The 144,179-nt window shown below is 46.8% G+C and overlaps 1 protein-coding gene and 2 pseudogenes across 1 annotated transcript; 2 read left to right on the top strand and 1 right to left on the bottom strand.

Moving 5' to 3' along the window:
- Positions 1-53,774: 53,774 nt before the first annotated feature.
- LOC146209790 (uncharacterized) lies at positions 53,775-96,428 on the top strand. Its single transcript, XM_084603746.1, has 5 exons — positions 53,775-54,063; positions 56,036-56,221; positions 62,219-62,494; positions 95,743-95,829; positions 96,074-96,428. The coding sequence occupies exons 2-4, from the start codon at positions 56,051-56,053 to the stop codon at positions 95,797-95,799; spliced, it is 504 nt and encodes a 167-aa protein (XP_084459872.1). The 5' UTR covers positions 53,775-54,063; positions 56,036-56,050; the 3' UTR covers positions 95,800-95,829; positions 96,074-96,428.
- On the top strand, positions 95,971-97,282 carry LOC146209789 (uncharacterized; annotated as a pseudogene).
- Positions 97,283-98,895: 1,613 nt separating this feature from the next.
- Positions 98,896-108,463, bottom strand: LOC146209788 (uncharacterized; annotated as a pseudogene).
- Positions 108,464-144,179: the final 35,716 nt, after the last annotated feature.

The following is a 144,179-nucleotide window of genomic DNA, read 5'->3' as shown; positions in this document are numbered from 1 at the left end:
GCACCTGTGAGTTAGTGTAAGATCAGGTGTGGTGTCCTTACAGACACTGTTACCCATGCGCGTCGGTGTCGTCAAATCCGTTATCAGAGACAGCCCATTGGATAATATGGATTCAAGCAGGCCCTTCCCCTTCCGGCATTGTGTATCATATCCCCATTCCTGATGTTTAGCATTGAATTCTCCGTAGATTAGAAGTGGTTCGCAGCCGGCAACCTTTAGTGCTTTTTTGAGTAAGAGTCAGAATTTCGCATTGATTTGTTTCGGTGGGCTGTATACATTGAGCACAAAGAGATTATCTGCTATTATTTACTGATTGAACTTCAATCAAAAATGCTTCAATGTCCCCATCAACCTCGTGTTGAGTAACCGCCGTATTGTGCTCAACCAGAGTAGCCACCCGAGCCGAGTCCCCCAGCGAACTGCGGAAACATTTGTATCCTTTGAGGCCAACATGCCTGGCGTTGGTCTCTTGTAATGCAATTACCAAGGGTGGTTCCTCGCTCGACTGTATTGTCTGCTGAAGGACCGCCCTTTTTCCTACGAATCCCCTGCAGTTCCACTGCCAGATTACGCCATCTTTCCTCCTCGAATTATTGTCCCCTGCCCATTTTGCCAGCCGTTGTTGGTAGCGATTATGCCTGCGGCGAGAAGGGTTTGCTCCATCCTACCTAGGCTGCCCTCCATGTGTAGCACTCTAACTTGCAGATTTTTCTGCTTATAGTTGGAAGTAAAACGTCAAAAGTTCTTCGAATCTTCCACACCTCTGCAAGGTGCTCCTCGATTCGGCGGGCGACGTGTAGTTCACACGCAAACACACTGAGACGAAGGCCGACGAACTTGCAGCAACAAAACGAAAACTAACTTTATACAACACAAACACAAGATACAGAAAACTTATTTACACGAGACAGAGAGGCGACACACTACAAAAGAGACTGAGCGAATAACTAACGGCAAAACGACGAGAGCATGGCTCTTTTTACGACTTCTCAGTCGGGGCCTGCCTGCTGAAACCAAACTGAGAATCAGAATCAGAACCGTCAGTAACTGCGCGGCGCGCTCTTAAATAGCCAGCGCCGAACCTTCTAGGCGCGGAGGAGGAACGGAAAACAGCTTAGCGCTGCCAAAGCTATGCCTTCCCCCCCTTGGCCTTCTGGAGAGGCCTCGAATTTTCTCGAACATGGTCAGCACACGCGGCGCTTCCGCGCGAAGCGAGGAGGAGGGCCGGGACCGTGCGGGGGAATGCACGCTTGACTCCGCGCATGGCGACGAGGGCGAGGAGGCGCAGCGCGGTGGCCGAGATGACGTAATCGGTCGCGTCGCTTTCTCGTAGCTTGGAGAACATTCCATAGCCGTTTTCTGCGGCGCGCGCGCCGAAAAACTAAAGAAATGGCCACCGCGGCCTTACAGTTGGACCTCTCCATTTGTTCCTTCAGAGACCTTATGTCTACGGTAAGTTTGTCGAGATGCGTGTCCTCAGGCTTGGCCTTCTTTCTACTGGGGGGCCCACTTTCGCGTTCTGGTTCGTTTCCACTCTCGTTCTGGTTCGTTTCACCTTCCTTTCCTCAACTCTGCATTTTCTTGCTCAATTTCTCTAATTTTTTCACGAGTGCCTGATTCTCCCTGATTAGTCTTTCTATTTTACTTTAAAGATTCCCTTGATCAGTTACCTGCGTGGCCTTACCTCCTGCCAAGGTACTTTTCTGCTTGAGGCCCCATGGGTCCGCCGGGTCACGTATAAGTGATCCGAGGTTCGCCTTGGCTTGCTGTGGTGTTTTGCGTGGTCGGTCCCCTCCTCCGGCGCTAAGTTCCGGCCCGGATGTAGCGTCCTCCTTCCCGGTATGGCAATCTTGACTGCTGGCCCTGGCCTGGTGGTATACTTGGAGCGGCTGCGGGAGCGGGAGATGGAGCATGCCTCCTTAGTTCTGAGGGTCTCGAACTTGTTTTTTAGAGGAATGTGCCCTTGTTTAGGGGCGATATCTTGCTTTTTCATTGTGTGGGGACCGCGCCAGCCACATTCAAAGTTACCGCGGATACCGATGCGCCGCCGCTTAACCCTTCCCTCTCCCCACTCGTTCCCGGGATAACAGGTCCCGCGCGAGAGTGTAAATGAAGATGCACGCCGTCGCCTTGCTCTCTTCACTGCCAAGACGACCCGCGGATCGCTGCCTGCCCGTCCAGACGACGACTCCGATTACCTCCCGCACCACCATGGACTTCCGGACGTGAGAATAAAGATGTTTATTACACGGCTTGCTGTGTATTTGTCTTGCGCATCCCTCGGGCAGAGAAATCGCCCACAATTGTAGTCGCCGATGTACAAAACCAACCCCTTTTCTACCCGGTAGGCATACCTCTAGCCACGACGCAATTCCTTACCCTGGTCGGTGGCCGTCCGCCCCTTGGACCCTGAGTGGTGCGTCGCGACCACCGCTTTGGTGCACGTGCCTGAATTTCGACGCACGCATGCAACATCGAACCTTGCTCGCATCGCATGCAATGAGAGAGTGCGATCCTGGGAACGCCAGGAGTGGTCTTTTACGCTCTTCACACCGTTTTGCCTTTCTGGCAGCATCGCAAGCTTGTAATTTCTCAAGCATTTTCTCTCGTTCTTCAGATCCGGTGAACGCCAGGAGTGCGAAGTGCGTGAGGACGGGAGTGAGCGGTGCGTCAGCACGGAGAGCGAACGCTTGAAAACTGTGTGTGAACGTGTGCGTGTGCACTCTCCCCTTCCTCTCTTCCCTTACGGCGCGGTGTCCCTGATGTTTTTAGGTGGCGCCTGGAAGAAAAGGAAGCCGAAGTTGGCTCGCGTGCTGTGCGCGGAACTTCGCCTGCTGGTACAGCTTCGTCCCGTAGTTTTAGTCATGTCTAGCCTTGTTGTCCGTAACATATTTTGGTGTCGGCGCTAGGTTTCGATCCCAGTACATGTCCCGTACACCACCGCATGCCTAAGACCCAACTCCTTTACCAGTCGACACCCCTGTGCACCGTATTAGATGGCGGAATCAAGGCCTGCCCCTGAGCACGGGCCGTTGGAGAACACCGCAGCCGCCCCTCGACCTGCTTTGCGTGCTCCAACTTACTACAGCCTGCAGAATCCACGACTGCCTCAGCCCTTCCACGGCAGTCAGAGCGAAGACGTCGAAGAATGGCTTATAAAATTTGAACGGATCGCCTCGTTTGATCAGTGGGACAGCGCCGCCAAGCTTCGAAACGTCTTCTTCAGCCTGGAAGATGGCGCTCGTACTTGGTACGAGAACCGAGAAGACGCCCTAACATCATGGCGTGAGTTCTGCTGACGCATTCGTGAGACCTATACCAGCGCGGATCGGCAAGAACGCGCAGAAAGGGATCTGCAGTCTCGTATGCAGATGCCGAATGAGACTGTGGCTATGCATGTGGAGGACATGACCCGGCTCTTCAGACGTTCTGACCCGGCCATGACCGAAGACAAAAAGGTACGCCACCTTATGCACGGTATTAAAGAGCAACTGTTCGCTGGCCTCGTGCGTAATCCACCAAGAACGGTTACCGAGTTTCTTGCGGAAGCTGTCACAATAGAGAGGATGCTCCAGCAGCGGTATACCGCCTAAGACAGGTCGGTGGTCGCCGCTTCGGTTTTGGAGCCCTTTTCGGCCTTCGGGGCTACCCCAAACATACGCGACATCATCCGCTCAGTTGTACGCGAAGAGCTCCAGACGCTTTTCGGTGCTCCACAGCCGATAGTCGGCTCTGTAGCTCGCGAAGAGCTTCAAGCGTTGTAGCCTTCGGCAGCGTCCACTGATCCGCAACCTTTCCCTACGGAGTACATACGTCCAACTTATGCAGATATGACGCGACGCCCTGTGCCTGCTTCGGCGCCATTACCGCCACCCGATCAAGGCTCACTGTATTCCGCACACGCTGAGCCGTTCGTCGACAACCGACGACCACCCCAGCGGAAGGCGGACCTGTGGCGCGCCCCAAATTGCCAGCGCCAGTGCTTCCATTGCGGGGATCCAGGTCATCTTTATCTACAGTGCCCCTATCTACACCTTGTACTTCACGGATTTCCCATCGACATGCGTCGCCCTCCAATAGGCCAAAGACCTTGTGAGATTGAAGACTACTTAGCTCAGCAGCGCATGGAGCCAACTTCCCAGCGGCAGTCACGATCCCCGTCCCCACACCGACCATCGCCGCAGCCCAGGTCATCCTGGATGGCGCAGCGATGGTCGCCAAGTCCCCGCCGGGAAAACTAAAGACAGCGACCTCCGGGGGCGAGGCCGCTTGCAATCGACGTGACGAAGACCCCCTGACAATGAGACCTGTGAGGGATCGCGATTTTACGGCACCGACGACAATTCCTACGCATGAACATCGATTCTCGCTGGACATGTGTGTGTGTGTGTGTGTGTGCGTGTGTGTGTGTGTGTGCGTGTGTGTGTGTGTGTGTGTGTGTGTGTGTGTGTGTGTGTGTGTGTGTGTGTGTGTGTGTGTGTGTGTGTGTGTGTGTGTGTGTGTGTGTGTGTGTGCGTGTGTGTGTGTGTGTGTGTGTGTGTGTGTGTGTGTGTGTGTGTGTGTGTGTGTGTGTGTGTGTGTGTGTGTGTGTGTGTGTGTGTGTGTGTGTGTGTGTGTGTGTGTGTGTGTGTGTGTGTGTGTGTGTGTGTGTGTGTGTGTGTGTGTGTGTGTGTGTGTGTGTGTGTGTGTGTGTGTGTGTGTGTGTGTGTGTGTGTGTGTGTGTGTGTGTGTGTGTGTGTGTGTGTGTGAAGGACAGAAGCCAACAGTCGGCGAGGCCAACGAAAGCATTGTGGATGGTACTTTATCTTTTTTTTTTCATTTTTACTTTGGTAGCCACATAAATTAGTAATGTAATCTGTTTAGGGGAAAGATAATTAAACACAAAGTAGAGGAAAAACAACGTGCCGATGGTGGAAACCGAACCCACGACCTCCGAATATCGCGTCCGGTGCTCTTCCAACTGAGCCACATCTTTTTTTTTATTACCTGAATTTTGCAAGACAAAACACACACAAGACATTGATATAATAAGCCTGCCAGGGGCTGGCTTTTCTAAAATTTCTTAAGATCCATCAAAGGTTCTACCTTTGGCAACCACTCAGGATTATCATCGTCAAACTTCACAATCTCAATAAACCAATGGAGAGCCTCGCGGAAAAAAAATTCGTGCAGGACGCGCATCCGGGTCACAGTGATATCCTGCCATGCGTGAACACCATATACTGTGGAGGCCCATTAGCATGATTGAATCATATGGAACCCCCTCCTCATTTTGCGTGGGTAAGTACCGTATTCCGTAAGGATTAATAGGTAAATCTTTCATTATGGTTCTTTGAAGTACGTCCCAAAAATAAACCCCTTCCCAACAGTGAAGAAATACATGATCTATCGTTTCTGGCTGTTTACAAATTAAGCAATGTGCACCTCACGGAAGAAATAATCCTTTTTCTTCCAAAAACACTTTTACTGGCAAAGTTCCAGTATGCAACTTAAAAAAGAAAGTTTTAGTCGCTGCCGGCACTTTCATTCTCTTTACCCTCTTCAGTACATTCCTGCCATGGCCTCCCCCGTATATTGCCCTATAGATGGGCTCCGGAACAACAGCGTCGCACAAATCTTTGTACAACTTTTTCTTTTTCACAGTTGATAAATATTCTTTTGAAAATCTTGCAGAAAGAAATCGCACACTTTGAACAACTTCTCTAAAGTAACCAAAAATACCTCCCGTGTAACATTCGGTTGGCACAAGAAAATCTGGCAGTGCACGTCCAAGCCTAATTTGGCAGACAGTGAACAAAAATGGATCATGAACGTCACGCAGGAACAGAAATCTGCTGACAATCTGCTGCAAAAAAAGATGTCCTAAGCTCACGCCTACATCCTTGATACTTCTGAATAAATTCGTGCGGCTGCATCTTTCCCATTTTGAAGCCCACACAAAAACAGCGAATATCCTATGCAGCTTCTGCACACTCAATCTTGCACAGTGTAAAACTAGCATTACATATCACAGCCTAGAAATGAAGAAGAGGTTGCACACTGTGGCTATTGCAAAAATTGATAAACCAGTTCCTTTCCACTTATCTGCCCTTTCCCGCATGTCATCTGATGTCTCGCTATCACGATAGCATTCTAGTGGCACGCAAGGTACTTTGGTGGAGTTGTCACCCAGGACACGTTTGCAAAATTATCTGGAGCACTTTGCCATCTACCATATGCCAGAGTCCCAGGGACTTGGACCAGTTTACCCTACTGCTTGTAACTTCGCTAAATGTTTTTACAGAATCAACAACTTCGGTTATACCCTCATGGTTAACCGTAAAAACCGCAACATCATCGGCGTACGACAGCAGCTTCACTTCCACGGCTTGCAAACGAAAGCCAGTAATATTCTCATTGTCCAAATATTTAAGCAAACGGTGTCAATGTGAATGTAGAATAAAAGAGGGCTGAGGAGACAGCCCTGCCGCACAGAACGCTGCACGCTGATGGGGGCCCCCAGATTTTTATTTACGACTACTCTCGTAGTGCAATTTCGGTACGCCAGGGCCACACCCTCACGTATCAGAAAACCAAAATTTATATGGTCTATTATACAAAGTAGAATTTCATGGACAACGCCTTTTCAAGGTCAAGCTGCAGGATGGCCACACGGCCATTTATGACATCACAACATTCTAATACACTTCTTGCTTTGCGTATATTTGTAACAATGGACCATCCCTTTATCCCACAAGTTTGATGTGGCCCAACGATTTCCTGGATAACCGACTGCAGCCTTCGTGCTAATACCTTCATATAAATTTTGTAATCAACGTTCGTGAGCGCAATTGGCCGGCATGATGTTACTTGTAGTAGCCTATCTGCTTCATCAGTTTTGGGTATGAGGACTGTGTGGGATTTGCCATAAGAAGGAGGCAGTTCGTTTACGTCATAAGCTTCGTTAAACACTACAGTCAGGACTGCCGCTATTTCGAGTTTATATTCTTTGTAAAATGCCGCACATAAGCCGTCTGGACCAAGTGATTTTCCCGGGTTTCTCCCGCACCTTTACATCCAAAATGTCGAGGCGAAGCCCGATATAATAGCACTTCAGGAAAATAGAGGATTAGTTTCACTAACCGACTATAAGGCACACCATCAGTCAGGCGTGGCGGAGAAGCGCGATTTGCTCACCGCAATCCTAGTTCATAGGAATATCACAACGATCCAGCATGAGATAGATGAAGCTAAGGCAGATTACACCTTAGTAGAAGTGGTACCCAAGAAAAAGGGGGAACAAAACTTATACATACTTAATGTATACAGTTCTAAGGACAAGAGCGCGGGCGTCCCGGACCTCCTCAGGCGAGTGGCAAAGCTTGTGGGTAAGGCGCAGCTTGTCGTTGTTGGCGACTTTAACGCGCGCCATCCAGCGTGGGGATATCTCAAAGGCGACCCGAAAGGAAAGAAACTATGAGATATCATTCAAGACCTAGGTCTAACCATCTTGAACGACACACAACAGCCGACCCGTATAGGCAAGAGCGTTAGTAAAGACACGAGCCCTGACCTCACATTGACGAGGAACGTTTGAAGGGCTGAATGGCTGAATACGGGAGTATCATTGGACAGAGACCACTATGTGATCTCAGTTACCTTTTACACGGCGCAGCGCAAACGCAAAACGCCTCCGGCAAGAATAACCGACTGGGATAGACTCCGAAAAATGAGGGAAGCGCGGACAGGCGGTGCAATTTCCGATTTGGATGCCTGGATAAACGATCTTAAGCAAGACGCTGAGCGGGCCACCGGAGAGGTGGACACCACCGAAGAACACCCCGCGGCTGACAAACGGCTCATGAACATGTGGGAGGCGCACGCGTCTCTTTTGGCCAGGTGGAAGTCGACCAAGCACAATAGGAAGCTCAGACTCCGCATTTCCAAATTGGAAAGGGAGATTGAATATCACGCCAATTAACTCAACAGTCAACAGTGGGGGCAGATATGTGACGGGCTAAATGGGCAACTGGGAAATGAGAAATCCTGGCTTCTGTTGCGGCACCTTCTAGACCCGGCAAAGACAAAGTCCGCGATTCAGACGCGCTTGAACCAGGTAGTACATCAGTACGATGGGACGGGCGAAGAAGTACTAGAGGACGTGAAGGGTAAATACCTCAACATGACACTAGATGGGAAGGCACCCCCTCGATATATTGGGGCGGAGAATGAGGCACTAGTTTAGAAGAACTTCTTGTTGGGCGAGTTGGTGCATACTATTGTAGAAACAAGTTGCGCACAGAAGGACACACACAGAAAAAATAAACACAGGTAGGCAGAAAGAGCGCAAACTATCAACTGGTTTATTACTCGTTAAAATCTGCATTTATAGGATGTGTACATGCATGCCTACAAAAAGATAGGTGCGGAAAGAATGAGAGGGCAAATCACAACCTGTGCGACAAACACCCAAAGCCGCTCAAAAAATTCCTTTCCAAATTGTACAGTGTCACTAACACAAATATCGCCTTTTTTCTTGATATGATACGCCTCTAGAATTTCACGGGCTACTTTATCATTGCTCCTGCCTAGAATTTCAATGCTTGTAAACACTGGTTCACAACCGACGCATGCAATGTAGAATGTGCCACGGGCGTTGTGTACCAGATCCCGCTCAAGGGCGGACGTGTGTATGTGGGCCAGACAGGACGCTGCGTCAATGAACGCGCAGGGGAGCACCAGCATTCTATTAGAAATAGGGAAGGAGCAAATTTGCCTGCTCATTGCATTGCATGCATCGGTTGTGAACCAGTGTTTACAAGCATTGAAATTCTAGGCAGGAGCAATGATAAAGTAGCCCGTGAAGTTCTAGAGGCGTATCATATCAAGAAAAAAGGCGATAATTGTGTCAGTGACACTGTACAATTTGGAAAGGAATTTTTTGAGCGGCTTTGGGTGTTTGTCGCACAGGTTGTGATTTGCCCTCTCATTCTTTCCGCACCTATCTTTTTGTAGGCATGCGTGTACACTGCCTATAAATGCAGGCTTAAACGAGTAATAAACCAGTTGATAGTTTGCGCTCTTTCTGCCTACCTGTGTTTATTTTTCCTGTGTGTGTCCTTCTGTGCGCAACTTGTTTCTACAATGAGGCACTAGACGCGGATATCGCCACCACGGAGGTGATAGCGGCGATGGAGAAACTCCGACCGACCTCGACGGCGGGGCCGGACGGAATAACTAACAAAATCCTTAGAAATCTAGACGACGATCCGGTCCAGGCTTTAACAGAATATATGAACCAGTGCTGGAAGGGGGGAAACCTTCCACTGGCATGTAAACATGCAAGAGTCACTTTTATACCGAAACCCGGCAAAAAGTTCAACATCGAAAACCTTCGCCCTATTTCCCTTATGTTGTGCCTGGGTAAGCTCATAGAGCACGTGTTTCTCACGTGTTTGCAGAACTACGTAGAAACCCATCGCCTCATGCCGCACACAATGATCGGATTTAAACCGCATCTTTCCACGCAGGACGTGATGCTTCAACTCTCTAGAGAAATCATAGACTCGGGAAACGGTCACGGCACGCGGGCCATCCTGGGGTTGGATTTAAGAAAGCTTTTGATAACGTCTCCCACGAGGCTATACTGTCCAACCTCTCGGAACTAAACGTAGGGCGACACGCCTACGACTATATGAGAGATTTTTTGTCCAACAGGACTGCGGAGCTTACCATAGGGGAACTCAAGTCGGAACGCATACCGCTGGGAAACAGGGGCACGCCGCAGGGGTCAGTGTTATCCCCTTTTCTATTCAACGCTGCGCTGATCACGCTCCCTAAAACTCTTGACGCTATACACGGTATTAGACACACCCTGTACGCTGATGATGTCATGATTTGGACGAGCCAGGAATCGGACGGGCAAATCGAGGAAGCCCTACAAGAGGCGGCAGACTTCCTAGACGCCCACGCCCGTTGGGCAGGACTGGAATGCTCCCCACAGAAGTCGGAGCTATTGGTGATTCGTAACAACGGAAGGGTTTGCAAAACATAGCCGAACAAGATACAGCTAAAAATCCAGGGAAACGAAATACCGGAGGTAAAAACGATACGGGTGCTTGGGATGTTTATAGAATCTAACAGGTGCAACAAGGTAACGCTGGAAAGGTTTTCAACCTCGATCCAACTGACCATGCGGCTAATTAAGCGCGTGGCGACTAGGCGACAAGGTATGGGAGAGCGCGATGCATGTCGGCTCGTTCAGGCTTTTGTCCTCAGTCGGCTCATGTATGCAACCCCCTACCTGGACCTTAAAAAGGCCGATAGTGAAAAATTGAATTGCCTGATGAGGCAGGCATACAAAACGGCTCTCGGTCTCCCCAGAAACACGTCCATCGCAAGACTCCTATCACTAGGGGTCCACAACACCCTCGAAGAACTCATTGAGGCACAACTAACATCGCAAGAGCAACGGCTCAGGCAAACCGAGGCGGGGCTGTGTATCCTGAAAAGCTTAGGCATAAGGGGCGAGGACCCTTCAAGCCAGGTGATCTTGCCGGTAGAGATGCGTGAACGCATTCGGGTCAAACCACTCCCCAAGAACATGCAATCGGATCGCCACGAATGTCGGAGGAGGGCCAGGGCGAAAACGTTAGGCAAAAAGTATCAAGGGAATGATAGTGCCGTGTATGTCGATGCAAGATACAACATTACAGGAAAGGAGGCTTTCGCTGTGAGCGCGGTGAGCATCTCTCGCTGGGAAGCAGCTACTGTGGTCACGGACCGAGTAGAAGAGGCAGAAGAGGCCGCAATAACCCTAGGAATTGTTCAAAACGGAACCAGCACTATTCTGTGATTCCAAAACGGCCCTTCGCAACTTCGCCAGAGGTCGTATCTCCACCACTGCATTCAAAATTTTTAGTGTGTTGCCAAAAGATAGGAACGTAGTGGATCTCGTATGGGTCCCGGCTCACTCGGGCGTCCCGGGGAACGAGGCCGCTCACCAATATGCTCGAAGTTCTGTCAGCCGAGCTGGTGAGGGGACCTCTGACGCGGGTGCCCGACGGAGTTAGACTATGTATATCTACCAGCCCCCCCCCCCCCCCCCCATTACCACTTACTACAAAAAGCTCAGGGCGAGCCTGCCTCCTCCGCACGCTTCGCTCAGCTGAGACCAGGCTACCACGTGGCGGCGGCTGCAAACGCGGTCGTAGCCAAACCCTTGGACTGATGCCAAGATCTTTCCCGATATAGTAAATCCGTACTGTCAAGTGTGTGGCGAGCCTGCCAACTTAGACCATATAATCTGGGACTGCGCGGCAGAGGATCCGCTTCCGGCAGATCTAGTACCATCTCTCTCTCGCTGGAACCCTGGGAAGCTGTTCTCGCCAGCCGGGACCCAGACGTCCAGTCCCGGGCCTCGGCAAGAGCGCAAGAGGTCGCTGACAGACTTGGACTGCCGGCCACCTGGAGCAGCTGAATGCAGCCCAAGGCAAATACCAATCGCTGACAAATAAAGTTTTCTCTCTCTCTCTCGAGTTTAAATTGTTTATCGCCAGTTCGACCTCTGATTCAGTTGCTGAGCTACATCGGCCGCTGTCCCACCTGCTACTTTCCGATGTAGCAAAGTTGGAAGAGCACCGGACGCGATATTCGGAGGTCGTGGGTTCGGTTCCCACCATCGGCACATTGTTTTTTCTTCTACTTTGTGTTTATTTATCTTTCCCTTTAACAGATTACATTATTAATTTATGTGATTGCCGAAGTAAAAATGTAAAAAAAGACAGAGTACCATCCCCAATACTTTCCTTGGCCTCGCCGAGTGTAGACTTCTTTCCTTCATGCATTATAACGAGCACTCTCATTTCCCCTATCTATCTATCTATCTATCTATATATATATACATATATATATATATATATATATATATATATATATATATATATATATATATATATATATATATATATATATATATATATATATATATTGAGATTGACAGGAGTATTATGCATCTTCCTGTAGGCGTTTTGCTCGTCGTAACGCGCCTTTGTAAAAGCCCGGCAGTGTAGACGTCATCTAATCTCAGCCATAGCGCAACTGCGCAGGCGTCACTGAGTTAGTCCGTGGCACATCCGCCGTTAGCAGGGCACACATAATCCACACGCAAGCTGATGACAGGCGCACGTGTCAGGTTTGGTGGGAACATACGGCAGTAGCCAGTTTGAAGGCATTTACTGTAAAAAAATTGGTCGAAATGACGGAAATTCTGGCAGCTCTATTTCCAAGCATTATCCGTCATTTCAATTGATGGTGCTTTTAGTCATTTTGATGTTTACTTGTCAAACTGGAATACATTTAACCCGTCAATATGACAGCTGACCATCATTTTCAAATGACGGTGCATTTGAACATTCTGATATAATGTACTTAAGTTGTAATTATGACAAATGATTGCCATTCTCAAATGACGGTTCATTTCAATATTTTGTATGATACACTTAGGCCATCAATATGACAGCTGGCTGTCATTTTCACATGATGATGTTAATCATTTTGGCGTACTGTTTGGGAACCAGGAATACAGTGGAGTCATCAATATAATATACTACAATGTGCCGTCATATTGACGGTCGTTGTGTCAGTTTGAAATACATTTAAATCGTCAATATGAGAGCTTGAAACATTTTCACTACACGGTCCAATGTCATTAAGCACTCTTTGTACAGTACAGCATCAGTTAAACATTTTTTTATCATACAACATAAAGCATATTTAGGCCATCAATATAATGCTATATGAATCCATCAATAATGTTACGAAGCGGCAAGCCGATGAAGACAGGAGACAGAACATGACCGATGACGATGGTAGATGACGTTTAATAAATGTTCGCGGGCCTAGCGCGAGCTCTCCTGCCCGCGCCACTGCCCGCTTCTTCTTCCTTGTCGTCCGTAACATGACCCGGGGCCACCGAGCGATCGTCCCGATCGTGGACGAGGAAGTTTAGTGATGTTAATGATTTTATGGCATGATGATGGGCGTGTCTGGTTGCTTGAAGAAGAAGAGGAAGAAGAAAGAATAGAACGGCTTGCCGGTACGATGTCTGATGCGTGGGTGATCCGCCTGCCTTGGAGCTGTTAACCATCCGTCACCAGAGTTCATGGGACCGATGGCTCGAGGTCACGTCGGGCAGCTTGGGCGGGGGTTGCGTGTTCGTGTCCATCGGTTCCTTCGGGTCATTCGGGTCTTTCGGGTCCTTCATCTCTGTTCTGATCGGTATGTCTGTTCTCCTTGTCTTCAGGTCCGGGCTGGGGACTGGGCGGTGGTAGTTGTTCAGGTCTGGACTTGAAGGGCTGGGGCGAAGCTGTCGGCGATATCCCTGGGCCCTCGGTGATGGTCCCGGCTTGAAGATGGCGTCGATGCTCCAAGGTGAGGATGGGGATGCCGTACGCCGCACCTCCTACCAAATGTTACGAAGCGGCAAGCCGATGAAGACAGGAGACAGAACATGACCGATGACGATGGTAGATGACGTTTAATGAATGTTCGCGGGCCTAGCGCGAGCGCTCCTGTCATATTCTGTCTCCTGTCTTCATCGGCTTGCCGCTTCGTAACAATATCATTTCAGCTTTATTAATCCGAAATACATTTATTTAGAATTTCCTACAGCCTGGGTTGTAAGACGCTGAGCAAAATTTAAGTCAAAGTTTTTGCCGCTCTGAAACTGAGCCGCAAGAGCAAAGTTCAACTGCTTCTCTTTGTCATTTGGATCTGTTCTTTTTATTTTCCATCAAGGACTTCCACTGCTGCTGCTGTCAATCTGCAGTTTGACTCGCAGAATATCTTTAAAAAAGTCACAAAAATTAGCACTCTTAAAAAGGCCTTTATTGTTATAAATGCTTTAAAATGTAATGAAAAAATACACTTTTAACTTGCAGCTTGCTTCTCGCAGACTCTTCCCAAAATCATGCATTGCGTATCTTGAAAACAGAATATGACGTATACTCATATTAGATACAAGATCATATTAAGGGTACTCAAACAGAACAATATGAGACCATAAGAAAGCATCCAGCATAGGCTGAAACTAACTTCAGATGTAAAAACTACAAACATTCAAAGCGTGGGCAAATTCTGTTACCATCATTGCATAACATTATTTGGTATAAAATGTGACAACAGATATCTTTTCAACTCGTATTTATGAACTTTGAGTCATTCTGTCCAGTCTCTTCGCTGACTCTGCGAGAGATAGGGATTTTGTCAAGCTAGCGTGGCGTTACAGTTTCCAAGTCCACTTTTCCCAGCTGCTATCTCCCGAAGCCTTAGAAAATAAACAATATGAACAGAGATGAACCACAAAAGTTGCGATGACAGTCAAATTCTTTATAGTACCGTAGTTCAGGTAAAAACGTTACACTGTCGGATGGAATGGCTTCATTTCCTCACTTCATTACCATTTCATCTGTAAACCAATGAGATTATATTTATGCAGCTACTTTTATGTTTCCCATGTAAAGGGAACTATATTGTTCCGTTTTATTTTTTTGACTGATTCTTTCAGTTAAAGAACACAAATGCTTAAAGCCATCTTCATATCCTAATAATAAGAATCCCTCAAGGTCAAACTTTCACTTTTCGGGCACTCCATATGCTGTAATTTAGGCACAGTCTTAGTTGAATGCATCAGTACCATCTCAATCAACTGGCCAGCTCCGAGGAATAAATTGTTCCTCCCGCAAGGCCCATTTTAAACCGCCACAAGACCGACAACCAACTTTTCAGTTTCACTAGGCCTGCAAGATCGTTAGAAAAATCCAATTTTAGAGAAACGTATGACTTTACATAAACTTCCAATTGCCACCATGGTGGAACAAGATTCGCAGTTTTGTTTTCGTTCTGATGCTTGACTGTCTCAGCACTCTGTTTACATAGACGACAAGTAGTAATCGATGACAATGGCTGTAGTGGTTCTGCATGCCTAAGGCAAACATGGGCTTAAACGAAGTTTAGACTCAAAATGAACCTGCCACTGTGAATTCACTGGAGGGTGGATGCTTGGGCTGGTTGGTTCATGGTATAAAAGAAAAGAAGCATAGCCCAAACAGACATGGACACAGGGTCGAGACACCCAGTGCTAGCTTCCAACAAATGTTTATTTTAGTAAAGAAAGGTTTTTATACCTTCATACCACAGTGGACTATCAGGCATGCACTAGCAAAGCATATCTGACAGATACACAAGTTCCCTTGACAAAGTGCGACCGAAGGGCTGCTGCTGCTTACATAATTTTTTTTGAAAAGGGACAATCTACTGCGCTTCAATTATTTTACATGTTATCCTGTTTTATGCACATATAAAACCACACGCTTTCTGAGATGGGGAATGCATTCACCAACATGGCAGTACACCAGTCGTACAACATGTACAATTTCTGGGCGTGCGCGTCACCGTTGTGATGCTGACGTTCCGTCGGGAATGACTTCATAGTCTAGCGGTCCGACGCGGCGAATGACTTTGTGCGGTCCAAAGTATCGACGCAGCAACTTTTCACTTAGTCCGCGACGGCGAATTGGTGTCCAAACCCACACTTGGTCTCCTGGATTGCATTCTGCGTGGCGTCGTCGTAAGTTGTATCGTCGACTGTCGGTGCGCTGTTGGTCTTTGATACGCAGCCGTGCGAGTCGTCGGGCTTCCTCTGCACGCTGCAGGTAGGCGGCGACGTCAAGGTTGTCCTCGTTGGTTATGTGCGGCAGCATTGCGTCGAGCGTCTTCGTGGGCTCCTTGCCGTACACAAGCTTAAACGGGGTCGCTCTGGTCGTCTCCTGGACTGCCGTGTTATACGCGAAGATCACGTACGGCAAGATGGCGTCCCAGGTCTTGTGTTCAGCGTCGAAGTACATAGCGATCATGCCCGCGATAGTTTTATTCAGCGCTCCTTAAGGCCATTGGTCTGGGGATGATACGCAGTTGTTCGTCGATGGCTTGTATGACTGTATTCCAGGATGGCTTGCGTCAACTCTGCCGTAACGCCGTTCCCCTGTCCGTGATGAGCACTTCTGGGGCGCCATGTCGCAAGCGAATTTGTTCGACAAAACATTTGGCGACTTCTTCCGCGGTACCATTTGGTAGTGCTCTTGCTTCGGCGTAACAGGTAAGGTAGCCAGTGGCCACGATGATCCACTTGTTACCCACAGACGAAGATGGAAAGGGGCCGAGGAGATCCATCCCAATTTGTTGAAAGGGCAGGATTGGGGGCGGAATCGGGTTTAGTAGTCCTGCTGGTCTGATCGGCGGCGTCTTGCGTCGTTGGCACTCACGACACGTCTTCACGTAGTGGGCAACTTCGGAAGGCAGTCGCGGCCAGTAATACTTCTCTTGGATTCGACGCAACGTGCGCGCAAATCCGAGATGGCCTGCTGTGGGCTCCATCGTGCAACGCCTGCAGAATTTCCTACCGAAGGTTTTTAGGCACTACAAGAAGCTGCGCGGTCTTGTTGGTTGCGAAGTTCTTCACTAGGAGGCCATTGCTTGAAGCGAACGATGATAAATGTCGCCTGAACACACCAGGAGGGGAAGTGGTCTTTCCTTCTAAGTAATCGGCTAGCGATTTAAGGTCAGGGTCTGATCGCTGTTATTCTGCGAAACTGCTGGCGCTTACCGGTCCCAAAAAGGCATCGTCGTCATCGTCCTTCGGGGGAGCGTCGACGGGAGCGCGTGATAAGCAGTCTGCGTAGGAGTGCTTCCGGCCCGTCTTATAGACTACAGTCGAGTCAAATTCTTGAAGTCGTAGGCTCCATCTGTCAAGGCGGCCGGAGGGATCTTTCAAATAAGCCAGACAGCAGAGCGCGTGATGGTCGCTTACAACCTTGAATGGTCGGCAGTATAGGTATGGACGAAACTTAGAAGTAGCCCAGATCGCAAGGCACTCCTCGGTCGTCGAGTAATTGACGTCGGCGTTTGTGAGGGGCCTGCTAGCGTAGGCGATTACTTTCTCCTGTCCGGCACTCTTCTGGACGAGAATAGCTCCTAGGCCCACACCGCTCGCGTCGGTGTGAATTTCGGTCTCGGCGTTTTCATCAACGTGGCCAAGTACAGGAGGGCATTGCAGGCGGCGCTTAAGATCGTCGAAGGCTTCTCCTTGCGGCGCTTACCATTTAAAAGGTACGTTAGCCTTTGTAAGCTGAGTCAACGGTTCGGCGATCCGCGAAAAGTTTCCGACAAATCGTCGATAATAAGCGCACAGCCCAAGGAATCGGCGCACAGCTTTCTTGTCGGCAGGCGGTGGGAATTGTGCGATTTCAGCTGTTTTCTCCGGGTCTGGGCTAATACTATCCTTGCTAACGACGTGACCTAGGAACCGGAGTTCTTCGTAGGCGAAGTGACACTTCTCTGCTTTTAGCGTTAGTCCCGATGACTTGATGGCTTCCAGCACTGTCTGGAGTCGTTTTAGGTGGTCTTCAAAGTTTGACGAGAAGACAACAACGTCGTCCAAATATACCAAAAACATTTGCCACTTCAAGCCTGCCAGGACTGTGTCCATTACTCGTTGAAATGTGGCTGGTGCGGAGCAGATGCCAAACGGCATCACCTTAAACTCAAAAAGACCGTCCGGTGTGATGAATGCGGTCTTCTCGCGATCTCTTTCATCGACCTCAACTTGCCAATATCCGCTTTTCGGGTCCATCGATGAGAAGTACCTTGCATTGCAGAGCCGGTCGAGAGTGTCGTCGATGCGGGGAAGCGGGTAGACATCCTTCTTTGTTATGCTATTCAAGCGGCAGTAATCAATGCAGAAGCGAAGTGTGCCGTCTTTCTTCTTCACCAAAACGACTGGGGCCGCCCAGGGGCTGTTCGATGTCTGGATTACGTCATCACGCAGCATTTCTTCAACTTGATCGCGAATGGCCTGGCGTTCTCGCGACGATACACGATAAGGGCTTTGGCGCAGAAATCGGGCGTGTTCGTGGGTTATTATGCGGCGCTTGGCCAGTGGTGTTTGTCGTACCTTCGATGATGACGAGAAGCACTCCCCGTAGCTTAGAAGCAGACGGATAATCTGGTCTTTCCTGCTGTGGGTCAATGCCGGGTTGATGTCATATGTGGGCTGACGGAATAGGTTCGGTGCATCTTCCAGCGTTTGGTCGTGGAAGGTTAATCCATCTTTGAGGTCCTCTAATTCGTCAAGAAAAGCGATCGCCGTGCCCTTGTTCAAATGCCGGTATTCTTCAGTGAAGTTTGTTACCAGCACCTGAGCTTGTCCTCTCTGGAATCTCGCGATGCCTCTTGCGATGCTGACACCTCGTTCCAAGCGCAATTGGATATTTCCTTCGACGATGCCTTCAGCGGTTTCGATGTCTGCGCTACCTACGCTGACTGCGACGCTTGATCGGGGTGGCAGGTCAATTCTTCGTCGAGGACGTTTAGAGCGACGTGTTGCGTCGAAGTCGTTGTAGCAGGTATGGCATTGTCTGCAGAGATTGATGAGCTTGGATCGGAGGTCGATGATAGCCATATGTTCAATTAGGAAGTCCATGCCTAAAATTACGTCTCGGGAGCACTGTTGCAAGACCACAAAGTTTGTGGGGTAAGTACGCCCATTTACGGTTATTCCTGCAGTGCATCGCCCCGATGGAGTAATCAAGTTGCCACCTGCGGTGCGAATCAATGGGCCATCCCAAGCGGTGATAACTTTCCTAAGCTGAGAGGCTAACGGCCCACTGATGACTGAATAGTCAGCTCCGGTGTGTGCTAGGGCAGTGACTCTGCGACCATCGACATCAACTTCAAGGTCGCTTATTCGCGTCCTAGCATTGCACGTGGGCCTTGGTGTCCGATCTCGGCTCCGTCGTTTCTTCAGGTCATGGCCGGGGCACACCGTTATTATTTCGCTGGGCGGCGGTGTCGGCTTGCACTCTGGTCGTGTTGTCGTCGATGTCTTCGTGTGGAGCGGCAATGAAATAGCGGCGTCGTCGTCGTTAGTGGTCGTCATCGGCGGAGGATCTTCGTCTTTTCGCCCTTGAGCAACCTCACCTCCAAAGGTTGCTGCCTTCAGTTTCCCCTACGGAGGCTAGGAGACCGTCCTTGCACGTAACTGCGGCCCGGCGACGCAAATCCGGCTCGTACGGCGATGGGGAGCGTGATAGACGCCTTGGCGACGAGTGCTCTCCGCTGCGCTGGAAGTCGTTGATTTCCTGTGGTCGCTCGCCAGGACGGGGACGTGGGGCGTCGACAGCGAAACCACGGAGGCCGATCTGCCTGTACGGGCAGTGACGGAGGATGTGTCCTGCCTCACCACAATGGAAGCAGAGCGGTCGGTTGTTTGCTGTCCTCCAGACATTGCACTTTCTGGGGCTTGGGAGTCGTTTGTAGCCTTGGCGGGCCAAGGGGCCGTTTTCAAGACCAGGACGGTAGCGGCGAGGGCTCGGAAAGTCATCACGTCGGGGCGCAGGGCGACGTAATACAGCAGAGTAGTTCATCGCTGTTGCCTCTTGTGCTGGCACAGTCACAGCCGTTGCTTGAGGAACGCCCAGCGCCTGCTGGATTTCTTCATGGACGACGTCCGCAAGCGTCGCCACCTGGGGTTGTTGCGAGGATGGCATCAATCGGCGGAGCTCCTCTCGCACGAACTCCCGAATGAGGCCCCGAAGTTTCTCCCCGCTTGCAGATGCGCTGGGGTAGTCGCTTAAGTAGTCCGGTTGAAGTGGTCGCTCGTAATGGCGCATCCGGTTGTCCAACGTCTTCTCGATGGTGGACGCTTCTGTTTCAAATTCCGCCACAGTTCTTGGCGGATTTCGCACAAGACCTGTAAAGAGCGACTCTGTAACGCCTCGCAATAAAAATTTGACTCTGTCACCTTCGGTCATATTCGGGTCGGCGCAGCGAAAGAGGCGCTTAATCTCCTCAACGTGCACCAGGACAGGCTCGTTAAGGAGTTGGAGTCTTGAATGAAGGAGGGCCTGGGCTCTTTCCTTTCGGACGACGCTTGAAAAGGCAGTCAGAAACGCTTCCTTGAAAGTCTCCCAATCCTTCATAGTTGTCTCATGATTTTCGAACCAAACTAGGGCATGTCCTTGAAGAACAAAGTAGACTTGCCTAAGTTTCACGGCGTCGATCCAGCCGTTGAATTCTGCTACACGATCGAAAAGGTCCATCCAGTCTTCCGCATTTTCACTGGGCAGTCCTTGGAACATGGAGGGCTCCGTGGGCTGCACGAAGACGACTGGTGCTGTTGACTGGGCCATTTCCAAAGTTGATGCCTTCCGGAGTCGAACGGGGTCAGGAAACAGACCGTGTTCGGGCTGTAGGCCTTGGAGTCGGCGGCTGGCTCGGTGACCTGTAGGCTGGTCTTCCAGGGTGACGGGAACAAGGCTGATGTCTTCGCTTAGAGGATCAAGGGCAGCACCTCCAACAGATTCCACGTGGTGGTGACCAGGGTCGATGAACAAATGAAGACACAGGCTTGATGGTACTGAAATTAACTCTTTATTGGGCTGACTTGCGCCCGCAAAAGAACTAAGCAACTCGGCGGCGGCGATAGCAACAAACGTGCTGGTCGATCGACGAACAAAGAATGCTCGTCACACTCGTCAACGCTCAATTTAAAGGCTGCACAGAACAATCTAGACAACGTCGCAAACAGCTACCAGCACGGGCTGGAACATTGTGGAAAGACACCCTAGTGGCCGGAACCTTCGAGACAGATCTCGGTGCATCTTGCGCTACAACGAAACTGATAAAGGTGTGACTCGCGACATCGAGCATTAACAACAAACAAAGATTACGGAACTGATACGCGGTCCAGAATCAGAGTGATAGCCTGTATGCCGGCGGCTGTTGAAAAACAACAAATACAGTTTTGAAGGTATCGTGGCAATATGTAGTCTCGCGACTACTTTTAATTAAGGAAATGGGCATAAACAGTTAAGCATCAATTCATCAAAATGCGACCTGCGTCTAGAAAACTCAGAATCAAAATCATCCTGCACGACTTGTGCACATCAGGTCTTGGCCTCTCGGTCTTCTCTGTGACTTTCCTGGCATAATTAATTGAGAAGAATTCTAAAAAATTTTCAAATATCAAAGAAGCGCACCTTATAATTAACATGGCGGTTGTCAATTCCTTTCTGGCAACTCAGTGTTGAATTCGTGAGTGCTCATTGAATCAGGATCTTAAGTACTTCGAGAATATTTGTATGTAGTAGGTGCACGGCAGCTTTCTCAACAAACAAATGCTTGTCCAATAGGGCAACAAACTCTGGTTTTGGATAATGCAAACCACTAGAGTATTGTCCCCTTTTTCAACAGCACAAGAGGCGCCTGTACACATGGACTTCACCGGACGGTCTGTACAGGAATCACATTGATTATATTCTTTTGCGGAAGAGATGGCCCGAAGCGCTATACAAGCAGTAAAAACAAGGCATGGGGCTGATCGTGGCACCGATCATCAGCTTCTTGTTGCCAAATTTAAGCTTCGATTGAGGAAAGCAGAAAACTAGAAGGCCTTTCAGGTATGATCTGGATCAAATTCCATCAGAATATGCTGTGGAAGCGAGGAATCGATTTCAAGAATTAGATCTAGAAGACAGAGACCCTGAAGAGATGTGGACTGATGTTCGCAATATAATACAAGAAGTTGATACTAAGGTAGTTCCGAAGCAAAAGAAATGCAAGAAAGAAAACTGGTTATCTGAAGAGGCTTGGCGATTAGGTCAGGAAAGGTGGATGGCAAAAGTTATGGGGGAAAAAGAAAGATACAAGGTTCTCAATGCGGATTTTCAGAAAGTAGCAAGGAGAGATAAGAATACCTTCCTGAACATACAGTGCGAAGCAGTTGGGGACAACAGTCAATTGAGGAACACAAGGGTTCTGTATAAGACAATCAAAGATATCAAAGGAAGCTTCTGTGCTAAGCTAGGCGTGATAAAGGACAAACGAGGCAGGGACCTCACTGAAGCCTCAGAGATAAAGAAGATGTGGCCGGAATACACAGAAGAACTGTACAAGAAGGACCCGGATGTGCAAATCCAACATAAGACGGTTCCGATTACTGATCTCGAGCCGGGCATCCTGAAGAGTGAAGTTGAATGGGCCAGCCAGCCTTTCTAAGAACAAAGCTAGCGGAATTGATGGCATTCCAGCTGAGTTGCTTCCAAACCTCCTCCATGACGCTGTTAACGTTCTGTATACATTATGTCAGCAAATTTGGACAACTCTGCAGTGACCACAGGATTGGAGGAGGGCAGTTTACATCCCCATTCCAAAGAAAGGCAGTGCCAAAGATTGTTCCAACTACCGCACGATCGCGCTCATTTCGCATGCTAGCAAGATGATGTTGCAAACCTTCCTAGGTAGGCTGCAGCAGTGTGTGGATCGGGATCTTCCGGACGTGCAAGCTGGGTTTCGCAAGGACAGAGGAACTAGAGACCAGATTGCCAACCTACGCTGGAACATGGAAAGGGCAAGAGAGTTCCAGAAACCAATCTACTTCTGCTTTATTGATTATGCGAAAGTGTTTGACTGCGTAGATCACAGTATATTGTGGCAAGCTCTCCAAGAGATGGGAGTTCCAGTTCACCTCATCTGTTTCCTCAGGAACCTGTATGAAGGGCAAGAGGCCACAGTCAGAACGGGACATGGTCTTACTGATTGGTTTCCGATTGAGAAAGGAGTGAGACAAGGCTACATACTGTCGCCCCGCGTATTTAACCTATATGCTGAGTGCATGATGAGGAAGGCCGGTCTGGACGAGTCTTTAGCTGGAGTGAAGATTGCTGGAAAACGTATCAACAATCTAAGATATGCGGATCATACCACTTTAATATCAGAAAGCGAAGTGAAACTCAAGAGACGTCTGATGCGCGTACAAGAAGAGAGTGAGAAGTTTGGGCTTAAACTGAACATTAAAAAGACAAAGATCATGGCGTCTTGCCCTATCAAGTCCTGGAGCACCAAGGGACAAGAAGTGGAAGCTGTGATAGATTTTTCTCTTCTTGGGCTCCAAGATTACCCCGGAAGGAGACTGCAGCCATGAAATTAGGAGACGCCTGCTTCTGGGAAAGAGAGCTATGGCTAGCCTTGACCGCCTAGTAAAGAGCAAAGACATTAGTCTGCCAACCAAGATCCGTATAACTCGTGCTATGGTCTTTCCAGTTGTGATGTATGGATGCGAGAGTTGGACTGTGAAGAAGGCTGACCGCCGAAGAATTGACGCGTTTGAATTGTGGTGCTGGCGGAGACTCTTGAGAGTTCCCTGGACTGCCAGAAGATCAAATCAGTCAATATTGTTGACCATAAACCCTGACTGCTCATTGGAGGGTCATATTCTAAAGCTAAAATCCAGCTACTTCGGTCAACTGATGAGAAGAGAGGAGTCGCTGGAGAAAGATTTGATGTAGGGAAAGGTTGTGGGTCACCGAAGAAGGGGTAGGCAGCGAAAGCGATGGTTAGATGGCATCCTCGAGGCGCTGCAGATGAAGTTATGTGATGTTATGAAGATAGTGAGAGACCGGAAATCGTGGCGTGATATGGTCCATAGGGTCACGAAGAGTCGGACACGACTGAACTGAACTGAAAAAGTGTACTGGTGCCTCCAAAGTAAAACGGGGCAGACATACGACCAAACTTTCATTTCATGGCGCGCCCTGCAAATGGATGCGCATGTGTATAGCTTGTATGCGTGTGGGTCACCCGGATGTTCAGCTTCAGCAGCCCGGACGAAGGAGACCGCTTTTTTCCCAAATTCGCGCTCCGCTTTATTTTGTTTGCTTCTTTCGCTAGTTTCAAGAATAGTGCACGCGTCACACCCGAAGTTGATTAACTTACCAATGTATTCAACGACGTAAAGCAAACCGAAATATGTGACAGTGGGAAATGGGATGGCAGGAGATGCCATCACTTCCTTCAGTTCCTCGGTTACTGATTGCGGCACAGCAGAAATAATTTTTTTTTCGGCATAGTGCCTTGATTTTGCTCTGAGATGAAACGTCCGTGTTGACAATGTAGTTAAGTGCCGCTAGCTGTTACGTCCCTTGCATCTAGCATGTCGTTTCCTTCCGCCTATTAGCCTTACTTTCCCGAAGAGAGCCTCAATGGGGTCTCTATATACGGCTTGAAATGTGTTTTCAGTGAGAGTGTCCTTCTTTAACGCGTTAGAATTTTCTTACATACTTTCGATATAGCAGGTGAACTCATTTGTATGAATCACTGCAATCACCTTCATTATTTATAGGCCTCCTAACCAGCTCCAGCACAAGTGATGTCATCAGTATCAAACTATTTTTGATTGCTTTCATAATAAGCTTATATCATGTAAAAATTTCTGTAAAATAACGTTTATTTGCAAAATTAAAATCACACATTGGCTAATATATTGCTACGCCATGACGACGACGAAGTGCGTCCCTCTTGCCTCGCGGAAGGGACAAGGTGAAGGAGAAGAAGTGGGTCTGGTTCCGTGTTGCTGCTCGCTGCTGTGCCAGTTCTAACTATGCTGTAAATATACTATAAATACATCGAGTTTCCACGTAACATCTTAGTGGAGATGCGGCCGTTGATCCCGGCGTTAGCCTCCGCACTACGGAACTCCGCAGCGGCAGCCGGCTTTTCTGCCCAAAATGCCTCAAGATGCCGTCCCCCCACCAACTGGGGCCTTGCCATCGGTCATCCTCACCCACCCGTGCGATCCTGGTAGTTTCACTGGTACCGGCACTACGGACGTGGACGAATGGATGCGCAAGTACGAACGTGTGAGCAGCTATAATCGCTTGGACCCGACCCTCATGCTAGCAAATGTTTTTTACCTCGAGGGCACTGCGCTGGCCGGGAACGAGACTCATGAAGATCAGCTCACCAGTTGGGATACTTGCAAAGAGAAGCTCCACGAACTCTTTGGAAAGCCCCTTGGTCGAGAGCTTACCGCACAGCGAACCCTCGAGACCCGTCTCCAGACAGCTACTGAGTCATACGTGGCCTACATCCAGGACGTCCTCGCCCTTTTCCACAAAGTAGATCACAACATGCCAGAATTTGCCAAAGTTATTGGTCATATCGTGAAGGGCATCGCAGACGATGCATTCAACCTGCTTGTGTACAAAGACTGCAACACAGTTGATGCCATCATCAAAGAATGCCGCCGTTTTGAAGACGCCAAAAGTCGTCGCATTGCCCATTCATTTGCCCGCCTTCCAAATACTGCTCCGACTTCTTCGTGTCAACATTTGCCGTCCCAACGCCGGCCAACTTCGACCTAAAATGTAACCCGTATCGTTCGCCGCGAACTCGAGGCCATTGCTCCCGCTACCTTGCCGCCACATTTGGCCGATGGCCACCACCCGGACGTTCCCCTAATTCAGGCCGTTGTCCGCCAAGCGCTCGCCACCTTGGGACTCAACTCCGTTCCTGCCGTCAGCCCGCCCACTGTCGCCGACGTTCGCTTAGTTTATCCTGATCGACCTCCTTATGACACCGACGTTCGCACAGTTTATCCTGGCCGACTAGCTTACAACCCTGACGTTTGCAACCTTTATTCTGCCCGACCTGCCTATGTTGCCCAGCCTCGACGCAATCCTGACGAATGGCACACATCTGATAACCGACCTATTTGTTTTACTTTTTCCTGCGTCGGCCATATCGCCCGTTATTGCCGAAATCGTTGGTTCCAGCCACAAAGGTCTCGCCTGCCACCCTCCTCTGTCTACGATGACCACTCTCGTCCATTCCCACCTCGTCACGACCCTTCAAGCAAGGCCGCTGATACTGAGTCTTCACGCCTCAACTGCCTCAAACGATCACCCTCCCCCCACTGCCGTCAGTCCCGTTCTCCCCAACGCCGTCGCTTTTCATTTCTCAGTCCATATGGCCATTCTCCGACGGAAAACTAGGCGCTGTAGCGTATAGAGGTGATGCTGCAGTAGGGACCATGATCTCAAATCCTCGTCTAGCTCTTCTTGCACGCCATTATTTGCTCACCTTGCTCGTAGATGGCACAGCCGTTCAAGCCCTCATTGATACTGGTGCGCAAGTTTCTGTCATGAGTCCAGAACTCCATTCTCGCTTGCGGAAAGTGCTGACCCCTGCCCCTATAGAAAACCTGCAGTATATAATATGAATTCCGCAACAATATGAATTGTAATAAAATTTAGAACACAACCCTACAACGTTTACTTTGACTGTTATTCAAATTCTTTATGGGCATAGTGCGCTGGTATGGAGGCGCCACTGAATGAATGGAAAGATGGAATATAGGAGCGTCCCCTTTGAAACGGGGTGGTAGCAGTAGCTATCATGCTCATTTTCTCCCTATATCTTAATTATTGATTAAGAATGGTTAACTAAACCATCATTCTGTTTATTAAATTTTTTGTTCCTACATTACTAACATTATGTCACTTCTCTGCTTTTAATCCACCAATCTTCCAGTCGTTTTTTGCTAGTTTCCACAGCCGGTCTATTCACCCGGCCACTGTAATCTCAAAACCCCAGAGCTTCAGGAACAGTGATTGCGCCTGCATCAACTTACGGATAGATACCATTACATTCGAGTATAATATGGTCAATTGTTTCACTGGAGTTACCACATACAGCATATGCGTCATCTTCATCGTTAAATTTCTTTTTGTAGCGGCGTGTTCTAAGGCACCCTGACCTATAGCTTCAAAAAGTAGGGCACTGCCTCTTGAGTTATCAAAGAAGTCTTCCTTCCTGACCTGCATTTTCCACTTTCGGTATAATTCCACACTGTTTCTTTTCCATCGAATTTATCCCATTTTTACCTTCTGTGTTTTTCACGTGTTGCCTAATGCTCTTTATTTCTCCGTCCTTGTGACTAGTATACTTGCTAGTTAGTTTCCTAGTTCTTTTCCTCCATTGTGAGTCAAGGCTTTTTAAGTACAGGTTTTTAAATACCTTAGCTGCCCATCTGTTACTGTCCAATTTCCTCAGGCGTTCCTCATATATTTTACACTGAGCTTCCCGTACTTCGAAAGATGCCCAGCCCATCCTCATTTGTAGTTTTGCCGTGGGCACCTAGTGCTAATCGTCCAACGGATCTCTGATTTATTTCTAATGTCGACTGTACCTCTAATTTTAGGCACAAAACCGCATTTCCGAAAGTAAGTTCGGGCACCATAATTCCTTTCCAAATACCCCTCAAAACCTCATACCTATTGTATCCCCCCAATGCCTTATGCTTCATTATCCCGGCATTCCTTCGCCCTTTGGCCTTAAGTGATTACTCATGCTTTCCAATGTATGCCAATCCTTCGTTTACCCATACCCCCAGATATTTATATTCTGTTACTCTAGGTATTTCATGGCCTAGTGTTTTAAGACCCTGATCAGTTGAGCCGTTGAAAATCATCAGACCCGACTTAACTGCGCTGAAACTGAAACCTCTAGCGTCCCCTTCATCTCCGCAATACTTAACTAGAGTTTGCAAACAATATCGTCTGCATACAGCCAACCGGGGAGGCGCTGCTCTGTAGTAGTTGGTGATTTGATATTAGACTGAACTTTATTACTACAACTTTGAACTTTAGGGGATTCCAATAAAAGTGAAGAAATCACATGCGGACAAAAACTGTTGAACGGTAACAAAAACACTGGATATAATAAGCAAAGTTTACACGCGTCTTTCTTCGACGAAGGGTGTGTTCCGCACTGCCCCGTCCGCTCTTCTATCACACTCTCTCTCTCTCTCGGCCAGTCGTTCAGAGCATGACTCGCACCCGCACGTGCGCACAGCCTCCTCGTCGCTGGCCTAGGCCCCTCCTTCTCCTCAGCGGGGTGCCATGCCGACCCTTGTTTCCAATCGCGCGTTCCCCGGTCTTTCCGGGAAAGGGGACCATACCGTCTTCGGTTTGTAACTTGAAACCTAGGAACGCGCTGACTTTCGCTGGCTGCTTGTGCGGGAGGAAGAGCATTTCTTCTCTGCTTTGTGCTTAGATTTATGGCCCTTTTTCGGTTCTGAAGTCGAGTTATGGGATTATCAGTTCTTTTTCCTTTGTATTCTTTACAGCTCTACCGCCTTTCAACCTAATCTATATGACAGGTTAAAACCTAGGTTACTGTCCTGTATCCTCCGTTTCAGGTTTATCATATAAAGCATGAACAGCGCCGGTGATAGAGGACAGCTTTGTCTTAATCCTTTGCATACTTTGACGTCCTCCGTACTTCTTATCCCTTCCCACGTAATTTCTACTTTGTTATCCCAGTATATTTCCTGTAGAAACTATAAAAGGGCCATTGACACTATCATAAGAGGAGCCTATAAAACGGCCTTAAACCTCCCGCCAACAACATCAACGGAACGTCTTTGGGCACTCGGAGTGCACAACAACTTCGAGGAGCTCAAGGAGGCGGTTCTAGAGAGTCAGAAACAACGCCTAACAACAACGCAGGCGGGTAGGGAAATCCTGTCAAGACTAGGGCTGTGGCAGGCACTAAGAACTTCTGAGATTAAATCACAAATTCCGACATCCACAAGAAACAACATCTATGTGAACCCGATACCCAAGCACATGCACCATGAGTTACAGAAGGGTCGAAGGAAAGCCAGAGTCAAATCATTGGAAAAGCAATTGTCTAAAGACGCGGAAGTTGTCTACGTGGACATAGGGGCTTACGGCGGACCTGGCAAGTTCACAATAGCTGCAGTTGACCACAAGAAGAAGCCAATTATTCAGGCTTCGATCTATACCAAGGATCCTGCGGAAGCGGAATCGCTGGCAATAGCCATCACCATAAAAACACAAGACAACCAAAAGAAGTCATCACACGTAGTGACGGACTCCCAACCAGCCTACAGGGACTACCTGGCCGGAAAACCTCACAAAAGAGCGTGTGCAATATTACGTTCCATCTCCCAGACGCACACAATTACATGGACACCTGGACACGAAGGCCTAGAAGGAAATGAGGTAGCGAATGATCTAGCCCGAGCTCTCACAAACCGGGCGGATCCCCATCCCTACCTCACCCCTCTCCTAGACCCTACGGCGACAGGCTGGAACACCTATGGTTAGAAAGAATTTTCTCACCACCACACAAACAACTTCCTTCCTCGGACGCTATAGACTGGAGAAAAATACAAACAAACACATTCCCTAATCTTCAAATTTTAAATAAGATAAGCCCAACAAAATACGCGAGTTACTGTCCTTGGTGCGGTGCAAGCCCCACACTCTATCACATCTCTTGGGAATGCCAGGACAAACCTGACCCAACGTTAATAGTGCCATGCCCGACACACGAGCAGTGGGAGGCGGCCCTGACCAGCGACAACCTGGACCAGCAAGCCTGGATTATCCAGCTAGTCCGCAAGTCAGCTGCTGCCAGCGGAGCCCTGGACTAGGGGCACCGACCACCCAGCTCCTGCGAATTTTTACTGATTATATGCTCATTAAAAGTTTTCTCTCTCTCTCTCTCTCTCTATTATCTCATAACCGATACCTTCTTTTAATATTGTCACGCGCCTTCGTAGAACGTCGACAGAAGATGAAGAAGAACGGTCGAATAGATCGGTGAAGAAAGAAGAAGAGCAAGGGCAGAGGGACGTTTGTACGCTTCGCCGAAGTACTGTTTGGACCGATCCCTGTAAATAAACCCCCCGTACGTACAAAGCACTTAACATCTTGGTGAGAGGTGCTTTGGTAGCGACCACGGAGCGTTTCATCTACCGAAGAAGCCGTAGTCTTGCTGGCCTACCACCAGTGCCATCAGACATGACTGAAGACGGCAGTACCGAGCAGCCAGGATCATCCACGGCGATCAACTGGCCCCAATATCGACAGCCGCGGACGTTTTCTGGAAAACCTGAGGAGGACGTTGATGAGTGGCTGAAACACTACGAAAGAGTGAGTAAATACAATCACTGGAACGCCGCTACTAAGCTGGCTAATGTGGTGTTCTTCCTTGCCGCCACTGCCTTTGACTGGTTCTATAATCACGAGGATTCATTAAGTACATGGGCTATCTTTACAAGCAAAATCAAGAAACATTTTGGGGATGAACCTGCAAAGAAGCGTGCTGAACAAACTTTGTTTCACCGGGCGCAAGTACCCGGAGAAACTTGTACTGCATATATCGAAGCCATCTTAAAGCTATGCAAACTCGTCAACCCCACTATGCTTGAAGAAGACAAAGTCGGTCACCTCCTGAAAGGAATAGCGGAAGACGTTTATAATTTTCTTATCAGTAAAGAGAACCTGAGCACCACCGCTGATGTTATAAAGCATTGTAGAACATTTGAGGCTCTCAAGCTGCGACGAATTACACCTAAATTCGGAAGACTGGCCAATGTCAACTCTGTAGCCAGTGTTGAAGCCTGTCTTTCAGTTTCCATGGCTGATATGATACGAGAGATTGTACGCGAGGAATTGTCAAGATCTAGGGACGCCATCTGTAGTGAAGAATATGTGCGGTAGAGTAGTGCACCGCAGGCAAAGGTTGCCGCCCTGTCTACTCCGTGGGTTCAACCTGGCGGCGCTTCGCATATGGACGATCAGCGCAACTGTACTCAACGTTATGACCACCAGCCGATGGAAAAGAGGCCCGCCTACTCTGAAAATGTGGTTCGTCAGCAGCGAGAGCCTCGCTACAACTAACGTCGCGACTTTGTTAGTGAGGACTCTTATGCTGATCGCTGGCGCCCTCAACCTGTGTGCTACAGGTGTGGCATTGCGGGGCATATCGCTAGACACTGCCGCCGCCGTTTTCAAACTGTCCAAGATTACCGACCCCACGCGAACATTCACGGACGGCTGCACACCGAACAACAGCGATCCCCGACTATGCCTACTGGGGACTCATATTCGACATATTTGCGGAATTCATCTCCTGCATCTGATCGTAGTGTGACGCCGCCACCCCAGCGCCCGCGCAGGTCACCTTCCCCTCGACGCCGTTCTTCCCTTACGCCTCAGGGAAACTAGGAGGCGCGGCCGATGGAGGTGAGGCCGCCGGCGAGCCGATGACGTCCATACCTCTGCCCGTGTTTATGTTAAAGAACAAATTGGAAATTTTTGTTGATGGAGTGAAAGCAATGGCTCTTGTGGACACTGGTGTTACAGTATCTGTTATGAGTTTGAGTTTTAAGAACCGTTTAGGTAGAAAAGTAATGTTCAGTGGTGACCGTGCAGTGTTATTCCGTAGTGTCGGCGGTGAACCTTTAGTTCCTCTTGGTGTGTGTGCTTCGGATGTTGTTATTGACGGCCTCAAGTTTAGAGTAGAAATTGCAATACTGCCTCGGTCAACGCATGATGTGATTCTTGCGATTGATTTTCTGCAAGAGTGTGGTGCAACTTTAGACTGTGGTACGGGAGAGATTGCTTTGAATCCTTCACTACTTTCGGTTCTTGTGGATGACTCGACACCTGAATTTGGAGCATTTGCTGTGGAAGAAGACACAATTGTGCCTGCGTTATCTGCAGCATTCGTGCGGGTTTTCTCTATTCGGAACCAGTGCAAATCTTTTGAGGCTATAGTAGAACCTACGAGATTCACCTGCTCTAAGAAGAGTACCCTTGTGCCTCGTGCGTCAGTCCCGTGGCTAGAGGCCGCACTGAGCTGTGCTGTGGACAGTGAACCACTCCAAAGAGCCAACTGTGTTGCCTCGGGGCCTAAAGCTCGCCCGTTTCGAGGAAGGCATATCCGGCTCCGTCGCGGCGTTAAACAGCTGAGCAGCAGGTGCGACCAGGCATGGAGACCCAAGTTACGGCTATTATTAGTAAGTCTCTTTCTACAACTGAGCGTCGTATTCTAGTGGAACTACTACTGAAACATGTGACAGTGTTCGACTTTGCCAAGGATGACTCAATGCCACTGCCTACCAGTCGTATTCATCACACAATCAACACTGGGTCCGCACCTCCAATACGTCACAAGCCCTATCGAGTCTCAGCAACTGAACGTAAGGTAATAGATGAGCAAGTTCAAGACATGCTAAAGCGCGGCATTATTCGAGAGTCCTGTAGTCCTTGGGCAGCTCCAGTTATCCATGTTAAAAAGAAAGATGGCACATGGAGGTTTTGTGTTGACTACCGCTGTTTAAATTCAGTCACGAAGAAAGATGTCTACCCGCTTCCACGTATAGATGACGCAATTGACTGCCTGCACTCAGCTTCATACATTTCTTCTATTGACGAGATCCGGTTACTGGCAAATCCCCATGCACATTGCAGATAAAGAAAAAACGGCATTCGTAACACCAGACGGACTTTATGAATTTAACGTTATGCCTTTTGCAGTATGTAATGCCCCTGCCACATTCGAGCGGTTCATGGATACAATTCTACGTGGAGTAAGGTGGCAAATTTGTTTATGTTATTTAGACGACGTAGTAATTTTTGGCAAATCATTTAGTGAGCACAACAGCCGTCTGGATATCGTACTTAATTGCATGGAACAAGCTGGTCTTGTACTGAATGCAAAGAAATGTCACTTTGGCGATCGTGAAACAATTGTCCTCGGTCACTTAGTTGACAAAGAAGGTGTTCGACCAGATCCCAAGAAAATTGAAGCCGTCAAAAGTTTTACCAAGCCCAAATCAGTAAAAGAGCTGCAGAGCTTTTTGGGGCTATGCTCGTACTTTCAACGCTTTATACCAAGGTTTGCAGACATCGCTTACCTACTTACGTGTCTACTGCATAAAAATGCACCATTCAATTAGACCAGCGAATGTGACTCAGCTTTCCGTCATCTGAAGTTTCTTTTGACCTCGGGCCCAATTCTCCGCCACTTCTGCCCGTGAACTCCAATTGAAGTACACACTGACGCAAGTGGCATCGCGGTATCGGCGCTGTACTTATACAACGCCATGGACGCGATCAACACGTGATAGCGTATGCCAGCCGCTCGTTGAGTAAATGTGAAAGAAATTACACGGTTACGGAGCAAGAATGTTTAGCCGTTGTTTTCGCTGTACAGCGCTTTCGTTCCTACCTGTACGGGAATGCTTTCACGATTGTGACCGACCACCATTCCCTTTGCTGGCTCGTGAGTCTTCGTGACCCCTGTGGGCGGCTCGCTCGATGGGCTTTACGCCTACAAGAGTTTAATTTTATTGAGGTGCATAAAAGCGGCCATAAACACTCATATGCTGACTGTCTTTCGCGTTTGCCGCTTCAAACGACTGATAACGACTCAGACAATTTCGATGAATATTTGGCTCCAGTTTCACAAACCTTCCCCGATCTCCGAGTTTTCCGAAACGAGCAACGCAAAGACAAAACATTAACTTCACTGTTTGATTCCGCCAACGATCCTATGAAGAACACGTTTAGCATTCGCGAAGGAGTGCTTTGTAAGAAAAATTTCGCCTCTGGGGGAGCGCGTATGCTCCTTGTCGTTCCGGAAAGCCTACGTATCACAGTTCTAGAAATGATGCATGATGACGCCACGTCTGGTCACCTGGGAGTGGCTCGAACACTCCACCGCACACAGCAGCGATTTTACTGGCCGAAGATGCGCTCAACGATCAAGCGATATGTAGCCAGCTGTGTGCAATACCAGCACTTTAAGCTGTCGACTTCAAGCCCACGTGGAAAACTGCAGTCAGTCACACCTCCAACAGCCCCGCTTGAGCAAGTTGGCATTGACCTTCTTGGACCTTCCCCACGGTCCTCTAAAGAAAACCGGTGGATTCTTGTGTGCGTTGATTATTTAACCCGCTACTGTGAGACAGCCGCGATACCATCCGCTACTGCGTCTGAAGTATCAAATTTCTTACTTCGACTCGTCATTCTTCGGCACGGCCCTCCTACAGTCATCATTAGTGACCGTGGACGCCAATTCACAGCGGACAATGTCGAAGAACTTCTTCGCCTCAGCGCCTGCAGTTTTCGCCACTCCACGCCATATCATCCCCAAACGAACGGTGTGATAGAACGAACTAATAGGACGCTTACCACCATGTTGGCTATGTACGTCGCTGCAGACCATAAGGACTGGGATGGCGTTCTACCGTTCATTACGCATGCATATAACACAGCGCAACATGAGACAACAGGCTACAGTCCCTTCTACCTTCTCTATGCTCGCACGCATCGCTGTGCCCTCGACACCATACTGCCATTTTTTAATCATGACGAACCTTCTCTTGCTACCACACTCTGCAGAGCTGAAGAAGCCCGCCAGCTGGCCAGAGTTCGAATTTTATCTTCACAAGAACGTTCAAAGAACCGCTACGACGCCCGACACCAACAAATATCTTATGCTCCTGGTGACTATGTGTGGTTGTGGACACCTCTCCGCAAGCGTGGTCTTTGTCAAAAACTGCTTTCACACTACAGCGGACCGTTTGTTGTGTTAGAACGCATCAGTGACCTGAATTACGTCATAGCACGCATAACGGAGAATGGTCGACGGTCACGGCAGTCTCAGGGGGTGCATGTAGCCCGCCTCAAGCCCGCCTCAAGCGAGGAGGAAGATGTCACGCGCCTTCGTAGAACGTCGACAGAAGATGAAGAAGAACGGTCGGGTAGATCGGTGAAGAAAGAAGAGCAAGGGCAGAGGGGCGTTTGTACGCTTCGCCGACGTACTGTTTGGACCGATCCCTGTAAATAACCCCCCCCCCCCCCCCCCGTGCGTACAAAGCGCGTAACAATATGTTCCACTTACGTTGTCGTACGCCCCGTTCATGTCCAGGAAGGCCAAATACAAAGGTCTATCTTCCACTCTAGATATGCATTGGGTAATCACGAACAGGCTATCATCTAAGCGCCTACCATTTCTAAAGCCGTTCTGAAGTTTTCCGAGTATCTTGTTACTTTCCACCCATGTTTGCACCTTTAATTTCCCCGCCTGCATGGCTAACCTGTACATAACAGATGTTATGGTAATCGGCCTGTAGGATTTTATGTGCATCCTGTCTCCTTTCCCTTTATAAATCAAATTCATTTTACTCTGCCGCCAGCTGTCCGGAATTTGCTTATTCGTTATGACTGTTTCCAGAGCTTTTAACAACGTTTCCTTACTTTTTGGACCGAGTTCATTATTCAGCTTGATCGGAATTCCATCTATTCCTGTAGATGTGTTTTTAGCAATTTTTTTTCTGCCTTTTTCTAGTTTAGATTGGTCAGTTCTAAGCTGCCTTGTATTCTGCTACCTTGTGTTGCTTCCTGATTTGCGGAGATTACCCTATCGCCTTTCTTAAATGACTCGGCTATAACTGATGTAATGTAGTTCACTGCGTTATCTCCCTTTAAACAATTTCCCTCGTTATCTTGAATCCGATCCTGCTTTCTTTGATTCTTCTTCCCTAGCCAGCCTATATGGTTCCAGAATTTTCTTGCTCCGCCTCTAGAGGCATCGTGTGTATCAGCCATCCAGCGATCGGTGGACTGTCTTATTTTGCTCCGGAATGCTCCGGAACAAGTGGCGCCATCTCCCGCTGGCGCGCTCATAACGGGTAAGTTTGCTCGTCGGAGAGAGGAGACAGAGTGAACGCGAAGTCTACGCTTCTCGACAGCAAACTTGTTAGAACGAAACTTTTTTTGGTCATTTCTTGCCTCGTGCCACATGCGCACGTAAAAGACACATGTACTATGCGTGTCTGCTGAAAAATAAATCAAAATCAAAGCGAAGAAAGCCGCTGCCCGTTCATGCCGTCTGGTAGAAGGCCGCCGGCGCTTGGGGCACAGCGTATCGTCGGTGCTCGAGCGCTTCTGCTGGCGGCTCTCCGTTTTTTTTTTTTTTTTTCTTTGAAGTAGGAATTTGGAACCCGCACGATTTGGCACTTTGAAAGTGAGGAAATAAAACAAAAACTAAGCCAGTGTGCAATGCGCACCAGTGGCTTTTCCCCTCGATCGGCGGCAGTGTATGTGTAGGCGGCATACGTTAGACCCCCCAGAAGCGAGAGCTGAGTACAGCTGGGCATCGTCGGTCAATGAAATCGCTCTTCAAAAAAAAAATTAAAAAAATAGCAAGCTCTTCCGCTGGACGGGACGAGCCCACGTTATATCTGGAGATGTGCCCTAAGGCGCCGGGCCGTGCGTGCACGTGCTTTTTCGCCGCTTGGGACTTCTGCGCGCCGTTTTTATTTTCTACTCGGTGCGTCGAAACCAGTGTGGTGACTTGTGACAGTGCAGTGCGCGGAAAAACAGGCATAGCTGAGCTCCGCAGCGCGTGCTGTTGTGAGGATTTCGGCGGTCGTAGAATGTTGAGACTTAATTTAAGAATAACTGCTTGGTGCGCGATCGGAAACTGTATAAAGCCAGTGCGTACGTGTATGGAGCGCGCGAGGAACTTCACAGTGAAGAGAGGCCCTCGGATATCTTCGGAAAATGCGCTGTGTCAAGCACCTTCTGCGACGTCGGCTAGGAGGGGAGTTTTTTCAGCCCTTTCGGAGTCTCTTCACCACATATCTAATTCGTTTTTTGTTTTTTGTTTTTTGTATGTAATTGTTGGCAAACCCACGCAATATATCACGGATTCCAGTTGCATCTGCAAGGCCGGGTGCCAATATTAACGATGAATCGCATCGCTCTCGTATGACTTCCAAGCAAACCGAAAGCACTTGATTTTCGGTTGCTTCCCGGCGATTTCTTTATGACTATTATGGCACCCATAAACACAGCTGTAAGTCGAGCTGTAAGTTTCAAAGGACGTTTTCTCTTTGCGGGGAGCCATGAATGCGTGGCAAGAGCGCGCACTCCTGCATTGTGCTTCGCTCTCGATGTCGTGCTTCCTCAGGCTAGTCTTCTCAAAATCAAGCGCCGAGAACAGCTGAAAACTATCATTACGAAGTCATCAAAAAAAAAAGCCATCCCGCTGGGCAGGAAGGCTACGCGCTCTCTACAACGCAGGCCGTGTCGGAAGACCTGCCGAGCACTGGTTCCAAGCATGCACACAACTCTAGGGCTGGGTCCAGAAAAAAAAAAAAGTACCCTGTTTTATTTTATTATTTTTTTACGCGCCGCGCGCTCGATACAGACAAGCGATCGGTCGTGCATGCTTGAAAGAAACCTAGCGTGCAGTCCGAAAAAAAAAAGAGAGGGAAATGCGCAGCCGAAACGAAAAGCAATGGGTACGATATGAGGTTGGAAATGACCATATAGACAATAGTAAGTAGAGGCTCTTGTTTCAGTCGGCGTTTATTGTTTTATTATTACGGGTAATCATGAACAAATCGGAATACAGCGTCAGCGCTACCCACGGCTGCGGACCCAGACAGCCGCCTTTTTCAACGGCGCCTCCCAGATGGCGCCACATGTACGGCCAAATGAAGCATAAGGCATTGTGGGGATACAATAGGTATGAGGTTTTGAGGGGTATTTGGAAAGAAATTATGGTGCCCGGGCTTACCTTCGGAAATGCGGTTTTGTGCCTAAAATCAGAGGTACAGAAATAAATCAGAGATCCGTTGGACGATTAGCACTAGGTGCCCACGGCAAAACTACAAATGAGGCGGTACAGGGAGATATGGGCTGGGCATCTTTCGAAGTACGGGAAGCTCAGAGTAAAATATTATATGAGGAACGCCTGGAGAAATAGGACAGTAACAGATGGCCAGCTAAAATATTTAAATACCTGTACTTAAAAAGCGTTGACTTACAGTGGAGGAAAAGAACTAGGAAACTAACTAGTAAGTATGCTAGTCACAAGGACGGAGAAATAAAGAGCATTAACCAACAGGTGAAAAGCACATAAGGTAAAAATCGGATAAATTCGATGGAAAAGAAACAGAGTGTGGAATTATACCGAAAGTGGAAAATGCAGATCAGGAAGGAAGATTTCTTTGATAACTCCAGAGGCAGTGCCCTACTTTTTGAAGCTATAGGTCAGGGTGCCTTAGAACACGCAGCTACAAAAAGAAATTTAACGATGAAGATGACGCATATGCTGTATGTGGTAACTCCTGTGAAACAACTGACCATATTATACTCGAATGTAATGGTATCCATCCGGAAGTTGATGCAGGCGCAATCACTGTTCCTGAAGCTCTGGGGTTTAGAGATAACAGTGGCCGGGTGAATAGACCGGCTGTGAAAACTAGCAAAAAACGACTGGAAGATTGGTGGATTAAAAGCAGAGAAGTGACATAATGTTAGTAATGTAGGAACAAAAAATTTAATAAACAGAATGATGGTTTAGTTAACCATTCTTAATCAATAATTAAGATATAGGGAGAAAATGAGCATGATAGCTACTGCTACCACCCCGTTTCAAAGGGGACGTTCCTATATTCCATCCATCCATCCAGCTGCAGCGCACCAGGCCCATATCATATGCAAGCATTTTGCAATTTATCTTACATTTTTATGAAATTATTTTCATCTTCGGTGCTACATAGATGGTTTCGCATCTAGCGCTGAAAGACGGTTTTGCTGTTGCAGACGAGATGCTGTCATGTTAGCCTTAAAGAAGCTTCGATGTGATCACTGCTCATTCAGTTTTTTTTAATTCCTATTCTTGTACTGGCTTGGTAAAAATTCATGCTAAAATGAACAAAAGTGGCTATCATGCCGCAATGTATGTCATACGCTTGTCGAACGTTTGCTGTGCGACAGTGTTTTTTATATAAAGACACTGTTCACGTGTGTAGTACGTTGACGACATGCCGCTGCAGCATCTACCTTCTGTGTTCTTTCATTTCGGGGCTGCACTCACCACGGAATCCGCAAGCGACAGCGCGAAACCAGTCAAAAGCAACCCGCCGCCGCTGAAGCAGACGCGGAGCGAACAGTGAGCAGGTCGCGCCTCTTGCGGCAGCGGAGAGCGTAACTCAAGGAGAAACGTTCCCGCGGTGATTGAGAAGGCCGTAAGAAATTGCGCGCTTTCTCCCTCTGTCTCCCATGGCGCAAGTAGGTTGAATGGTGGCGAAGGCTGGGTCCAAAAGCGGTTCAGCGGTACCGCTGCATAGCCACAGGTCGGGGGGCCAACCACTCAGATTAAGAAATTATACTACTACAAATTAAAAAGTATCAGTCAACATAAAAAAGAATAGACATTTTGGTAACTTCGCTTGTGAATGAGGTAAGGTATTTTATAAATACATTCTTAATTTTTTTTTAAATCTTTTTCTTCTACCATGCTCTTATCACCCCGACCCCTTGATGTTGCATCGGTCATGAACCAAGGCAACGGAGATAACGAAGCTGACGATGCACGAAACGGTTTCTTATCGCTGTCTGCTGCTCGTCTGCTGTAGTGCGGGCCTTGGTGCGCCCGGGAAAGCGTAATTTAGTTCGAAAGTCTGAAAACATCCCTTCCGGAAGATTTCGCCTTCCTTGCTGGTCGCTGCTCTGTCGCCGTTTGGTGAGATTTAATATCCCCCTCAGTTCAGTCGTTCAGTCGTGTCCGACTCTTCGTGACCATATAGACCATGTCACGCCACGCTTTCCGGTCTCTCACTATCTTGCTAACATCACATAACTTCATCTGCAGCGCCTCGAGGATGCCATCTAACCATCGCGTTCGCTGCCTACCCCTTCTCCGGTGACCCTCAACATTTCCCAACATTTCCCAACATCACATCTTTCTCCAGCGACTCCTCTCTTCTCATCAGATGACCAAAGTATCTGAGCTTAATCCCCGTACAGCCGTGTTTTTTCGGTTTCGTCCCCTTCGTCGTGCGGGCAATGCGAAGTCTTTTTGCAGCACTGCATTGCGCTTGCCCCTTCATGGATCACTGCCTTGTCGTGGCGGAGGGGCTTGCGAAACTCGATGAAGACGTGAGCTCTGCTGTGTAGGGCCACCCAAGATAGACAGTTCACGGCAGAGAGTACTGACAAAATGTGATTCACTGGAGAAGGTAATGGCAACCCACTCCAGTATTTCCTGCCAAGAAAACCCTACGGCCAGTCACAATACAATTAATGATATGGCGCCGGAAGATGAGCCCCCCAGGTTGGAAGGCGTCCCACATGTTACTGGGGATGAACAAAGGGCGATTCCTAGTAGCTCCAGGACAAATGAAGCGGCTGGGGTAAAGCCAAAAGGACGCTCAATTGTGGATGTGTCGGGAAGCGACCGGAAAGTCCGATGTTGCAAGGAGATATATCACATAGCAACGTGGAATGTAAGATCTATGATGCAAGGTAAACTGGATGTCGTCAAGCGAGAAATGGACAGATTGAACTTTGATATATTGGGTATCAGCGAGCTCAAGTGGACCGGAATGGGAGAATTTAACTCCGGCGACCATTATGTCTTTTATTGTGGGCACGAATCCAAGAGAAGGAATGGGGTCGCTCTCACAGTAAACAGAAGAATGGGCAAAGCAGTGCTAGGGTACAACCCCAAAAACGGCCGAGTGATTTCACTTCGGATCCAAGGTCACCCATTCAACATAACAGTTATCGAAGTCTATGCACCGACCACTACTGCTGAAGAAGCTGACGTTGAGAGATTTTATGCGGACCTACAATGCCTTTTAGACCGTACCCCATCATCAGACGTCGTTTTTCTCATAGGAGACTGGAATGCTAAGGTCGGGAGTGAAGAAATATCTGGAATTATAGACAAGTTCGGTCTTGGCGAGCCAAATTAAGATGAGCAGAGGCTAGTAGAGTTTTGTCAAGAAAACAACCTGACCACAGCGAATACTCATTTTCAACAGCACAAGAGGCGCCTGTACACATGGACTTCACTGGACAGTCTGTACAGGAATCAGATCGATTATATTCTTTGCCGGCCGAGATGGAGAAGCGCTATACAAGCAGTAAAAACAAGGCCTGGGGCCGACTGTGGCACCGATCATCAGCTTCTTGTTGCCAAGATTAAGCTTCGATTGAGGAAAGCGCAGAAAACTAGAAGGCTTTTCAGGTATGATCTGGATCAAATTCCATTAGAATATGCTGTGGAAGTGAGGAATCGATTTCAAGAATTAGATCTAGAAGACAGAGAGCCCGAAGAGATGTGGACTGATGTTTGTGTTATAATACAAGAAGTTGCTACTAAGGTATTTCCAAAGCAAAAGAAATGCAAGAAAGCAAACTGGTTATCTGAAGAGACTTTGCAAATAGCTGAGGAAAGGAGGATGGCAAAAGTTATGGGGGAAAGAGAAAGATACAAGGTTCTCAATGCGGATTTTCAGAAAATAGCAAGGAGAGATAAGAATGCCTTCCTGAACATACACTGCCAAGCAGTTGAAGACAACAGCCAATTAAGGAACACAAGAGCTCTGTATAAGACAATCAAAGATATCAAAGGAAGCTTCTGAGCTAAGCTGGGCGTGATAAAGGACAAACGAGGCAAGGACCTCACTGATGCCTCAGAGATAAAGAAGAGGTGGCAGGAATACACAGAAGAACTGTACAAGAAGGACCCGAATGTGCAAACCCAACATAAGACGGTTGTGATTACTGATCTCGAGCCGGGCATCCTGAAGAGTGAAGTTGAATGGGCCTTAGCCAGCCTTGCTAAGAACAAAGGACGGAATTGATGGCATTCCAGCTGAGCTGCTTCGAAACCTCAACCATGACGCTGTTAACATTCTGCATACATTATGTCAGAAGATTTGGACAACCCTGCAGTAGCCACAGGATTGGAGGAGGTCAGTTTACATCCCCATTCCAAAGAAAGGCAGTGCCAAAGATTGTTCCAACTACCGCACGATCGCGCTTATTTCGCATGCTAGCAAGGTGATGTTGAAAATCTTCCGAGGTAGGCTGCAGCAGTATATGGATCGGGACCTTTCGGGCGTGCAAGCTGGGTTTCGCAAGGGCAGAGGAACTAGAGACCAAATTGCCAGCCTTCGATGGATCATGGAAAAAGCAAGAGAGTTCCAGAAACCCATCTACTTCTGCTTTATTGATTATGCGAAAGCGTTTGACTGCGTAGATCACAGCAGATTGTGGCAAGCTCTCCAAGAGATGGGAGTTCCAATTTGCCTCATCTGTCTCCTCAGGAACCTGTATGAAGGGCAAGAGGCCACAGTCAGAACTGGGCATTGTCTTACTGATTGGTTTCCGATCGAGAAAGGAGTGAGGCAAGGCTGCATACTGTCACCCTGCCTACTCCGGGGGTTTTTTGACATTCGAATATTCTAATAAAAATTTTACTGTAGATTCTCCTCTCCGTCCTGACGCATTCTACAAAATTTGAGGGTCATACAATAATCCGTTCGCGCGCAACACGACTTAAACATATGCTGTTTTCATGGCTTAAGTTGAGACTATTTCTGCCGGCAACACTGAGTTTCTGACGTCACAAAGAGTATACAGGCGTTTCTGTCCACTTCCCGCATGATTATGATATTGTGAGGCTTATATTGAACTACCTCAGACAATTTATGCAAGGCTTCATGATTTCCATACTTTATTTTCACCATCCAACACGTACGAGTGTTTCTCTAATACTGAGTGTGACGTCACCATTTCGTCACCTGGGACGCCGTTTCTGGCCGTGAAAGCAGTTTCTGTTTCGATCTGCGGTTTTTTCTTTTTAAAAATACTTCTAATTGGAATTTAGAAAAAAAAAACGTTTTTTGTGTTCGAGTTAGGACGTGCTTAGGAATGTAATTCAACCAAAAACACAAAATGATGGAAAAACCACCGGAGTTGACCTTTAACCTATGTGCAGAGTGCATCATGAGGATGGCCGGTCTGGACGAGTCTTCAGCTGGAGTGAAGATTGCTGGAAAACGTATCAACAACCTTAGATATGCCGATCATACCACTTTAATGGCAGAAAGTGAATTGGAACTCAAGAGACGTCTGATGCGCGTACAAGATGAGAGTGAGAAGTTTGGGCTTAAACTGAACATTAAAAAGACAAAGATCATGGCGTCTTGCCCTATCAAGTCCTGGAGCATCAATGGACAAGAAGTGGAAGCTGTGACAGATTTTCTGTTCTTGGGCTCCAAGATTACCTCGGAAGGAGACTGCAGCCATGAAATTAGGAGACGCCTGCTTCTGGGAAAGTGAGCAATGGTTAGCCTTGACCGCCTAGTAAAGAGCAGAGACATTATTCTGCCAAGCAAGCTCCGTATAACTCGTGGTATGGTCTTTCCAGTTGCTATGTATGGATGCAAGAGTTGGACTGTGAAAAAGGCTGACCGCCGAAGAATTGACGCGTTTGAATTGTGGTGCTGGCGAAGACTCTTGAGAGTTTCTTGAACTGCCAGAAGGTCAAATCAGTCGATATTGTCGACCATAAACCCTGACTGCTCATTGGAGGGTCAAATTTTAAAGTTAAAGCTCAGCTACTTTGGTCATCTGATGAGAAGAGAGGCGTCGCTGGAGAAAGATTTGATGTTGGGAAAGGTTGAGGGTCGCCGGAGAAGGGGTAGGCAGCGAACGCGATGGTGAGATGGTATCCTCGAGGCACTGCAGATGAAGTTATGTGATGTTAGGAAGATAGTGAGAGAGTGGAAAGCGTGGCGTGACATGGTCCATAGGGTCACGAAGAGTCGGACACGACTGAACGACTGAACTGATTGCGCTTAGCGTTTTATCGCAGATGAGCCCACACAAAGTGAGGAAGCGATGCTCTTTGACACGTTGCGACAGCGTGGACTCAACCGTTGGTGTCTCACCGCTTTCCGGCTGACTCACCGGTGAGCAGATCTGGAGGTTGCACACAGACTGAATGTATGCTCTAATGCTCCTGTGTAAAGCACGTTTGTTGATTCTAAAGCTGTCTGGACTCGCGCAACCTTGAAATTGCCTTGAAAACTGCTGTATACTTTCTGCCGAAGAATTTAAATGTGAAGAGTGATGCCAGTGCTCTATGCTCCACGTATGTGTTGATGCACCTACTAATTCATGACATTTTTATTTCAGTTGCAGCTGGCATAGCTTTGTTTCTGTACATGCATGTTTCTTATCTGGTGATGTTTTGTGGCAGGCACTTCAAGCCTTTACCATGCCTCGGCTGTGATCATTGAGATGATTAGCCCACTTAAACAGCGTTACTGTTCGTGCTGTCTGCGAGGTGCATTTTTATTGTTGTGATTTGTTGCTGTACTTTATTGGTTGATGCAATAAACCACGAATATGAAAACCATAATTGTTCACTTGGTACACTTTGCTAACTGTGCACGACTGCCCCGTTGCACCAGTGTTTCTGGACCGCACAATAATGTGCTGTGGAGAAAGTAAATGGCTAAAGTACTTGCATGACTTGCAGCAGTATTTGTATTATGAATTTGCATGCGTGGTTTCTATTTGGAAGTGTTGCTGCCTTTCTATGCCGCCACCTTTTCCAACCACTTTCATTGTGCTGGAGCAACTGCTTATAAACAAGGGCGTAAACAACAGAAATTCGAGTTCTTTTAGATGGCAAAGGTTGGCGCGCGCTGAAAGGCAACAACCTTCAAAAGATACAGGCCCGTCAATGCAACGCAGCGGTTAAAAGAAAAAAAAACTGGTTTATAATTCGCGCCAATGTAAACGTATACGTGACGTCATTTGACGTCATTGCTCCCCAGTTTTAATTGGTCGATGGAGCCCATGAGCCACCATGTTTTGTACGTATGGGCGTCTATGGAGCCTTCGCTACCATATAGGTGTGCTCAGCCCTGATGGGGCTGGTGCAGGTGGGTCACCGCTGCTTGCGGCGGGGGCTGGCCTGGCACCGAATTTTTATCTGTTGTAGGCCGTCATTGCACACGTCACCGCAGGTGGTGGACGACGGCTGTTGTTGCGGCGCGCCTCTTTCTTTCCCTCTTGCTTTTCTTTCTTCTCTATATTCTCTTCTATCTGCACGAGGCAGCGGAGGTGGCTCAGCTACAGAGCCAGTAGCAGGCCCGTGCATTTTCTTTTCCTTCTTCCTACAGCCACAACAACAACAACGCTACCATAGTACACATATAGTGCCTAGAAGGTTTAGTACACACACACCTTGTGTCCCCCTCGCGTATTTGGGTTTGCTCGGGACGCTGGCTCCGCAAGGGACAAAACGACAGAAGAGACGAAGAAAGCAGGCGGTTCCGACTAGCATCTACCGCCCCAGGAGCCGAGCAGCCTAGCGATTAGGGGCGCATACTTTTTCAATGGGCGTCATGTTGGACGCGGCACTAGCTTAGAAAGCCTATAATACTACTACTACTATTGCTATTATTATTATTATTATTATTATTATTATTATTATTATTATTATTATTATTATTATTATTATTATTATTATTATTATTATTATTATTATTATTATTATTATTAGTCGATATTGTCGACCATAAACCCTGACTGCTCATTGGAGGGTCAAATTCTAAAGTTAAAGCTCAGCTACTTTGGTCATCTGATGAGAAGAGAGGCGTCGCTGGAGAAAGATTTGATGGGAAAGGTTGAGGGTCGCCGGAGAAGGGGTAGGCAGCGAACGCGATGGTTAGATGGCATTCTCGAGGCATTGCAGATGAAGCTATGTGATGTTAAGAAGATAGTGAGAGACCGGAAAGCGTGGCGTGACATGGTCCATAGGGTCACGAAGAGTCGGACACGACTGAACGCCTAAACAGTAGTAGTAGTAGTAGTAGTAGTAGTAGTAGTAGTATAGAGGAAGACTCGTTTCGCGAAGTTGGCACTGAGTAGTCTGTTTGTAACGGGCGAATTAACTGGCTAAATATTATCTTCACAGTTTTAATTAATAATAATAATAATAATTGATTCACAGGAAGGGAAAGGCGCAGTATCTGTCACACTTTTGTCTGTGGACACCTGAACCGCACCGTAAGGGAAGGGATGAAGGTGGGGGTTAACGTGGAAAGAGAGAAAGAGGAGCTGTAGTGGAGGGCTACGAGTTCAGGTGTCCACAGACACAAGTGTGACAGATACTGCGCCTTTCCCTTCCTGTGAACCAATTATTATTATTATTAATTAAAACTGTGAAGATAATATTTAGCCAGTTAATTCGGCCGTTACCTACAGACAATTCAGTGCCAACATCGTGAAACGAGTCTTCCTCTATGCTACTACTACTACTACTACTAATAATAATATTAATAATAATAATTAGCAGAAAAATATTACTTTGTGTATTATTATTAATATTATTATTTATTAGTAGTAGTAGTAGTAGTAGTAGTAGTAGTAATAGTATTATAGGCTCTCTCAAGCCAGTGTCGCGTCTAACATGACGTCCATTGAAAAATCATGCGCCGCTAATCGCTAGGCTGCTCGGCTCCCGGGGGCGATAGATGCTAGTTGGAACAGCCCGCTTTCATCGTCTCTTCTGTCGTTTTGTCCCCTGTGGAGCCACCGTACCGAGCAAACCCAAATACGCGTCCCCCTCGGGGTGATGCTACATTCACACCAAATCGGTCTAGGGGCGGAGCCTCCTCTTTTCACGTGACCGTTGACGTCATGGCATCGGCAAAAAAAAAAACATAAAAAAAAAGCTTTGCTCCGGCGTGGCGGCTGCGCGGAAAGCGTCGCCGAGGTAAGTCGCCTGCTTCAACTTTAGAGCCATAACGGCCGCTTGTGTTCCCTGCACTCGTTGTAGCTAGCCAGCAGCAGGAACTTAAAATTCCTTATGCTAGCATAAGCAGACTTTCACTTTTTATTCACTTTTTTTTTTTTTTCAAATCTTCGCCGAAAGATCGCGCGAATCTCGTTCAGTTTTACACTATAATATAGCTGCTGCAATAGAAATGTGAGTGATGATTATACAAACTTACTATGTGCACTCGATGTGAGCTTAGAGATATTGTTCTTGAACGATACCTTTAATTGTGATCATTCGGACCGCGCATTTGCGGAGCTACGCCGATCATCAAAATTATAGGCTAACCGATCTATAGCTGCATGTTGTACAACTTAATTCTATGCAGCTAATAAAATGGCACATTTTTAGCTGGCATGGCGTTTCGTCGGCACTTACCTCGATCATGCACAGAACCTTCATATGATCAGGTCGTCATTGAATTCACCAGCTGGTACACATATATATCCATTTTACTTTCGGGATCTTACTTTATTTCATTTTATACATATGTGTATGGTCCTATACCTAATACCCCTTATCCGTTCTTATGCTGTGCTCATATTTTCTTCTAGCTGCAGCTCAGCTAGGTGTTTCATGCAGTCTTCAGTACCATATCCTGGGCAAGAAAAATGGTTTGCTTCCATTTATTAACAATAATAATTAAACCGTTAAGAAAAAGAAATTAAAAAATGTGCTAATTATAACAGTAATGTTTACCATCTCTCACAGCAGCATTCATCAAAGCTGCATTTTTATTATGCCTGCTCTCATTCGATCATACAGTTCTAATTTAAACAATTCATTTTTTTTTAACAGGACAAAAATCTTGACCAGCTAGTTAAGCTCGTGGGGCTATTCTGGGCCTAACTGGCTCTAGCTGGAACCAACCGAGGATTTTCCCATAAACTATACCCCAAATGGTGAAGATTTCTGCTTGATATAATTTTAAAAGAATCTCTAAACTGAAAGCATAACCCCATGCCCTTCATAAATTTAGCAGAACATACAGTACCTGTAGCTTTCCCACCATGCATAACTTTTCTATGCAAGTAAAAGCAATCGATGCATTCATTTTCTCGAAGAAGGCATGATATGCAGGGAAGACTTCGAAGTCATTAAAAATTCAAGTTTATTATGTACATTATTTACATTGAAATGAACACAATTTCATTACAGAAAACAAAAAATGAAGCCATATGCAGGAATTAAAGACAGAGATGAACTATGCATGCAATAAAAAATGCGCCAGAAACATACTCTAATTTCCAGATATATAGTCTGCACTGTCTGTAAAAACCAGCTAAAGAAAGGATAATTCGCACATGGCATACAGTGCGTGTGACATAACATGGTAAACACTCTTTTTTGGGGGGAAGCATTATGAGTGCTTTTCAATGCACACTATTGCCATCAGGTATGCAGGGCAAAGACCTCTGCCGTATACATCAGCTAATTAACTGTTTCTTGTGCCAGCTGCACCCACCTAGTCCTCACAAACTTCCTGATCCGATCCGCCCACTTTTCTGCCTCCCTCTGTGATGCTTGCCTTCTCTTGAAATGCAGTGCAGTTACCTTATAGCAACCGTCGGCTAGCTTGCCTGAATATGAAATGCCCAGACATGTCCATTTCTTCTTGGTTTCAACTAGAATGTTAATAGCTCCAGTTTATTCCTGACCACTCTCTCTGCTCACTCACTGTCTCTTAGTGTTAAACCTATCGTTTTCTATATAAAAACTGTCTGCATGCATTGTCTAAAAGTTCTGTTGAAACCTTTTTTTAGCCTTCTCATTGCTGCCCAATAGGCAGTACCGAAAAGATACAGGTGTCACATATACTATTTACTTCTTGAGGTATACTACTGGGCAGCTGCCATTCATGATCTGAGGGCTAGTACCTGCCAAATGTACTCCAAGTCAATTTTATTTTTCTAATTATTTGACTGCCATCGAAGAGACAGGCGGTTGCTATACCTGTACTTATAAGACATATTTCCTAACCACTTCCAGGTCCTTGCTACCTATTGTAAACTCCTATTTGCTATCCTAGCCAGTTAAGTGTTACTTTCATTTTCCCCATATAAAATTTTAGCCCTATTGCTCTACCTTGCCTGTCTAAATTCGTCCCCTGAGTTACTTTGCAAGGCACCATTATCAATGAACCACAGGTTACTGAGGCATCATCCTATACCCTTCAGTAAAAAAAAAAAAAAAAAAAAAATCTGCTGAATTATTTGGTGAAATGAGAGATCATTTTCTATGATTGTAATGGGGTCATTTGTCGTGCAATTGCCTTCGTTTAGGGAGAGGCTTCAGAGATGAACATTCCTTTCCTGGTGAACTTTGTACATGCAAGCCAGAACTCTCTGGCACAGAACTGGCCAGCCTTCTGAAAGCATAGTAAAAAAATAATTCGTTTCGGAGAGAACTTCCTCGTTATGACAATGATAAAAAATTGAAGTGCACTTTTCCCAACCTTCCACAATTTTTCTATGCATTTCTGAAGGCCCTGGAGGAACTGCTGGCTCAGACACTGCAGTCCCAGAGGTTTCTGTTAAGTCTTTCTTAACTGTTTATGGTCATGGAATGTTGACGCGGTCGATGCCTTCGCATCAAGCTCTGTTCGTTGTACTAACGGGGACGAAACTTTTCAGGACGCGTCATGAAATCGAAGACCAATGTAGCTGGTGTCAAAATGATAAAAGATGGACCCGCATATATGCTGTGACATATATGCGGCACTTTACAAAAAAAAAAAAAAAACATTTTCTCATGTCCTGCAAATTTTTGCCGCCGATGAATATATGCATAATATTGCTTTTACAACATATATATTGTAACAGCAAATTCAATTAACATCATTAAGCTGCCGTCAACACCATTTTTAATATTTTCTTCCCGCGCGCTTCAACAAAGAAATACTGAGTACTTCCGAAATACCGCGAAATACCGAGTGCATATGCACACGCGCACACACACGCACACACACACACACACACACACACACACACACACACACACACACACACACACACACACACACACACACACACACACACACACACACACACACACACACACACACACGCACGCACGCACGCACACACGCACGCACGCACGCACGCACGCACGCACGCACGCACACACACACACACACACACACACACACACACACACACACACACACACACACACACACACACACACACACACACACACACACACACACACACACACACACACACACACACACACACACACACACACACACACACACACATATAGGGCCCCTGATATCATTCTTGAATCTATATGCATGTGCATGCAGATTTGTATATGTAGTTACAGGCGGTTACAGAAAGGCTGAATTCCTAACGCTAGTTGAATGAAAAAAAAAAAGAAAATCAGCTAGGTATAACCATCATCAATTTCAAATCTTGCACATACCGAGTTGTCGTTCTTCCAGTATTCTTCGCCGAGGATGCAGATTTTTACAACTTCTTTCTCTACCCGGAAAGACATGTCCATAAGAATTTTTTCGTCATATGATGAATCATGGAGAACATGTAAACAGGCACGCATTTATCAGGTTCGTATAAATGACTCACACACACACACACACACATACACTCTCTCTCTCTCTCTTTCGCGCGCACGCAAATAAATTTTGCGCAATCCGTGCTACAATCGAAAAGCGAAATTATTGCTCTTATGTACAGTATAAAGTTCACATTACAGCATTGCAGCTAAATGGCACAAGAAAAATCGAGTAATGCTTGCATGCGTATACACATACATATATTACTGGCTAGAAGCGCCGTCACTGTGAAAGGAACTTACCTTTGGGTGACGCATCGAACTCTCGTGAAGTCCGCACAGCTATACTTTACAGCCGAGATCTCTCCGACTTTTTACAATCTTCTTCGCATTTCAGATATCAGTGTCAGTAGCCTCCCTCCTCATGTATGTCTCTGAGGTAGCGTCGCAAAATGAGCTCCTGACGTTCAGGAGCGTCACTCATGGTCGCGAGGAAACAGTGGAAAGGATAGAGAAGATCGAGAAGCGCGCGCGCGGATCGACGGCCGGAAAGAACGCGCGGAGCGCGCTTTTTTATTGTATGCATTTCTTGCCGACGCCATGACGTCACTAATCACGTGAAAAGCGGAGGTCCCGCCCCTAGACCGATTTGGTGTGAATGTCTCCCTCGAGACGTGGCCCGACTCCCGAGCATCGTCGTTCGGCGTTCGCGCCACTTCAAAGAAAGCAAAGCAGCCGACGCAGTCATTTTCGCAAACTTTCGCGCATTTGGCTTTATGACAGGCACATCTACTGAGTGCACGCCGCTGCCGCTGCTGCTTGTTACCACATTCAACTTCACTTTTTTTGACACGGAACTTTCAAAGTGTGTTCAGAGTCAGTGTCAAGAGTACTGGACTTGAGCGGCGATTGCCGGTCGCCGACTCGGCCGCATGGACGCCGAGCCAGAAGAAGCACTTAGCTTCGGCTGGTGCTGTGTGCGCTGTGTGCGCGAAGCTGCAACATCATCTGGAAATGGTATCCGTATTGCGCAGCATCGCAGCAACAGACAGCGAAGCAAGTGCATTAGAATGGGTAGCACGTTACAGCGCGGCCACAAACACGGCGTGGACCCTGTACAGCGTCAGGAAAGAGGGAAAATGCCAAAGGTAAAGTTACACTTCTCTGTCATGTCCCATTGTGAAATTTAGAACGTTTTTCTGCTGCTTATGATCTAAAAAATATGGTAATGTGTACTCGCAACCGATATGGCGAGTTCATATAGCCGGTATGGGATGTGGCTGGGCGCAGTTGTGACCATTTCTTTTTTTAGATTCAGAATATGTCTATGGTATGTCGAGTAATTAAAAAGGGGAGAGCTGCAGCATCATTTCTGGTCGCTAAAATCTTTGGTGCTTGAGATTTTGTAGGACAGTTACATATAGTAGTTCGCGCTTTTTTCTAGCCCAGGTAAATATTGTTGGCTTTCGAATATTGTTTCATAGTCCGTTTAGAGATTACAGCTTCTAAATATGTTCTTGGCTGGACAGTCATATGCAATAAGGCCGACCACGTTTTGCCCAGCAACCTGTTAATTTAGATTAATTACTTCCGGATAGCTAAATTGAAGTAGCCTTGCATTGAAGCCAGCCCCCATTCTATATGCTCTTGCATAGTTAACATATCCTACCAGCACAATGCCTTTGTGTTGAGCCCTTCGTGTTCTTCGCTTGCGATCTGCACTAACAATGCAAAAAACCTGATGTTGCATATTAATGTGACTTAGTGATGTGTGTAGTTGCATCGGTACACACTGTTCAGATGCACTCCTTTGTAGTTAGCAGCACATTATCAAAGAATACAAAGGAGGTCAGAATAATTAGTATCATGTGTTGGACATAAATTTGTTCTTTGCTTCCCTGTGGCAGGATGATACGTCACAAAGTGTGGCACTGTCACCTCAGTGACAGAGGCAATCTCTCAAGCTGACACAACACAGTGTGTGAGGCCATGATTGACATAAAAGTGAAGCTTGTGAACAAGCGCACAGCGAAGAATGACATCTTCCTTTGCCGGGACCCTCCTCTGTGTGCTGTTAAGTCTGCAGCACAACCATGCAGTTGAGAGTGCAGATGCCCTCCGCCTTCTGCGCTGCAGCAATGAGACCAAGGAGAAGTTTCGGGAGTACTTTGTCCAGGGCTTCTCACCCTCAGAAGCCAGGCGTCTACATGAGAGCAGCCTATTATGGAAGATGGTGCAAGCACAGTCAGGTCGCTAGCGGATCTGTGAATCCCACAAAAAGGACTCTTTACCACCTCTTCGAGGCATGGCAGCGGGAGCACCATGGCACCAATCCCTTGATGAAGCTGCAAGAAAAACTGCCAGAATACTTATCCAAAGGCAAGTTTGAAAATTGCTTAATGCCATTGTAATCAACTTAGTTTTCATCATGGCACAGAGCCACAGAGGTTGAAGTGTATGTAACAATAGAGCACAGACTGCAGGGAATGTAATGGAAAACAATGGTATGTATGCTTATGAAGCACAATATATGTGCAAAATATATGTACCTACACTAATAGCACTGAAAAAGATGCAACTGTAGGAACATTTGTGTCTATTCAGTGAGCTCCTCATCTGTGGCCAACATGGAAGATCTGGCTGAGACCTGTTAAAGCAGAGTTTTGCACGTGAGCAAATGTGACCCTAGTGTTAAAAAAAAAATTTCAGGCTAAAGATCATCATCAAAGCAGATAATTTCGTCTGCCACTGGATATATGCATGAAGGTAGTCGTTATGATGTCAATGAAGTAGTGGGAAGTATGTTTATAAGCAGTAAAAATAGATGCCAGCATATCTCTGGCTAGTGTAATTCATTCAGCCTCAACAGTTCACATTCATTAAATCAATGTCGGTCATAAAATACAATGAGCTACAGCTTCCGACAAGGTGCAGTGCATGGTTACAGTAGAGAACACTAGCATAAGTGACAATTTAAGGAGCACACAGCCACAACCATGAGATGTTCTAAATTCTGCAGCACTAAAGAAATGTATATGCTAGTAGACGTGCCAACCAAACACAAGTGCTTAAAATGGCCTTGGTGTTCTATATAAAAATTTTAATATTGCTAAAAAGAAAAAAGGCTAAGCTACAGGATTTGGACTCTATAAATTCCCCACTGGCAGCATCTGAGTAACAAAACACTCTTTAGCAAGCTGATTTAACTTTGATACATTTGATTTGCTGAAGGAAGAAAAGGAATATAGTGGTTTTTGTATTGAGATACGTGGCGATCATTTAAAGTAGCAAGGGATACCCTGTAAGTGAACCTAGGAGTGACCATAAGAAGGAAAACTTAGGACAAGCGTCATTTGGTTTTAGCTCTTGGTAAAAATTTGTTGAATGGCTCTTTCTAGGAATGCTGAGGTCTGAATGACACCAAAAAATGTGCTGGTTGCTGAAAATTTGCATATAAAACCTTCCCGCCACTCTGTTTTAACTTATGATGTCTGTGAAGGAAAATACTCTTGACCACCTTTCTTAAGTGGATGGGAATGCACCCTAGAGTATGGGATCATTACCAAAAACTTGCTATCCATGGGATGCAGCCTATTGGCGAAATCATTATTTCGGCAAATCGGCAATATTTAGTTTTTGGTCGTGCTCATTAAAAATTCCCATTTTTAATGAGCACAGTCTATTTATCATGACGAAGTAATCTGCCTTCAAAGGTCAGTTTCATGTTGTCTTCAAGTGCATATTTCATCAGTGATGCAATAACTGCTTTGAGCTTTGTAAGCCACAGCCGTCTTGTTGTAAGTCGAAAAATAAAATGAATGAATATAAATGAATGTTATTTGCAAAAGCAGGCTCAAAATTTTATTGTGCAATATTTGAATATTCTTTGCAGGCATCGACGTGAAGATATGCACAGATGAAGCCACTGGCTGCTGGGCAGTTCTTGTTCTAGCTTCGATTATGAGGCGTGCACAGCTTCTCCAGTCTGCCTCAGAGATAATCTTCATCGACTCCATGGCATCCTGCGACAGGGCATGAAGCACCGTGACTGTGGTGCTGACTGCCACAGCTGCAGAGGCTGTGCCCATTGCTGTCGTAGCTCACAATGCACAAACCACACATAGATATGTAGCTGCTTTTGGTCTCCTCAAGAGCAGTTACCCCTTTTGTTTTGGTGAGCTCGAGGTGAGCATGCAACTTATTCAAAGAAAATGTGGTTTGGTTAATTACAACTTAAAATATACTTGCACTGCAAATCATGTACATTAATTTAAAAGCATGAAAAATGCAATTAACAGTTTAAAGGCTGAATCACAAATGATACCAATGCTGAAAAAAGCCAGCCGTTTAACAATTTTTCTTAAATTAGCCAAGATATGCAACAGCTCGAAACAAAGTGCTCAACTAATGTTTCGGTACAGGCCGCTGTCTCCATTTTCTATTAGTGTTGGTAACCAAATTGACATCAAGACAGTACTGGCAATTTGAGATGACCATATGCAAGTTCTGGTCTTAAATTATATATCAATTTGTCCTTTTCACTGCTACTCTTTTTTTTAGTGATCTCCTCCTCTACAGCAATCCCTCTTTTAACTCATTTTGTCACAAAGTCTGCAAGAGAGAATGGTATATACCAGTGATCTCAAACTCATATTAATATGAAGGCCGCACTAAGAAAATGCCATCCCCACTGAGCCAAGAGCTGAAAAATGACAAAACACAAATAACAAACAGTAAAAATAACATAAACAAATAGCAACCAAAACATCGTTCTCAGACTGCTCTCTCCCATTTTTCATGGAAAAATAAAGCAGCATGAGCTCAATTGTGCATCTGGCATTTAGGCAAAATTCCAGGTTGGCTGAGAAAGAGCCACACAAAGGGCACAGTGGTTGAATGCTTCAGTAATCATGAAAAAATGGATAGACGTGGAGATAAAAGGAAGCTGGGTTGTCCCGGACCGTTTTTCAAGGCAGCTGACACCTGCTCGAATTTCGCACAGATTAATGTTCCGATCCATCTTTTAATCTCCACAAAGAACCAAATAAGCATACCGTCCTAGTGTGAGGCCGTTGAATAAGTTTTAGTTAGAAGACGAGTCTGGTGGTCAGGAGAAATCCAGAAGCTGCAACATGCTCTGTGAACAAAAGTTGAAATTTCTGATTGTTGTTATTTTTGAATTAATAACGTTTTTCATGTGAAGGCAAGGGAGAAAATACTTGTGAGGAGTTTTTTTTCTTTTTTGTAGAAGCCTTTGACGACAAAAAAGAAGTGAAATGAATAACTATGAAGGCGAATTATGTTCTTTTTCCGTCTCCTGCTGTATGTATGATTTTTTTAATTCATGGCGTTTACTGAATCCCTGCAGTGTAGACCATGCCAATACAAGTATGACACATAAAAAATAAAGCTAAGCAATGCTATCATTTTTCAAGGGTGTGCTAATGCTATGCTCTTAGGCGTGTTTTAGTCAATCACTGAATTTACACTGCTCTATTGTGCAGTATGGTTCACTGTTAAAGGGAACACAAGAATGGGTGGCTGCAACGATTTGCGAAGGTCTCCTGTGAGAGCGGGGGAAAAGCAATGGCAAAAAATGCATGCGCAGTAAACATCGTTGGCTGCTCTTCCCCAGCATGCAGACTGTGCCGCCCATTCTCTCCAGTTGTCGGTGGCAGTGCTTTGCAAAGTGTGTAGGCCATGTGATCGTGCGTTCCATTTAACAGTGGACCGTACTGTACATCTCAACAACTATGTCATGATTAATTTCATCAACAACTGTTGTAGGAACATCAGCTGATGTAGTACAACCTGTTGGGCTAGTTGGTTTGTTACAAGTGGAAAGAACTGCAAAAATGAGGCAATAATGCGAAGAGACAAAGGCACACATAAGCATAGATTTGCGTGTCTTTTGCTTCTTTGCCATCTGTGTCTCATTCGCACAGTTCCTCCTTTGTGCCAGCTGATGCAGACCAACATGTGCCCCCGCAAACAAGGCTCTGAACTTAGTCACTTGGCAAATGTGTCATGTTTTAGTATGGTTTCCTATTAGTAGCTGCACAAATGAAAGGTCTGCATATCTGCAAAAGTACCATTTATGTGCTAACATTGCCTCTACATTCTCTGCCATTTATGTGACTGTTTTCTCTCTATTAAGAACCCATAGGCATTCATGACTGACAACAGTGCCGCGGATCAAGCTGCACTTCTGAAAACTTGGCCACAAGCGAGGCAGTTGCTCTGCCATTTTGATGTGGCACAGGCCGAATGGCGCTGGCTGAGTTTGGCCAAGCATGGAGTAACTGCAGTCCAAAGAAGGCAGCTGATGTCAGCATTCCAAAAGGTATCGAAGCCACTTATATTGCACATAATATTCATACTACTAATCCATACAATCAAGCCTATTTCTAATGAACCTGATGGTCACATTGTGTTCATTGTATCAGAGCTGCACAGTAAATGGACCTCTGATGTTAAACAAAAAGAATATAGTTACAGAAAACTACCCCTTATTTTTAAAAGTGGGTTATGCACACACATTTTAACATGTACTTGTCAGTGCATTTTCTAAGCGCTGAAGCATGGTCCTTGCTATGACCCCCACTGCCAATTCCCCCTTGAATTCACTTTACTGTGGTTTGATTTGTGGAGTTCGACAGATGGGAGTTCCAATTCACCTCATCTGTCTTCTCAGGAACCTTTATGAAGGGCAAGAGGCCACAGTCAGAACTGGGCATGGTCTTACTGATTGGTTTCCGATTGAGAAAGGGGTGAGGCAAGGCTGCATACTGTCGCCCTGCCTATTTAACCTATATGCAGAGTGCATCATGAGGAAGGCCGGTCTGGACGAGTCTTCAGCTGGAGTGAAGATTGCTGGAAAACGTATCAGCAACCTTAGATATGCGGATGATACCACTTTAATGGCAGAAAGTGAAGTGGAACTCAAGAGACTTCTGATGCGCATACAAGGAGAGAGAGAAGTTTGGGCTTAAACTGAACATTAAAAAGACGAAGATCATGGCGTCTTGCCCTATCAAGTCCTGGAGCATCAATGGACAAGAAGTGGAAGCTGTGACAGATTTTCTGTTCTTGGGCGCCAAGATTACCTCGGAAGGAGACTGCAGCCATGAAATTAGGAGACGCCTGCTTCTGGGAAAGAGAGCAATGGTTAGCCTTGACCGCCTAGTAAAGAGCAGAGACATTAGTCTGCCAACCAAGATCCGTATAACCCGTGCCATGGTCTTTCCAGTTGTGATGTATGGATGCGAGAGTTGGACTGTGAAAAAGGCTGACCGCCGAAGAATTGACGCGTTTGAATTGTGGTGCTGGCGAAGACTCTTAAGAGTTCCTTGGACTGCCAGAAGATCAAATCAGTCGATATTGTCGACCATAAACCCTGACTGCTCATTGGAGGGTCAAATTCTAAAGTTAAAGCTCAGCTACTTTGGTCATCTGATGAGAAGAGAGGAGTCGCTGGAGAAAGATTTGATGTTGAGAAAGGTTGAGGGTCGCCGGAGAAGGGGTAGGCAGCGAACGCGATGGTTAGATGGCATTCTCGAGGCATTGCAGATGAAGCTATGTGATGTTAAGAAGATAGTGAGAGACCGGAAAGCGTGGCGTGACATGGTCCATAGGGTCACGAAGAGTCGGACACGACTGAACGCCTGAACTGAACTGATTCTGATATGCCAAAGCTATTTGAGCCATGAGAGGCATTGTAGTGGAGGGTTGTGGATAATTTTGACCATCTGGATTTTCTAATGTGTGCTGCGATCGAACAGTGGTGGAGCATCTTACGATTCGCCTCCACTGAAATGCAGCCGCTACAGCTGGGTTTGACCACTGGTCCCTCTGGCTGAGTAGCTGAGCACCCTAACCGTTGAGCCATCGCTGCAGGGAAGGGATGAGCTGTGTAATACGGGTGTGAAATGCATTCAGTCATTTTGCCACATACATTTAGTGTCATAGACTAACTCTAAGACAAATGTAGGTTTGCATATTGTCACGTGGGGGTGACAATGCTTTGCGCACAAATGAACAAACAGGTATAGTATCACTGAAAGCAATTCTTTATTGGGCTGAGCTTTGCTCGTAAAAAGAACTAATCAACTTCGTGGAGTCGGTAGCACCAAACATGCTCACTGGTGCTCAAAAAGACAACGCCCACTGCGTTTGGCAGCTCTCAATTTAAACTCTACGACGAAGCATCTAGATAACCTAGCCAAAGGTGATGATGACAGCCTGGAACAATATGGAAACAGATGCATGTGGTGGTAACCATTCTAGATACATTTTGATGTATCTTGCGCGACGAAAAAAAATGGTAGTTCACTCTCTGCAATACTGAGTGTGAACAAACAAAGAGCACAAGATTATGCAGCGTGGTACAAGCAAAGTGAACAAATAAGGTCACATGCTGGTGGCTGTTGAAACAAATAAGTGAAGGTAACAATGGTTCGCATCAATATACACATAAAGGTGCCAGTGAGATCTACACATAAAATAACTTTTGCAGCACAATTAAAGAAAGCTTCCTATTTTCCAAAAAATATCTTCCTCACTAAGAGTTTAAAGGAATGCTCTACCTGGGTGGAAAATTACAGAGGGCAAGACGCTTCTCTAGAAGCACTTAACTACATGCCGCGGGCCACCCCAGGCTACATACGTGAAATCTATTAATAACTGAGACCGACTATGTGTCAGAATGAGTGGCCAAACTGATAGCATTGCCCAGCTTTTTGGGGCTCGTCACCCTCACGGGTTTGCCACCTGCTTTCGTTGTCTAAACACTGTCCGCAAACTACTGGCTTTTTAATTTTTTTGTGTACTTGTTGAAGCTCTGGCACCCGGCTTTCACTGCAACATGGATACATCTATGTATTGCATCATCATCATCATCTCTGGCACAAGTGGTAGGTTAGTGTGCAGGTTTTGACAGTTTGCTATCTTCAGAGAATCCTGGGACACATTTTGTTTTCATGGAGCCACAGAGTATGAATCATTCGTATTAACTTCACAAGCAACGGTTTTACCTTGATTAGAGATGTTGGTTTTTATTGATGCAGAAAATAAGTGAAACGCTGGTTTTTTAGATAACCCTAGCTTATTTCGCAAAGGTTGTTTTTTATTTTGGAGTGAGTGTTTAGGACAGGCTAATAGCGATTAGAGGTTCCATCAGACTGCTTGAGGCCCTGAATCCTGTACGGGAGTGACCCGCACCAAGAGTCAACAAGTGTGGGCTGATTGCAAAAGACGGCTTATTGCCAAACCCTGTGCACCAGTTTGCCACTTGTGCAAGCATTGATGCAGTACATTGGTGTAACCATTTTGCATGAAGATGCTGCAGATCAAATCTTCTGGAGTACACAAAAGAGAGAGAAAAAACAAGCAAGCAGCATGCACCCAGCTGCTAAGGTTTGGTTTTGCAGTAGCCAGTGCTTAGACAATGAAGGCAAGCAGTGAGCAAGTCATGAAAGGACGGGTGATGCTATCGCTTTGGCCGCACATTCTCACACACAGTCAGTCTCGAACCAGGCATGATCGCCAGACGTTGCGCATGTAGCACTGAGCAGCCCGAAGCGCACGGTTTGGTCATTCTAGAGAAGTGTTTGACGTGACAGTGGCAGTATGAAGCATTATGCGATAAAATGTGCAAACTTCCGAAACACATTTCTTTTATTTGTACAAAAGCACTAATTTGCAGGTAAATACCCTAGCAAAATCATTGAATGCTTGTATGTCCGCTTGTAGTGCTTGCACACTAAAAGAAGAAACTGCTGGAGTAGAGCAGATTTGGCTTGGTTTGTGGGGTTTAACATCCCAATGCGAGTCGGGCTATGAGAGATGCGTACTGGGAGCCTCTGGAAATTTCGACCACCTCGGGTTTTTTCAGGTTCATTTTTGGTTCAGTAGCCGAGAGTGTTAACCACTAAGCCAGCATTAGGCAAGGGTACGCATCTTGCATTTTTTTTTTATTTGCTCGCAGTTTGAGCCTTCAGCGTGGAAGGGCGGTGACCACAATTGAACTTTGACTTTTAGACGACCCCCGTAGACGCCCTCAAGCTGGCAGGAGCTGCCAACTTGGGTCTCTCGTTTCACATAGGACGGTTATGTCAGAATCAGCCTACTAGGACCTTGGCATTCACGTTACCCCTATAGGCCACTAAGGCACGTTTATACGGGTTCATTAAAGCGGTGCTTTATATGTGGGCTGAGGAAGAAGAAAAAGAGAAGAAAAAGAATGCTCGGTCACCTGCAGCTAATGCTTTCGCTCAATATTTGGTTCAGCAGCGCTGAACCCTTGTAATTTTTTGCCAAGCTATGCAGAAGACTGCAGCCTGAAAGCAGTGCTTGAACTGAACTCTTGACCATGCTCTGAAATGCCTAACATGTCATGTCACATTACCACTGTTTTTGTTGAAACTCTCACCAAGTACACCTGGTGTTGGGGAACTTTGATATATTTTGCACACTACTAGTGCAGTTGCAATGGTGTTGCATACAAGTATGAATTAAAGTATAAGAGCATTTTAAGGTATCTAGTCTTTCAAATCTGAAAGAACAGTTCACACAGATTAATTCAATTTTCAGATATCTATAACTGCATTCACCTCTTCCTTCAACCATGCAGATCATGTATGCCAACACACCAGACGAGCTGGAGAAGGGTAAGGAGGACCTTTGCTGCCTCGATCACAAAGGCTGTGTAGCCCGTGTCCAATCATTTGTGGAGAAAAAAGATGAATGGGTACTGTTCCACAGGCTCACACTAACAGCGAGAGGGCATAACACCAATAATTATTCAGAAGCGTCCATTAGAATACTGAAGGACATTATCCTTCAGAGGACAAAGGCATTCAACACAGTTGCCCTCGTGGAATTTGTTGCAGTGATATGGGAAAAATATTTCCAAAATCGGATCCTGCAGCATGCCAACCACCCAATGGCTGATCACAAGATCTTCTACAACAACCTTTTGAAGAAGCTGCCTGACAAGGCAAAACATCTTGTAACCTGTGAAGAGCCGAATATTTATCAAGTGCCCAGTGGGAAGATAAAAGATGAAAAGGTGTACCAGGTGCATTCTGATGTTGGAATTTGCACTTGCAAATCTGGCCAGCAAGGTGCATTCTGTAAACACCAAGCACTCGTGCACCAAATGTTTGGCGGCTGAACTTTCTCGAATGCTCCACTCCTGAGTAAGCAGGCCTGCTATGAACTGGGGAGACCTGCATTAGGCAATGCTTGCCCTGAAATTGATTTTTTCGAAGGGCTTCATGAGCAGCAGTCGGAGCCTTCCAGTGTTGCTGGTGTTGCATACTATAATGAAGGAACTCCTCATTATGAAGATTTTGAGTCTTCAGCTGCTGCGCCTTTGGACGAACCTGCTGACGGAACGCTACAACAGCCTTCAGGCAGCCAAAAGGGTCAACCAGAAATCAAGGTTTGCGCTTCATTTCCATTTCCTTAAAAGCAGCGAACTGCCTCAGCCATGATGTAGTTGATTTCACAGAACTGTTGCCAATGTGCTGTTACTGACTTCTTTTAGTGTGTGTAAGAATTATCACTTTGAACAGTTTAGAGTATAGCCACTGCAGTTTGTTAACCTAAAATGTAAATATTTTTAAGTTGCACTTTGTTGGTGTATAGACAAAAAAACTGTGTGCTGTTTACATAATATGAATGGTCCTGATCTATAACAAGGCACTGTTCCATCCTTTTTGTACCATTTCGGGACATGCAAAAGAATGCATACGGAGAGATGCTGGCAACGTTTCAGGAGCTCGAAGCCCTTGCTCACAATAACCCAGCTTGCCAGATGTATGTGGCCAGCATTATAAAGCATCTAAAGAAGGTTACCAACAGGCAGGGATTAGCTGAAGTCCTGATGACTATAAATGAATCAGTTGGCAGGGCTACGCGGTCAGGGAGCAAAATCGGCATACAGCCAACCAGCATTGCCAGACAACGTCCTGGCCTGAACAGGGGCTCGAAGTGTGCGCCAGTGGGAAGGCCTTCAAAAGGCTCAAGAGCAAAGCACACAAAGAGGAGTCATTCACTATGCCGCAACATCAATAACTACGAATTGCCTCCAAAATGAAGCCTGTTGGAGTGCCATATGATTAGCAGCAGCATGCACTCCACCTAAACCCAACTGTGACCTGACGTAGAAAGTACAGGAGAGCCTTCAAATGGTTCCAGTTTTGTCTCTGAGCCTAATGTTCAGAAGTTACTCACACTATGAAGGATGCCGCAATGGAAGGCTCGAGAAATTTTTGAACCACCTGGGGTTTTTTACTGTGCACTGACATCATACAGCTCAACCTGCTTCTTCGTCCAGGTTACGGCATGGTCTACCTTCAGCACCGCGCCGCTGTCGTCATCTGCTTGTGACATCAGCAAGTTGCCCTGCCACCTAAACAAGACGTTTGAATCCACGTGCCTACTAGACAGGCACCTTGTCATGGCCGTCCCTGAATCAAGTGAAAGAAGCGGATCAACAGCGACATCATCTTCTGCTGCCTATATGAAGAGCTGGCAGAACCTTGGCGCCCTTAGTGGGCGTGAGAACAGCATCAGGATGCGGCTTCCTAATCCGTTCTGCTTCTTCGTCCAGGTTAGTCCTGTTACTTCCCTGTACGCTAAAAAGTCAAATGATGTATGCCTGTTGCTGTTCCCACGCCCGGGAGTCTTACTTTCTGAGTTGATTGAGTGCTGTGATATCGCAAACCAACTGCTGGTGTTGTCCGGGGGTGTCGAGCTCAATCCTGGACCTAACACGAGGGCCCAGACACAGGGCCCTCTGCCTGGCGCCCAGTTTAATCAGTTGGAAGATATGTTTGCAATGTTAGAAGCTGTAAACAAGCGCACTGCGGAAATGCAGCTGGACCAAGTGGCTTTTATAAAGTCCGTTGATGAACTTAAAAAGTACCAGCTGAAGTTGGAAGAAAATTTGACAGAAGTGAACAAAAGACTAACGGAAGTTGAGCGCAAAACAGTTGTCGTTGGTGTAGTCGGGAGGGAAGTACAGCCTTTTCAGCAGTTAATTGACCACATTTCAAGTGAAAACGCCCAACTGCGCGCACGCCTGGCTGAGCTCGAAGACAGGCAGCGACGCGAAAACCTTCTATTCTATGGTATATCTGACACGAAGTCAGAGTCCTGGGCTCAGTCAGAAGAAAAACTAGTTAGTGTTCTTTCATCCTGCTTGGCAATTCCGTCGTCTTAAATTTTGATCAAAAGAGCACACAGGCTCGGCGGTTTTGCATCAGATAAATGCAGACCGATTATTGCCAAATTCTCATCTTTCAAGATGAAACAGAAAATACTGGTCAATAGTTCCAGCCTCAAGGACAAAAAAATTACGCTTAGTGATGACTATTCTCCCGCCACTTGTCACGCTAGAAAAAAGTTGGTCGAATTTGGCAAAACGCAGCCCTTAACATTCAAGCTTCGTTTCAATAAGCTCTTCATAAATAACAAGTGCTACGCTTACAACTACACTGACGATTCCGTCCATGAAATCCGGAGCCCTTTCCCATTACCGACCGAACGTTCTGAGGATTCTATGGATGAAACCCATAGTGCCTCTGGGCCACCGATCGATACTCTAACTGAATAGCATTGCGCGAGGGGCAGTGGAATGAAGTCCCCGGTCATTACCCCCCTTTCATTTTTATTCACAAATATTCGTAGCTTAATACCTAAACGCGATGATCTTTGTTCTGTTATCGATGCTTGCGATGCTGACATCGTATGCCTCACTGAAACTTGGCTATCGGCAAAGATAGATAGCAGCGAGCTACTTACCTGTAAGAAGCGCTACAGCATTTATCGGTGCGACAGGGAGTCTAGATGTGGCGGAGGAGTGCTTGTAGCTGTTACAGATACTGTTATGTCTTTCCCGATCCACTTTGTAAACGCGTTAGAACTTGTGCTGGTCGAAATTCGCACGTGCTCTAAGAAATTGATATTGGGCGCTTGCTGTCGTTTGCCGTCTGCTCCCCCCACCTTTGTTAACGAACTTCATGACGTTATCCATATGATTACAGTCTGTTATCTGAACAGTCCATTCATTTTAATGGGTGATTTTAATTTCCCCAACATAGTGTGGTCTAATGTGCGTTCTTCTTATTGTGATCCCTTTTCGAGCGAATGTGACATATTTCTGTATCTCTGCAGTGATTTCAACTTGTCCCAGCTTGTAATGCAGGCAACTCGAATTTCGCCTACTACTTCTAATATCCTCGACTTGGTGCTTACCACAACGCCTGATCTTTTCCAGCCCATATCTTACTTGCCAGGGTTAAGTGATCACCTTCTGCTTCATTTTTCGCTGACCTGCACTGTTCCCCATCAACGTAATCACAGAAAGCATATCCGTAATTACAAGAAGGCTGACTTTGATGCCATTAACCATGAACTCTCTGTTTTTCTAGATGATTACTTACCAAGCTTTCACGATCGTTGCGTGAATACAAACTGGAGCTTGTTTAAAGAAAAAGTTGCTGCGCTCACTGAAAAATATGTTCCACGTTTAGTCATCACCTGTAATCGACAAACACCATGGTTGACTCAATCGTTAAAACTGCTTTGCAATAAGAAAAAACGCATTTTCCGCTCTGCAAAACTAACCGGTTCCCAAGAACGTTGGGCTGCTTATCAGGCCGCGGCCCTTGAATATAAAACTGCACTCAAGCACACCAAGGATGTATTTTTCAATGACACATTACCTTCCCTCTTAATCAATAACCCTAGACAATTTTGGAGCTTAGTTAACAGAAACGACACTTCATCCATCAGCCTTAAAGACTCTAGTGACGAGCTAATCCACCCAAATGAGTGTGCAAATGTCCTTAACAGTGTATTCGTTTCAGCGTTTTCTAAATATGGGCGTTCTGAAACCCCTGCATATACCAGTGCTGACTTTTTGCCAATGGATTCTATTGTCTTTGATTCTGTTGGTGTGGAAAAAATCATCGAAAAACAAAAAATTTCTTCATCATGTGGTGTTGATAATATTAATTCCAAGTTCTTGATTAAAACCAAAGTGTACAGCGCAATAACACTATCTAACCTATTTTAGCAATCGCTTCAAACAGCCTGCATACCGGGGGACTGGAAGGTCGGGAAGGTGATTCTGTTGCATAAGTCCGGAGATAAACATTCCCCACATAATTATCGACCAATCTCACTAACAAGCATTCCGTGTAAAATCATGGAGCATGTTATTTACTCTCACCTTGCATCATTCCTTAATTCTAATAATTTCTTTACTGACAGTCAACATGGGTTTCGAAAGTTGTTTTCTTGTGAAACGCAGCTTTTAACCTTCACGCATGATCTAAATTCATTCCTTGACAGGGATTCCGTTGTCGACTGCATATTTCTTGATTTTTCAAAGGCTTTTGACAAGGTCTCTTATCAACTGCTTTTTCTGAAACGAAGTAAACTTAACCTTGACCCTAACGTTCTCAGGTGGCTGCATTCTTTTCTTACAGATCGTTCACAGTTTGTCACTGCTAATAACACATCATCCTTCACTTCTCCAGTTGGATCAGGCGTGCCACAAAGCTCTGTGCTAGGGCCTCTTCTTTTTCTTATATATATCAATGACTTACCTGATAACTTATGCTCAACAATAAATCTTTTCACAGATGACTGTGCCATATACCGTGAATTTAACAGTGATTCTGACGTTGCTCTCCTTCAATCCGATATTAATCATGTCCTTGAATGGACTAACAGGTGGAACATGGAACTAAATATTAACAAATGCAAGTATATGCGTGTCTCTCGTCGTAACACTTTATTACCCTCACACCTTCTTAATAATAGTAGCCTTGAGTCTGTGCCTTGTTATAAATATTTAGGTGTATTTATTTCCCATAATCTTAACTGGAAGGCTCAGGTAGATCACATAACCAACAACGCTAATCGCATGCTAGGCTACATACGTCGTAACTTTAGTCTTTCCTCCAGTTTCGTAAAATTGCTCCTTTACAAATCGTTGGTTCGTAGTAAACTGGAGTATGCTTCATCCATCTGGAACCCTTATCAAGAGACACTAATCTATGAACTCGAATCTATTCAGAACCGTGCGGCCCGTTTCATTCTCTCTAACTATCATCGTAATTTTAGTGTCACTGCTATGAAATCAAGCTTATCACTGCCACTACTGTCTCAACGTAGAAATATAGTCCGTCTTTGTCTATTTCATAAGATCTACTATAATAACCCCATCCTTAAGAGAAAATTCATTACGCCACCTTGCTACATGTCTGCTCGGATCGATCACCGTCATAAGGTTGGTATTCCTTCGTGCCAAACAAATCACTTCTACAACTCATTCATCCTCAGCACATCGGCACAATGGAATCGCCTTCCCCCATCGGTTGTTGAAGTGAGTGACCATTCTGCGTTTAAATCTGCTTTAGCTAATCTGATGTTAACATAGAACATTGAATTCTTCCACACTGCCATTTGTTTATTGTTTTTAGTTCATCTGCTGTTTTTATAATCTTTTTTTCTCTTTTTCCCCCCGAATTGTGCTGCTGATTACGTGTATGATAGTATATTTCAGCAACTTTGTTTCCTGCCTGCCAGTAAAATTGTTTGTTTTGCTCACGTGGTATATTTGTGTGCTTATATAATTCGCTCATACGTCTGTATCAGTAGCTAATAATTTGTATTCTTATATTGCTGTAACTTGCTTATGTGTGTCAACCATACTACTGTTCAAATTTGTTTTAATACTGCTTGCTGTTCCTTTCCTTTTTTTTTTCTTTTATTGTACCCCACTCCCCTCTGTAATGCACTCGGGCCCTGAGGGTACTGAAATAAATAAATAAATAAATAAACCCACATCTTGAACATTGTGAACAAGAGGGCCATAACCAGTTAGCAAGTGCGGCAAGGCAGTGAATTATGGAGAGCCTCTAGAGTGGAAGTGTTGCTGTGAGGTGATAGTGCATGGAAGCATACACAGAACAGGTACGGACACATACTACGTGCAGAGTTGTCATCATGAGTGAGTATCCAAAGGCTTGGTAAGGAAGTGGTTAGGCCAGAATAGGCAAGATCGTTATGCTGTAAGACACCACTCGACGTGTCAATGTTTGGACGAGCTGCAGTCGTGCTGCCTTATGCAAGATGAAGAAGTTACTATGCATTTATATTGAATGAGTTGTTTTTATTTGGTTCAAAAGAGCGGGAATTGGGTGGTTTTTGTTTTAAAAACACTGACGTTAAACCCAAGGACACAGGATGAAATCCTGGTTGCGGCAGTCCCTTTACAATGGAGGTGAAAAGCAATGCCGTGAACTGTGCGGTGTTGGCACACATTTAAAGACAAGGTTGTTGAAATTTCTGGAGGCCTTCACTAAAGTATGTATTTATGTCCCATTAATATGGTGTGAAGAAGAAGATGGGCCCCTTCGCTGGGCACTGATGAGAAAGAAGAAGGTGTGTGGAATTGCCATCGCGCAGATCGTGTTGGTCTTAATCGCCCCGCTTCCCCGTCGACCTCGACGCCGTCCTGAACGTCCTTCGACATTTGGTGGAGGTGCGGCCTGATAACCTTGTCTCACGCTGGAGCTTCACACTCGCATGCTCCCGGTAACTCTTATGGCTAACGACGAACACCCTCCAGCCAACCCGATGACCCCGACGATTGTCTGCTCTGGCTCCTTACGCCAGCGAGACCCTGCCCTCTTCAGCGGGACTGACGACACTGACTGTGAAAACTGGCTTGCTTCGTACGAGCAAGTGAGTTCGTACAATAAGTGGGACGACGCCACAAAGTTAAGAAATGTCATATTTTATTAGACCGGTGTTGCCAACTTGTGGTATCGTAACCACGAAGCCGATATCACGACTTGGGACTCATTCAAGGCTAGTCTTACAAGCGTATTTGGTCGTCCAGCAGTACGAAAGCTCTGTGCCGAACAATGTCTGCAGGATCGAACACAGCGGCTCGGCGAGACATTTACAAGTTATATTGAAGATGTACTCTACCTGTGCAGCCGCGTAAACACTCAGATGTCCGAGCCACAGAAGATAAAGCACATTGTGAAGGGCATCGAACGTGACGCCTTTCAAATGTTAAACTCCCGGGATTTGACTACCGTTGCTCAAGTTATGAACCTCTGCCAGAGGTACGATGAGTTGCGCAAGCAGCGCGTCCTTCCTCGACAGCCTTCCGCGCCTGCAGAGTCACTTTCTGGCCTCTCCTCAACATCTGAGACCTCCTCGATGCTGCAGCAGCTCAAAGACTTCATCCGCGAGGAAGTTGCTCGTCAAATATCTCTGCTGCCAACAAATTGCGAGCTGTCCCGCAATTTGGCGCCCCTTCGACAGGTCATCGCCGACTGCGTGGCGGAGGCCCTTCTATCTGCCCCTCCGCCAGCGCCCATGTCTCAGACCGCGCCGGCCGTGGAGCCCCTCGCATACACCGACGTCCCTGTCGCTCCACCATTGACATGCGCCCCCACTCCTGTCGCACCACTGATGTACGCTGCCGTCGCTGCACGACCACGGCCACCTAGCTACCCGGTGGTGTACGCTGCGCCTCCAGGGCCTGTGCAAGAATTTCTTCAGGCACCACAGCCATTGTTTCCATGACGTCCGCTGCGCCGCAATCCATGGCGAACCGGTGATAACTGTCCCATCTGTTATTCCTGTGGATTTCCTGGCCATATTTCCCGCTACTGCCAAAATCGCACTCCTGATGATTTTCTACCGCTCCGAACGTCAGCTTCCTGGCAGCCGCCCCGAGGTCAGTACGCTGCCGGCGATCCATCTGCAAGTTCAGTCGCGGATGACCGTACCACCTTTTCTCCTTGCCGCTCAACCTCGCCGCGTCGCCGTTCTTTATCCCCTCTGCGACGGCGTCCCAATCTTGCGCAAGAAGAAAACTGAATGCCGCAGTTCCTGAGGCGAGAACTGCGCAACGAGCGAACTGTAAAAGGCCTCGCGTATCTCCCGAAAACCTGCTTGAAGTTTCTGTTGACGGCGTTATAGTACTGGCTCTGGTTGACACCGGCGCTGCTGTTTCTGTCATGGCTGCAAGTCTTTGCCGTTCATTGCGCAAAGTGACGACACCAATTTCAGGATTGTCGCTATGCACGGCAAATGCCCAGCCGATAGAGCCTATAGCGGTGTGCACAGCATGAGTCGTCATTCAGGAAGTTGTGTACGCAATAGAGTTCGTCGTTTTGACTTCCTGCTCGCATGATCTCATCTTGGGCTGGGATTTTCTATCGCGACCAAAGTAGCTGAGTTTTAACTTTAGAATTTGACCCTCCAATGAGCAGTCAGGGTTTGTGGTCGATAATATCGACTGATTTGATCTTCTGGCAGTCCAAGGAACTCTCAAGAGTCTTTGCCAGCACCACAATTCAAACGCGTCAATTCCTGCGCTCGTGCCGAACTGGAGATTTTTGCGCTAGACGAACCATCGCCGGACGTTCCTTAGCCCAAAGTCGTCGTTGCCAAAGATACTGATTTTCCTGCGTGCTCTTTTGTTCTTGTGCCCACCGCTTCTGCTTTTTCCCGCAGTACCGATGTACTTTTCGCCCCATCACCTACCTTTCTAAACCGCAAAAGTCTCCCCCTGCCTTATGCCGTACTTTCTATATCAGCTGGCCTCACCGCGATTTGGATTTCTAATCCGTTCTCATTCCCCATATTCCTGCGTCGCGGTGAATGCCTCGGCACCATCCAGCTCATTGATTATATTCTCCCTGGTGACGCAACCCCCGCTTCACAGCCCGCTGACTTGGCTGCACTGACACCGCCTGTTCTTGCGCTGGACCAGTCTTCTGCCGACGTTTTTCTCCGCTCCATTGATGCCAGTCTTCCTGGCCCTCAACGCTCTGAACTCCTCGCACTGCTTCATCAGTTCCGCTCTTCATTCAACTCTCATCAGCCTGCTTTGAGCCGCACATCAACTGTTGCCCACCACATTGACACCGGTTCCCATGCTCCTCTGCGCCAGTGTCCCTATTGAGTGTCTGCCACCGAGCGCCGAGTTATTGAAGCCCAAGTTCATACTATGCTTCAGAATGGTGTGATTGAGCCGTCTAACAGTCCGTGGTCCTCTCCTGTTGTCTTAGTGAGGAAGAAAGACGGTTCTATACGCTTCTGCGTTGACTACCGTCGCCTGAACAAAATCACGAGAAAAGACATCTACCCCCTTCCGCGTATAGATGATGCATTGGGCTGCTTACAAGGTGCCGAACTTTTTTCTTCGCTCGATTTAAGATCCGGCTACTGGCAGGTACCCATGGCTGCGGAAGATCGCCCTAAAACCGCATTTGTCACCCCTGATGGCCTCTTTGAATTAACCGTCATGCCTTTCGGTCTCTGTAATGCCCCTGCTACATTCGAGCGTACGATGGATACTATACTGCGTGGCCTGAAGTGGAAGACGTGCCTCTGCTACCTTGACATCGTGGTGTTCTTGCCGGACTTTGTGACCCAAATCTCTCGCCTGAAGCAGGTCTTGACATGCATTGCGAACGCCGGCCTGCAGCTCAACTTGAAAAAGTGTCGTTTCGCTGCTCGTGAGCTGACCATTTTAGGCCACGTTGTGTCCAAGGAGGGTATACGTCCTGATCCCGCCAAACTTCGAGCTGTGACTGATTTTCCGAAGCCTACTACCATCAAGCAATTAAGAAGTTTTTTGGGCTTGTGCTCATACTTTCGGTGTTTTATACGGAACTTTACTTCCATTGTCGCCCCGCTGACTCAGCTCCTCAGCAATACCTCAGATATTTCGCTGTGGTCACCAGCATGCGAGGACGCCTACAACACATTCCGCCGCCTCCTCACAGCCCCACCCATCCTGCGCCATTTTGACCCTGAGGCGCCCACCGAAGTGCTTGCAGACGCCAGTGTTGTCGGCATCGGCGGTGTGCTTGCTCAGTGCCCCCCCGGCTTCGGTGAATACGTAGTTGCGTATACCAGCCGTACTCTCACAAAAGCCGAAGAGAACTACTCTGTAACGGAAAAGGAGTGCTTGGCTATCGTGTGGGCCCTTGCAAAGTTTCGCCCTTACCTTTACGGCCGTTCGTTTGATGTAGTCACGGACCATCATGCCCTCTGCTGGCTTTCATCGCTCAAGGACCCTTCCGGCCGCTTGGCACGGTGGGCTCTTCGTCTACAAGAATATGACATCCGTGTTATTTACCGATCTGGTCGCAAGCATACAGACGCCGACGCTTTGTCTCGCTCACCGCTGCCAGCCGACCTTGCCAGCCTCTCCGTCTCGGACTCTGCGGTATCTTCCCTCGACATCAGTGACATGCCCGCTGAACAACGAAAGGATCCATGGATCGCATCCCTTATTGACTACCTTTCCAACAATTCAGCGATTACCCCTTCACGCGCACTTCGCCGTCAAGCTTCCCACTATGAGATTCGGGATCACGTCCTTTACCGGCGCAACTACAACTCGAGTGGACGGAAATGGCTCCTCGTGATTCCGCGCCATCTACGGACTCAAATATGTACAGCTTTTCACGCCGATCCGCAGTGCGGTCACGCTGGAGTTTTCAAGACCCACACTCGAATCCGTCTTCGCTACTATTGGCGCGGTATGTACAACTCTGTGCTTAGGTATGCTCGATCGTGCTTGACTTGCCAACGCCCGCAAACCTGCTTCTCACCGTTCGGCTGGTGAATTACAGCCTCTCACATGCCCGCTTAGACCCTCGACCGCATTGGAATTGACCTCTATGGCCCTCTTCCGTACACAGCTGATGGCAATCACTGGGTCATTGTCGCCGTCGACCACCTGACGCGATATGCCGAAACCGCCGCGCTCCCAGCTGCAACAGCCCGAGATGGGGCTGGTTTCTTATTGAAGAACTTCATTCTCCGTCATGGTGCTCCTCGTGAATTACTCAGCGACAGAGGCCGTGCTTTCTTATCTGAGGTTGTTCAAGCCCTGCTCGCTCAGTGCAAACTCATTCACCGGACTTGCACCGCCTACCACCTGCAGACAAACGTCCTTACTGAACGATTTAATCGCACCCTCGGTGACATGCTCGTGAAGTACGTCGGATCCAACCACACAAACTGGGACATTGTCCTTCCTTACATCACCTACGCGTACAACACTGCTACACAATCCAGCACGGGTTTCTCTCCGTTCTTTTTGCTTTACGGTCGGAATCCATCTGCTTCCCTTGATACTGTCCTCCCCTACAACCCTGACGCATCAGAATGTACCACAGTGACCGAAGCTGCACAGCATGCAGAAGAATGCCGCCAGATTGCACGGACATTCACAACAGACTCTCAGTGGCGCCAAAAATATCGCCATGACACCGATCAGGAGAATGCACCACACTTCGAGCCTGGCTCACTCGTGTGGCTATGGGTTCCATCCGGCAGCCCCGGCCTCTCAACAAAACTGATCTCAAAGTATCATGGGCTCTACCGCGTCGTCGAGTGCTCTTCACCAGTGAACTATGTTGTTAAGCCGCTTACGCCATCTTCCGGTTTGCGACGCCGTGGCCATGAAAGTGTTCATGTGCAGCGCCTTAAGCCGTTCTACGATCCCATTGTGTCTTCGTCCCCTTAAGTCGCCAGGATGGCTCCTTTTTCCCTGGGGGGCATTGTGAAGAAGAAGATGGACCCCTTCGCTGGGCGCTGATGAGAAAGAAGAAGGTGTGTGGAATTGCCATCGTGCAGATCGTGTTGGTCTTGATCGCCCCGCTTTCCCGTCGACCTAGACGCAGTCCTGAACGTCCTTCTACAATGGAAACAGTCTGTCCGGCGGGCAGGACAGGGAGAAAATCAGTGAGGTCTTGAGAGCATGTTTACCACGGTAGCAGAGGTGGATCCAGGTGCCTACTCTGTTGGGGGGGGCACAGTTAGTACTATTGCGATATATCTGTAGTGCTTCCTGATATATTTTTTTACATAGTGGCCATGTAGACCAGTTTGTGCAGACCTAACTTGCTGGACATGGACATGAGAAGCCAAGGACATGGGAACTCAATACAAAGAAGTACATGGGACAACACTGTTTGGTCTGAGACCCATTTCCAAAGCATTTCACCCCAAAAGAGCCAAGCATCAGGTCGGAGGAAATCCTGTACCAATTGGAAAACTGTTGGGTACCTGGCGGCACCTGTAATTGAACCTGGTACCTTCTGAATGCGCAGCATTTCTTTTTCTTGTGTTCCCGTGTCTTTGGCTGGTCCAATATGTTAGATTTAAGTTTAGTACAATACCCCAACAAAACAAAAATGTCAAAATATTTTTGGTCAGTATATAATCTAATTGCCCACTGTTCTTTTAATTTTCATGCCATTGTTTGTCTATAAAATATATATCCATGAAATTTGTTGCCGCTAACTAAATTTGTGCAGAGCTAAACACAAAATTTCACCGATCCAGATTTTGTGTGTGTGTGAGTGTGTTCAGGTAAAGACTCTCAGTGTTAAAGAAACATTGTTCTACATGCTAGTTTAACATATTTGACAATGGCTTAGTTTCAGAAATAAAAAGCGCAGCTATGAGGTTCCTGAAAATTTTCAGACAGCTTGTCCCAGTGTATATTATTTTTTTTTTAAGAGCATTGTGAGTATGCTGAGCACTGATGTCTTCTTGCAATGAAATTCAAGAGTTAGTTCTTTCAAGACCAAACTTGGTATTACCCTTTAACCGTAATCATCACAGAATGACACGGATCTGGTGTGTGAATCCATCCCAAGTGCTCTGTAAAAAAAAAAAAGACGAAAATGTACTGCATACACCAGCACACCTTTGACCAAGGCCTTTCTGAATTCATGAACGATCATTAAGCTTTTTTAAGATCTTCCAAAGCCACGTTGAACACCATTAGAACGAGAACCCGAGCAACGGCTACTACCCCACCAAGACATGATGGCCTTGTGACAGAATCTGCCTCACATTCAGGAGGTACCAGTTTCGATCCTGGTGCTGGTGGGTACAAGATTTCTCCCGGCCTGATTCTGGGCTCTTCTGGGATAAGATGCTTGGGAAAGGTATTCTAGTTCACTCCAGGAAAAGGGTCATGAACCAAAATTCGCGATTCGTTCCATCATTAGACAACCCTAAGTCCGCTTCGTGCAGCAGAAGCCCATATGCAGTTCCTTTTTCCTCCTTTCCTAAGCCATGAGCCCTGGTAAGCCAAGCACCAGGCTGGGCCATAGCTGGTACACATTTGAGAAAATTGGGAGTGGAAGTCGAGCCCACCACATTGCTGTAATGTGGAATGATGCTGAGATAAGGAAATAGTGAGCCATCACAATTACTAACCATTCAAGAAAGACTACTGATTACTCACACTGTGGTTCATTAAAGGGATGTACTCGGGGGTGGAAGAGCTCAAATAAGATTTGTAGTGATTTTTGGAGCAGCAAAATCTTCGTTTTAGAGCAGTAAAATTCATATTTGGAGCAGCTCACAAGAAAAAAAAAATTAATTAAAATTTTGGAGCGGTTAAACAGGGAAGAAACTACTTTCGGCACAAAAGAATGAAGAGGTGGGAATATCGGGCTGTATGAATGTTATCCAAAGGAAATATAGCAAGGGCCACCTATCACCGATGCTGCGTGTATTTATTTTTGTAAATAAGCTTTTTGTACTGCTAGGCATGCTATCACACACACACATACACACAAAAATGTGAGTCATAAAATTGAAGAGGGTAAATAAAGAAGCTAGAGAATATGCCTTTTTTTTTTTTTTTTTTCATTTAGCACGGTTTGACAACCTTAATCATGGGACTTTATGTTGCTTGCAAGGCTCAAAAAACATTGTTTTACTCTGCGAAATCCACAGCTTGTGTTGTGCGAGAGCAGCTCCGAAAGAGCTTAATTTGAAGCAGTGACTGCGATCAGCCTGTGTCCAGAAGCGAGCGCAGTGCAAAGACAAAATGTTGCTTAAAAAGCAAATACAGAAACAAAGACAAAAAGAAACGCCGACCAAAAGGCTAAATGGCAATGCCGAAAGCAAGTTTTAAGAAAAGAAAACTGATGAGCGAGCACATCTTCGGCTCGTGAATTATGCTTCTTGTGGACTGGCGGTGGCTTTGACACAATATTTTGATTAAGGAGAGGTGGACAATTATTAGGTTATGTATTTCATGCACAAAGCATACTTTATAGTATTTCAATGTTGCAGCATGCATAAATGTTAATTTTGGCAGTCGGGCTCCACTGCGGCATTATGGAATTCAATAGCTAGGCTGCTGTGTGTTTCTCGACCTTCTGATGTTTGAAATAAATTTCACATGTTCCACCTCCAGTTGTATTAGCACAAACTTCGGCGGTGATGCAGGCATTGCGAAATCGGGAGGTAGATGAGTCGTACGTGAAAGTGCTGCAAGATATATTTAGTGGCTGCACAGCAATCATAGTTCTGCATAAAAAAAGTAACAAAATTCCCATACAGAAAGGTGTTAGGCAAGGAGACACGATCTCTCCAGTACTATTCATAGCTTGCTTAGAGGAAGAATTCAAAGACTTGGAATGGGAACAGTTAGGGGTAAGGGTAGATGGAGAATACCTCAGTAATCTGCGATTTGCTGATGACATTGCCTTGCTAAGTAACTCGAGGGATGAACTGCAAATAATGATTGATGACCTAGATAGGAAAAATAGAAAGGTAGGCTTAAAAATCAATATGCAGAAGACTAAGGTAATGTTCAACAGCCTCAGGAAGGAACAGCAGTTTACGTTAGGTAGCGAAGCACTGGAAGTAGTAGGTGAATATGTATACTTAGGAGAGGTAGTAACCGCAGATCCGGATCATGAAAAGGAAATAACAAGAAGAATAAGATTGGGATGGAGCACATTTGGGAAGCACTCTCAGATTATGACTAGCAGCTTACCGGTATCGCTCAAGAGGAAAGTATACAACAGTTGCATCTTACCTGTACTCACCTATGGGGCTGAAACATGGAGGCTAACCAAGAGGGTTCTACTTAAGTTGAGAATAACTCAGAGGGCTATGGAACGAAAAATGGTAGGGGTAACATTAAGAGATAGGAAGCGTGCAGAATGGGTCACAGAAATAACTCAAGTTACTGACATTCTAGTGGAAATTAAGAAGAAATGGGCATGGGCAGCACATGTAGTGTGAAGAGAGGATAACGATGGTCGTTTAGGGTAACAAACTGGATTCCAAGGGAAGGAAAGCGTAGCAGAGGGCGGCAGAAAGCTAAGTGGGCAGATGAGGTTGAGAAGTTCACAGGGGTCAAAGTGGATGGGAGAGGCCTTCGCCCCCCTGCAGTGGGTATAGTCAGGCTGATGATGAAACGCAGAAGCCATAACTGACGCACCTCCTACACTATCTGATGATGGGAAAGTTAGTCTATCGACAAGACAGCATAAAAATAACCTTGCTGTACATGAATGGACCAACAGGATATCGAAAACTTCCATGAGCCGCATAAAAAAACTAAGATACATCCAATAAAAACATGCAGCATTAAACATGCAGCATTTAAAATGCAGCGTTGAAGTATTGTTCCAAAATCACAAGTACCACCACGGCCCACCACGGAAGCAATAGCAGTGGTGCCTTGTCACAAACAGCCCATTTGCGTTATAGGGTTCCTTCAGCGCACAGACAGTGACTGAACTGGAAAGCGGAGAAAGCACATGGATGCAAAGAAAATATGAGTAGGCATTGGAATGCCATGACGCCATCTCAAAATAAAACTAAAATGCCAGCGACGCATGCTACAGTGTCTGAAGCATTGTGATTGGTTATATCACGGTCGCAGAAAGTTGTCACTGAGTATGGCAAACTTTTGCGGATAGTCGGGGCATTTTGGCACAGCGTGGCGCAAATTTCACGCTTAGTGTACAGCTTGGTGAAGAAATATGTAGCCGTATCAAAATATGCAATTGGTGCAGCTGTTGCACCCCTGTGTGCTGTCCGCTCATCATTCTTGGATAATCAGGCACCAAACCGCTTCTGCTCTGTGAGGCCTAGGAGAGGTCTGTTTTCTTTGCCTTTTTAACTGCTTGGAGCACGACAGATTTTATTAACCCTATTCAGTATGCCAACTCTTTTCAGCCTTCCATTAATAGCTTGGTACGCAGATTTAGGGTGTCTTTGGCAGGCGCACCTTCTGCATATCCTCCAAAACCTCTAGCATTCTCACCACTGCTTTGAAGCTCTGTTCGATCGATAGCCTTCGTCCTGCGAAGCTCCCTAGAAACCAAATACTGAGATTGTTGCACTAAGACTTGCACTATGTTGCACTATGTGTGGGAAGTCTCGTCACTCACACGAAAGAAAAAGTAAGGGGAACAAAGGACTCCTTTGCGGCGCGATGGAGTTCTGTATTTTTTCTTCATTGTGCATGATCATCCTTTATAGAAGTGGTATCGCTGTCATACCTGCTTAAGTGCTTCCGCACTAACTGGGAACCAACATGGCGGCCCACCAAGCCTGACTGCCGTTTTCAGCCAAAATAGGGAACCCTAGCATGAGATGTCACCACCCTAAGCCGGGTGCCGCGTCGCAACATGTAGGCTCCCAATCCTCTGAATTCGGCGCCATCTATTAGCGTTGTGAGAAAGCGTCTGCTGTCGCACATTGCCTCTTGAGATCATCCCCACGCTTGTGGGGGAGATCTCTGAGGCCATGCTTCCCGCCCTTCCTTGCAAACATCTCCTCGCCTTCAATTGTCTTTTGAGCCGCTTTTTCAAAAGAGCGAGAATGAGTGGCGACTCACTGAGCGGCCACTCTTTTGGAGAGCCGTCGCTTAGTGAGCAGTGGTTCTTTTGGAGAGCCGCTGGTTCAGTGAACCATCGGGAACCGTGAGCAGCGTTTCTTTTGGAGTGCTGTTAGGAACCGTTCTGCCAGAGTTAGGTCTTCTGTTTGCTGCGACTTCAGCGCCATCTATTAGCAGTACGAGAAAACAACTCTAGTGGGCAGGCACAGGTGGATTGGGCCGGCAAACAATCCTAAGCACGTCACCGGCCGGCTGCTTCGGCGCCGTGTCGAGGCTCCGCGCCGGCAACCTGGCAGCCGCAATGTGTGTATGCTTCGGGTGGTCGCCGCTGTTTTTGTGCGTCTTTTGTTTTGCTTTCAATAATTGCTATGCATAGTTTTCTCAAGCTGCATTACAACAGGGCGAATGTGGAATGCATAGCCCCTTCCGCAGCCAGCCCAGCAGAAAAAAAATATCTGGTTCAGTCACGAACAGCACTGACTGCAGCGCGTCGTGTGCTCAAAACGGGAACAGATGCTTTGAGAAAATTAAAACCACACTTCACAGCATGAATGGTGAGCGATTCGGCTTGAAGTAGATACAAAATGAATGAATTAATTAAATACGGTCAGCGTATGTATGTGGCAGCAAAAACAGGAAGGTTGAACAAGTTTGGGTTAGGGTACTGGGCCAGAAACCTGTTGCCGGGAATAAAGGAAGTAATGGGAGAAGCCGGGGCGCTGAGAGCTGTGGGCATTGAGAAAAACTGTCGCAAAGTTGAACAGGGTTATAAGAATATACGAAAAACAAGTCAGCTAGAGAAAGCATGTGGGGGGAGGGGAGGATTTAGAAAGTGAAAAAGTGAAAAAAGACTAGCGCGGACTCGAGCTACAAAGCGCACACTGCAATAAAAAAAATGATGCATTTACATTATTATACTTCAGGCTCCTCCTGAGTTCACTGTCTCCGGATATATAAGAGGGACCTCGAATCAGGTAATCTGCTTTCTCTATATTTATAATTCACTATCTATATCTGTCTACATTGTCACTATCAGTATTTATTAACAGTCAGTCCACACGAGATTTTGGGCTATAGATTGATGGCCCGAAGTATTTATTAAGGATAATTCTCAGTGTGTTTAATGATGGCCAATGTTATTCAGATAGTTTTGAAACGATAGGGTACCAAAAGAACGAAATCCTCTCTTGGGGAATGGGTGCACCTCCAGTAAATATAGTGGACACAAATAGAAAGAATCGCGTCTAAAGAAATATGGATTTTGCTGTTTACTGGGATTTTGTAGTCATCATGAGGGGAGTTCGGATGGACACACAAATATTTCCACGCTTTCGTTTAGTTTTGGGAGGTCAAACGGATGCGGATCAGTGAACGAGAGAGAGGCAGAGTTGTCTTTCTCTCTCTCTCCAATAGACCACTGTTCGCTCCTGAGCGCCCCAGGCTTAAGTGAGCCAATGAACCGTTCAAATGAGCCGGCTCACTTCAGTGAGCTGAGCCGTTCTGAGCCGCTCACTAAAGTGAGCCACTTTGCCTATCTCTAGGTCGTCGTCTCTTTAGCTCACTGTTCCCGAGTCTGTATCACTTGGATGGTAGCCATTAAAAAGTACTCTTGAGAAGATAAAGGTGGCAAACCTGCCACACAGTGGCTGCGATGAGGTACTGGCGAATCCTGGATGTTTTACCCAGCACCTCCACCAAATGTAGCGGATGAAATAGGTTTAATAGAGGTGAACGTTTGAATAATGAAGGCTGCTTGCAGACGGCCCAAAGCCCAGATCAGTCTGCACGCATCTCTCTCTGCCTCGAACTCCTCATTTGAAAGTAAAAAAGGGGTATTTCACATATAAACCTCTCTGGCACCCATTGCATTGACTTATGCTTTAGTCCACTTTAGCAGACCGTAATGGTTGCGGACCACTGCAAGTTTCATTTTTAACCCTGTCAACATGTAGAGCACATGCAGTCGAACCCCGCAATAAAGAAACCTTCTGCAAAGGAACTTTTTTTTTTTTTGTTCCCGCGAGAATTTCACTCTTGCAAAAGTTGACAAATAAGTAAATATTAGCAATTGGCAAATAAGCTAGAAGTTGTGATGGCTCAAAAAGTGAGCATGGAAACGGCGAATACGCACTTGTCGGAATTCACAACCAGGCCGTGCTGTTGGAGGCGCTGTAAACTGCACGCAGGTAGTTCTCATTATCTATAGACATATTGCTGACTGTGTTTGCATACATCAATGATCGATGTATGCGAACACAGCTGGGAGGCCTTTTGTGACCTTAGCAATGAACTGCTGAAAGGTTTGAGCTGGGTTCTGAAGTCCAAAGGGCATTCACACATACTCTAACAGCCCAAGTGCAGTTGTGATGGCTGTTTTAGGTATGCTGGCAAACAGAGTGGGTGTCTGGTGATGTGCATAACCAGGTTCACTTTGTTAAAAATGGTGTAGCCATTCAGATGTGATGTGAAGCAGTGGATAGCTGTCGTGGACAAGTCTTGGCATTCAACACTTTATAGCCACCGCACAGACGCCAGTCACTTGGATATTTTTTAGATATGAGATGGAATGGCAGAGCCCATGCGCTAGATGGGTGTATAATGTAGAGCTGCATCATGATTGAACTCCCGTTTAGCAGGCAACCACCAAACAAGAGGTGTGATCGTGCTGCTGGTGATGGTCACACCATATGCTTTGGCGGCTGGGTGAGATTGCAACGCTTCGCCAGCTACTGAAATTACACCGGGATATTCTCAAAGGAGGTGACGGTATCGGCATGCCAGTGGGGGACAAGGTTAGACTCGACACCAGATATAGATAGCCGAGTGAAGCTGTCTGTCGGGCTACATGCTGAATGAAGCCCGAGTCAAAGTACGATAGGAAATCTGCGCTGATGATTGGGTCAACGTCAGCGATGACGAACACTCATCAAAAAGTGTGGCAGAGTACCAAGTTAAGTGTGAGGGAGCGAAGTCTGTATGTCACTATGGTCGAAACGATGGCAGCCCGTTGCGACTGCCCCGCCAGCTAGGCACGATGGCTTTTTTTGAAGGATCACGCTGACCTCTGCACCATTGTTGACAAGGAACGGATTATGACAGGTCTTGTCAATTACCACAGAAGGTGACCGCATTGGGGAGCCACGAGTTGCCATTAATGGTCTTGAGGGAATTTTCCCAATCACGAGACGTGCACTCCATGGCAGGATGTAGGAACTGCCAGTCATACCAGCAGTGTTAAGTTATGGCTCTTTGTGCGCGATGGAAAGTGGTGACTGGAATATGGTGAATGGTCTCTTGGGACAGGCTCCTGAGTGTGTCAACTAAGGTAGTAAGCTCATCAGTACATGCCTCGAGGCAGGAAATTGCCGAGTCTGCCAGTGGTGAGACAGCTGTGCCTAGCTGGAAGGCCACCTCATGAACCTCGTTGGTCAGCTCCATGGTTGTGTTACTGGCCACTGGGAAGGCAAGATGCAGATGCTTGGGCATCAGCAAGAGCTGAAGAAGAGCTCTCGAAGCAGCGGAACATGGGTGGTGAGTCCTCACCGAGGAGCTGCCAAATCCGGTGAAGCAGTTGTGAAAGGAGACAGTCGCCAAGGTCCACCAGTAAGGAGCTGCTGTAGGTGAGAGCTTTCTTATGCCGTAGTTCTCTCGGGTACTTTGGTCTTGAGAGTTCTCTTGGGTATTTCGGTCTTGAGGTGCTGATGAGGGCATCTCCCATGAGTTCATAAGAAAAAGGTCACTGATCATGTCAGGAGAGATTGCGGATACGACATGATTGTACTAAATCATCTTGTGAGGTGATGCGGTCAGTAGAGATGTGCACGGGCGGAAATTCTGAGCCCGAACTAGCTTAGAATCTGTGTTATAGACCCGAGTCTGGCATGGTAACGTGTTCAGACTTAAAAGAGCTATTTACGAAAACTAGAAAACGCACTCTAGATAAAGGTATCCTATCAGTCCTCTTTGCAACATGCAAATTTTTACGCTAGTGTCAGTAATACGGAAAATATTGGCGATTGAAAATGACGCTCGTCCTCTGCATGCTTAACCCGACGCACGCCAGTGCGGAAGAAAAAAAATGAAAGCAAGCTGAGACGGCACCCCACCACGTTCCATTCCGCCCGGGTCACCTGGGAGCATCCAGTGAGCGGGCACAACCAGCAAGCCCCGATGACATCATTTGGGAGGTTTGCGCGGGGGAACATGTCGCCCTAATCAGTTGAGAGCTTTAACCAGGAGCACTTTTTAAAAATTAGTTGTCAATTGTCTCCATGCAAAGTGTTTAAATTTGACATGAATACTCACAAAGACCATCTCTATGAATTTCTTTCACTAGAATATTAGAGCAAATATTGTTCTAATGGCCCTTTAAGGCCCTGGTCAGGCCCAGAATGACACAGAAAGAAACAATTTCCAAATAATGAGTTGACCTTGAAAGACCTTGAAATGCTCAGTTGTCGCGTTAAGATAGAAATTTGTAGAATATATAGAGGCACAGCACAACATAGAATTATTTTAATTTTTTATATTATTATGCAAGAACAATTTATGCATTGATGAATGCTTAAGACATTTGTGGCACTCCTGGATTGTGAATCCAGCAACGCTGAAGTTCTTTTCACTGCTGTAACTTGTGGCTGCAATGAATAATGTGTTCTTAGCAAGAAAGGAAAGATTTGGGTACATGGTTTCCTCACTTCACCAAAAACACGCGGCCTTTGAGCAAGGGGTTGATTCTGTGGCCAAGTACTCAGTAAGCTTATCTTGCTCACCGTTCTTTCATGGCACCGACAAGGTCGTGGACCGCAGATGCTTTGACTAGGTGTTACGGCCAATTTCTACTGAGGCTTGTTGAGGCCTGGCACAACAGGCGTGGAAGAGCTGACAGCATACCGCGAATCTGGAAACTGATACCTAAACATCTGCCGAAGAGGAAGAGACAAAAGTCAAAATTCGATAGCCCACAAGCAGCCCCTCTGATTGGTCGTTGACAGCTAGCAAAGATCTGTTCGTGCCAGGGGTGTGTGGTGTAAAGGTGCATAAACATCGGTATAGAGAATTGAGACACTCTTGTGTGGGAAAGATGCTGCAAAACACTGCTGTATTGTGACGCCTAGCACACCACAACCATATTCGTGCCTTTAAAAAAGTTGTGAATACTCGGGATTGGTGTGTCCGGCCTGGCCCCGCCCAAGCTTGAGGCACAGGGCTTCTGAGCGGCCAGAGTACGAGCTTTTGGGCCAAACCGAGCCTTTGCACACCTCTAACGGTAAGGGCCGAATTGTGCCTCAATCTGGAGAAGCCATACTTGCGGGTTCTGGGGTCAGAAGGGTGAAAGGCAAAGTTGCAACAATGAAACATTCTGCGGGAGTAAGCGCGGCTCTGTAGAGCAGGTGCCGGCTTCAGTCACCCTCTAGTCCTCGGTAATCAGTTGCAGATGCGGTGCTCTAGGCCGCAGGGAAATATAAGCTTCCCACACATTTTAAGGCATAACCAAACTACTGAGCTGTGGCAGCACGTGCCTCCGGCCCAGTGCATTCTTTGTTGTCCTCCTCTTGTGCATCCGCGCTTAAGGCACAGCCAAAGAAGGATGCTGCAAGGGTAGCTTTTCTAACCAATTGTTCCAGTTTATTTTTTCTGATATTTTATGTTGAGCTTGTGTACACTGTGAAATTTCTGGAACTCAGCGGAGAGTACTATAACTGTTGCAGCATTCAACAAATTCTTTTATTACAATTCTGTATTCTCTGCATGAACGAGACAAATTTATATATAAAAAAAAAGGAAACAAATACATGACTCCTCAGGGCTGTTTCTTGGACTAGTTAGTGGGGTTTACTCATTTTGGTGAGGTCTGAAGTGCAAAACAGACAGTGACGTGAAAGAGACACAGGGCAAAGCGCTAACTTGCAAATGAATTTTATTTGGAGCGAATAAACATATATATAGAGGAAAGCATTAAAAAGAATAAGATGAGGCACGTTTGATTCTCAAGAATGCAGCTGTGTGCGTCAATTGGTACTTCATCAGTGAGTCTGTCGGAAAAGGAAATTGCATTCCTCGATGGTCATGGCATGAGCGTGCGATGAGTCTCATCTTATTTTTATTTTTGTAGTGCTTTCCTCTCTATATGCTTCTGGACTCCAAAAAAAATTAATTTGCAAGTTAGCGCTGTGTCTTGTGTCTCTCTCACATCACTGTCTTTTTTGCGTTTCAGGCTTCGCCAAAATGAGCATAACTCCTGTTGGCAGCTGCACAGTTCAGCAGCCATTCGAATTTTTTTCCATACTTGTGCTCCTAAGAACAGCCATCAGTGTGTGTTATTTATGTCTACTGCCAAGTTCCTGCTGATATGGATTCCTTGAGTGGGGAACCATGTAGCATGAGCCATGTTATCTTTTTAGTGTCAGAAAGGGTGCTGCCATGCTTCTTTCACAAACTTTAATGCCAGTGAAATTCTTGAACATTAAACAAATCTGCAAAATACTGAGCTCACAAAAATATTGGGGGAAGGGGAGGGGGGGAGGACTTAAACTCTGCCTTTAAGGTCATGGCATGGCAGCGTTAATGGCGCCAGTCGCCGGTTTTCCTTGTGGACCTTCGTGTAGACACACTTTGCCACTCATTTGTTCAGAAGCTTTTAACTTGCGGCTGCATTTTCCCATACATAGTGCAAGATACCACATTATAAAACCACCACAACAAAGATCTAAAGCACCATTTTAACCAAGCCACACAAAGGTATCTTCGTGGCCTAGGGGTCCTGAAGGGCTGGATTCCGATTTCACCCTTCCATGTCACACCTGTGTTGGCAGCGCCTACCAATAGGCCATGCCACGTCTCATGCCATCACACAACTCAGTGACTACAGGTTTTCCCTCTAAATTTAATCCTAGCACCAGCGGAAATAATCTGAGCGCTGACTGATATAATCTAAGCGCCATGTAATTTAATTCGAATGCCAAGCATTTAATCATAGCGCCAGCATATTGCCGCAATGTTATCGTACTGGCGCCGCCATGTGGCGAGCTTGGGAGACTGGCACGCGCTCGTCTTCTTCGCTCTCGGTGCTCGCCCGCCAGTCGGTTCCGTGCCTGATCTTGCCGGTACTTTTACTTAATCCTAAGTAAACCTGCTGAACCAGTTTCACTGGCTTCTGTGACATTTTTGGTGGAGGTGCTGGGTAGATCCCATGTACGAAGAGCCTCTGGCTGCCCCCTACGCCCATCTACACACCGTGGACACGACACCTGTGCACAAGGCGAGCCGTCGCTTGAGAGGCTTAGCACCCGAGTGTGGTCCTCTTGTTTCCCCACCGCGAAGCACGATTACTACAGCGGCAATTCAGACCACCACTCAGTTTCCCGTGAGTGCCCAGCAGCTGATCTGCCATACTCCACGTATGCTCACGCCGTTTCATGGCGACAAGTCGAAGACGTTGAGGACTGGCTGACCAGCTACGACCGGGTCGCTGTGTTTAATGCTTGGGACGAGGAGCGAAAATTGCAGAATGTTTATTTCGCACTAGAAGACGCCGCCAAGATGTGGTTCGAAAACCATGAGGCTACCATTTCCACCTGGCAGGATTTCCGGCGGCAGCTGCTCGCAACATTCGGCAACGATGCAAGAAAAGAGATGGCCGAACTCGCTCTACAGTCCCGAGCACAGCGGCCTAATGAAAGCGTCGCCATGTTTGTGGAAGAAATGACTCGGCTTTTCAACCGGGCGGATCCGTCCATGTCGGAGGTAAAGAAGGTGCGCTACCTTATGCAAGGCGTCAAGGAGCAGCTGTTCGTTGGCCTTGTACGTGACCCTCCACGTACTGTTGCTGATTTTACGAAAGAAGCAACAAGCATCGAGCGTGCCTTGAATCAGCGATTTGTACATTTCGATCGCTCTGCGAACGTTGCTGCTGTAGACTTCCGTTTGCCAATGGCCGGAAACGACAGGGAAGCCCTTCGCGAGCTTATCCGAAGCATCGTGCGCGAAGAGCTGCAAAAGCTGCCCTCTCTCGAACAACATTCACGTGTTGGGGGCATCTCGGATATTGTGCGCGAAGAGCTCCGCCAAGCAGTGCCATCAGTACCGTCACCCCAGCCGCCTGCGCCACAGATCATGACGTACAGCGACATGTTGCGTACCCCTGCGCCTGAACAATTGGCACCCAGCAACCCTGCTCCTCCCGTACGTCCTCCACCGCAATATCCAGTTTCGACTGGTGTGCCTGAACCTCGACCACCCATTCGTAAAGCACACGCGTGGCGCATGCCGAACAATCTGCCTTTGTGCTTCCACTGCGGCGAAGCCGGTCACGTTCTGCGCCACTGCCCGTCAGAGGTGGGCAACCTCATGAGGTTTCGACCTCATGAGGTCGACCTCAACCTCAAAATGACCTCAACCTCACGGAGTGAGGTGAGGTTGAGGTGAGGTCGGCGATAGCTCAAAATATTTTGAGTGAGGTCACGAAATTGGACCTCAACCTCACGCGTGAGTTTGAGGTTGAGTGAGGTCGTAATTGTGTGAGGTCGAAATTGTGAGGTCCAGGCTTTTTGCTGTTGCCGCGGCTTACTTCGAAGAGCGCCCCTTTTGACGCGGAGTTCGAGCGTACTGCCGCGGTGTGCCCGTCGACTCTTGGTGTTCGGTTACCCCCCGTTCGGACGACCGGATGCCGTAGCCCCTGCCCAAGCTTCCCTCTGGTCTTCTTGGAAGATTTTTATTTTTTTTTTTACGATACGAATTCCTCGTGCCCCCCGCCCGCCACCCCCGTTTTCTCTGACTTGTTTGTGCCGATGATTGCCGCCGGCTCAAACACCCAGGGGCGCGCAAAGCACATAACTCACTCTGACCCGCGTCGGATGCCGCAAACAAACAAGCAAACTAAAAAGCGAAGCAAATTGTCTTTTGCGCAGACGGCGCAAAGCAGAACTGTTTGTCGTGTGCATGCCCGTTCCCAGGCGCTGATGTCACGGCTGCTGCTTTACATTCGATGAAGGATCCCGCTTCACGGAACTTTACGGAAAATGGTGCAGCGAAATTGCATGGGATGAAGGTGCTAGCGTTTCTTACATAACCAATATAGCGGTAAAACATGCAAGAGGATGAGACGGACGGCACAGCTTATAAGACGCAACTGGTATACAGGAAAAAAGCCTGCGCATGTTAACCATTTGCCTAGGTAGAAGAGGCAAAAATATTATATGGGGCTTGTATACAGTAAAGCCCAATGAAAACAAAAATCTTTTTTGCTCCGCTAAGGCCCTTTGTTTCTCTCTCAAATTCTCGTGAAACCAAGCAATGCAGGAGGAAGGATGATGGTAAGAGATTTGTAACTCCATAATATCTGGTCTATCTTGAAATCTCTTTAGGCGCAGGAAAAAAAAAAAGAGAAAAGCGTTCTGCTACATGTTTTTATAAGTTAAAAACTATTGAGATGTTTTCTGACTCAACATTTTGGTGTCTAGACAGACTAATTAGTGTGGCAAACTGAGCGTGTCTCTTTTGTGCTGCCGTCTGCTCGAGACGGACAAATCAATCGGATGAAAATTGGTGTGGTCAGATATCGGAGTAATATATTCAGACATTCGTTTTTTCTTTAAAAATTCATTGAAATATATGTGAATGAAACCAATTACATGCTAGCACTGAGGAATGCAGTACTAAGTCGATGTCTCAAGCCTTCTATACCCTCTGGGAAGCACAGTTTTCTTCTTTGTTTTTTTAGTGTGCGAAATTTCGTATACTTTCGTCAACATGGTATTTATATATATTTTCTTGTATGACATTTACGTTCGTGTACTGGCGAACAGAGAACAGGCTTCTTCCCTCACATTTGGCTCTTTCTTTGGCATCTTTGCAGAGGTCCATAGCACAACCCTCTTTTCCACTTACCGGAGCGGTCATTTAGCTTCTCTTTTTATTTTTTTATTGTTTTGCAAGTGTTGCAAAGCGCGATGTAGTCTCTGAAAACAAAGCTGACACATTCGCTGCTGCCTTTGGTGTGTATTGGTGACAGTTCGGCATTCACTGCATGAGCAAAACCTAGAGCCTAGAGACGGACGGCGAAGGGAGGAACGCGTGCACAGCAGGGAGCGCGGTCCTTCCAGGCTGCTTGATCGCCTCCTTTCTGTTGTTCTTGTCTTTATTTTACGTTTATGTGCTGTAACTACACGACAATAACGGGGAAACGGTTTCTCTGGGTGCACGTGTAGTGCATGCGACGAAGCAGCTTCGGAGACACCACCGTGTAATCTATTAGTTCAGTCTTTAAAGGAAAACAAGTGAATAACACAAAGAAGCTCGTCTCAGACTTGTTGGAGAAATGGTATCCAGTATTCTGTTCGGATGTACAAGTATTTGTATCGTCTTTTTTTTTTTTTTGAGGGGGGGGGGGGTGGACATTTTGGTCCGGCGAAATTTAAGTGCTAAGTTGTTCACGTTTAACCCTCTTTCCTAGCAGTTCCGAACCCTGTAATTTTTTAATGTAAGCGGGGTGTTCGAAGAAGCAATTTCGCCAATTCTTGCAATACGCCACGGGACCACTGAATTATAGACAAACACCTAGGAGTGACCGGTTGGGACCTCGTAACATCCACAGCTTTCCTCTGAAATTTTCTTAAGGTACATTTGTTTACTCGGCGTTGGCCGAGTTTTGTGATTATTGGTGTGTTGCTGTCTTTCCTCTTTTGTTTGTTTTGTTGGGGATTTAGTCATCACGACAGATCGTTTCATGAGTAGCTTTTATGGAAAATTCGTGCCCCGTTAAATTGGACGACCCGAATTATGAACAAGTTTTTCTGGGGACGAAATTTTTTCAATGTATTTATGCCTCGTTAATGTAAAAACTCGCTGTTTGAACAATGAACAGGGGAAGAATGCATAGAGCCCACTTTGACCCATGTATTTTTGTCTCGTTAATATGGACATCGTTTGAAAAAAAGCAGGGGAGTCCGAACGCAACTTAAAGAAGGGTGCGCAGGCCGGGAACCTATGCGACAGCCGATACGGTCGGATGCCTGAACGAGTCCTGAGGAGTTGGAAAGAACCAAAGCGGGCGTGTCATCGTTTTAGGAAGGGGAGGGACGCAAGAGCGGAAAGGAACGTACACAGAAAACCGAGGGTCAGCTAAGTAAGAAAGACCCTGAATGGAGGAAACCGGGAGATTTCTGGGTGCAGCGGCAGCGCCGCAACGAGAGACCGCTGTCGGGAAAACAGCAGCATGCGGTCGCAATAAATTCTGCTGAACGTGAACAGAGAGGCCGGTAAAAGCGTAGGAAAGAAATAATAAGAAGAAAGACAAGCGCCAAAAAGTGGGGGTGGGAACTGAAGTTTTTCTTTCCCAAAACACAAAGTGTGTTCCATGAAGCCGTTAACGCTTTTCGGTCAGAGTTAAAACACACTCACGAAGTAGAGCGACCAAAGAAAGGCGGCGAGCACGCAACCAGGACCGGGCGTACTGTCCTGGACGCCCTTCCTTCTCATGCTCCTGGTTTTCGTCACTGTTGGGGTGCCGAACTGCCACATTTCGCGCCCCGGGCGGTCCGCATGTCGGCTTCGCCTTGAGTCAACGATGCGTCCTTGACAAGGTCTGAGCTCTTCGTAGTCGGCTCGCCTTCGTTCTAAACTGTACTTCAGCTAGCAGCGTTTGTTTCATAGGAACACATACAAATGGCAGAGGAAAGGGCTGTTCGATAGCCCTCAGCAGCCTGCCAACTTGACTCCCTCGCTTCCTCACATAAACAGTACAAGGCAGAAAAAAGAGAATCAGAAGAACGGAAAGGCGGGGAGGTTAACTAGGCAAGAGGAGTGCAAAGAATCAGGAGCCTGTAACCCTCAACTTTAGTCTGACTTTTGGCATGGCGGGAGTTAAACGCAAAAAAAAAAAAAAAAAAAAAAACGGAACTGAACGTAGGCGCGAAGCGGGACATCTGTGAATACAAGCGGCAAAAGCCATCTCAGTTAATCCAAGCCGTGAGGGACTGGACCCAAGTTCAACTAGGCCTCAGCCTCGCCAGGTCGACGGTAGCATCGATACTACAGGGCTCTGATAAATGGCTCAACGTCGGCATCGCTCATCGCAGCGTCAGCTACAGTCCGACAGCGCCCAGCACAGTTCGGAGAAATGGAGTCAGCCTTGTTAATGTGGTTCGGAAATGTGTGCGCGAATGGTGCTGTCGTGAGCGACGAAATGCTTCAACAGAAAGCTCGCTGCCTCGGTAACATTATGGGTGCGCACCCTTCCTTCTCCTCCGTCTTGATAGGTTTTACCTGTGATGACTTACGGAATTTTTGTTCAGTAAAACAGGGATGTTTACTGAGAAAAATTATTCTACGCTATGTATAGCTGCATTACTAACTTCAGCTACTCATGAGGATAGCTGACAAGATTTAAGAACAGACATGACATTTTGGGTCGACGGATTCATGGAGAAGGGGGTAACATCGACAGCTCGGCTGTTTTTAATTAGAGATTTAATTTAAAAAGCTGTCATTAATTATAAAGTTTTTCTCAAAGAAATACTTTCATTTTTATCATGACTCGTTATTATGGATGACTCGCGTTATGGACAGTTTTGGTCGGAAACCAAAGTGTCCATACTAACGAGGCACGACTGTATTCCTATTTTTTTCCCCAATTTGATGTGTACGGTCGCAAGACAATGTACAGCGTATTAAAAAACAATGCTTGGAAATCATCAATTTGTTTGTTTTTTTTTCGAATTAAGAAAAAGAGCATATCGTCATTGTTGCCATCGTCACTAGGGTCAACAGCATTTGTCTTTTCAGTATATAGAAAGAACTGGCTTGTTTTATTTCTAATACGGATTTTATTCATGTTGGTCGGATGGGATAAACTCTTTGTATTGCATTATGGGCCTATGCGTAGTAATGTGGTACCCATGTAGGCCTTAGAATAAAATGGACCAAAAAATGGTAGGCGAAGAGGGGGAGAGGATTGCTACTTTAGTGCAGGATTGGACACGGAGTCTCCGGAGTTTTTCTTTTATCCGAGATATTAATTGTTGTATAAAATTACGAGTAAAATACAGCCTTCATACGACAAAATTCCGGCTTGCCAATATATGCTAGGATTACCGAGAAATGTATATTTGCGTTAAGTTAAGGTTTAATTTGATGATTACCTTTTCTTTTTTTGAGGTCGAGCGCCCGACCTCAACCTCACATTTTGAGTTTGAGGTGAGGTTGAGTGAGGTCGCCAATGGCCACCTGAAAAGTGAGGTGAGGTCGCCTGGGGGACCTCAACCTCAATTTATGAGGTTGAGGTTGAGTGAGGTCGCCAAATATTTTTTGAGTTTGAGGTGAGGTCGAAGTTTTTGAGGTCAAATGCCCACCTTTGCTGCCCGTACCGTCAGATGGGTTTGCGCGGATTTTCCCCGGATGCCCCTCGGCCGCGCTATGGCGAACGACCTCGGGATATCGACCAATACCTCAGCGACCACGTCCCACCTGCGTCCCTCCAGCGACGCCAGTCCAGGTCACCACCGCCGAGACAGTTTTCCACCAGCCGCCGTTCTTTCCTCAGGCAGTCCCCAAGTCTGCACCGTGAAAACTGAAGACGGCGACTCTCGGGGGTAGGGCCGCCGTCGATGGACACTACGACCAACATCCTCCGCTCACCGATTCGATCACACAGACCGACCTCCGACCCTTCGCTCCGACCAACAGTCCGACCACTTTTCGACGATCGCCGAAGTTTTCTTCCGACGCCCCCAATCGAAGCACCGCACGACCAACGAGTCCGACGACCTCCCGACGATCACAGAAGCTTACCTTCGACGCCGTAATTCGACGCAACGAACGGCCCGTCAGCCCGACGATCCCTGACACGCCGCACTTTGTCGACGGTGAGCTGCATTCCGCCGAAATATCGATCGTCGTTGATAACCACCACACGACTGCGCTTGTAGATACCGGCGCTGATTTTTGCGTTATGAGTCATGGCCTTGCTACCATTCTGCGAAAAGTCCTGACTCCTTGGCACGGAGCCCCGATAAAGACAGCCGGAGGGCACATCGTAATGCCGCTCGGAGTGTGCACTGCTCGCGTCGAGATTCACCACGGAACTTTCTCGTGCTGCTTTGTTGTGCTAGCAGAGTGCTCCAAGGACCTGATTCTTGGCCTTGATTTTCTTAGAGAAAACGAAGCAATCATCGACCTCCGTGACTTCATGGTGACGTTTTCACTCACCGTGCAATTTCCGACGAGTACAGACAGCACAACGACGGCTACACAGACAGGCCAGTTTTCCGAGTGTGCGACCACCATGTCACTCTGCCTCCACGCACCAGCTTGTTTGTTACAGTGCAGTGCGACAACCCCCCCCGCCTTGCAAGGCCTCGCGGAAACGAACGTGAATTTATTGTTGAGCCTACAAGTCTGCGTCGCTCGGGGGATCTTTGCCTTGAGAAATAAATGAACTGAACTGCTTTTAACGAACTTTAGTGCCGAATACCGCCATTTACCGCGAGGTACAGCTATCGCTTATTTTGACGAAGTCAGTGCGCCATCCGCCCATTGCACCCTTTCGCTGGCCAACGAGAACCCTCCCGAGAGCACTGGACATACTGTTCAAACTGACGTGAACCCAGCTTTGTCTCTTACCCAGAAACGCCGCCTTCAAGCAATTCTGGACACTTACCGTGACTGCTTTGCCGTCACTTCCAAAGTGAAGCAGACGTCAGTAACCAAACATCGAATTATAGTTGATCCCACCGAGCGCCCTATCCGTCAACACCCCTACCGAGTATCGCCGAAAGAACGAGAGGCTATTTGGGCGCAAGTTGATGAAATGCTCCTCGATGATGTCATCCAGCCGTCCACAAGTCCATGGGCCTCACCAGTTGTGCTGGTCGCTAAAAAGGACGGAGCACTCAGATTCTGCGTCGATTATAGGAGGCTTAACAAAATTACAAAAAAGGACGTCTACCCATTGCCTCGAATCGATGACTCATTCGACCGACTTCGCCACGCCCGATAATTTTCATCGCTCGATCTACGCAGTGGGTACTGGCAGATCGAAGTCGATGAACGTGATCGAGAGAAAACCGCATTCATTACTCCTGACGGACTGTACGATTTTAATGTGCTTCCATTCGGTTTGTGTTCCGCTCCCGCAACCATTCAAAGAATGATGGACACTGTCCTAGCCGGCCTGAAATGGCAGACGTGCCTCGTCTACCTTGACGACGTTGTCATTTTCTCTGCGACTTACGAAGAGCACCTCAAACGATTGACGGCCGTGCTAAATGCCATCCGCGGGGCCGGACTCTCACTAAAACCAGAAAAATGCCACTTTGCATTCAAACAGCTCAAGTTCCTGGGTCATGTCGTGAGTGCTGAGGGAATTAGCCCTGATCGTCACAGGGAGGTAATTTACAACCCTGGCGATCAGGTTTGGGTGTGGACACCTGTTCGCCAGCGGGGTCGCTCCGAGAAGCTTCTGCGCCGCTACTTCGGCCCGTACGAAGTACAACGCAAACTCAGCAACGTCACCTACGAAGTGACCCCGCAAGGAACTGTTCGCTCATCCCGACGGCAAGCACAATCGGAAGTCGTACATGTCGCCAGGATGAAGCCCTTCTACTCCCGCTAGGTCAAGCTACATGTGTTTTTTTTTTCTTTGCTTCCTTTAACTACTTGATGTGAACGCGCATCCTCGCCGACTACGGTTATCCTCGACCTCGCCACTCGGCATCGGGACGATGCCTTTCCCACCGGGAGGGGCAATGCCGCAATGTTATCGTACTGGCGCCGCCATGTGGCGAGCTCGGGAGACTGGCACGCGCTCGTCTTCTTCGCTCTCGGTGCTCGCCCGCCAGTCGGTTTCATGCCTGATCTTGCCGGTACTTTTAACCAGTTTCACTGGCTTCTGTAACAATATTTAATCCAAGCGCCAACTCGAATAATGTCCGCGCCAAACAATTTAATCCGAGTGCCAACGCAATTAATACAAGCGCCAGTGAATTTAATCCGGGTGCCAACCAATTTAATTCACATGTGAAAAATGAATGTGGTGGAGGGCTCCAAAGCATGAAACATGAATTCCAGAAATAAATAGAAATTGAGATCACATTCCAGACCATGCGATGAGTAAGCGAAGCGTTAGCTTAGGGGATGACTTTCTTCAATATTATGACAAACGCACAATTTCGGCAATGAAATACTGAAGGGTCCCAGAGCTGTGGCTTACTGGCTCTATATTCCAAGAAGACAATTTATCCCACAAAGGTGCGCACTGCTGGTTACAGAATATATACAGAATTAAAATGTCTTGGATGAAACACAATTATTTTATCACACAATTAAAAAACGTTTTAATCAACCGTATCTAATTTAGCTATAAGTAATTTCATCAGCCAAACATTACACAGCCAATGCCAAAAAGTTCCAAAGCAGACGGCAAGCTTTCCGCCTCCGTTTACTCGGTGCCGAATTGTCGTCTGTTTTTGCGCTATGCTAGGAGAATGAATGAAAGCACAGACACGTGAATTCACTATTAGAAATAGGTGTACTTTCTTTTGCAAGAAATAGAAATGTTTTCTCAAGAGCATAAAACAAAACCTGCTATAAACGCAGAAGACGAGATTTCAAAGCAGGCGGCAATCTTCGGGCCTCCGTTGTGTGTGCCGCGTTGTCGTCTGCATTTGCACGACGGAGTAGAGCTGGAAGGTGGTGGTGCGTACTCGAATATTATACGCAGGTGGCAGTCTGCGTGTTTTCATTAATTTTGCATGAACTTTAACCCGCATTATTTTCTTCCATGGAAGCTGATGAGCTAATCGGGCACCGAAAACGGGGACCGCCGTTCAAGCCTCCTGGTGCGCCAAAAAGAAAGAACAGCAAAGTCTCCGAGCATCACAGGGCCAGAATTCTCGAAGTGTCGAGGCGTGGAGGAGATGTGAAAAAATTGGCAGACCCGCTGGGCATCAATTTAAAGACGGCGAGATCCATTGCAGGGAGCGATAGAGAAGCGTTGAAGAAAGGCGGAACATCGAAGAAATTCGGAAATGAGGTAGTAACGGCTCTAAAGAATATTGTGGATAACAACCCTGCTTTCACGCTAAAGCAAATAAAGCAAGCAGTGGAAGAAGAATTGCCGGGAATCGCCATCAGCACAAGTAGCATTGATCGCCTACTGGATTCGCACGGTTACGCTATGAAGTTGATGACTCGAAGGCCGGTTGACCGCAACAGAGATGACGTGAAACGCAGCCGCAAAACATACGCGCAATGGTTGCAGTGTGAAGGACCTCGCTCGTGCAGGTTTTACATCGATGAGACCAAGTATAACATATAATGTTCAAGGAGCTTCGACCGTGCAGTGAAGGGACAGCCTGCGGTGTAGATGACTGGCACCAAAGGAGCAAACCCTAACATTCTCGCCTGCATGTCCACAAATGGTGTCATTCATTGGACGGCCGTAGACAAGGTTCACTGGGTCGTTTTCAATGAATTTTTGAGCGACATATCAGCCCGTGTTGAAAGTGAAGAACCTGGTTCTGAAGCGGTTTTTATTTTTCACAACGCTCCAGCTCACAGCCGTGCGGAACAGGCAAGCCTGGCCAGTCAGACGCACTCGATCAAGCGGCTGCCTCCTTACAGCCCGTTTTTCAACCCTATAGAGGAAGTCTTTTCGAAGTTCAAGTCGCATGTCAAAGCGGGTAGTGGCTGAAACTCCGAAGACAGTCCTTGGAGCTGTCGACTGGAGTGATGCACTGGGGTGTCCAATGGCACAGGGCTGGCGCGACGTCTTTCAGATGGAGACTCTTGCATAGGTGATCGTACCCAGCAGCTCCACTAGAATGTCATGTACAAAGTGATTGAGGATACCAAGAATAGCAAGGGGTTAGCCCAGACACAACGGCAGCGAGCAGCACAGACGCAAACGCGCAAGCGGCACTTCGTCGTCCTTTCAACTTCGTCCTCCTTCACTCAATCATGCGCCACCTGGCAATGCTAGGTGGCAGTATATATGTATAGCATGAAAGCGCTATATGCAGACATGCAAATGTTATATGATTTCGCTAGGCTGTGGAAATTGGGATTAACGTTTTCGTACTAATATTCACTGCCCGAGCTGCTTACTCATGTGTGCATGTCCATCATTCCTATCTATGCAGGTATGGAGGAGCCCTTATTTGTGGAGCTGTTGGCAGAACATGAAGATGTGCATGTAGCCACAGCGTCTCCACAAGCTGCCTGCACCAGTATGTGCGAGTATTGGATTTAGTTTCTAGAATACATGTAGCCACAGCCTCCCAGCAAGTTGCTTGCACCAGCACTTGCAATTTAGTTGCTGGAAGCTTCTTCCAGAGACTTAAATTTCCTGGCTTTGCGCTTAACAACACATGTGTAGTATTACTTGTAGTGTTTGTAGTGTACTAAAGCAGTTGGCTTGACTAGTACCCAGCCCTGTGTAATGGCCTCACTATGTTGTAATTTATTATGCAGGCTTCAAAGACCAAGGGACAATGACCGACGCAGTTGCATTATATTGCATCCCTGGAAGAGGAAAATCGGCGCCTCCGGCAGGAGTTGTCTGCTGTCAAACGCCAACTGACAAGAGCGTGTCCCGATAGAGATGCATTTCGCAATGGTAATGCATTGGTTGCCTTTTATACAGGACTACCAGACTATGATGTCCTAGAGGCAGTCTATGACTTGATCGAGCTTGATGTCAGGTACCACTGTTCGGAACTGCTTAGACAAGTTTCAAGAAATGGTGGTTTTTCTGATGTGGCTGCGGCCAAACTTGCACTTGCAGGACATTGCATACCGGTATTTTTCTTGTACCATTCCTTTTCAAGATGCTTTTAAGAACTGCTTTGCATATCTGTAATGCATGACATTTGCTAATGGCATAAATGACTTCTTAGTGTTATCTTGCAGGTTTGGAATCTCCCAGTCGACAGTGACAAGGATTATTGAAAAGTGGCTTAATGCCTCAGCTGTCTGGTACAGTAGCCAGAAAGGGGAGAGCGTCAAAGAACTATGCCCTTGGCCTTCCGGGAAATGTTCGGGGAAAAAGTGGCAGTCATTTTAGACTGCTTTGAAGTGTTTATAGACAGGTCTTCATCAATGGAGCCGCGATCTTCGACTTGGTCGTCCCATAAACACTCATATACAGTCAAGTGTTTGATTAGAATCTCCCCACAAGGCGTTATTACATATATATCGCAGGGGTGGAGTGGCTGCACCAGTGATAAGAACTTGGCAGAATCTTGCGGCATTCTTGAGAATTTTTTGCCAGGTGATTCAGTACTGGCAGACCGAGGCTTTCTAATTTCAGATGCTGTAGGCATGTGTGGAGCAAAGCTCGAAATTCCAGCCTTCACCAAAGGGAAGACGCAGTTGTCTGCATACTCTGTCGAGGCCACGCGAAGATTGGCTAACGTGAGAACACACGTTGAGCGAGGGATAGGCTTAGTCCGCAACAAATATTCGCTCCTCAAAAACACTTCCCATAGAATTCCTTGATCCAAAGGTGATTGACGGCAGGTGTGTGTGTGTGTACTCACTTGACAAAATTGTTTCTGTGTGTGCCACATTGACCAATGCATGCGACTGTTGTGCCATTTGATTGAAAGTGTGTGTCTGCTGGCACTTTCCTAAACGTTCTAAATAAAATATTTTCCATATATGTGCGCCGCACATTTACTATCCTGGGAACAGCTGTTGCTGAACTATATGTTCTGCGCACTTCACATGGGGGGCTATTCAAAGCCACCCAATGGTCATTTTCGAAAGTCCACCCAGAACAGTCATTGTATTGGCAACCTATGTGATTATTTAGGGAGACCTGTTCGCACTCTTTCTTCTGGCTTCCTCCTACTCCCCGCTCCCTTTTCATTATGCCTGATGGCAAACTTTTCGAAAAAAAAAGAATGGGTTTCCAGTGCTCATCTATTGAAATAAGTATAAGACAACTGTGCCTGCTAGCAGTGTTAATGTGGTCTGCATCATAAAATGTATCTCATTGTGTACTAGTAAAAACATTGATGCTGCAGCCATCGGGGAGAAAATAATCCACATGCAAGCCAGGTGCCTTCTGGAAACAAGTGGTAACTATAGCCAGCTGCAGTGCAGGATTGTGTTGACCCACAATATTTGTGTATTTGAAATACCTTACAGTCCCATTAGGCATTGTGTAAGGGAGACGAAAAAATCTATAGAATGCTATATATATATATGTATGCATAATTTAAGGAAACATTCAAAAATACAAAGCATGGTAATTAATATGATGATGATATGATGCGAGTGCTTTCAATCTAGTGAATTCTGCAGTACACCCCAAAAAATATTTACTTAGACAACTCGAAACCCACTGTATGTGGCTTTAAATGTGTGTACCACACAAGGGAAGCACCTTATTTCATTGTCTTGTAGCTCATGCTCATCAGCTCCATCTTTACTTTGCTCTGAATGTCTATTAAAACAGGCAGCACTACGCTATACTAACAAACTGTTAGAAGGATACAGGATTATGCAGTTACCAGCATTTCATTGCCGAAATGCATATGACAGCAAACATCAGAAAACAATTACAGTATCAGACAAAAATGTCAGACAAGAATAGCAAGGCAACTTAAGATGGAATGAGCTCCAACAGTACATTTCCGATTGTGTTGTCTGCTACGTATGTTGGAAAAAGTATGATTCCCGACTTTTTTTTTCTGTGTGGTGTTTAAACCTTTATACAAAGAGAAACTATAGCCGGAGGTACAAAAGTTTGTGTTACAACTCGGTAGCAGTGCATGCTGCTCATGCATACAAACTGTCATGCTAAAAGGTATTCCTCACTCAACTGCACAGGAACATTTGACAAACAGATGGCATGGCCAGCTCCACTCCAGTATTTGCTTATCAAACCAACCACCTACTGTATGGTCATAGCTTCGCATGCCTCAAGTAGTGAGAGTTCTATGAAAGAGCGTTAAGCAGACTTTAAATTGTAAACAGATTAATTGCATGCACAGGTAAAACTCCTTACAGCATAACCTGATGATTAAGAAGCGTATCTTGGATATGCAGCTTCTAAAATGTAATCTATGCTCACATTGAGTGTAGTTAATATTTGAAGTAGCTTGGTCGAAAACAGGCAGTTGAAATTTCCACAGCCCTCCACTATGGCATCTGTCATAGCCTGAGTAGCTTTGGGCTGTAAAATCCCATAAACCAACCCATCTTTCCTCTCTTGACCCCTGAATATAGCAAATTTTTTTAATGGAAACAACACATGGCACCCTAAAGAGCACTTCAGAATCTTGGTTTTACTTTGATGTCAGACTTTTGCACTCTCCGCAAAACAATTTGCGTGCCTTTGGCGCCCTTTTCAAATACACACAGCTGAAGTGAAACCACTTCCACGTGCAGTGTTTTCCATTGCATCTTATCATTGCCCCATGCTCAGGGTTTTGGCAATAGCAGTATTTTTCAGTATCTGCATGCTGCTCTACTGTTTTTTCTTCAGCAGGACAGCTCCAATAGCGGAAGCAAAGTTCTGGGAGAACAATTCTTTTGAAGTGCAGTATGCACTTGTCGACCATTTCACTGCAAAATTCTTCATCTATCAAGAGTCTTTCAATGAAAATGTCTTTTGTGACCAGACTACAAAATTGCAATATTTTCTTTTGCTGACAAACATCTGCATCATTACCTGATAGTAATGATGGTGCCTTTAAAAGCCTGGCGTGATTGCCATCGGGGACTAGAAATGACCGTTCACACTCGGGGATTTTGGATATCAATGAACCCTTTGCAGAGTATGGGCATTTAACTTCTAACAGGCCATCCCCGCAACAGTTGCCATGTACAAGGCCATCTGGGGTTGCTGCCAAGAAAGGCACTTCTGTACTAATATGCAGCCCTGATATCTCGCAGTGAAAGCCATGGTCGAGCGTCTGCATTGCATCCACATAATCAGCTCTACCAGATGCCTCGTGTTTCTTTCCCCAGTCCGTGGCCTGGCTGAGGAATTTGCAGTCATGAGGATAGCAAAACCGTTTCAGCAGGCTTTGAGAAGGTTTATCCAGAGCAGTTGCGCAGACAGCCCCTGCATTTGAGGCTGTCACACGGCCAGCATGAAAGTCATGCCACTTCCGAGATGCAGCTTATGCTTTTGTCTGCTTTTCTATTAAAGCAGCCACCTGCAAAAAAAAAGGCATTTTTAGATAATATCTGGCAATAGCAAAACATTGCCTGTGCCAGGCCTTCTGTTAAGCTTCATAGTTACACCTGTTCTATCAGAGATGTTGCAGCGAAGGGTTACGAATTAATCTGAACCAAGTAGAAATCATTGATATCTGTCGATGCAGCAAAAATGAATTGTTCTGGCCTTTTCTGGACACCAGTATATTTCAAGCTATTAAGACCTCTAAGTATTCTATGAGGAACTCTTTAAAAGAAGAGGGTGTGACCTCGAGCAGGCAATCAGTATTTAACATGCTGACAAAAATCATGTTTATGACTTATACCGCTGTCACACCGGCATTTCGAAGGCCCTCGAACCGACTTCCTATTGACTCGAAGGCCTTCGAAAGCTGCCACACGGGCGTTTTCAATGGCCATTAAGTCGATAGTCTATCGAGTCAACGGAACAGCTCAGAACTCTATCGAGATCTCGAAGGCCTTCGAAGATCGCGCAAGGTTGCTAGCGTTGACCCGAGGAGCGTCACGCACACACTTGCACAGCGCCTTTTACGGTACAAAAACGTTAACAAACGGTATTATTTTATATCTTTAATTTACGCGGTAAAATATTAATACCCGTAATAATTTTAAAATAGCATCGCTCTTTTTTTAGGCGTATTATTTATGTAATCTCGACTATTGTAGCATGCGCCGCCGAGAAAAACAAACAATGAAAAGCACAGGTATGAACGCCAACGCGTTAAAAAAAAAAGTTGTCCTTGAATAACAACTAAACACCTGCAGTTACTAAAAAAAGATAACAGTTATATTTTATTTTGCATTTATAAATATATTTTAGTTCTTTAAGCAAAACCGAAAGCAACGATAGTGGCGCCATAAAAGTTTGGCGCCAAGCACCAGAACTATTTCAATAGCCTTCGAGTTTTGCCGTGCAGCAGCTGCACAACTCCTTCGAGTTCGATCGCGATTGAAAATCTCGAAGGCTATCAACTCAATCGCCTTTGAAAATGACCGTGTGACTGGGGTATTACCTCAGGTTCAGTTTCAAGGCTGATTAGCAGCTTGTTACACTCCTCATCCACGTGATCCCATGCACAAGGGCAATCATTTCTCCGCAGGTTCCGAAATAGCAGGTGTGGGTACTTTGATGCCAAAGGTACGCAAGATTCAGCGAAGGGTGGTATTAAAAACAGGATGGCCGGCCGTCCTGCAGACTTGCTCAAAGCATAAAAAATTTTCGCACTTGATCTTCTCTTGGTTTCCGTGCTTTTACGCTTGCTCCTTTGTTGCTGATCTTCGCTGTTGTAAGTTTCCCAGAATCAAGGCGGCGTTTCTTCAGGCTCGACGACGCGAGGTCGATTTGCGCTACTGGGCGACACTCGAGCACGATCAGGTGCGAAGTCGCGCTGTCTGGGCATGAACGGTTGTCCCTGCAAGTCACTGCAGCCTCCAAATAAAAAAAAACACTGATCCGATGTGGGAACAGACCTCTCCCAGATCGGCCATGCATATGCAGTGCGCGTAGAGCATCTCGCCGTTGGGCCTGAGCAGCAACCACGGCAGCAGCAGCTTCTCCCTGAACGACTGCGAGTACCGGACCTGCAGCATGGTAAAAATTCTCAACAACTTAGCATAATAAAACGCGTTAAAATAAAAAAGAAAGATTTTGCCGACAACATAACAAACTATAGTTGCCTACCTTCCCAACGACGACGACGTTGTCACAGGCGAGAACTTTCACTTTGGGTTGCTGCACGGAGCCGCTCATTAGGTAGTTGTGAGCCTGCAGTGCCTTGTAGCTCTTTAACTGGTCGCGCGTCACGAAACTCGTAGCAGTTACCAAATGATCGTAAATGTTTACGCGGTCCACGGACGGGCACCCGGATATTTTTAGCCCCAGGTGCAAACGTTGCAATGGCATAGCGGACATGATCCATATCATATGGACGTGTCCTAGATTTTTAGAACCTGACCGAACAGATGAGTCCTGGGAGGCACTACTTCTCAAGCAGGACGAAAAAGGGCAACGAGAAGTCATCCGTCTTGCCCTGGGGCCGTATTACGGACCGCTCTATACGCGATGCGCAAAACGCCGACAACGCCACCTATCGCCAAAGCCGCAAAGCGTAGGCGGGCTCGGTCGGGGCGCTGTTCGTGTCAGCGTCTATGCGCGCGCGTCGTGTTTTCGTCTTTGGTCGCGGTTTAACAGATATAACGCCGCTGTCAACCTTTAGCAATGTCCGGGAAGAATTGCTGCGTAGTTGGTTTTTCGAACACACAATAAACCTTACCAGGAACTTGTTGGTATAAGTTTCAGTGATGCTTCACGAGAACGACCGGGGCCGTGAATCGCGGCTGTTCGAAGCAGAAAGCAATCAATCGCACCCAAATGACATTTGTTCAGGTTAATGTCATTTTTTCGACGCCCTGCTACACGACCAAAGCTAATGCCATTTCCAAATTATGGCAATTGTGATTGATATGAAAATATTGTAGTACCTTCAATATGTTCCCTAGCAAAAAAGGCCAATAGGGTGCGTTATTGGTTTTATAAGAATCGGTATTGGTTCTGTAGGTATTCTATGTGTTTTATCTGCATTTCTATGAGACTTATTCAGAAACTCATAAATCTTATAGACTGGTACATATTTGTCTTATAGGCAATAGTATTGGTTTCATAGGTTTATCGGTGGGTTGTATAAGAAAAGTATCAGACCAGTGCAGAAGCCCATACATCTTATAGGCTGATACATGCTTGTCTTGTAGACTACTACATATTGGTTCATGTGTCTGATAACCAGTATGCCTTTGTTTATGGGTCTTGCATGCAGGATCAGTACGTTGGAGATTTTAGGTCTTTGTCATTGTTTCCTTTTCCATCTCGGACACATCCCCAAAACTCACGCATTCATCCCGTTTATTGAGTGTTGCCGTAACGTACAATATTAGCCGCAATAACAATTGAGAACGCTGCGCGCGGTCTCAACAAACTACGTACGGTTGGAGCCGCAAGACGCGCGACGCTGTTGCTACTGGATCGCTGAATGGAGATGGGAAAGCACGCGGATATAGCACGGTTCTGTCGGGGCCCAGCTCAGTCACAATCACCTACATGTGCAGAGCAGGACGGTGAAATGGATTGAGAGGCGCGCGTCCAAGCAACTGCAACGCTGCAACCGCCGCCGAAGCGAGAGGAGTCAACATCGAGCACGCGACGAGTACGGCTCGAGCTGCCGACGCGGTAGCGCGATGCCGGCGGCGCTTCGCAGCGGAGAGGTAGGTTTCCTTTCTCTCACTCCCACTCCCGCGCAAGCGTTCCCGTGCTGGCCTCTCTCATCCTCCTTTCCACCTCTCCTCTGGGCGCGCATGCGCAGCTCCGTAGAGGCATTGGCGCTGGCGCGATCGCTGATCGGGCGGCAGTTCGGTCGGTGCCCTGTGTTTATACGTTTTCGCCGTTTTTCGGGGTGCTTCTCGAGGATATCAACGTTCCAGCGCACGTTCAGCTTTTGATCAGGTGCGTGTGCATCACTTGCAACTTCGGGCGGACGTTTATACTTTGTCAGTGTATGATGTGGCTTTGCGTTGCAGAATGCCGTTGCCTGCACGCCAACAAAGGAATTTGAATCGCGCGGTGTGATATAACGCAGCGTCGAGTTTTAAAGTTGTCGGCACGATTTCTTGAAAGTATTGATGAAACTTTTTAGCGTTAATCTGTTTTCGAATATCGTGCGCACTGTGTTTAAGTGGCAGAACCTGTGGTGAGGCGCAAGGCGGAATGTTGGTTCAGCAGCTACCTCGGCGTTCTGTAATGGCGGCGCCTCTCCTAACTGCCTCCGCATGAATACGCGCGCAATCGCGGTTGCCTGTATATGTGTGGACCGATTTTTTGAAGTCATGGTGGTGTCGCGTTCTTGAAATCGCTTATTTTTCAAGCTGTAACGCAATTTTTTATTTCTTTCAGGTGCCTTAGCATTCGAGAGACTACATCATCGGGCCGAAATCCGCAATCTTGGAATCGAGGGCTACCTGGATGGAGTCAATGTTTGGATTATGTGCCAGTATGCGTTGCCGCTGTCATTGTGGATTAAAATGTGTATACATGCACCTGCTGCGTAACTCATCCCTAGAAAATGGAACATAGCTGCCCTCTCCTTTCAGGTGTCCGGAGAGGTAAAACACCCGCAGCTACTCGATGAGACCAATATTCCATAGGGCCTACAAAACCAATAGGAAGCCTACTGGTTTTGTAGGTCTATCAGATTATTGACAGCTATGGGTGTACTAGCATTACAGACCTATCAGTTTATCAGATGCCATAGGACCGATAAAACCATAGCCTATACGACCAGTAAACAATTGACCTATAAAACCAATACTCCAGTAGACCTGTAAAACCAATCGGCTAGGATACCCATAAGACCAATACTCTGGCAGACCTATAAAACCAATATCAATAATCTGATAGGCTATTAGTTTTCTATCGGATTTTTTTGCTAGGGTTGCGAAGGGGAAGGCGCTGTAAACGAAAGCAGCCTTTAAATTGACATTCATGTCTTGCATACCTTGTAACCAACCTTTTGATTAGGGCTATCAATTACGAAGTTAGCGGCTGTGTCGGCGGCGTTTGTTTACGAAAGGGTACGGAAGGTGCGCACGTCTGCGCTCGACAGTGAAACGCGTACGAGTTTCAACAACGTACACTTTCCGCACTAAAGCAAGTGTCAAGAGCAACACGTAAAATAGGGAGTATAGTGTACTGTCTGACGGCGATTTTATAGAAACTTCGAGTATCGCCCTACGGCGCAGCATACTACAACCCAGTTGACTCCCGTACGTTTTCGCCGAATCGTTCGAAAAATGCTCGAGCTTAGCCTCATCAAAAAAGAATATCGGAAATTCGTAACGCCTGCTACATCGGATGCCGCGAGCTTACTGCCCGCGAAGGCGGCCAACGACGGTGCTCTGGCCGTGTGCAAGGCCCTAGTCGTCGCTAGGCTAAACGCCTAAACGGTTTCGCATAAAAGCCGTAGCTGGACGTGCTTTGGAAATAGTAAATTTCCTATTCATAAACTGCCTTACTATCTGTTCAATTGTCTCACAAATTGTCTTACAGTAAACGGAAGGCGTAACTTCGGCGACGCCTTAGCAGCTAGAGAACGAAACAAGGATGAGCTGCGTCAAACCGGCGGCAGCTGCTAAAAGCAGAAATTTGCTTCTATTGCTTTTGTCACTTCTTCCAAAATCTCGTTACAAAACAGCGCTCCTCAGTAACGATAATTTTTTAGATTCCTTCCTCAAAATAAGCGCCTGATATTTAAGATGGACAGAGCATGCTTTTCTGAAGGTGGCGAAAGAAATCCGTCGTGTCGGCGACTTGGCGCCAACGGACCGTGGCAGCAGAAGCGACCTGTTCCGCCTGCGCTGAGTTGGCTACGGGTTGGCTGGCAACGATGAGTGCCAGTTTTTTTTTTCTTTTTTTTTTTACGATGCTATTTGGCATATTTCACATAGATGACTAGCTGCAAACTTACAGGAGCACAGTAGTATTTAATGCAGATGGCACTTTTGTAGTTTATTTTAAGTGCATCCTCTCACCGAGTGTCTGGTGTCGACATAACACCTTTCCTCGTTGATCGCATTCGGATGAGTACCTCAAACTCGTATACCTAATGTCGTTTTCACCAAATGTCATTATATTTTCCCATGTAGTAGCAAACAAATATCATTTTGAACCAGCGTCATTCGATGGAAAATACATTAAATTTGCCGTGTAGCAGGGCTGAGTGACAACTATGTTTTCAGTGTTTTCTGCTTGTCATTGCCCCTTCCGTGAACACTTCTGGTTTAAACTTGGTCGCGTCCGCTAGCCGGAAAGATACAATACGCATTAGATTTGTGAATCGCTTAGCCAGACGATCTTTAGCGTCCATTGACATCGCACAGCACGCGGTTGCATTTTGCGTTTCGCCTCCACCCTAACGCGGGCATCACGGTCGACTTCGGTCCGAATAACTCGATCCTCCTCAGTAGCCTGAGCCACTTCGGCAGGTTATTGAACAGATATTTGCCGATGTGCGTTTTGAAACTTGCCATGCAATTACATTAAGACTAGAGCCAGTGTTCCTGTTGTCTGGCAAGATTATGAAAACATAACATGTCGCTGCACTTGCTATTCAGACTAAGGGCTCTAGAGCTTGTTATAAAGCACCTTGTAATTCTGCAGTTGGGCGCGAGGGTGACACAAATGAAATGAAGATTATACTACAATAATAATATAGGATATAAAATTTAAATCTAATATGCTCTTGGCTAATCTGTGATGATGCAGCTTTTCAGATATTGCTTCTGCTGATATCTCAATCCCTCATGAAATTATCTACCCGCTCTGCCTTTTTGACGACGGAATACGTTCAATCCATGCCGTACAGGCAGTGGTAAAGCGCAAGCATGAAAAATCTGAACTCTTATTACAGGAGCCCAATATGCGCTATTTTTCTGATGCCCAGAATGCTGGTTTGCAAGCTCGCTGGCTTTTCCTGCGGTCGCACCGGTACGAAACCGCTCGCAGTTTCGACGACGCTGCCTAGTTTATTGTAGCAATATATTGCATATAAACGAAGCAAGCGTGTACCATTAAGCAAAGAAAGATCATTGGTTCATAGGTCAAGGAATGGACGAATTATGAGCTCCACTTCGTACGCAACCTTGTTGACGCTCGTCTGCAGCAGACACTGATGCATACGGAGCCGATGTAGTTCCAGACGGCCGTGATATCGAACACATGCACACTATTATAAAGTGCGATCCCCTTGCGCACACTGTCACCGCGGAAGTGCCCGCGCGAGAAGCGCACAAACGGCAGATCGCACGCGCGCACCACTTGCACGCTTGCCGCACGAGGCCCGCCTCGGGTTCCGACGGCCGCCGCTACGCGGCTTTCAGTGGCGCCCCTATAGGCGCTGCGCATGGCGTATAATTGAGAGCGCTCTAAAACGCCCGCTCCTATTGGTCGCCGTCGCCATCTTGAAAAGTTGCGTCACGGGATGCTGCGATTGCGTCGCGGAGGCGAAAAAACAGATGACGTCGCGCACCTAATTATGCCCGTAGTTTTAGACTATTTTTGTAGAGCGCGATGAGACGGTCTAAAACGTTTTAGAGCGAGTTATAGAGCGAAAATGGCGGCGGCGTCCGCGGTGGAGTGGTGTGAGTGGTGGCTGCGGCGCTGAAGCGGCAACGCCGGCGCGAGCAACGACGAAGGGCTGTGTGTGAGAATGCGTTCTACTTGTTCGGCGAGTTGTTCCGATGCCTATTTCGACTTGAAAATGTGAAAGCGGAATGGTGGTGCGACGAATGCGCCGATGAACTGTGATGAAGCTTGCAGTCGACCGCTCTGACGGTGCGGCTGTCATGCGTGCTTCGATCTTTTTTTCTTTTTTTTTTTTTTTTTTTGCCTCCGGAGGATTTCGTCTCCACAGGTAGTCGGCCTCTCATAACTGACGGTGAGCAAGTGCGTGCGTCAAATGGCTGAACTCAACTACTGCAAAGTTGGCGCTGAAGGGTGGTTGGGCTCCGCAGTGCGCCCAAAGCAAAAGGCGGAGGCGAAGGTGACATACAGTGCAAAACGAATGAAAACGAGCGAGGTTGGTAGTGTACGCTTGCTTTTCCCCGTGCTCGTTCTAACTGAAGCATTTGTGTGTGAGACGTTCGTGTGGACATAAAAGTTTATTTTGCCTGTGCTCCGCGATCGATCTTTCTTTTGTTTCTGTTTCCTAAAGAAAAATAAAGCCCCGATTACACTGCTTTCGATATGATTTCTCCGCGCATTTAGGACCATCACACTACCTTGACATCAGACGATGCGCAAAAGCCGGCACTAGCCGTGGAATCAGCTGTTTTACTGAAAATCGCCATTTTTACGGTTTGTTTACCTCTGCCAGCGCGACCTCGCGGCAAAAGAAGCTACCCACGAGAGCGTTTAATTTCAAAACTGTAGCTGCTTTTTGATTTTTTTTATGAAATTGAACTTTAAATGCGGCTTCTTGAAAATATAAAACTTTAGTTAATTTATTCACACGCTATATCTATAAAAAAGTTAGCAAACGGCTCCTTGACGTGCGAATAAACCTGTTGCCGTGAAAATAAGCGGCCCGGGGCGGCACCCTGGCGATCATTGGTTGATTCCGATTTTCGTCACGCGTTGACGTCTCGCCGAGACGTCACGGCGTCGTCATTTTGACGTCACGCTCTATAACTTTAGAGCGAGAACCGTAATTCGGCCCCTGGTCGCTGCTAAGATCCAAGGGATCCAGGTCGACGGCTGAGGGGGAGGACATGGTTGGGACAGAGCTTCGCCTCGGATCCTCACCAACCTTTTGACGGGTGCAATAAATGTTATTTCTCTCTCTCTGGCTGTCGGGCAGTGCCAGCGGATGATGATGATAAACTCTATTTACTCCCAAAGAAGGGGAACCAGCTGAAAGACTGGTTGCACTGCTTAGAGAAGGTCAGCAGGGATCCCTTGGGACTCTGTGCGCGCAAAATGAGCTGGCGCTGTTGGGCGAGCCCGGTGGTACGCAGGAGGGACTCCCACGCATCCAGTGGATCCTCGCCACCACATTTCGCAATCTTGGCGAAGTATATGTCGCGCTCAGCGCCCGACAAGCTCCCCGTGTACTCGCTGAGTCGCATGTCTTAGCAAGCAAGACAGCCGACTCGCTTGCAAATTGTTTCAAGTCAAGCGCAACGACTGAAACGCTACCGGCACAGTGCCACAGCACTGATTGACGCTACGACGCTGCTCAACCATCAAAATGGCGGAGGCATAAAGAAACAAGCAAAATAGATGGATGGAAGGATGGATAGATGGATGGACGGGCGCACGCACGCACGGACGGATGGATGGATGGATGGATGGATGGATGGATGGATGGATGGATGGATGGATGGATGGATGGATGGATGGATGGATGGATGGATGGATGCTGAACCCTTTAAACCGGGCGGCGGCGCCACAGGCCGCCTAGCCGTGAGTAATAATATAGTTTGGACCTATTCTTGCGTTGCCTTCAGCCACCTATCAGCTACGAATAAACTTTCAACTTCAAGTTCAACCTTCGTTTGGGTAAAGTCTATTTTTCCTCCATTATCATTAAACCTCAGTGCTTTGGCTAAATCTGCCCCATTGTCTTGAACTATAGGACGGAGCCCTTTACAGGAAATTATTAAGTGTTACCAAAGTGTTATTATTATTAAATGACCGAGGCACCGCATAGCGGCCGAGTTTCAGTGCATACACCATATAAGAGCGGCGCGAGTGGCCTCCAGATTTGGCCTCTGCTAAATTTAGCGGGCCGCAATTTCGTTTCTCACTGCTACTCTATCATTGTGGTAAATTGGCACAGGAAACGCTGTTTTGCGATGTTTTTTTTTTTATCTTGTTTCCCTTCCGCACCTTTTATAATGAGATGGATCACTTTTGTCTGCAGTTTCGTTCTGTCTTTTTGAAGTAAAGGCAATAAATACACAAAAGTCGTCGTGTCGCTTTTTTCTTTATTTCCTGTGACGTCAGTACAGAACAAGGAGCTTTTTTTAAACCTCCTTGGTATAGAACAAGAAAACAGAAAACAAGGCACATTTTCATTTTTTAACTTAACACACTGGTAATAGAAAGCAATGTCGCACAAAAACTCATTTAAAGAAAGGCACCGTGATTGAACGACGACTTATTTTTTTACATGAGTTTTCGTGTAACGGCAGCTGTAGTGTGGTTGTTGTTTTTAGAATGTCTTTATATGCTTTTGTTTCCTGTTGTAGAATTGAGTCGGCACTCAAGAAAAAAAAAAAAGTCATCGTGACGCAGTTCTTAGTTCGATTCCCGCTTTCGGCACTAGTGTTTCTACTTTGAGTTTGCATGTTGTGTGTTTTCTACGCAGCCCCCGATTATTTCCGATACGTGGTTTCCCTACCACTGCATTCATGGCTCTTTTTTTAAGGTTGTCTACATTGAACTAGCTGTATGCACTTCCGTTTAAAACTATAGCACACGAAGAACACTTGCCGGACGCGGGTAAACACGAATCTGCACACTGGCAAAGGGCCATATTTTTTTATGCTTGACCAAATAGGCGAACCAACGCTACGCTGACCTGCTGAAAAGAATTGATGACGAATAGGCAAAATGCCTTCGGCAAGTGCACGCCATTGCTAATCCTATTGTCCGCACACTCATCCTTCTCTTGATCCGATGTTCGCGTGAAGCAAAAAGTCCAGTCATCTACGCATTGTTTCAATTTTAAGGCTTACCAGAAACCGGGTACACCTTATGAGGTGCAGTTTACAGAATTTCAGCCTTGTTTGCAAAGTTAGTATGATTAGCTACGAAAGAAGTTCCCCGTGAAAATAAAAAGCATTGCACCTCGCATAAAGAGGTGTTCCACCATACAATGGGCACTTGTGTTGCTCGACAGCGTTTTGCCATTTCGTCCTTCATCACTCTGTGATAGGCATGGTGCAAGCGATTTTCCTGATATCAAGGCGCGCACACGCCGATGAGCTGTATCTTCAGCGTAGCGCTTCCTTAGCCCGACAGCAGACACAGCCGGCGCGGGCATAGCTTCGTATGTTGAAAGACTATTGTGGCCTACCTTCACTTGCTCTCGCGATGTGGGACGTCGGTATACTGCTAAACGTCGACGGAAGCGTGTAGTGACAACTGAACACAACAAGCAGAAGAAACACAAGCAGCGACTGCGGCAAAAATTCCTGCACAATGGTGGCATAGACTTCAGTTCAGTTCAGGCGTTCAGTCGTGTCCGACTCTTCGCGACCCTATGGACCATGTCACGCCACGCTTTCCGGTCTCTAACTATCTTTTTAACATCACATAGCTTCATCTGCAATGCCTCGAGAATGCCATCTAACCATCGCGTTCGCTGCCTACCCCTTCTCCGGCGACCCTCAACCTTTCCCAAGATCAAATCTTTCTCCAGCGACTCCTCTCTTCTCATCAGATGACCAAAGTAGCTGATCTTTAACTTTAGAATTTGACCCTCCAGTGAGCAGTCAGGGTTTATGGTCGACAATATCGACTGATTTGATCTTCTGGAAATCCATGGAACTCTTAAGAGTCTTCGCCAGCACCACAATTCAAACGCGTCAATTCTTCGGCGGTCAGCCTTTTTCACAGTCCAACTCTCGCATCCATACATCACAACTGGAAAGACCATAGCACGGGTTATACGGATCTTGGTTGGTAGACTAATGTCTCTGCAGACTTACTTTGGGGTAATAGTTGGGTGCAGTGCTGTCACAGCGCCTGGCGGGTAGGGTGATTCCCGCAGCCCTCGCCCATTCGTCGCAGCTTTCCGCGCGTGCGCATCGTCGCCCCACTATTAGCCCGTCCAGTTAGGGTCCCTATTCTAAATCTTCTTTCCTCACCCGCAGAGTGACAGAGCTTCCCCATTTATTCCCGCGTTAAGAATGCCCAAAAACCTGTTCTCTCACTATGACCTGCGCGACGGGAACTGCATCCGAAGCAGCGCGGACTGTAGTAGATGTATGCACTGCACCTACTATTATCCCTGAGTCAAGTTCTGTCGCCATTGTGCATGAATTCCTACCTCACAGGGAAACTGACTTGTGAGAAACAAAATGGCGACTGTATATTTCAGCAACACTGGTTTTTGGCGGCGATCTAGCGGGCGGCGGCATTGACCCTTAAAAAGGCTGGCACCACCCTAAAAAAGGGCGTTTACATCGAGGCTCCCTACTGCCGTCTGTGGGAAGCGTGGGCCAAAATGGTGTCTTGCTTTCGCCGAGGGGCCTTAAGGGTCCAAACACTCGGCTTCGGCTCAACCATCAGGATCCCCTTTTCTCGACACGGCGATGCCACGCACGGCTAAGCGTGGGTGCTCGGCGTCCGTGGTGTCTCCAGTACACTCAAACATCTGAAGTGTGGATACTTGGGCTTGTTGGTACATGATCGTAAGGAACAAAATGTAGCGCACCAAGACAAGGACAGAGAAAGAAGACACACAGCGCTAACTTCCAACCAATATTTAGTCAAGAAAGAAAGAATGGCTTTTTATACCACCGCATATCACATGCGCCGAAAGAACATGCGCTAGCAAGTTGTACCAGCCAGATACGCAATCTCCTCTGGCAGGAACGCGACAGAATGGCTACTTATACATTTATCTTTCAAAAGAACAATGCATTCAGCTTCAACTATTTCACGCGTTAACGGGTTTTTGTGCACTATTAGAACGATTTTTTTTAGAAGATAAATGCCATCGCAAACACGGCAATGAGCCGACAAACCTTTACCACTCATGTTACTAACATCCCGGCCATGCTCACGAAGCCTATCATTGAGGCATCTGCTCGTTTGACCAATATATTGCTTACCACATGATAGAGTTATCTAATAGACTACATTTGGGATGCAATTAACAATTTTTTCTCTGTTTCTCTGTGCAGCCTACCACCTTCTTGGCTTCTGACGAAGTTTTAGTGTCTAGCTGAATCAACGTACTCGGAGCCGAAAAAGCGACTCTAACACCAATCGCTGCGCTACTTTTTTGAGATTATGGGACAGCCTATGAATGTAAGGGATGACGGCAACATTTTCTTTCTTACGCGGGGCTTCTTGACTGGTATCCGCTTTTTTCTGGCATACTTTCTTCAGAACACCTTCGGCCACAGACACAAGAAGATGGGAAGGGTGCCCGGCGCATTCGAGCCGCTTACACTGTTGTGAAAAACAGTCATACATGAGGTGCGGGAAAGACTTCTTGAGAGAATTAACATTGCTCGCCTTTAATTTGTTAATTCTCTGCTAATTCGAAAACAATAGCACATTTATTGCGGTTTTACCACCGTTTCTCCATGATGAGAAGAATTTGGAGAAGCCATTGCAACAGTTAGGACTTAACGTGAGCAGCCAAATCTTATTGTTCGGTGCCACCATGCTTAGGTACAGCCAAAGGTCAATTTTTAACTCCATTCAAACGTTCTGAATAAAATCTAACCGTCTGCCTTGCTAATGTGCTTTTAATAATGTTTTAATCTGTAAATACAAATCTCAGTGTTGTGCTCCTGCGTGCGTTATGAATTCTTTTTATTCTGGTTTTTCATATTTTACTTTCCTTTTGTTTTCACTAGCACTCTTTCATTTTTCTGCGATGTAATTATACATTTAAAAATATATCTGCACCCCAATTCTTGCCGATCTCCCTATGTGGGTATGTGCCATCAATTTAGAGGTCAACAACAACCTGCTCTCCGGTGCATTTTGCGTCAATCCATTGAAACGGATCTTCTGTTACGGACCTAAATGGCTGCGTAACGATGTAAAGCCCCGCTTTAAGTGAGCCGTATGAACGTGTCTGCGTGGCCTGGGGATAAGGGGAATGCAAAGGTTTAGGCAGGCAGATTGTGATATCAGCCTATCATATGAAAAGAAAGGCCCGAGTTGGTAGCTCCTGCCAAAAATAATGTCAGGACGACCTACGTTCGTTTAGTGCTCGGCTATGTTAGCTGCCAGCTACCGCCTCCCAAGACCTTTTCTTCTTCTAATTGTTTCTAGGCAACGGCTCAATCTCAGTGCGGCCACGGCCAAGGTGCGACTACAATGAAAGTGCGATTATGGCAAAGAGGTGAAGCAGCTGGCATAGTGTGGCTGTCACTACAAAGCTGTAAAATATATGTAATGAGTCTTGTCTGGTAGCCTGCCTGACAACCAGCGCAACGAGAAAGCTTGTGCGCTCGAGGTGAGTTGTTAGTGTTGTTGTGACCGTGCATGGTCCGCGCTTGCGCGCACTATTGTGCGCCTGTGGGCATGGTATTGATATGTGCTGTTTGTGCAAGGGCTCTAAGTGAGCGTGTTGCCATGAAGCTTTTTGTGTGAGCATGCTTTGCTTTGTCGTGACCCTACAACCGCAAGTTGGCCCTGTCAAGGGTACGGCAAGAAAAATACAAAGAAACGTCGCCCTGTGAGAAATAGCCGGAAGTACTTTTGTTCAACTGTTCACCCTCCCGTCGTGAGGCGCTATTATCAAGTGAGGAATGCCTGTTGTCCAAAGGAGACGATCGGAGTGACACGTCCGCTGACGTACAGAAGAAGAAAGGAGCACGAGGATTACGGTCATTAGAGGATTTCCCGTGAATGCAGGAAAGAGTTGCCATTGCCGGAAAGGGACAATGCTGATAGCAGTATTCGTGGCGCGCACGTACACTTGGGTTTCTGAGAAGGGAATCCACTTGCCGGAACCAACTTAGCGGATCTTTGCAGAAGAGTCGAAATTTACCTCCTCACCGTTCCCAAGCTCTACCCGACAACAAGTGATCACGCCCGACGAAACAATACTGGACCAGTCAGTGCATCAGACCATCAGTGCAGTGATGTGTTCGATTGGTTGCCGATATCTGAGGGGTGTGCCGTGGAACTGATTGGTCAGCATCTTCAGAAAGGGGCTGGACATAGGGGGTTTTAAGGACGTTGCAGAGCACGAAATGACGCTCTGAGCGCTGGGTAAACGGCTCATCCAGACGCTTCTCGCTATGAACTCTTAACGATTGCCATTTGTCTTGTATAGGTACCCTTTTTCATGTAAATATGTTTCTCAAAGTGCCATTAAACCTGCTTGTATATATTTTACCAACTTCGAAGATTCAATCCTTCATCAACCCGGAGTCTCTGCACGCTACCAAGTGAAGGCCGGGTCGACTTAGTCCTAGCGTCACGAGAACTGGTGGCAGCGGTGGGATCTGAATCTACAAGCCACAACGTCTGGTAATTGGAGGTGAATCAGAATCTATAAGCCACATCATTTGGTGATCGGAGGTGGCATCTGAAGCTACAAGCCACAACATCTGGTGATCTGAGGTGGCATCTCAGGCAACAAGCAGGAGCAACAATCGGCCAACAAGAGAGCAGCTCAGAACATCGATCGCATGTGTGGGTGAGTGCTTGGCTTTTCTTCTGATGTGGGCCAGGTTCTAGAACAGGGTTAGATTTTAGAACTGGTAAAGAGTGTTGAAACGCCTTTAGGTTTGGTAGTTTGCACAGTTGTTTTGGAAGTAGCCGACACACGGAGCGATCATGGACCTACAAAAACTGCAGAAACCGGAACTGTTGCTATTGTGTGAGGAATTGGGAGTAATAAAACCTTCGGAAAGCGATTATGCTTCACCTGTGATCTTGGTAGAAGTTCCAGGTAAAAACCCTAGGCCTGTGGTAGACTAGTTCAGGCGTTCAGTCGTGTCCGACTCTTCGTGACCCTATGGACCATGTCACGCCACGCTTTCCGGTCTCTCACTATCTTCTTAACATCACATAGCTTCATCTGCAATGCCTCGAGAATGCCATCTAACCATCGCGTTCGCTGCCTACCCCTTCTCCGGCGACCCTCAACCTTTCCCAACATCAAATCTTTCTCCAGCGACTCCTCTCTTCTCATCAGATGACCAAAGTAGCTGAGCTTTAACTTTAGAATTTGACCCTCCAATGAGCAGTCAGGGTTTATGGTCGACAATATCGACTGATTTGATCTTCTGGCAGTCCAAGGAACTCTTAAGAGTCTTCGCCAGCACCACAATTCAAAAGCGTCAATTCTTCGGCGGTCAGCCTTTTTCACAGTCCAACTCTCGCATCCATACATCACAACTGGAAAGACCATAGCACGGGTTGTACGGATCTTGGTTGGCAGACTAATGTCTCTGTTCTTTACTATGCGGTCAAGGCTAACCATTGCTCTCTAAATTCTCTCACCAGGGATCAAGTGTATCCTACTCCAAATATCGAGGAGAGAGTAGAACAGGTCAGTAGAGCGGCCTATGTGACTACGCTGGACCTTACTCGAGGATACTGGCAAGTACCGCTCACTGTACGCGCCAGCAGATACACGGCTTTCGTCACTCCGACGGGCAGCTACCAGTCAACAATGATGAGTTTCGGGCTCAAACATGCTCCATTTTGTTTTTCCCGACTCATGGATAGGGTTTTAAAGGGGTGTGAAACATCGCGGTGCCCTATTTAGATGGCATTGCGGTTTTTTCCGACGCATGGGCGGACCATATTTATTATTTTATTTATTATCAATACCTCAAATGCCCCAGGAATGGGTATTACATAAGGGGTGGGCTGCTATTTCATATGAAAATAGATTCGATGGCTGCCTTGAATTGAGATAGATTGGAGTGGTGCACGAAGTCGACTGGCAGATTGTTCCAGTCCCGAGCAGCTTTTACGAAGAACGAGCGAAGATGAGCTGTAGTTTGCGCTGGTGGAGGGTAGACAACTTTGGGATGGCTGTTACGGTTTGAGAAGCGATGAGCTGGTAATATCACTGAAACATCAAGTGGTGTGTGATAAAATTTATGAAAAAGGCAAAGCCTAAAGATGCAACGTCTCAAATTGAGATTAGTAAGGTGAGCCTTAGATTTAAGAGCAGTTACGCTGGAGTGATAAGAATAGTCTGAAAAGATAAATCTTGCTGCGCGATTTTGAACTGATTCGAGGATGTTACAAAGGTTAGCTTGATAAGGGTCCCAGATTGAGCACGCATATTCTAGCTTAGATCGAAGGAACGTGAGGTAAGTTAGTGCTTTAATCGAGGCAGGGGCGAGGCGCAAATTTCGACGGAGGTAACCAAGAGTGCGATTGGCTTCGTTAGCAATGTTCGTTACATGTGCAGACCAATTAAGTGTGTTGGAAACTGTGATGCCAAGGTATTTGTATGATTGGACAGATGAAATTTCGGAGCCACAGATGACATACCTGGAGGGTTGATAGTGCTGTTGTCGATAAAAAGAGAGTAATGACGTTTTATTAGTGTTTAAAGACATTAACCATTTATCGCACCAGGCTTCAACGCGTTTAAGGTCATCTTGAAGAATGCGAGAATCGGAACTGTTATGGATGGGACGGTAGATGACGCAATCGTCTGCAAATAGGCCGATGTTAGAAACAATGTTACTAGGCAGATCATTAATGTAGATTAGGAAGAGCAAGGGTCTAAGTACAGTGCCTTGGGGAACGCCGGAGAGGACTGGGGAGCAAGTCGATGAGAGTTTGTTAGCGTACACAAATTGCTTCCGGTTAGTCAGAAAATTACGTATCCATTCCAATACAAGAGGGTTAATGCGTAATCGTGAAGGTTTAAGTAAAAGTCGCTGATGGGGAACTTTGTCGAATGCTTTTTCAAAATCTAAAAAAAGAGCATCTACAGGTACGTTTAAATCTAGGTTAGAACTTTTGTCATTGATGAATAAAGCTAGTTGAGTTTCACATGACAGTCCTTTACGAAAACCATGTTGATTAGGATGAAAAAAGGCTATAGAAATTCCATTAGTTTTGAAGAGATGCTTGTTAGTGAAATAGGACGATAACTAGAACATGAAGACGGAGGACCTTTTTTCGGAACTGGAACAACCTTGTCTATTTTCCAGTCTTCCGGCACCACTCCTGATGACAACGATTGCTGAAAAAATATGACATAAAATGACGCTGACAACAGTTTTGGTGTGTTTTAGTTCTTTTGAGTTGATGCCATCGACACCTGATGCAGATGTGAGTTTTAGTGAGTCTATAATTTTCGCGATACCGGAAGGATTGAAAATGATATCAGGCATGACTGCGTGATCATAGCTAGGGAAATCTGGTAAAGCGTTGGCGTGTTCTTGCGTAAATACAGATGCAAATGTGTGGTTAAGTTCTTCAGCTATTTTATTGTCAGGGATTGGACGATTCTGCTGATCGCATAGTTGTAACGGTTGCGAGCGTTTGGGGCAAATCGTATTCCAAAACTTTTTAGGGTTATTTTTTATCATTGTTTGCAAGACTGATGAATAAAAAGAGCGTTTAGTTTTGCTAGCAAGTGATTCAAACTCCTTTTCCGCTGCGTAATACTTTTGCCATGAACATTGGTTGTTAGTCTTTTTAGCTGAGCAGAATAGCCTTTTCTTTTTGTTATTAAGACGTTTCAACCTGATGTTAAACCATGGTGATGACTGTTTTTCTCTTATAGTAGTAGTTGGTATGTGCGTTAGTATCAACTCATGCATTTTGTTCTTAAAAAGTAGCCAGTTAGTTTCTACGGAGCGTTTTGAAAAATCGTGAAGAAGCCATATGCAAAATTCTTCGAGTGCTGCATTAATTATGGAATAATTCCCCCGTCGTATAGTGTTATTGTTTTAGTTATTTTAGGCGTATGCGGCAGATGACAATGAAAGGAACCGTGCAAAATTGAATGGTCACTAAGCCCTGGCAAATATGTGAGCGGAGAGAGCATATCGGACTCGGAAGCTAAAACCACGTCGAGTGTGTTTGATGATTTGCTACCGCGACGCGTCGGCTCTGTGACTGTTTGTGTTAGTCCAAACGTTAGGCAAGTGTTTACGAAGTCACTTTCGCTGTTGTTTTGTGATAGAACTAAGGCAAGATTTGACCAAGTTATCGCAGGGAAATTGAAGTCTCCGAAAAGCAGGATAGGCGATAGACGGTATGCACTGGTTACTGATAAAAGGACCTCGTGGAACTCGGCAACGAAAGAAATATCAGCATCAGGAGGGCGATAGCAGACGCCAATTACTATAGGTGGATAAGAGGCGTTACTAATAACAAATGTAATTTCTAAGGGGGAGGATGTCCTAAATTCAGTGCACTGAAGGCTGCGGTGGGCGGCTATCAGTACACCACCACCACGTTTATTATTTCGATCACGCCGGAAAATATTGAAATTTGAAGAAAGCGAAAGTACTTCGGAGTCTGCGATTGATGAATTGAGCCACGTTTCGGTAAGAATGACCAGGTTAGATTTTGTTGTGTGAATTATATTACGGAGTGCATCAAGCTTTGGCAAAAGGCTTCGAATATTAGTATATAAAAAAGACATGTATGAAAGGTTAGGACGCGAATGATTTCCTTCTACGAGTTTAAAGGGTGAGGGATAATCTGCTGAATGCTGTGGTCAAATATGTAGGTTTTGTTTCCGATGATTAGTTCGTTGTGTCTAAGTTTATATTTTCCTTTCTGTGCTTTACCGAATTCCCGGAGGTGCTTTCTAGCGGTAAGCCTGTGCGGACAGTAATCTTCAGAAATGCTGTAACCTGTATCTTTTAGTTTTTTTGGCAAATGAAAGTAGCTTTTCTTTTACCTTGAAGTGGACAAACTGAACGATGATTGGTCGGTCACGGTCCGGCCTAAACTTTCCCGGCCTGTGAGCTCTTTCAATATCAAGAGGAACGAGGGTAGTGTCTAATAGCGTACTACAATGCTGGATTACGAGGTCTACCGATTGCGCCCATGTTTCGCGTTCGACATCTTTATGGCCGAAAAACAAAAGGTTTGATCTGTGTGATCTGTCGTCCGAATCATCCAGTCTGTTTTCAATGCTGGCAATTTGCACAGCATTTTGTTCGGAGAGTTCTTGTATGTGGTTCATCTGTTCTTTAACTGATATCACTGATGAACAGTCAGCTTCAATTTTGGCCAGTCTGTTTTTCATTTCCTGAAATGTTTCGTCATTCTGGGAAAGTTTAAGGCGAATAGATTTCATTTCTATAAGAAGTGAAGCTTGTCCGGAATGAATTTCGTTTAGTGCTTCAAGTATTTCAAAAGAAGATTGGGTATCACCGGAACGAGTGTTGGGACCAGGGTTTAGTTCAACGTCGCCTGCGAGAATTAATAACTGCTTGATAACATAGTAGCAATCAAAGGCAATGTGGATGCAGCACAGTGGGCTCGGCAGCACCAGTAAGCCAGCATAGCGCGTGCGTCGCGCGAATAAAGTATATTTTGCATTTACCTGCAAGACGAACAAGCGTCGCAGGTGAGTTGCAGTTACCATAGCTGTGGTGCTGTCGAGCCCAACGAAGGCGGTGTTGGGTGGCGTCTTGTTTATAAAGCGGTCAGATAGCAAGGAGGTTGATTGTTGGCGATTGACTATCGTCGATGAGAATGCATGTGGCGATAATCGCGGGGCATAATCCTGCGGCGGCGTTGGCAGGCAGTGGGGCAGCGGTGCTGTTGACGTGCGCGGGGTTGGTGGGATGTTGTGGGGCAGGACGGGCTCAGGGCCGCGATGTGCTGGCGGCCAGGCTGGCATCCGTGTGACCACCCGGGCATCACTCGTGGACCAGCTGCCACATCGCAGGAGGCAGACGGAAACCTGCAAGACGAACAAGCGTCGCAGGTGAGTTGCAGTGGCCATAGCTGTGGTGCTGTCGAGTCCAAGGTACATCTAAGAGCTGTACTGAGCCTTTTGTGTCAAGCTGGGCTAACCGTAAAGGTCGAGAAATGTTGCCTGACAAGGGAGACCGTGTACTACTTGGGTCACAATGTAGGCCAAGGTTTCAGGAAACCCAGCGAGATTAAGATTTCAGACTACCCGCGGCCGAGCACGAAGACAGAAATTCGGGCATTCTTGGGGCTGACGGGATACTACAATCACTACATCCCTAACTATTCAGCTTTGGCTAGCCCCCTGACCGACTCTCTCCGTAGGACAAAACCGACAAATGTAGTCTGGGACGAACAAAAGGAAGCCTCCTTCGTAAACCTGAAGGCTGTGCTGATTAGCCGTCCAGTATTGCGAGCTCCAGACTACGACCGAGAATTCACGGTCCAGTGTGATGCAAGTGATCGAGGGCTAGGTGCGGTTCTCTGCCAGAGGGATGACGACGGTAATGAGCACCCCGCGCTCTACCTGAGCAGAAAACTGAACTCTAGAGAGAAGGCTTATTGCGCGTCAGAGAAAGAGTGCGCTTGCATTGTACGGGCCATTCAAAAATTGCAGTGCTATCTTGGAGGGGCCAAATTCACCATATAGACGGACCATTGTCCCCTGGCTTGTCTGCAAACTGCGACATCGAAGAATAGTCGCCTTCTGAGGTGGAGCTTGATTTTACAGCAGTACAATTTTGAAATAAGGTACAAAAAGGGGAAGTTAAATGGGAATGCGGACGCGCTTAGCCGCTGTTTCTAAGCGGTCCGAGATGCTCCTGACCATGTATTCAAATTGATACTCAGGTTCTTTTTTTTTTTTTTTCGTGCGCTTGTATATATGCGACTATGTAAAGCAGCACGTTTGGTTTTCTAGGCATGCGTGGGTCCTGAGCTCAGTCTTGAGTGTGGGCTTTTTCCGGACAACGATGGCAGTTTTCTTTTGACCTGGTCTCCTTAGACGGGAGCCGAGTGCTTGCTTACACATGTGGTAGAGTTTCAGAGACAGCTCAAGCAATTTGGCCTACGACATTCAAGACAACGCGACAAGCGACAGCGAGCTTCAAGCGTTCATGCGCAGGCCATTAAGTCGTCTCTTCATGCAGCAGCTGCGACTGCTGTCCTCCGTGACTCTTCTGGCGGGGAGGAGGCTGTTGTGACTTTGCATGGTCCGCGCTTGCGCGTGCGCCTGTGGGCATGGTATTGATATGTGCTGTTTGCGCAAGGGCTCTAAGTGAGCGTGTTGCCATGAAGCTTTTTGTGTGAGCATGCTTTGCTTTGTCATGACCCTACAACCGCAAGTTGGCCCTGTCAAGGGTACGGCAAGAAAAATACAAAGAAACGTCGCCCTGTGAGAAATAGCCGGAAGTACTTTTGTTCAACTGTTCACCCTTCCCGTCGAGAGGCGCTATTGTCAAGTGAGGAATGCCTATTGTCCAAAGGAGACGATCGGAGTGACACGTCCGCTGACGTACAGAAGAAGAAAGGAGCATGAGGATAACGGCCATTAGAGGATTTCCCATGAATGTAGGAAAGAGTTGCAATTGCCGGAAAGGGCCAATGCTGGGAGCAGTATTCGTGGCGCGCACGTACACTTGGGTTTCTGAGAGGGGAATCCACTTGCCGGAACCAACATAGCGGACCTTTGCAGAAGAATCAAAATTTACCTCCTCGCCGTTCCCAAGCTCTACCCGACAAGTGACCACGCCCGACTAAACAATACTAGACCAGCCAGTGCATTAGACCATCAGTGCAGTGATGTGTTCGATTGGTTGCCGATATCTGAGAGGTGTGCCCTGGAACTGATTGGTCAGCATCTTCAGAGAGGGGCTGGACATAGGGGATTTAAGGACGTTGCAGAGCACGAAATGATGCTCTGAGCCCTGGGTAAACGGCTGGTCCAGACGCTTCTCGCTATGAACACTTAGCGCTTGCCATTTTGCTGATATACCCTTTTTTCATGTAAATAACTTTTCTCAAAGTGCCATTAAACCTGCTTGTATATATATTTTACCAACTTCGAAGATGCAATCTTTCATCAACCCGGAGTCTGCACGCTACCAAGTGAAGGCCGGGTCGACCTAGTCCGAGCGTCACGACAGTGTGCCCCATGGAGGCGGTAGGGGCGCGCACGTGTGTGTTTGAAATCGAGGCTTACGTTCGGTCATGGTACTGTGCAAGCGAAAAGGCAAGCCACATCTTCTGACACCTTACGAGAGCTCCGGCGCAGTTAAGTAGCCGGTCAACGACTCATATTTGTGAACACAAATATCTGATTACCTTGAGATAATTTCGGAAATGAATAATATTCTGGGCGGATTTGTTGATTGCTCAATACGGTGTTTCATTTCAACTTTTTTTTTCCAGAAGGAAAAACGATGCGCAAACCGTCTTCTGTAACAACTGTCATTGAGAAATATCTAAGTTACGTAGCGCAGAAAATAATACTTCTGGAATGGTAAAATCATTATTATTATTTATGCGAAAGCAAAACTACGACAGCCAAAGCTAGACCTCGGGTAGCCGCAGCTGTGCCATGAAGAAGCGTATCTACGGTCTGCCAATAAAAATTCAGCCTGCCATGCGATTTGAATTCACATTGCCCCTACGCCACGGGCAGGAGCAGCCAATTTGGAGCTCCTTTCATGTGGTAGGGTGATATCAGAATCAGCCTGCCAGAACAATTTGCATTCTCGTTATCCCTACGGCACGCAGGCACGTCGATACGGCTTGGTTGAAGCGTGACTTTATATGTGGGCTGGTTACTTACACTCTCGTGTCATACCTTTAAAGGATGAGCTTAAGTGTCCCCAATAATGTAGCACCTTAAACTAATAGGGCGTGATAGGAGAATAATGTGGTAGGGAAAAAAAGCTTCCTCCTTTGCTTTCGCAATTCAACTAGGGTTAACCAGAGCTATGCCACAACAAATTTTTTGTTAAGATGCATTCAGGGGACGTTGAATGTTTTAAGTAGTGGGATTAGGTGTGATGTACTATCGCATATTATGCGATCGTGGAAATATAGGTCATCTATTTTTTGTGCGAGACAAGAATCTTACACCCTTGCTTTTGCAGTTCAGCGGGACACTAAAAGCTTGTTCACGTGCAAGCGATTGAGCGAATACAGCATGAAAGTGGCGATGCAGCGAAATTTTAGTTTTGCCGAAGTTTACTCTAGGTGAAAAAGCTATAACGCTCGTTTGTCCCGCGGGCGTTTTATAAGGGTTTCGAAATAACCCGTTGGCACACACAGCTGCGGGCACCCGGAGCGACATAGGTATGCTGTTTAAGTTCATTTGGTTTTTTATTTATGTGGCCTCCATTTCCTGTGTTAAGCGTATTTCACTTGATTATGCTGGCACTTCGGATAGGAAATTTTCATCCCATATAAAAATGAAGCATCGTTCAAAATTTATATACAGCTTTTACATCTGGGGAGAGGTGGACAGGAATCGAAGGAGATTGCAGAGAATGAGCGGTGGCGGTGACTGGTTTCACATGTCTACTGGAGGTTAGGAAATCAGTTATTGAAGCTACGCAAGGCACACCAGGCAAATTTAAATCTGAACTTCACTAATACTTCATTTCAGTATATCAAAAATTAACTCTAAACACGTGACATATTTTTTGCGCTATTTTGTACAGTGTTTCTCAGATAGTGCACATATGATGAATATGCTGTTAATCTAATTGTTTATGCGTTTAGTTTATTGTCTTCGAGTTGGGTAAGCTCAAGAAAGCGCATGTCCGCGGAAGAAGCGTCGCGTCAATGGGGTCCGCTTCTCGATGATAGTTGTTGCAGATTTCAATCACCAGTAATAGTAGGCGACTCACGAAGTATAGATTACTGCAACGTATTGACAATATGTTAGAAGTATTTCAAAAGGCTAGGTCCATGAATGAGTAAATATTCTATACAATCTATGACTACGTGACCTCCTTTATTTAATAACATGGGCGTCCCCCTTTTTCTTTTTTGTCAAATATTGAACTTGAGTTATTTTTCCTGCAGTGTGCTTCTGTGAAATCTACTTCTTAGTCTTAAGTGCACAGCGACCTTGCACAGATGCTTAATGCGGAAAGCCAGTGGTGGACTTGGCGCTAACGAGTCATGCAAAGATGGCTGCCAGAAGCCCGCAATCCAGGGCCCGGTGAAGACAATACGTTCTTCCAGTTTCTTTAGGCTACCAGCGTATCATTGGGCAGTCTGCATTGTGTATTGAGCTACTGCTTACAGTCTTGCATGAAGACTTGACTCTTACGCCGAAAACAAACTTTAGTATATATTCAAGGCGCAAGCCTCGGGAGGCTCCCATATTGCATGCAAAAATAATGTTCCTCGGACCTTGCAATTGAATGCCACCTCAATACCATATTGGGAGTATATAAGGAATGAATTTTAGGCCGGAATGGAAAAATTCTTTACAATAGGCTTAGTGTTGGCGCTAACATGGGCCAATTTTTGAAAACTGCGTAGCCAATACGCGTAAATGGCTGCACATAGGGATAGTTGCGGCGCGAACGAGGCCCATTAAATGGCTAACCACGGGTCCAATCAAGTGCGAGCGACAGCAATTTTCGATAGTTATACTGCCGAATCATAGGTGAAATATTGGCATATACGATGGGGTATTGTTGGAAAAAGTCTCGGATTGCCGAAATGCCAATCAAGGACCTATATTTACGCCATCTTTTGCCACCGGAGCGCCAATGTAGGACCATTGATTTTGTTACTTGGAAACTGGCATGGGGCGAGGGAATACTACTGTCTAATTATTACAAAACATTGCGATGGGCGTTGATTGGTGCTTGACTGATTTCTGCCCAGTGCTGTACATGGAAACGTGAAAAAATTCATGAACGCGCTGATAAACGGCGGAAGTAACTGTGACTTAGGGTGCGCAAAGATCCTTGAAAACTTTGAAAACCTTTGAATTTGAAAATTTCGTTTTCAAGGCCCTTGAAAATCCTTGAGTTCCTAGCGTACTGCATGTAAATGGTTATTAATCAGAAAGAAACGCGGTTAAAATATTTATATTTTCAATAACGTATTTCAGTATCTGCGTTTAAGGCATAAAAATCACTTTGTGCTAATATAGCCAACGTTGCGCGACGGTTAGCCACATTGGAGCCGCTCGCTCTGAAGCCAATTTGAGCCGATTCAATTCAATCCGATTTTGGCGCTTGGTTATGGCGGTTGACGGCATTGTGTTTTTACGCCCTTACGCCGGTTCTGCACCCGACTTGTTGCGGCTGAAGCATCTGACTGCAAAGCTAAAGCCTGGGAAATGCAAGTTTCAAGGCACGTGGCTTCACAACAACGCTTACAAAGACTAGATTGCACCAGATACGACGAGTAAGCACTGTGCAAGATGCAGGCCTTGCAGCAAGACCTTCGATATAACCACCGTGGGCGATTCGGCGTTAGAGCCATGTGAAGAGTGCTAAGCATGCTGGTGTCATGAAGATTGCAGCCAACAGCTCGGTGCGAAAGTATTTAGTTCCAAGTACGAGCCAGCAGTCAGCCATCCCGCCTCTTTCGCAATCGGGAAAGATAGATGTTGCTTGCAAGGCACACGGGCTGGTGACGAACGCAGAGATTCTGCGGACTTTGAGGGTTGTGGCATCGTATTTCTCCTATCGGTCACCACCGGAAGCAGGCTAGCCATTCCAGCGTATGTTCCCAAACAGTGACGCGGCCAAAGCCTTTTCTTGCGGAGAGAAAAAATGTGCCCACGTGACGTGCCATGGTCTGAGGCCCTTCTTTTTATTTGCTTTGCAGCGGGAGATAAAAGATTGTGATTACTACGTGGTACCCTACTGAAAAAACTGTAAGGGGCAATAACCTCACATTTTCTCACACAATCTCACTGAATTCACATAAGAAATCTCGTACAAGTCCCATATAATTGCATAAGTTCTCATAGTTTCTTGTACATTATCATAAATTATGTACGATATTTTATGATAATGATGTGCACCGTATGAGACTCTATGCGATTAAATGAGATTTTATGAGGTTATTGCCCCGTAGAACTTTTGGTTTTTCAGTAGGGTACTCTTCGACGAATCCACAAACGTCTATCTCCAGCGGAAACAAATGGATGTTCACATCCGGTTTTGGAATTCGTCTTACAAGGCGACAACGAGGTACTATACTCCGGTGTGTATGGGGCACTCGACGTCCGAGGATATCTAAAGAAAGCTGCTGAGTGCGCTCGATCCTTTCCCTCTTGAGAAAATTCTTGATTTCAATGGATGGTAACAATGTTAACCTTAAGCTACTCAAGAATTTCCAAGAGCACCTGCATCAAGCATACCAAGTTCAATGTCTGAACATTGGGACCTGTGTCCTCCACACAATGCACAACGTCTACAGGGCAGGCGTTACAGCAAGAGGGCAGTTGATTGTCTGCTCTCAAGTCTGAGCGCGCTTTTTCATGGTTCTTCTGCAAGGAGGGAAGACTTCTCAGCAGTTACCGGTAAAGACTTTTCCCCTGGAACATTGTTGCACACCGGTTTCACCGGCTTGCACCGCTTGCTGTTGCACCGGTTTCACACTGGCTTTAGCAGATACGTATGCTGAAGAAGGCAGAGGCAGCTAACGATCTGAAGTAAATTGTCAGATGCGATAGCCCGAGGAAGGCTGCACGAAGCAAGACTGAGGAACTGTGTAGCCTCAATGAGAAGATTCAGGAAAAGCAGTAGGAGCTCCCCTGAAGTTGCCATCAGCAGTTTTGCAGAATGAATTGCTCTTCGACATTGGTGCAATGCATTGCAATGTGTTTTTCAAGACTAATTATTTTGGCTTAGTGCAATATATGCTTTATTATGTTGGCTTTGTACAGTGTTGGCTTACTGCAATACAAGCTGTTCCTTGAAATGTTTCTTTTTCGATTTTGTTCAGCAAAATTGGTACCTGATATTGAAAACTGCTTCATGTAGCATTGTGCTGTGTCCTTGAAGATACTCCAACTGGGCCTTGAAATTCCTTGAATACCTTTGAATTTGCCTGTTTGAATCTGTACGAACCCTTTCTTATGACTCCTGTAGTCGTCGAGAGGCGGCTGCCCCAAGAATGGGAAGGGAGGGGGGGGCGGATATGAGGGCAGGGCCCTCTGAAGCGGGTGGTAGCTCATGGGCTCCCCTGTTGTCTGTGCGGTTTGTGGCAAATCGTTTGCCTCGCAGAGTGGCTTTAAAATACATTTTGGAAACATACACAAGACTGCAAACAGAAGTGTCAGGTATGCAAGACGAGGTGCAAACAGAGGTGTCTGGTAAATGCACAAGAAGACTGTGCAAACAGAGGTGTCAGATTCTACGATGGAAAAGGGGACTGAACTCCTGGTGAAAGCACGGACTGTGCGTCCGGACCGCGCCAAACCAAATAGTCCGTACCCCACAGTGAGTCGGAGTGCTACTAGCCAGCGAGGGAGGCCGCCGAGTACACTAACACACTCGAGCCGGGTGTGAACGCACAAGCCGCAGTACGGGATGGCGCGATAAATGATCCATGTACTGTGGTGGGTCGGTGTGCGTCCTCCCGGTCTCGAGTGGTGCGTTGGGAGTTAGTGGCCTTTTTTGGACGGCTGGTGATGTCATCTCACAGGTCGCCCTCCGCTCGAAAAAGAATGGTCTTCCTTTGCGTGTGTCGGGGCCACTGCCCCGGTACATGTGATTTCTGTACCGCCCGCCCCTGCAGACGTGATTTTGGACTCGCCCGCCTCCGCAATTGCAGTTTCTGATCTGGCCTTGGATGATGCGAGTTTACATGCGACGGAGATGTGCATTTCGTCACAGAATGTCCTTTTAATGATGCTGAAGGCCGAGAGTGTTCTTTCGGTTTGTGCTGTTGAGACTCAGCATGTTGAGTTCAAGTATGGGTGATGTCCAGGCTGCCTTGGCAATGTTCATTCTGCCCTAGGGATGTCAGGTTGCAATGTCCATTCCGCCCCAGCGACATCCTCTCCACTAGCAATTCGAACACATTTACGGTTGTCTGCGGTGGCGCCCAGGTCTCGAACTACGCATGAGGAATAGATTTGGAAACGACCAGGTGTAGGCGCCAGCGGATAGAAAGTAGCAGTATACTGCTACTTTCGATGGGCAGAATACGTACTGCTGCGTGCCCATCCACTGCCAGGGTAAACCGGCTTGAAATGCTGCGGAGAGATTATTTGTTGAGACTAGCATGTTGCTTCCCAGAACTATACACACAATGCAACGAATGCGGCCGTGCCTTTACCACTAAGGTGGGTTCGACCCTTCACCGGAAGAAGGCCCACCTTGAGGCCCACATCGTAATAAGTAAGACAAAAACAAGATGGACATCCGAAGAAAATTACTGGCTTGCCAAAAAGGAGGTGCAGATTTTGAAGCGCAGAAAAGCTATTCGAAAACATATTTAGAATGTTAACGAGAGCCAGCTTGACAGTTTCAAGCATCGCACACTGGACAGTATTAAGTCTCGCAGATGACGTGAAGACTTAAAGCCTTAGTTAGGGATTTGATCGCATCGGACATCGACCCCCTTCCAGAGCGGGACTTCATAAGTAGTGAAAGGGATAAGATGCTCTCTCCTAAGCTACCGGTGATAGGCATAGCAGCCCATGAAAAGCTCAGCGATGACCTGCACTCCCTGCTAACAAAACGTTGCTCTAGATCGGCTGGGGCTGAGTCCCTGTGCGGATTGGGTAAACTTTACCTTGACCGGGTGGACATCTCTGCCGCCTTTGGGAGTAGTTTTCACCACCTGGGGATCTAACGTGCGCTGACATCGCACAGCACATGGACGCCTCTTCGTTTCACCTACACTGAGGCGAAACAAAGAGGCGTCCGTGTGCTGTTCGATGTCAGCGCACGTTGCAATGTTTAACTACCTTAGAGATCAGTTCTTCCATGACACCCCTCCTCAGCCTCCATGGCGAAATGATTACAGAACTGCTCGAAGAGGAATAAATAAACGAAAACGTCGGCGAGCAGAATATGCTCAAGTACAACAAGGCTTTAAGAAATGCTAGAGCAGGTATGCGCGAGAAGTTCTAGATAGTACGAAGGAGATGGTTGTTGAGGATGTGGGCAGCTTTCTGACCGCTTGGAAACATATCATGGAAATTGCACCTGCTCGAGACTTTGGTACGGCTCAGAGGGATCCCAGTGCGAAGATCTCAATGTTCCAACCGATTACGACTAAGGAACTAAAAAAGTCAGTGTCTAAGCTTAATTCGGCCCCCTGACCAGAGGGAGTGTAAGCCAGAGACTAACGGGCGGTGCTTGTTTTGGTATAAAAAGTCGTCCTGGCTATACTGATGCTCCTTACGAGGCTCTCCGTGTGTTTGAGGAGGGCTAGAACCATCTTTATTCCTAAGAAGAAGAACACTAGTGGATCGGGAGATCCCCCTCCACCTTATTGTGGCTCCAATCCTCGTTCGCCTATTTCACAGCCTTGGCGGCTCTAATACAAGCCGCAGTCCGTCTAGATGTACGGCAGCATGCGTTCATACCCGTCGATAGGTGCGCTGAGAAAGTGTACCTGTTGGCGGGGTTGATCTTTGAAGCGCGGCTTCGGTACCGGCCGTTATACATGGCCACGTTGGATATCGCTAAGGCGTTTGACAGGGTCACAACTAATGCAATTCGTACTGGTTTGTAGAGAAAGGGTCTTGATAAGCCATTTCTCAGATATGTAAATGACTTCTACTGTTCCGCTGAAACAGCACTTGCATTCCAAAGAATATCCGTGTATGCTAAACCAGCACGTGGTGTTCGGCAGGGTCACCCCCTGTCTCCAGTTCTTTTTAACCCGGTATTGGATGAGTGTATGGGGGCATGCCAGGATGAGATTGCATTTAAAAACAGTTCTCTCAGGGAAGGCCATGCATTTGCGAACGGCTTGGTCCTGCTGCCATCAACCCCTGGTGGTCTTCAGTACCAACTTGATAGCCTGTCTGCATTCCTAGTACCTAGAGGTCTAGATCAATACCTCGAAGAGTTTGACTGTGGTATAAATAGCAGACGCAAAAAGAAATATATCTGAAAATGACCCTGAAAATAGATTCAGAATTGGAGATGTTATACCCATATCGTCTGCTGGGACTTGGCGCTATCTGGGCTGGACGTTCTTTCCTTTTGGAATGGTGGCATCGAAAATTGCGACTGATTTAAAACTGCTCCTTCAACGTGTAACGAAAGCACCTTTGAAGTCTCAATAGCGGCTAGTGGTGCTTCGTACTTACCTGCTGCTGCGTTTACTACACAGAGTTGTGCTTGGTCCAACATCTGAAAAGATGTTATGTAATCTTGACAAGGCGGTGCAAGCCGCTGTGCGGCGCTCGCTTCGCCTGCCACACGACGCTGCCCTTCCTGCTTTTCACGCCCAAGTGAATGACGGGGGGCTCGGGACTTTGTCATTCAGATGTACTATATAAGCCCTGTGGTTAAGGTGCATGGCATGCATGGACTTTGAAAATTATGCCTGCAGGGAGCCCATTTCTCTGCGTTCTGCGTTCACCAGCTGATGACGGCCCTCAGAAGGAACTGAGTTCGGGGACTCTGTCTCCGCCACTCGCCCCTCAATTAATCAACGGGTACTAGTGCCTAAAATCAGCAGGAATCTCGTCGTTCAGTTCTCTTGCGCGCGTTTCGTGATTGGCAATTTCAATTTGTTTTCGCAGCGCATTAGCCCCATGTAAAGTGTCCTGGCAAGCACCATATCGTTCGGGAGAGTTTTCCGATTATCTTCGCAGGGGGCTAAGACGGGATCTGGTGCGGACCGGAGAAATAGCCAAATGCCTCGTCATATAATTCTTGACGCGCATGAATGGAATAACTAGATGCGCGTGTAATCCGGAAAATTGAGTCCAGTATTAGAGTCAGTTGGTAGGCCAAAAGAACGCCCTGTCCGCTGCCGCGAGAACGGCGGCGTAGCTGCGGAGTACGCAAGGAAACGCGGCTAGCTGATTTCTGATGCTGGGCCCTTTCTCAGTATCTAGATTGCTCGGCAGGCCAAGGGAAAGTCCTGCCCGCTGCCTAGGGAACGGTGGCGTAGCTGCGGAGTGCGGTTAGGAAACGCAGCTAGCTGACTCTATATGTTGGATTGAAAATTCTCCTCGTGCCTAAAGGCATTGCCCAGCCGCTAAAGCGTTGGTTTCAGTTGCCGAAGGGAACGGTGTCTCGACGGAAGCCTGGTGGCTGGGGCGAACCAAGCTTGGGTTCCGGGGAGCTCGCATTCGGCTTAAAATGGAAAAAAATAGGGTGGAGAATAGCTAAAACTAGTAAAATCGGAACCTGGGAAAAGACTGGTAGAACACACGTGTGGAAGCGCCTAGTACGAGAGAAACAGCGTAGAAGCGCCGGCCTCGGAATCGGTTAGTAGCCCGGCGAACAACTCGCCAAGTGCTAACAGGGAAGCATTCTTTGTGGGATGCAATGCCCTACAGCACAAGGACGGACATAAGCGTGTAGCAATGGGTGGGAATTCAGGGCTGCTCACCCTGGCTGATATACCATCCTCCAACATGAAATGTCGGGCGAAAACCGGGGAAGAGTATCCATCATTGTGCGCCAGAATAAAGCCTGGTCACATGCCTAGTACCCCGGAGTAGGAGACAAACGTGATGACGAAATCCATCTCTCTATAATAATTGAAGTAGAGTCGCGTTGGGGGAACCGGGCTTGGGGGACGGGGAACCTCAAAAGCGGCTTCATGAAAGGAACCTGTCTCAGACGCCAGAAACACGGCAAACGCCTTGCGGCAGTGGAATGATCTTAGGCCGAGGGCCGCACATTTTGCTAAGAGTGAATGCTCGCCCTCTGCGGAAGGCTGAAATGGAGCTCGACTTACATTCTCAGTCAAAATCCTACACTGACCACATTCCCCGATTACTTCCCATAACCGTATCCTTACTCCTACTTCCACTTCCCCATATCCTCTCCCTTCCGCTACTTTCTAGTAAAGATACGTGGGGTCTCGCCGGGCCCGCTTCCTCGGCTGCAGGTCGCTGAGTAGCTCTCCCCTGTTGTGCCCGAGAGGTGATTCGGGATCGAAGCCGCGAAGAGCTGGGCCTTCTGTGCGCTACCCGGGGCCTCGAGGAAGAGACTCAATGCTCGACCATCTCCGTTTATTTCTGGAGAGAGACTGCCCTAACCAACTGTACAATAATCAGGGCGCGGAGCCCGCTTAGAGAGAGAGTGTAAAATAAAGTAAAAAAAGTACAAAAAACATAGGCACGGCTGCTTCCAAAGGGCTGTTTGTCTTTCGGCGAACTGTCACCGTAACGCCGACACAGGTACACAGCTGTTCACAGAAAACACAGCGGTCCCGCCGAAGGCTTCAAAGGGACCGCGGAGAACGCGCAGCCCAACGGGTGGTCATCCTTGCTCGGCTACCGGAAACATAATTCTACTTGCTCCCTCTTTTCCTCGCCGCGGCGTCTTGCCCATGCGCATCGCGGGCAGCTACGCGGTTCCTCCTTCCCGTCGTGGCGGCGTCGAGTGCCTTGTTAAATGCAAGGGGAGTCGTCCCCATCACAACACCCCATTTATTTAACAACTAATCAAACACCATTGTCCAAATTACCTGTTCATTTATTTCGCTCATTGGCTTATCTTTTTCTACCCTTTATACACATGTGGTGCGAGAGGAGTCCGGCTATAGACTCCAACATACTGAACGTCTTTCTATTCTCCCTCCGGCCGCCGCCACGGACAGACGCACGCTCCCGCGCTCCTCCTGCGAACCCTTCCGAGTGAGTCTTGGCCATTTGGCCGCACTTCTTCCATCATATCTCAGCGACAATTCGCCTCAGCGTTTTAAACTTGCTACTGTCTAGGGAAACACTTTCTGGAAAGCCCCATTAATGTTTCTTTGAATCGGTCCAGTAGTTTGAAAATTGCAGCTTAAAAACTAAAAACATCAAATCTGCTTTAAAAATTACAACTTTTTTTAAGCCCGCCGCTCCTCAGAGCTAACACTCGGGGCTTAGAAGAACATACTAGCGCAATCGCTAGGGTCACCTTCCTATTCTTCCGCAAAGTCACCTCCGCCAAACTATTACAACACACTAAATTACGCATTTAATTAGACCATTCAAGACAAACAACCTAAATAACTATCTTCGTAGCAATTCTTCCCTTTATTAAATAGCACCATTCGATCGGCTCCTTCGTTCTCTCTCTACCCACATTCGTGCCAACCCTGTCGCGCTATGTTTTAAGAAGTTATTAACCAAAAACCATTAATTCCTTTCTCTGTAGTTACCTGATTTATAAACTATTAGAAATATAGTATCCATAACCTCAGATCCACAATCTACACCGTTTACTGAACAACACAAAATCTAACTCGCTCAAATCCCCCCACCCAATTCAAAGATAAATAATTTTTTTCAAACTTTTCGTTTTAGGACTAGCCACAGAACCGACACACAACAACCTTCTCTCCCACGAGATTACCAGAATCCCTCTTACGTCTCCGAAACCACCAGAACTAGTTCCGCCTTTTCTCCCTGATCAGAACAATACCCTTAAATAACTCATTCTGACCATTTTAACCAGAATTATGCTGTTTTATTCATACATTTTAACTTTGACAGCGATATTCACTACTGCGGGACTTGGACTAATCCCCGCAACCCCTTAACTTTTCTTTTTTTATTACTATCTTTCCTCTCTCTCCTTACTCTCTCTCACTTTTTACTGCAATTTATCCCCCTTTTTAATCCTACATTTTAACCATCTTATTTTCATTGTTACAATTACTGGACGTTATCAGCCGCAGCATCCTACCACATACCCACCTCAGTTTCTTTTTTTCCCTTTTATCTAACCTTCACCAGTCACCTTTTATCTCTCTCTCATATCCCTGACCCCCCCCCCCCCCCCCTCCCCCCATCATTAAATTTTGTTTTCTTTCATTATTACTAATTACATCCTCCCTCTTCAATCTTATGGAGTGAATCCTTCTCCCGAAACAGTGTCGTTCTGAGGGATTTTGAGTGTGCCCTTCCTTGATCATGCAAACTCCATTCGTGCATTTACAACAACATTACCTTCTATTGCCGAGCCTTTGGGCCACCCATTTCTCGTGAGTTATCTGTGTCTGTGATATTGTATGGGTATGCAAGTGTGTGCCTAGTTGCTGGTGTATGTCCTAGCAGCAGATCCAACTGCACTCATTTTGGGAACAAACGTATTTATTTATTTATTCATTTATTTATTCAAACACCCTAAAGGCCCGGGCGGGCATTACATAGGGGGGGGGGGGGGGGGGGAGCGGAAAGTGGGACAACAGTACAAACAATGCATCCAAAATTGCGATAAGTATACAGTGGTTAACAATATAGCCAGGCGCAAAATGTTGAAAAGCTAATGCTTCAAACCCTCAAATAAAGATACAGATGGCACCTAACATTCACGTTTTTCGAAGAGCAGCGCTTTAATACGAACATAAAAAAGAAATTCAAAGATGAAGGTTACAGCTCGAAGTGATTTTTTAGTCCGGTTACAAACGTTTCATAATCACTGGAAGATGCAATGGTGGCAGGCAGCAGATTCCATTGACGGATGGCGAGGAGGAGAGGCTAGTGAAAGAACAGATTAGTTCGAGCAAAGATGGGTTGCACTTTCAGTTGGGGATCAATGCGTGGGAATACATGATGAGCCGGCGTGATATGATACAACGCAAAGGAAGAATTACTATAATATAATTTGAAGAAAAAGGACAGTAAGGAAAACATTCTCCGTCTTTCAAGAAGAGGTAAGTTGAGGGCTGTTTTTATTTCAGTTATACTTGCTGATCGCGAATAGTTTTTAGATATGAAACGGGCGGCTTTATTTTGCAGAGACTCCAATTTTGTTGCTAGGTATGCTTGATGAGGGTTCCAAATTAAAGAGGCGTACTCCAAATTAGAGCGCACTAATGTGGTGTATGCTAATAGCTTTGTGTCTGGATTAGCTAATCGCAGGTTGCGTCTGAGGAAGCCGAGTGTTTTGGAAGCCTCATTGATGACCGTATCTAAGTGACAGTTCCATAAAAGGTCTGATGCTAAATGTACACCTAAATACTTTATGATGGGTACCGATTCAATACGCACGTTGTTCAAAGTGTAATGGAATGGTTCGATGTTAGATGTTGCGGTAAATCTGACAAGTTTTGTTTTTGAGGCGTTAATTTCCATTTGCCATTGTGTGCACCAATTGCTGATCTTATCAATGTCTGATTGTAAATGAGTACAGTCTGAAAGATCAGTTATCTGTCTGTATACCACACAATCATCAGCAAATAATCTGACCGTGGAATTTAGGTTATTACTGATATCATTTATATAAACTAAGAACAAGATAGGTCCGAGGTACAGACCCTTGCGGCACTCCAGATTTAACGGTGGAGTGGGAGGAAGAATGGCTGTTAACAAAGACTGATTGATAGCGATTAGCCAAAAAACTCCTTATCCAACAAATAACCTTATAATTTATGTTTAAATTTTCAAGCTTCTTTATTAGACGTATGTGTGGGACTTTGTCGAATGCTTTGGCGAAATCTATAAATACGGCGTCTATTTTAGAGTGCACATGAACAGCATGATGAAGGTCAGTAACCAATTCAAACAGTTGTGTTTCGCAAGACCTACCATGTAGGAAGCCGTGCTGATTGGGAAAAAAGAAGTTATGCTTCACCAGATGACCCATTATGGCGGAGGAGATTATGTGTTCTAGCAATTTGCAGCTTATATTGGTTAAAGAAATTGGTCTGTAATTTGATGGCAGAGAGGCATCACCAGATTTGAAAATGGGTATGACACGCGCAATTTTCCAGTCGTATGGTACACAACCCGTATCAATGGATTGCTGAAAAATAGCAGCTAAGATGGAGCATATTGCAGGTTTCGCTATTTTTAGTAATTTAGGACATGTTATCGAGGCCGGGTGCAGAGTTAGCAGGGAGGCGGTCTATGGCAGAGGTTACACCTTCTGCTGAGACAGTTATGTCGGGCATGCTTTCGTGTAGCTCTGGAAATTGCAGGTCAGTAGGTAAAGGGCTCTCATCAGTGAAAACTGAGCAGAAAAATTGGTTGAATTCCTCTGCTACTTCAGGGGAGGTAAGGAGCTTTCCTTCTTTAGTTATTGACACTGAGGTCTTTGTACCATAGTTTGGATTAACAACGCGCCAAAATTTTTGAGGATTGTTCTTTAACAGACGTGAAATGTCACTGTTATAGAACTTGTTCTTTGCGATTTCGATTTCAGTTTTGCACTGTTGGGCATGTGTACGATACTGATTCCAATCGTGCTCAGATGCTGACTTTTTAGCTTTCGCGTACAACCTTTTCTTTTTGTTTATACATCTTTTGACGCTCCTTGTGAACCATGTGCTCTCTGTAGATGTGGTGATGGTGACCTTAGGTACGTACTTATCTTTTAGCAAAGTTAGTTTATCCCGAATAAGAGACCAGTTTTCATTCGCGTCCCGCGAATTGAAGGAGCGAAAAATATCTGCTGGGAAAAGAGTACACAATAGAACATAGAACCATCCCCCACAACCATGCCAACGCAGAGCGACGGATCACACTATACAGTCCTAACAAAAAAGGGCACCAAACCCAAAATGCCCTTTTGGACACACTTCGCACAGCTGCACGTGCTAGCAACAATCACAGATGACCGCAAAGGCAAAAAAAAAAAAACGAAAACCTTCCTAACAACCGTGATGAGAGGACGTCAACATCAAGCTCAGACCAATCCATCGACCAGTGAGATGACGAGGTAGAGGCGAAAAGTTCCCACACTAAGCCCCCCCCCCCCTCCAGCAAGCAATCGACCTCGATGAGGGGACTTCGAAAGACCAAACCACCGCCATCCTCCACGAAAATTACCTGGAATTCATCCAAGCCCTGAGAGCGGGCCGGGCCAACGCCGTTAGCACAAACCTGGCTAACAAACTTCTTGCAGAATATACAAACGTGAAGTCAGCATTCATCTCGACTGCATTGAAAAAGGCCGAGCTGACAGGCTCCCTCAGGGGAAAACAAAGAGCCTCATTCGCATAAAACTCCCACCAATGCAAAATCAAAATCTACAAAATCTCCTCCTCCAATAAACACCCTGATCATCATCATCAGCCTAACTATACGCACTGCACGGCGAAGGCCTCTCCCATATTTCTCCAATTAACCATGTCCTGTGCTTGAAATAAGACATGGTAAAACAAAAAAAGGGGGACCCTTGTATGAAACTTGTATACGAGGCCAGACTGCACAAGTTTGTTCAAATCTTCCTCGCACCCAATCCTGATGGCATTGCACCTGCTTCCTTTCAAACATCGAGCCCCGTCGCTATACTGAGCGCCCTCGCTGGCCACAACCAGGCTTCGCACACGTAAAACCGCAGCCGACACATCATACGCGCCTAGTTTTTATCATCCAACGGATGAGAGTGAGGTGCGAAGTTACGTCAGCTATTGTACCCTCGGAGCTGACGAGCACCGATAAGCCACAGCGAGCGCAATGCCGCCACACGGCCGCTCGCTTGCTCCGCCAGCTTTCGGAGCAGCCTTGTTACTTTTGGCAAAGACGGTACCTACACGGACGACGGAGCGGGGTCCTGCGAGACGAAGACGGGAGCGGTGCCTACAAGAATGCCTTAGGAGTATTAGCGTGAGTGCTGCCACGCGAGAAGCAATGCTTTTGTACCGTCGTCAACGCTTTGGCCATATTACTCGCCCTATCCGCACCGCAGTGCATTTTGTGTTGCCGCGGTGAAGCCCTGACCCATGTTTCGTTTTATTCTGCATAGTCCATTGTCGCGCACTTCGACGGCGTATTTTCAGCGCAGTTATGACCAATGTTGTTTCTTTTCTATTTAATACTTCTCTGTTGATCCGGAATAAACTGATGTTTTTAAGAAAGACTTGGTTTTTCACTCGTCGGGCGAGACCATCGCTCGCGGACCCTTATTCTAGAAGACTGAGTCTTCAATACAGAAATTGCTGTTCTTGCTCGGTATAAAGGAGGTGATATACAATACTGCTACTGACAAAGAGGAACGTAATGACACATGCATATATTGTCTTCGAACAGAAATCACGTAACGAAATCAACCGAAATCAACGAAATCAACCCTTTAATAAGCGGTGTCTCAAACGAAGCGCTGTTGTCGTTAGGCACCGTGTCAAAGCAAAACAGGTTGCTGCCGTCAATACAACCTAATGCAATGGCTCAAAAATCATATATTCCCGTTTCTGTTTGGAATACGGCAAGGACTGAAACAGGCGACCGCAGACAGCTGTATAGCAAAATTTAGTTTGAACAAGCCACTCTGTGCCTTCTATATCCACGATAGAGCTGTCTGAGTAATTTGTCTGTAAATCTGAGTAAATCTTTGCGGTACCTGTTACACTAAATATTACATAATACACTGATAAGGTGCACTGGTAGCCCATAAGAATCATTAGAACCACTTTTTGTCTGTGCTGTCTTTCGAACAAACTGGTTGTTTCTGACTAGGGGAGTAAAACAGCTTCATAAGGGCTTAACCATCAGTGTTTAGTGCGGGAATAAGTACATATTTATAGTCACATGATAATATCAACTCCATATCTTTTAGGATAGTTTTATATCCGGCAACTGTTTTGGAAGTAAACGACAGATTCGCCCCAAGTCATTGCTCAACAATAATTACAATGATAAAGAAATATTCACTCTTCAAATTTCCATGACAGCGACCAAGCGCAGTTTTTACGATGTCTTCGTAGCTACTGATTCGCAACTGATTCATTTTACCGTTACTGAAAAAAGTCAGTCATTACAAGGTGAAATTAATTGTCATTGATAAAAAAAAAATACACTGCAAATTTACCATTTATAAACATTACACACAGAAGTTCATTATACTTCCCTCGGTTTCAGGATATCATTTAGAGTCATTTCACAGTGCAACACCAGATTATCTGCCGCAAGAAGCATCCGCCTTGTTGTGAGCTCGGCAAAAAGTCCACTCACCGCTCTACGAGAAGTCAGCTTTCCTGTGCGGCGAGTTTTCCTGTACAGTATCGGCGTAATCTCATTTTTGGGGAGAATACTTGTGCCTGCTTGTCTAGCCACAGTTGATGCCCACTCAGTCTACGCCAACCCGACGGGCAATACGCTGTCAGTGCTACATTTAACCTGCTTAATCCTCGAGTCAAGTACGATAAAATGAGCCTCGATTCATTCTAAAGTGCTGCAGGTCAGAATACGTACGGACCTTGTATTTCTGTGGGCTTGACACTAAATTTGTCTGTCTCACTAGTATAAGACACTCTGCTGCAAAGGCGACGTGTCATGGTCAGGCCCAGGTATCAGGCCTGTGAGCGCCGTACAACGCAAAAAAGCATACAAAGTGATGCCAGTAAATATAAAAAACGGGCGGGTGCGTGCCTTATTTTCCTAAAATCCGCGCCTTTTTTTGCTCAATTGGCGAATTTTTTATACAATATTGGAACACCCTAAACAGTAAATCTCTGATGCATTGAATAATGTATGTTCTCGTGGCCAGAAAACCCGCCGTAAACTCGAAAGCAGACATACGCCGCGTGCGTTTCTGCGAGCGCCGCCGGCTGCCGATCCCCGCTATTGGAGCGACGGTGACGCCACCTTTAGTCGATCTCTCGGCGAATGGAGATTAAGCGCCTGCAGCTGGCACTCTTCCAAGTAGGCGACAGGTCAGTGGGAGAGGCCTTTGCCATGGTGCGGGTGTGGTCAGGCGAATTACAATGGTAGTGACGTAGCTGTTAGCCAAGCGTGGTGGATCTGCTATTTCTAGCTGTTGCGTGGCCGATGATGATCGTTCGGAAACGGAGTGATAGCTGAAATGTGGTCCTTGTTGGGCTCTACTGGATTATCTCATATGCGTGGTTAGTGACTACGAACGAAGTGGTGCAGTTGGAAACCAAAATGGAAATATTGATTGTACACGTATTGGTCAAGTGACGAAGAGGCCAGGTCTGCGTTCAGATCCAGCGCATTTCTTCATCTCCTTTGAGACTTTCAGCTGAATGGCCTCGCTGTATTTTAAATATATCTCTGCATTTTAAACGTGTATTCGTAGCATCTGTAAATTATCCGCACACTCAGTTACGTTAGAAGCTGCAGAGCCCAACTGATATGGAGAAAAGACCCAGATACGCAAATTACAGCTCCTGAATAATGCTGCTTTTTGCAGAGCAAATGCAAAAGGGAAGTCTGAATATCACAGCGAATGAAAAAAAGTCGGGCTGCAGATTTCGCTAGTGGTATGACCGCATGGCACATATGTTTTTGGCTGTTCTGCTAGCAAATAACGAGTGCGAAGGAGAAATTACCATTGTTGATTGTTAAGACCAGATACCAGCTGCAACCTGAAAACTCTTACGCTTACAATGTTTTGACAAAAGGATTTCAGCTGTCCTGATTTCAGCTTTCCGTAACTCTCCACCACGACTCCCCTTTCTTCCTTTTCCCTTTCACTCCCTCCTTTCTCTTAGGGCGCAGTCAAGTGTGATTAGAGCAAGTGTGACAAATACTGCGCCTTTCCTTTCCTGTGAACAAATTATTATTATTAAATATGCAGGTCACAGTATGCACAATGTTATGCGGCTAAATAACTGAACTAATTATTTCACTGAACCATTACCGGTAAGAAGCTGTCCATGAAGGACGCAAGTTCGACCATTTTTTATCAAGTTTGGGAAACACTGCTAAAAGCGGGAAGCTTCAGCCCCGAGTGTCGAAAGAGCAATATGTGCTAGTCTGTCATTGATGCTTGAGAAGGTCCTGCTTCCAGAATAAGAAAATCTGATGCTGAATATCCATTGTAGGTTCATGAACTTGTGGTAAGCTTTGTGGGGCTCCGCAGCCCCTTTAAGTGTTTTAAACCGCGCGCTTCGCCCTATTTGTATTGTGTTTGCATGGGCAGCGCAAGTGCGCATAAGCTAGCATATAATATTGGGGGGCGTGATGTTAGCGGCGACAGACGAGGGTAGGTAGATAAGCGCGACGGAAGCAAGGCGCGGGGCCTTTTTTGCCACGGAGGAGAGGCCGGCGAGCGTCATGGGCCAGCAGGGTGTGCACGGACGATGGAAAGAAGCTCGGCGACACGAAGATGGAAGCAGTGCCTGCAGAAACGGCCTAGGCGTATTCGTGTGAGTTGCTGTCACGCGAGGAGCAATGTTTCTTGTGCCGCCGTTAGCGCTTTGGCCCTATCGCTCGTTTTATTCACTCCGCAGTGTTTTGTTTCGCCGCGGTAAAGCCCTGACATTCTTCCCGCTTTCCGTTGGTGCTCTACTTTCGTGCGCATGAACAGCTTGTTCTCAGCGCCTTATGTTTCTTTGTTTTGCTTTTTCGTTCATCCGGAATAAACCGGTGTTTATAAGAGACTGGATTAGTCACTCGTCGGGCGAGACCATGGCTCGCGGACCCGTTTTTTTGAAGGCGAGGCCTTCATCTGTCGCTCAACGTGATTTTTGCTCGAACATTGGTTTGCCCCGCGAGTGTCTCAATTTTAAAGAACATTCCATGTTTTCACGCGTAGCTTTGGCGGACGATCTCAACTTATCTGGCGCGAGCGCCCAGCTGAAAGCTGAATTTACACCTCCCACCCATGCGGGTTCTATGCATGAGCAATTAGGAAACCGGAAAAGCGAACCGTGGGATTTTCAACGCGGAATTATTGGCCTACTGTCCCAGGTACTTGCATCAAAGGCACAATTCAGAGAAGTGATGGAAAGCGAGCCAGTTTCGTTAACGCCCACTCCCTTGTATCGCGATAACTATCTGCAGCTGAATTTGCCCGTGCCGAGGTTTGAAGGTTACGCCACAAGAAATCTGTTTGCGAATTTCTTCATGAACTCGATGACTATCAAATAGCAATGGAAATTTCGGACAGTGCGCTGGTCACACGTGTCATTCCTGTAGCTTTAGTAGGTTCCGCAGTAACCTGGAGGCGTAGACAGCGGCCATTCACAACAAAACAGGACTTTGTACAGCGTTTTCGGGAAGAGTTTTTGCCGCCTGACTACGTCATCCTCATCCAGGATGAGCTTTGTGCCAGGACGCAAGGCGAATACGAGGGTTTGCTCGAGTGTTTGCGCAGTTTTCAAGAGCTGCATGAGCGGGCAGATTCTGGAGCTCCGGAAATAAGGTGGCTCATGCCATATATCGGCGCCATCCGAGGTACCAGCCATGCCTCCGGCGCCGTCAGTTCATGGACTATGAGGACATGGCCTGGGAGGCCTCCCGCATACAGGCATCTTTTCTGGCGGCGCTCGACTACAAGCCACCTCCCCCAGCGGAGACCTGCCTAGAGCCGTCCTGTGCATGGCTCGGATCATTGGCAGCCCACAGCATGATGACCCCCAGCTACTGTATGGCGGCAGGCGACTTCTACGAGGTCGCAATCCCTGGTGCGCCTCCTCCGCTGACTGGCCGACTGCAGGAGGTGGCAGGCCAGACCGGGCCTCCTCCGCTGACTGGCCGACTGCAGGGGGTGGCAGGCCAGACCGGGCCTCCTCCACGGACTGGCCGACAGCAGGGGGTGGCAGGCCAGACAGGGCCTCCTCCGCTGACTGGCCGACAGCAGGGGGTGGCAGGCCAGACCGGGCCTCCTCCGCTGACTGGCCGACTGGAGGGGGTGGCAGGCCAGAACGGGCCTCCTCCTCCGCTGACTGGCCGATTGCACGGGTGGCAGGCCAGACCGGGCTTCTTCCTCGGTTGAATGGCCGACTGCACGGGTAGCAGGCCGGACCGGACCTCCTCCGGTGTCTGGCTGAATGCAAGGAGTGGCAGGCCGGACCGGGCCTCCTGTGGTGACTGGCCGACTGCCGGGTGTGGCGGGCCTGAACGTGCCTCCTGCGCACTACCGCCTACTACAATGCGGGCGAAGGAACGTGGCCAGCACGGAGCGTGGTGTTTTGGTCGTCTCATCACCCGGCGGCCAGGGTACAGGGCTGCTGCAGACGTCAGCTTAAGCGATGTAAGAGACTTGGAAAGAAGCTGTCTCCTCTGGCCCAGACAGCCCCGGCGCCAGAGGTTATTGGCGGCCCCTTGGAGCGTGAAATACGGCCCCAGGACATCAAGGACCAAAACGGTAAGCGATTTGCCGTCCACTTTCCGCCACCAGGGTTCCCGCCCTGATAATGCACCGCTGGTGGCTGTCAAAATAGCGGTGATGGAAGTGCCCGCTCTTCTGGACACAGGTTTCACTGTTTCTGCTTTTGGCGATGAGGTCAAGCGAGGTTGCGATACAAGACATTTGCAGTTACGAGACGTAACCACAAAGCTTTGGATGACATCGCTAGATAGCGTCAGAAACCTCTGCAGCATGTCTGACAGTTACCATGAATGGTCGCAAAATAAGGCAGCGCTTTCTCCATCTTCACGGACTCTCTTGTCCGGTAATTTTGGGCCGTAACTTCATCTCGAAGGCAGGAATCATTGTAGACCTACATTCAGGCAGCTACCGATATGGCATTAATGCAGAACCACTCAAATTCATTACGAAGATAACAGAGCATCACTCAAATCTTCTGGTCGCGGATCCCCCCTAAGTCGGAGCGGCAGAAAGTGGTGTTCTCACTGTCCTGCAGTCTTTCACAGGGTCACAAACGGAAAGATAAAGAATCCAGGTGACACTTGAGCCCTTCGCTATCCTATTCATGAAGGCTCCTGGAAAAGCTAACGTGCTCACGCACAGTATTGACATCGGCAGCTCCCACCCGATCCGTTTCAACCCCAGGCCGTTGAGCGTCCACAAGCGAGGACTCTTGGATGCCGCTCTAGATGAAATGGTGGCTACCGGTGCAGTAAGACCCTCAAAGAGCTTTTGGGCTTTTCCTGTTCTTCTTGCGCCTAAGAAAGACGGCACAGCACACTTATGTGTCGACTATCGGCGGCTGAACGCTGTAACAGTCGGAGATTCGTACAGTTTTCCGTCAGTCGACTCTGTTATGTATACGCTTGGATCAGCAAAATTCTTCACTACTCTGGACTGTAGCAGGGGTTTTCCGCGGATACCGATTGACCAGAGTGACATCGAAAAACTGTATTCATTTGCCATCGGGGATTATTCGAGTTTGTCCGACTGCCTTTGGCCTTATGCAATTCACCTGCTCCCTTTCAGCGCGTGATGGATATAGTGCTAGGAGACGCGAAATTCAACTATGCAATGGCAT

The sequence above is a fragment of the Amblyomma maculatum genome, chromosome 1, assembly GCF_055883805.1.
Source record: "Amblyomma maculatum isolate TAMU_Amacu chromosome 1, ASM5588380v1, whole genome shotgun sequence".
Taxonomy (NCBI): Eukaryota; Metazoa; Arthropoda; class Arachnida; order Ixodida; family Ixodidae; genus Amblyomma; species Amblyomma maculatum.
The sequence above is the reverse complement of the archived record's forward strand: the minus strand, read 5'-3'. Positions and strand labels throughout refer to the sequence as shown.

Excerpts from the sequence above, each read along its gene's own strand:
- LOC146209790 (XM_084603746.1), top strand. The coding sequence starts at position 56,051 with ATGACTGACAACAGTGCCGCGGATCAAGCTGCACTTCTGAAAACTTGG. Across the intron at positions 56,222-62,218 it reads TGATGTCAGCATTCCAAAAG|GTTACGGCATGGTCTACCTT; the intron begins GTATCGAAGCCA and ends TTCTTCGTCCAG. Across the intron at positions 62,495-95,742 it reads CGTTCTGCTTCTTCGTCCAG|GTATGGAGGAGCCCTTATTT; the intron begins GTTAGTCCTGTT and ends CTATCTATGCAG.